Here is a 138,612-nt window from a genome sequence, read left to right on the forward strand (position 1 = left end):
CCATTAATGTGTTTCAACCTCATTCTTATTCTTCCTCCAGAATCAGCCGTAACATCAGGGATCCCTAGTTCCTCTCAGTAGAGAATAGTATTCAGAAACCATGTTCTGGGGGTTAAGTGTGCTCCTGGTGGGCCCCTGCGAGTGTGCAGGGCTTTGAATTCATTTCCAATCTACGGTCTCCCTCTTTCCATATTTGTGATTCTCTTCTTTCACAGAGAGAAGCCCAAGAGCTTGAACCCTCCACAACCATCAGACTAGCATACACAATGGCAGTTGAACCTGGTGGAATACACAGAGAGCCTGCCTTGCAAACTTGCAAGCATATAGTTAGAAGTTCAAACCCCAGGGGTCCCATAAGTGCAATCATGGCGGTACTGGTGTTTGAGCCTGGCAGTCCTTCTACCCCGAGTCCCCCAAAAAGCATCACTATGTTTGTGATAATATAGTACCAAATAACCAAATTATTTCACTTAGTGAGAAGTTAAGTACAGTGGTGGTGGAGGGGCGGTCCTTGCCTTGCACATGGCCAACTTGGGTGATTTCTGGAAACCCCATGTGCTTCCCCCAAGCCCTGCAAGGAGTAAGTGATCCCAGAGCACAGAGCTAAAAAGAATCCCTGAACACTAGTGAATCACTGAATGTGCCCCCTCCCCAAAGGAAGTTGAACTTTTTGTTATACTAAATAGGATGGATACCTCAACATTCAACACCACGTGAGATGGCCGGAGAGAGCTCACTGGGGTGGAAGGCAGGCTTTGCATGTGAGAAGTCCAGGTTTTATTGCTGGATCCCATAAAGCACTGCCAGGAGTATCCCCTGAGCACTGGGCTGGGAATAGCCTCTGAGCACTGCCAGGTATGATTCGAAAACCAAAGTAAATCAGATAACCCCCCGTCCTCAAACAGAATCTTCTGCGAGTGGGTGTCTCTAAGGGCTGGAGTGCATGCCCAGCATGTGGGAGCCCCCAGCCCCTCATGGTCCCCCAGTTACCATTCAGGTGTCTCCAGTAGCCCCCAGCACTGCTGGGCCTGAGCAGCAAATGGTCTGATATCACTGGGAGTCACCCCAGGGCCTCCTGAGCACTGTTTGGGAAAGCAAAAGAGCAAAAAAAAAAAAAAAGACACAAACCCGCAACCACACACCCCAACCCAATCACAATCTTTTGAGGTAGGAGAAAGCAAGGTGCAAGAGGTTGATTGTTCCCAGTTTCCAGCACAGAACTTCTCTCAGGGTGCTGTAGGAACGTGATGGGGTTGCGATGGATAGGCAAAGTGACGGGGCTAGGACCAGAGTCTGCCCCACCGGCCATGACTCGTCTATCATTCCATGCCCCGCTTCCCCCCCCCAGCTGTTTTGTATTAAAAAAATTTTTTAATTGAATCACCATGAGATAGTTATGAACTTTCATGATTACTTTCAGTCATACAATGATTGAGCACCCATCCCTCCACCAGTGCACATTTTCCACCACTGATGTCCCCAGTATCTCTCCCACCACCCTCACCCCATCCCACACCCTGCCTCTATGCTCTCCACACGAAGGAAGCCCCTTCTCCCAGCATCTCACCCGGGAACTGCTTTCCCCTGCCAGCTGCTGCCCCCAGAGTGCCCGAACTAACTTCCCCGCAGCTGTTTTGGGAGAACTTGGAAACCACATCCCCAAGAGGATGAACTGTTTAGACTGTCTCTCCCTGACACAGAGGCCCAGGAAGTCATAGCTCAGAGAAGTCAAGTTTCCTCTCCCATCTGGACCCCGCCCCAGACCACCCCACTGTGGCTGTGACTTGGCTTTCAATATGCTTCCCTACAACACGGCCATTGGGTTGTCCCAAGCGGGGTTGCTTGGTGCACTCCAGGTCCCTTCAAAATGCTCATCCTAGGAGCCCAGAGAGATGGGGCAGGGCTTAGGCCCCTCTTGTGCATGCTGCTGACTCGTTTGATCTCTGGCACCACACATAGTCCCCTGGGCACGACCTGGGGTGATCCCTGAGCATAGAGCAGGAATAAGCCCTGCACACTGCCAGGTGTGGCCCAAAGAGAAAAGCTCACTCTAAAGGCCAGAGAGATAGCAGAGGGGTTAAGACGCTTGTCTTATACGCATTCAAAGTTTGAATTTTGGGCAACTCCTGGCCCCCCGAGCACCACTGGGAAAGATCCCCAAACACCACTGAGTATGGCCTAACTTTCCTCATTCCATCCTCCCCCAAAGCAAAGCAAACCAAACCAAACAGAAAACCAATGTCCGTCCTGAGGAGGGCTTCTTGGGAAAGCCAGACGCTAGCCTTTGTTCCTAGTAGAAATGTGATTATCCTTGTGACCTGTGTGATGATAAAGCGAATTAGTGGGGGCTGGCTGCTCCCTCGCACACCCACTGGTGCACTGCCCAGGTGTTTGGAGCTGGGGAGCCCACCTTCTCATTTCCTTTCTTTCCGAGGGGTGCTCAGGGGGCCTTGGGGCCACTCCCAGTGATGGTCCTGCAGTGTGTTGCTCAGATTCAGTGGCCACTATGGCCACTAGCGCCACTCCCAGCAGTGCTTGGGGACCATACCGTGATCTGGATTGAACTTGGGCTTTGAGGATTCAAGGCATGACCCCACTGCCAGGAACTCTGCCCAAATTTCCTCCTCTGCTTCCTTTTTGACTCACTAGCGGGCTGGGCCAGGCCAAGGAAGGCTGGGCTGGGAGGCTCAGGCAGAAACTCCAGGTTCCCATTTTAGTGCAACTCCAGCCTGTTAGCAGGTCACTAGCCTTCTCTGGCTACAGGATAGTGCCATCTCTGTCCTACTTCACCTTCTCTTCTGGCTCAGCAGAGGAGACAGAGAGAACAGAGTCCAAGTCCCACCCAGAGGTGTCGTTAATGATTATGCTCACGGAAGAAATTTTGCACTCAATGCAATGCTCAGTCAATGGGAAATTTTGCTTCCTTAGGTGTTCTAGGACGTGGAAATGTTCCAGGAAATCCTTTTGGCATCTTTTGGAACCATGGAACTCATCACTTCGGTGTTGAGCAAATTTTGCTCTTGTGCCAGTGCTCTACCAGGTGTTGGGGTCCCAGTGCCCAAAGAGTCTCAGTCTGGAGGTGGGGGAGTGGCAGATACACCCCACAGAAGGATGCGAGGCACACAGGATGTCATGGGAGGCTCGGAGTCCAGGCTGGAGGCCTGGAGAAATCCTTGAGAAGGGTGTCCTTGGGATGAGCACATAGGGGAGCAGGGAGCAGCGGCAAGGAGGAGGAATGGTGTTTGGGACTGAGGGAACAGAATGGGCAAAGGGTGCTTACCTTCCTCTGTGCTGTGGAGCTGAGAACGTGCAGCTGGGAGGTGAGAGTGATTCTGAATGTGTGTGTGGAGATGTGTGTTTGTAAGGGGTGGGATGGGGTATAAGATGGAGGGGACAAGAGGGGCAGGAGAATGACCTGAGCTGAGCCCTGGCAAGGCTGAAATTCCTGCAGCTTATTAAGTCTCCAGCATGTGTTACGTGTTTCTTTTTCTCTTCTTCTTCTTCTTCTTCTTCTTCTTCTTCTTCTTCTTCTTCTTCTTCTTCTTCTTCTTCTTCTTCTTCTTCTTCTTCTTCCTCCTCCTCCTCCTCCTCCTCCTCCTCCCCCCTCCCCCCCTCCTCCTCCTCCTCCTCCTCCTCCCCCTCCCCCCTCCTCCTCCCCCTCCCCCCCTCCTCCCCCTCCTCCCCCCCTCCTCTTCCTCCCAGCTCTGCACTCAGGAATTACTCCTGATGGATCTCAGGGGACCATATGGGATGCCGAGGATCAAATCCAAGTTGCCCTCAGGCAAGGCAAACTCCCTACCTGCTGTACTGTGGCTCCAGCCCTGAACCAGCATGTGTTTCAAGCTTTGTTTTCTTCAAAAAAGTGGAATAGAGAAGAACATGAGATGAAAACCAAATTCAGTTTATCAGAGTGGGGCCCAAGCGGGGGGCGGGGGGGTGCGGACTGGGAGCAGACCCACGGCCAAAGGGGACCACCCTGCCATGCCAGGTCTCAGACTAGTTCAGAAAAGCCAGCCCTTCTGCGTTTTTATGGGCTGTCTTTCCATTGTTAAATGTTGGTAACTAATTAACAATAACAACAACAAAACCACTGTGGGCAAGACAAAATGCTTCTGTTTGTCCATTTGTTCCACGGGCTTGTGGCTTGTGAGGCTGGATGGATACAGAGACGTCTATGGATATGGATTTGGATCAAGCACTTGGATCCCCTGCAGGATCCTGATGAGCTGTGCTAGGCTTCAGGGTACTAGGAACACTTGTGGGGGTGGGGGGGGCAGGATTGGCTTTTGCCTTAAAGCCTAACCGTAGCTGGAAATAGTTCAAGTCAGTAGTTCTAGTCCAGAGCCAACACACAGAGCCACAAAAGCACTGAATCGTTAAGTGCTGCAGGGCCCAGAGGAGGGGCTGGTCAGGGGGACAGGGGAGGCTCCCTGGGAATTCTGGGAGAGGCACAGGGCCCAGGCCCAGGCCCAAAGGGTCAGGCTTTTCTGGCTGGAGCTCTCAGACAGAAGAGAGTTAGGCTGGGGGTTAAGCAGATCCCAAAGGCTGCAGATGCTGGTCCAGGGAGGGGTCCTCCAGCTCTGTTGTCTGAACTTTGGTTTCAGGCTCAATGCTATGAGCTCCAAGGTCATCTGATGGACACCCGAAGCTCTTCTTCCCACATGGCTGGGATTCCAGAAACCTTCCTCTCCACGTTCAGGGCCGTGGCTCCCCCTGGAAGGGAGCACCAGCAGGGCAGGACCGCCCGGTGGGCTCCCTGATGCCTCCTGCTTTTCTGGTACAGTGTCTGGAACACAGGCGAGGCTCAACCCACCTCTCCTGGCCTTCTGCTAGAGCCCAGTGTAGCAGTGCTTGTGGAGCGCGTGCGTGTGTGTGTGTGTGTGTGTGTGTGTGTGTGTGTGTGTGTTCTGACAGCTCTGACATAGCTGAGGACAAGCTCTATGGGGCCGGACAATGGGCTAGCAAACAAGTCAATGAATGCAGCTATTACTCAGAGGTGAACGCCTGAGAGAGTTCTCACGCCACGGTGCTGACCTTGTGATCTCCTCCTGCACTCCTAAATTGCAGGGCTGGGCTCTGTCTGGTCCCTGATGTCACTCCTACCATGTAAGGCCGGTGTCTAACAGACACTCGTTTAAAAAAAAATTTTTTTTTAAATTGGTTGAAGAAATAACTACAGTCAACAAAGATCTGGCCTCTATACCTGTGCCCTTAGGAGGCCCCAGACACATTATTATCATCCCAGGAGTAATTGCTGATAAGCCCAAGTGTGAATTTCATTGCAAACAGAGGTAACAGGGCAGTGTTTAAGAACAACAGGGATAATCTTAATGAAGGACCTACTGACTGTAATTAATTGCATCCTAGCCCCAGGCCCTTTTTGGGACTGGCAGAGAGAACCCAGAGACTGGCGGAGTGGAGCAGAGACAGGGAGGGTGAGGAGCGCTGAGATCTTTCCACCAGTTCCAGCTTGGTGAGCTCTGGCCAGCGACGGCTCTGAGCCTCAGTTTCCTCAGCAGGAAGATAAGGCTGTGGCGCTTGGCTGGTGGTGTTCCAAAGCCCACAGCACAGCCAGACCTTACTGCCAGCCCCACTAGGTCAAGGGGCTATGACTGGGGGCTCAGGGTACCCGGCTGATCTCAGGCTCCACCTGGAGGTCTTTGTTTTATTTTGTTTTAGTTTTGGGGCTACACCTGCCATGCTCAGGGGGTAACTCCCCGCTCTGCACTCAGGCATTACTCCTGGCGGTGCTCAGGGAACCATATGGGATGAGGGAGATCAAACCTGGTTCCGGGAGAGTGCAAGGCAAGCGCCCTACCGGCTGTGCTGTCTCTCCAGCCTCAGGGGGCTGGAGATCTTAACGCCTGAGTCTGGGTGTGGAGTCACCTGCTGGGGAGTGTGGTTTCCAGGATCAGCCCAGGAATCTGTCCCGTTTCTAGAGAACTTTGGGGGGGACAAACTCCAGCACAGGAGGAGTAACCAGTAGCCGTGGGATGGCGGAGAAGAGGAGGAGGAGAGGAAGAAGAGAGGAGGAGGAGGAGGAGGAGGAGGAGAAGGAAGAAGAGAGAAGGAGGAGGAGGAGAAAGAAGAACAGAGGAGGAGGAGGAATAAGAAAGGAGAAGAGGGAGAAGAGAGGAGAGATAAGAGAGGAGGAGGAGGAGAGGAGGAGGAAGAAGAGAGGAGGAGGAGGAGGAATAAGAGGAGGAGAGGGAGGAGGAGAGGAAGAAGAGAGGAGGAGGAGTAAGGGAGGAGGAGGAGGAGGAGGAGGAGGAGGGCGGGGCAGTGATGCGGGGACCTTCCGTTGGGCGGAGACACTGGGGTGGCGGAGGGCGGGGGTGCGCGTGGAGCGGGCCTCAGTTTCCCCGCGGGGCTCGCCAGCGGCGGCGTGGGCGTGGCCGCCGCGGGGGCGGGCGGGGGGCTCGTCCGCCGCTCGGCCCCGCCCCGCTCCCACCCGCGGCCCGCGCGGCCCCGGCCGGCAGGGGTTAAGCGGTGACTTCAGCGGGCGGCGGCCGGAGCAGGCCGTGGGGCGCGGGCAGTCCCGGCCGGCCGCGGGCTGGCCACGGGCGCGGGCGGCGGCGGCGGGCGCGGGGCGGCGGCCCGGCCCTGGGCGCCCGCCGCGGCCGGGGCAGCGGAGCGCGGGGCCGGCGGCCGGCGCCTTTGTGAGCGGCGCGGACACAACAAAGGCGCGTCCGGGCGGCCGGGCCGGTGAGTGCGGCCGCGGGGCGCGGCGGGAGGGCTGGGGGGCGTCCGGGGGAGTGGCGCCGAGTCCCGTTAGCCGGCCCGCGGGCTCCGTGGGCCTGGCGTGTCCCGAGCCCTGCGGGGGCGCCCGGCCCTTCAGTCCCTCCGTCCGTCCGTCGGTCCGTCGGTCCGTCGGTCCGTCCGCGCGGAACCCCCCCCCCCCCCCCCAATCAGAGGCCGGCGCTTTCCCGGGGACCCCCGGGACCCGAGCGGTGTGTCGGCCACAGTCCTGGAACCGGGGTCTGTCTCCGTGCGTGGGGGGCGGGGGGGGGGCTCCTGGTGTCATCTGAGTGTGTCACGAGTGTGTGCGCCCCGGGCCCTGGGGGCCAGTGCATGGCCTGCCCCTCCGTGGGACTCCTGACCCGGCTTTGTGCGGGAGGCAGAGGACCGAGAGAAGGTTCTGGGAGGGGCAGTTTGGGAATCGGGCACCCACACTCCATGCTTCACTTTCCCCTGCTCTGTCCCCCATTGGCTTGGGGGAGTGGAGGAGTCTAGGGTCCGCCTGTCCGGAGCTGGGCAGCCTCAGGAGGGGAGCAGGGGAAGAAAGGGTGCCCTGGGCCACTGGTGGCCACTCAGCCCAGCCAGGCCAGGACTGATGCTCCTTGAGCCTGAAAGAGTGTGTGTGTGTGTGTGTGTGTGTGTGTGTGTGTGTGTGTGTGTATGGGGGTGCCTTGCTGAGGATGCAGATCAGCCCACTTGGCTTCCAGGGTGACCTCAGCAGAGGAGGGGGCGGCCAGCCTGACCTGCCTGGTGTCCAGGAGGGGAGTGAGATAGCGCCTCCATCCCTCTCCCTGGGGTGGGGTCCTGGCCCTCTCCCTTCTAGCCCCCTCAGAAACCCTTTTTGAGCCTGGAGATCCTGAGGACAGCCCCACCCCCAGATCACAACAGGGCTGGGGAGGGGCGTTGAGTCCCCATGGCTGGTGCTGAACCATCTGAGCCCTCGGCTTCCCCAAGGGATTGGAGCAGGGGCTAGCCCCGCCCTGCTCACCCGCAGCCCACCTGCCCCTCAGTGCCCGGGAGGAAGCCTGGTGTGTCTGACCCATTCAGACACTCAGCTGTTTCTTGTCACCCTGAGTGGCCTGAGTGGCCATCATCTGAGCACCCAGCACACTGTCCGCATGTCTGTCCACCCACCCTCCTTGTGTCCGGGCCTGGGGTGTAGCGACTAGAAACCCAAACTCTGCGACTTTGCATCGGGAGTGCCCGTTTCCTTGTGCTCTGTCTCTGGAGGGTCTGAGTCTGACTCCCACCCAGTCCTGTCCCTGTGACACACACTTCCCGCATCCCTGCTCCTGCCTCATCCTCAAAAAGCCTCCACCCCCCCTCCAGGAAGCGGGCTGGGTCTTCACCTGCTCCCTCTTGGAGTCTTTCCCTCCCCGCTCGCTCGCTCAGTCAGGTTGCCCCCAGGATTCTTGTTCATGAGCCTTTCCGAGTCTGTGCCCCAGGTGCTCAGGACCCCTGCCTGTCCTTGACCTCTGACTTGGAGCAGTCACTCACACATTGGCTCAGTAAACACCTGTGGAGGACTTGAGGGTCCAGTTCCTAAAGGCTCCTAAAGTCCGCCGCTTCAAGTTCTAACTTCAGAGCAGACTGGGGGAGGGCAGGGGGGGCCAGTGGACTCCTCTGGGCCCAGGTACCGGGTCAGTGTGAGTGAAAGGCCCCATTGATGTGACCAATAGCAGATGAATGAACTGATAGGCATAGCACACTTATTTCTATGCCCCTGCCCCCAGTGGCTTAATTTTCTCTGGTTTCAATTACTTGTAGTCAGCCTGGGTGTGAAAATTGGATTCAGAATAAGATATTTTGATGAGAGAGAGAATGAGAGAGACAGAGAAAGTGAGAAGAGAAGCCACATTCTTTCTTTCTTTCTTTCTTTTTTTTTTTAGTGAAACACCATGAGGTACAGTTGTAGACTTACAAACTTTCGTGCTTGGGTTTCAGTTATACAATGATCGAGTACCCATCCCTCCACCAGTGCCCATTCTCTACCATCAATGATCCCAGTAGCCCTCCCATCCCCCGACCATAACCCCCTCACCCCACCCCACCCCACCTCTGTGGCAGGGCATTCCCTTTGAAAGGCCACATTCTTATGACTTCTGTTGCAACATACTGTCCTATTTAGCTGTTGTCGCTGTCTCACTGTCCCTGGTTCATAAGTGAAACTTGGTGGTGGATGTGCAGGGGACGGCATGTCAGTGCCAGGTGCTGGCATGCTGCCTGGTGCCTGTGTGATGATGGGGACTTAGATTTGTTTTGCCTTTTCACTCCCTCCATCTGTTTGGACAATAGCCTCGATCGTTCTGCAGGGAAGGTGGGTCCCACCCATCTTACAGATGAATCCAGGCTTTGGAGTGGTGTCCCCCCGGCCACAGCTGGCGTCCGAGCCAGGATTCCAGCCTGGGCCTCCCCAAGTCCCCAGTCCTGGCCCTCTCTTGCTAGCGTGTCTTCTGGCTCTTGGTCTCGTGTCCCTGACTGACCTCATGGTGAGTGAGCCACTGGGCCTTGGGGTTCGAAGTGCAGGAAGGAGAATCAAATGCACAAACACGGGATCGGGCCAAAGTTCTCTCCCATCCCCCTGGACTGCTGGGGTCCCGCTCAGTTCCTTCCTGGCCTTGTGTGCTCGGGTAGCTCCTTCCTCTGTCTGCCTCTGCAGAAAGCATCAGAGCCACCTTCCTCCCGTCCTGGGCTGATGGTGCTCAGGAGTGACTCTGCTTCTGGGGATGGGGGCCCGGGGTGCAGCTTGGGTCATGACAACGTGTCGGAGCTGATTGCTGAGTGTTTGATGGGATTTTGGTTTGTTGGGGGCGTGGGGGTGGAAGCAGTTCTGGGCATCAAACCTGGGCCTTCCACGTGCAAAGCCAGTGGTATGCTTCTGAGCCCCCATCCCCAGCCTGAACTTACTGGTGAATATTAAGAATTTCGTGAGTTGGTTAGGAACTTTGTACGCATGGCCACGCGTCATAGCCACACTATTAGTTGGCTGAATCAACTATAGTAGGATCATACTAAGATCAATGATGCTAAAGCAAGGAAGCAAGGGTAACTAAAGCAGAGATACTAAAGCAAGGGTAAGACACCAAATGCTTCCTGATTGTTTTACTATATTTCACTCTATTGCTGTATTTGTCTTTTTTTTTTATTTTTTGCTTTTTGGGTCACACCCGGTGATGCACAGGAGTTACTCCTGGTTCATGCACTCAGGAATTACTCCTGGCGGTGCTCAGAAGACCGAATGGGATGCTGGGAATCGAACCTAGGTCGGCTGCGTGCAAGGCAAATGCCCTACCTGCTGTGCTATTGCTCCAGCCCCTGTATTTGTCTAAAGGGTCTTGATGTACATGCAGGGGTGCTACGGCGTTATTCTTCCCAACTGTGGCTACTGACGTCAACTTGGTAGCATAAAATTGGTTTACCTCATACATTTGGCAAACTGCAAATCAGGTCTTTTCTCCCGCAGAGAACCAGTTGTTAAATACTCGCCAGCCCAAAGTGGAGGGACCGTGCCTCAGGCAGCAGGGGTGCGGCCCTTTCCTTGGGGTCCTGGGGTTTTCGTGCGTGTGACGTCATTCTAGAACTGGTTGATGGTCCCTTGAGTGCAGTGTGATGGGCAGCTGCTGGGCTGGGCCTGCTTAGGGGTGGGGGTGGGGTGGGGTTGTAAATTGCCCTCAAATGAACTCCTACCCAAGACAGCTGTGCGATTCGCAAGCAGCCACAGGAGGGGAAGCTGGATGAGAGCAAGGTTCTGTTCCTCGAGAGCAGCTCTGCTGTTGGCTGAAGAAACGTTCCAGGGCACCTGGGAGGAGAGGATGGTGGTGTCTGAGGGTAGACCAGGGGCAAGTGAGATTGATAGCCCAAGTGCCGGTGTGGGCAGGATGGACAGGGTGCCCAAGGCACAGCCCCTCTCTGTTCGTGTGGAGTTTGGTGTTGGTGTGGGAGGGGAGTGCCACTGAGTGGACGGGCCCCTGGGTTCTGACTGGGAACTGGCCATGTGCATGTTTACATAGAGTGGCACAGTGACGTATGCAGTGACATACACAGTGACATACAGTGAGAAGTTGGCAGATTTCCATGGGTAGCTTACGTGAGGTGGGGAGGAGAGAGATGGTCACTGGAGCCCGCTGGGAAGGCTAGGACTGATAAAGTCAAGCCACACCTGATGTCCACTTGGTCTTCTCAGTCTGGGAGTTGATCCCCACCACCCAGTTTCTCGGAGCTCCGTGGACTCAGGCTGGAGCAAGGAATTTCTCTTTGCAGGAAAGGAAAGTCAGCCCTTGGCATTACCCAGGGTTTCCAGTACTTTGTCTTGTCTCGCAGAAAAGAATTTCAGGAGGAGACAAGCCGTGAAGTAAAGCAGATTTTATTTGGAGACGTTTAGAAAGGTGAAGGAGGGAGAGTAAGTGAGAGTAATTGCTGAAGAGAGAACACAGGCTTCTCCAAAGGCAGAGAAAGCCCTGGTACACATCTCAAGAGGGGAGATGCGGGCGACACGTGTGCTTGGATGCCACATGTGCTTGGCCAGATGAGCGCAAGCCGCACATGGGCTCAGGCAGCATATGTGTGCACTTCCTTTATTCAAGGTGCTTTTATAGGGTTTTCCCCAGTCTGTCCCATCTGGGGCTTTCTAGCTAGGTAAGAGTCTATTGCTAGGGTTGTTGCCAGGGAAGTAGAGTTGAGATGGTCTTTGAAACTCCTTTTCTTGATCTTTGTTCCTGCTGGAGCTTCTTTTGGCAGTTGGGTCCAGCCTTCTCTGGTCTGGGCTAGCTCTAGGTAAAGGTCTTATCAGGTCTTAGCACCTGTATCCTGGGTCAGAACAAACAGTCTTAGGGCTAGGTGGTTTCACTATTCCCTGAGAATTCCATTGCCATGGTGGCCCTTTCCTATCTTCCTGCCTCCTACATCAGTCATACAGCAACATAACACAGTGACATACAGTGATGAGATGACAGACATGGTGACATACAGTGACATACAGTGACAGACATAGTGTCATACAGTGGTGTGACAGACATGGTGACATACAGTGACAGACACAGTGTCATCGTGATGAGGTGACATACACAGTGACGTACATAGTGACATACAGTGATAGACACAGTGACAGACACAGTGATATATAGTGACACACCTGACATAAATTGACGAGGTGACATACACAGTGACATAGTGATATACACAGTGACAGACACTGACATATTGTGACATACCGTGGTACAGTGATGTGTGTAGTGACATACACAGACATACACATACAGTAAGACAATGATATGCAGTGATACAGTGACACAGTGACATACACAATGACAAACAGTGATAGACACAATGACAGTGCCACACTGCCATATACAGTGACAAACAGTGATACAATGCCATATGCAGTGACAGTGACAGACATAATGACAGTGATACAGTGCCATCCGCAGTGACAAACAGTGGCACAGTGCCATCCGCAGTGGCAAACAGTGACACAGTGCCATACACAGTGCCATGCAGTGTGGGCGTGGCGGGCCCTGCTGGGGAGAGCCCTGGGGATTGCAGGGGTGTCTGTGGCCGGGGTGGGGGTGGGCAGGTGTGCAGCCTCAGAGGCACATGCTGCTGGGCTCAGTCTGGCTCAGGTACTGGATGAGTCCCAAGCACAGACTCATCTGAGCACAGGTTGAGGAGCCCCGCTGGGCCCCGCCTGCCGCTGCTGTGGGCTCACTCAACCCCAGCCCTGCATGGCTTTGGTTTCTTGTTCGTTGCTCATGATTCTCCGGGCCTCTGCCGCTCTGGCCTGGCATCCAGGACTAGTGGAGTGAGGGGGAAATTGCCCTTTGAATACTGGGCCAAGCTAAACAGAACCGAGGAGGTGAGTGGCGGCTCTGCCTCCACCCCTCTTCATACCGGAAAAGCAGATCCGAGGAACTGGTTTTGAGGTAGTCAGTCGGGTGATTTTTCATTGCCTCTGTCCCTGCCCCCTGCTCGAGCAGGCTGTCAGGAGCTTCTGGGCAAAGGCGCCTCCCGTTGACTCGTTCTTGTCCCTGCCAGCTCCTGCTTCTCCCACCTGGTCCTGCGGGCAGATGCCTCTGTGCGCTCTGGCAGGCCAGGAGACAGGCGAAGGGATCTGGTGACCTTCCTAAGGCCGCGGGGTATGTGAACAGCAAGGTCCCAGCCTCCCCGCCCTTTCACGCCCACCCTTTCCCCTTCTGTTTCCCTTTGGGGGGGAGGGAGGGGAGGTCACCTTTTGTCCTCTCTCCACCCCTGGGACCCCAGAGCCAAGGCCCAAAATAGAAGCCGCAGAGTTGGGAAGGGTTCTGGGTCCTGGTGTCAGGAAGAGCTGGTAACAGTGGCTCACAGGCGCCGAGAGAGACACGCGGGCAGCTCCCACCCAAAGGCAGACGGGCGTGTGGTTCGGGGGCTCCATGCTCAGCCGTCCCTGGAGGTGGACTAGCCCATTTTCATTCATCCCCTCCACGGAGTCCCAGGTCAGTGTGCTTGGTCACCCAGGTCCTGCGACCATTGGGGCTGGGGGGTGGATGCAGCCTGGCTTGACCTGTTAGGTTTCTCCCCAGCCCTCCTGAGATACACCCCCCCCCCCCCGCCCACCCTGCCCCTGAGTCCAGTGTTCAGGACTATAGGCCACATTGCTCGTGTGCTGTGGGCAGCAGGAAAGGACAGTTACTCGCTTGGCCAGATGGGTGGGCTCTACCCCCTCCTTCCTCTTGGGGACACCTGTTCGGTCCAAAGTAATACAGGAGGTGTAGGGGAATCTGGGGGGTGGTTCTCTTCCCTCCGACCTATCATGAGGGTGGTCTTGGCCCACGCCCGTCCCCCTGCTTCTTGAAGACTCCAGCCCAGAGCAATAGGGGAGGTGTGGGAAGTGGGGATTCTGCTCTAGGGGGCGGGGGTGGTGGGTTCAGCCCAGGGTCCTGGGTCCCAGGGTTGTGATGGGATCTAGGCCCTGCCTTCCCCCGGAGTGCCTGGCCTGGAGCCTCTCCTGATTGGTATGCAGCCCGAGTCCCGCCCCGCACACAAAGCGACTTGCTCGCTAACTCCCCTCTCTTCATTGTTTGAAGTGGGCAGACTTGGAAGCAGGCTTTCAGAATGCCGGCTTTTGATTCCATTTCCCAAGAAAAACAATGGTGTAAATTGAGTGGAGGAATAACGGGTCTCTGGAAATTGAAGAAAAATATTCTGAAACTCAGGCATTACCCAGAACCTTTGAATTTCTTTTCTTTTCTTTTTTTTTTTTTTTAAAAAGACGTTTATTTCCCTTAAAATTATGCATGCGTTGCCTGACCATTGAGGAAAAACTTGGAGAATACGTAGAGAAGAAAATGAAAATGGTGCTCTGCGGGCTGGTGAATGGCAGCCACTTGTGTCCAGCAAGCGCTTTAATCGGGGCCTGAGTGGACCCTGAACAACTCCTTTGGGCCCTGTTTGCTCATCTGTGAAGTGGGGATAGTGCTTCCTCACAGGGCCCAAGGCCTGACCCACAGTGCAGGGGACAGTGAGTCTGACCAGAGTGCAGGGGACACTGAGTCTGACCCAGAGTGCCGGGGAAAGAGTGAGTCTGACCCAGAGTGCCGGGGACAGAGTGAGTCTGACCCAGAGTGTCCCAGAGTGCAGGGGGCAGTGAGTCTGACCCAGAGTGCAGGGGACAGAGTGAGTCTGATCCGGAGTGCAGGGGACAGTGAGTCTGACCCAGAGCACAGGGGACACTGAGTCTAACCCAGAGTGCAAGGGACACTGAGTATGACCCAGAGTGCAGGGGACAGTGAGTTTGTCCCAGAGTGCAGGGGACACTGAGTCTGACCCAGAGTGCAGGGGACAGACTGAGTCTGATCCAGAGTGACCCAGAGTGCAAGGGTCCCTGTGCAGGCCACTGGTGCTGGCTGATGATGGTGTCTGTTGCAGGATGGACCTCATCTGGACAGGGCTTGCCTTGGGGGTGTCAGGTGAGGGCAGGGAAGACATAAAGGGAGGCCGAATAATTGATCAAGCACCTGTGTGTTGTGTACTAGGTCCCGAGGATGAGGCAGCTTCTGTGTGATTGATGGGGAATGTCGGGGTGTGGGCTGTGACAGGGTGTGACAGGGCTGTGGGCTGTGTATGACGGGGCTGGGGGGTGGAAGTAGGGGGCTTGATGGGTGAGTGGCAGGGTGAATGGGACAGCATGTGGTGGTGGCACTTCTCCAAAGAGCGATGCTTCAGCCAAGACCAGCACCAGGCGGAGCCCGTGCCCGGCTCTAAGAGCTGAGGGCCTTGTCGCAGGTGGTGGGGACGGATGGGTACCAGTAGGTGCCGGGAGGCCTCCAGGCAGGCAGGGATGCACATCTCAGTGTCACGGGCATCAGGGACTGCTCCTGGCTCTGTGCTCGGGAGAGAACCAGGGTGCGGGTCACGAGCCAGGCTGCTGTCTCCCTGGCCCGGTCCTTTATCTTTCATATAAGTGCCTTGATCCCCGGCCTCAACTCCGAGCCCAGCTATTACATGGGCTCTGTTTTGAATATGTTCCTTTCCAGATAATTGGTTCAGAAGCAACTTCCTGTAGGGTGCCTATTCCGTGGAAGCAGTGGACGGGTGCTGGGGGTGAGGGGCAGCTGGAAGACCAGCGGGGTGCAGCCCTATTTGTGGGTGGCCGTGGGCCTGCATTCTTCCTGGGACCCGTTTGGGGCCGCCCATCCACTGTGGGAAGGAGCCCCTGACCGCTGGGGGTGAGGGGGGGGGTGGCGGCGGGGAAGTGGGTCGGGATCTGGAGGAGGGGAGCGGGAGATTCAGGATGGGGTCACGGTAATGGTGGTAGAGGTGACTGGGTGTGGATTCCGTTCCAGCAATGGGATCAGCTGCAGTTGCTGGTAGGTTGCTCAGACGCAGGCCGGGACAGAGGAATTGATGGTTTTTATTGAAACTTATTTAGAAAGATGGGAGGGGGGTGGAGAGAGAGGGAGATGTACATGTTCGAGAGGGAACAGGGGCTTCTCCAGAGTGGATCAAGGCAGGCAAAGGGACAAGAAAGCGAGATACGTGTTTGAGGGAGAACACGGCTTGATGGGCAAGGTTCCTTCTTTCCTAAGTAGGGGTCACATCCCAAAGTGCTGGACGTGGGCTGAGACCGGGGCTCCTCCCAGCGATGCTTGGGCCAGTGGTGCTGCAGGCGGATGGCTCCGGGCTCTGGCCTGGCAGTGTTGGGGTGTGTGTGTGTGTGTGTGTGTGTGTGTGTGTGTGTGTGTGTGATCGGCACAGGGCGTGCGGGTCCTGCGTGTGTTCCCGACCTGCCCTGCTCTTTGAACCAGCTCCCGGGCCCCAGGGTCGTCTCCTTCTCCAAAGCATCTGGGTGGGGGGGGGGGGTGTCTCAGGCAGTGAAATGGCTTGGGGTTGTCTAAGAATTCAGTCTGGGGTAGGTTTACACCGGCTCGTTAGAAGTCCTGGGAGTGGGAGGGCCCAATCAAGAGTCAGACTGGGGTTCTGCTAGGAGAGGGGGTCAGGTGGGCCATCCCCCATGGATGTGGGTTCAGATGGAGGAGGAAGAGGCTGGGAGGAGACAGGGGTGGGGGGCTGTTCTGGGGAGCTGACATGGATAGTGTCAGGAAAGAGCTTGTGGGTACTGGTGGCTCAGGCCACAGAGAGTCCGGGCCAGAGGTGGTGTTGTGACGTGACCGCTGGTGTTGGCGACAGTGTGGCCGTTTGGGCCGGTGGTTGGCGCCTTTTTTGCAGGAACGCTGGGCTGGACTCCTTAGTGGGGAGCCGCCAGGAATGATGAACGTGGGCTGGGTGAAAGGCTGGGAGAGACGCAGTCTCGGCGGGAGCGGGCTCCGGCAAGGGGCAGAGGGCAGCTTGAGCACGCAGGAGAGGGTGGCCCAGGGGGATGAGCTGGAGGTGGCAGGGGCAAGGGCTTGACCTTTGACCCTGGCCTTCCCGCAGGGATGCTGCTCAGGAGCGGGCGAGGACGGGAGGTGTTGGAGGGTACATGGTTCTGCAGTGGAAGTGCCGTCAGCTCCCCAGAGGTAAAGTGCGGGGGGCCGCAAGATGCCTTCTTCCAACTCGAGGCAGCAAGGCCCAGGAGATGAGATACTGCCCAGTGAGCGGGCAGCAGCGGGCAAAGCGGGGCTACCCCTGGGCAGACAGCTGGGGCACAGACAGCAAGCTCCGGAGTTGGACTCCCCGTCTGCACATGTCTGCCCTGCTGGGCGCTGGGTGCTGGGTGCTGGTTGTGGGTGAGAGCTGGTGGCTGAGGCAGGTGGGAGAGCACTGGCCCCGGGCAAGGGCCTCAGTGTCGGAGATGAGCGGGCCGAGGCAGAATGGCCGGGGAGAGTGGCGGGCTGAGGGCTGGCTGCCGGGTCTCTGGCTCCCGGCTCCCTCTCAGAACCCTGCTGCTGCTCCCGTGTCTACCAAGCTCTGCCCAGTCTCAGCTCAAAGGCTCTTGAGACTCAGCGAGGTCTGGTCCCTTGCCTGTGGCCACGCAGCATCCCCGCGCCCCTGCTCCCTTTTTTTCCCCCTTTTTGGGTCACACCCAGCGATGCACAGGGGTTACTCCTGGTTCTGTAGTCAGGAATTAACCCTGGCGGTGCTCAGGGAACCATATGGGATGCTGGGAATCGAACCCAGATCACCCGCCAGATCACCCGCGTGCAAGGCAAATGCCCTACCCTCTGTGCTATTGCTCCAGCCCCTCTGCTCCCTGGACTGACACAAACAGAGGGTGGAGGGAGGGATGGAAAGAAGAAATTGAAAAAAAGATTTTTTTTATTGTTCTTTAGGGGGGCTGGAGCGATAGCTGGTAGGGCGTTTGCCTTGCATGCGGCTGATCCGGGTTCGATTCCTCTGTCCTTCTCGGAGAGCCCGGCAAGCTACCGATAGTATCACTGGTGTCCGCTTGAGCAAATCGATGAACAACGGGAGGACAGTGACAGTGACAGTTCTTTAGGCGGGCTGGAGTGATAGCACAGTGGGTAGGGCGTTTGCCTTGCATACGACTGATCCGGGTTCGACTCCTCTGTACCTCTCAGAGAGCCCGGCAAGCTACCGAGAGTATCTCCCTCTCATGGCAAGCTCCTTGTGACGCATTCGATATGCCAAACACAGTAACAACAAAGTCTCACAATGGAGATGTTGCTGGGCTTGCTCGAGCAAATCGATGAACAAGGGGGGACAGTGCTCCAGTGCTCCAGTGTTCTTTAGGGGTGGGAAGAAGGGGTGACCAGTCCCCACTCGGGGGAGGGGAGGTGCCTGTGCATTGCCACCACCTGCTGCCCCCTCGTGGCTTCCCCGTGCCGTGGGCAGTGTCGGAGTTGGATGGTGCTGTGGTGGGAGGAGCTGGACGACTGGGAAGGGGGAGTGGACACCCCCCTGCCCCCACCCCTCCCGCCCCGGCAGCCAGAACCCCATGGGTTGTTCCAGCACTTTCCTGGGCACTGGCTTCCTCCCCAGGGAGCTGATTGGAAAACTTTCTGGGGCAGGGCCAGGCCTGGATCCTGGAACACAGGTCACGCGGGGCTGGCGGGGGAGGCGGTCCCTCTGGGAGGCAGCTGCTCTGACTGGAGCCAGGCAGAGGCCTTGTTGTCGGGCCTCCGGGCAGTGTGGGGCGGGACGGGGGGCACTCGGGAGCCCGGGCACCGTGGGCAGGCATCCTGCCTCCCTGTGCTTGTAGGCGGCTCAGCTGTGAAGTGTGGGCCTGTGTCAGAGGGATCTAAGGGGTCCAGTGCTCTCCCGTGGTCAGCTGAGGGCCTCGAGTGTGCCCAGCAGCAGGGGTCATCAGTTGAGGCAGCCTCAGGGAGAGGACCCCAAGTTCCCACACCCCCAGGCAGTGGCACAGCACTGGCCTGCAGCCCAGCAGTGGGTTTTTCCTTTTAGGGATCTTAGTGAGTTGTTTCAGGCCTCTCCTAGAGGCACACAACACTTACTTCTGGCTCAGAGCGCAGGGATCATCCCTGGTGGTGCCAAATATGTGGCCCCAGGGATTTGAACCCGGGTCAGCTGTGTCCTAACTCTCCAGCCTGGCAGCCAGATTTTTTTTTTTTTCCTTTTTGGGTCATACCCGGCGAGGCACAATGGTTACTCCTGGCTCATGCACTCAGAAATTACTCCTGGTGGTGCTCAGGGGGACAAGATGGGATGCTGGGAATCGAACCCGGGTCGGCTACGTGCAAAGCAAAAGCCCTACCTGCTATACTACCGCTCCAGCCCCCGGCTGCCAGATTCTAATCCCACCCCCTCCCTCAAGTCAGCCAGGAGTGCTTGGGGGACATTTCCTCCTGCCCCTGAGTCAAGCAGGTGCCATGAGAGTTGGGCTCTGGAATATCTAACCCATGCAGGCAAGGGGGCGGGTATCTAGGTTTCTGCCAGAGTCAGACACATCTCCCCTTTTCTCCCTCCACCCCTCCATCCTGCCCTTTGTTGCTTGGGGAGCACCAGGAAGTGGCACTGAAGATCTGGAGCGAGCCCTGCCTAGCCACAACTCACACAGGCATCAGTGATGGGCCCCTGGCTGCCAGGTGCTGCACTGGCTGTTTTGGGCGCTCGCCACGCAGGCGACTCTCATCGGGGAGATGAGGGCGAAGACTCAGGGTCCGGCTGGGCTTCCCCGAGCGTCAAGCGCTAGAGTCCGTCTTCCTTCAAACCCCAGGCGCGCTGACTCCTCATCTCTTCCTGCCGAGCAACACCTGCTCTCTGGGGCCCCGGGCGGAAAGATACGCCTTGTCCAGCCCCCTGGAGACCCAGCCGCGAGGGACCCATCTGGCAGCACCAGATGAGCGGCTGAATCACTGGCAGAGCAAGCAGGAAATGAGGAAAAGCCACCCTGCGTGCGCCCCTCGCCAGGCAGCCCTGTGGGAGGGCAGGCCTCAGCTGCTCGGAAGGGGACGAGGGGACAGGGTGTGGCCGCGGGAACAGAAACTGGAGCTGAGGGTAGGACGATGGAGTCAGAGACCCATTTAGCTCTGGACGGGTCCGTCTGGGATCAGCCGCCCCAGCTCCTAATTTTATGGATGGAACATCTGAGTCCTGAAGGGTGGCGGGCACTGGCCCCAAGGTCACCCAGTCCCGGGCGGCACACCCAGGAATAGGAGAAGGGGGTTCAGGGCAGCTGGATCATGGGCTGATCTCCTGGCGGCGTTGGTCAACATGGCCTCATGCCACGGCCCCGGGCTGCCCGCTCCCTGTGCTCCTGCCCCTATCAGGGACAGCAGTGAGCGGGGCTGAAAGGAGGTGTTGGCTGAGTGCCGAGTGTGCTGCCCACCACTCTGGACCCCCGTTCCTGTTCTGTCCCCATCCCTACCGCCGAGACTTGTGACTTTGGGCCAGGCAGCTCTGTCCTTGTCGCCTTTTCCATCTGTGTCTTGATTCTAGCGTATTCTGAAATCAGAGGGCTTTATGTCTTTTTTTTTGCTTTTTGGGTCACACCTGGCGATGCATAGGGGTCACTCCTGGTTCTGCACTAGGAGTTACTCCTGGCGGTGCTCAGGGGACCATATGGATGCTGGGAATCGAATCCGGGTCGGCCGCGTGCAAGGCAAACGCCCTACCCGCTGTGCTATCTCTCCAGCCCCTCGGAAGGCTTTTTGGAAAGTCTTTATCATTGCTGATTGCTAGGAGGGCAAGTCCTGTTCTCTCCCAGCCTCTGAGCCTTTCCTAGCAGTGCTTCCAGTGGAATCCAGGGCCTCCCACATCCGAGGCGAGCACTTTACCAAGCGAATCACATCCCTGAGATCCTGAACTCACCTATTAATGAGCATATTTCAGGGCATGCGTTTCCCCCCAGATATTCAGTGCGGAGACCCATCTGCCCGGGACGGCCCAGCAGCTTGTTGTCTCTGAGGTGGGTTGTGGAGCCGTGGAGCTGGGCCGTGTGGGCAGGGGCTGCCAGGTGCCCCTGTCGGTGGTTCTTCAAGATGACAGTTTATGTTCAGTGTTTGGTTCACCCCTGGCGGTGCTCAGGCTTACTCCTGGCTCTGTGCTCAGGGGTCACTCCTGGGTGTGCCTGAAGGACCCTGTGGGGTTGCTGGGGATCAAACCCAGGTTGGCCAAATGCAGAGCCAGTGTGTTATCCTGCTGTCTTATCTCCCTGGCCCCCAGGACCGAATGTTTAAACTCTGGCACTCTGGACGGGAAGTGTGGGCAGGACACCTCTCCCGAGCTGTGCCTCGCCGACCCCTGACCGCCAGACCATTCTGCCATTGCTGGCCCCTTTCCTGGGTGGGGAGCCACATTGTTGGGTCACGGTGGGGCCAGCAGGAACCTTCTTGGGTAGCAAGACTGAGACGTCCAGGACAAAGGCTTGGGGGCAGAGGGTGAGGGGGGTTGACTCCTCTGGGAGCCAGTTTGGGGCATGTGAGGTTGGGGGGAGCCCCCTGCACAGGGAGGGCCCCTGGGATAGTGGGGCATGAGCGCTGGCTTCACCTGGGGATCACTCCAATAAACGCTGGCAAAGCACAGCTCCTGGGTCCCCCCAAACCTCACCTCCCTCAGCTCTCAGACAAGGGTCTTGGCATGGGGGGTGAGCAGGTCTGCTCAGGGTTGGTGCCCAGAAAAAGAGTCACATCCGTCTGGCCTCGCACTCTTGTTTGCTGGGCTTCTGCTTCCCAGCTGTGAGGTGGATTCCTGGCTGTCTATGTCGCCGGTGTGAGGAGCGCAGGAGATGCTGGACACAGGCCTGAGGGGCCCAGGAGAGCCCCCACTCAGCCTGTGAAGCACATGTGGCCTCAGGCCATACCCCAAACGACTAAGCCCTGAGGCTGGGATCAGAATCTTCGAATCTACTTAAAAAAAGTGGTTATAAGGTTGGTGGCTAAAGGACCACCCTGTGAAGCCGTTAGATTCCGGGCGGAAAAATGCTTAGGCGCTGGGCACGGTGATGTCTCCCCCACCCTGTCCTGAGTCACACCCCCCTCACCCAAGGGCACTCCCTGCAGTGACCTCTACCTCCTCCCACAGACTCGTTTGCCCAGACCTCACTGACTGCCAGGAAGCTTTTGACCAAATGCACATTTTCAAGTCTCTCCAACTTACAGGTTCTTCATGATCAGGCCTGGACTGGGACCCAGAAATCTCCATTTTGGAAAAAAAAAACCCTTGGTCTTTGGTTCACATATTTGTCATTCATCCGGCAAGTCTATGTTGAGATCAGCAGTGGCCGCGGTCCAGGGAGAGGTCTTGGGTGCATAATGAGAAGGCCAGGCAGGCCCTGACTTCTGCTGCCTTCTCTGTGACCTGGTGGAGACACCCCGGCCACAGTGGGGTGCTCGGCTAGGTCGGAAGACACTGTGGGCAGAGGTCGGGTCACACTAAATACCCGGGGCGAAGCCGGGATTTCCGAGTAGCTGAGCCTCAATAAATTCCACATCAGACCAGGACCCTGAGCCCAGTGACCTCTGGCCTCTACTCAGGGGCTCTTGCCATTTATTCACTTACTTATATGTCTGCCCACTACACACCCACTGTCCACCTCTCCATCCCCTCACCTGTCCACATACCTTACCACACATTTTACCCATCTCCCCATTCACCCACCCATCCATCCACTATTCATCTGTCCACCCATCTGTTTGTTTATTTTTGCTTTTTTTTGGGGGGGGGGCAGGGTCACATCTGGCATTGCTCAGGGGTTACTCCTGGCTCTGCACTCAGGAAATCACTCCTGGCGGTGCTCGGGGGACCATATGGGATGCTGGGAATAGAACCCGGGTTCGGCCGCGTGCAAGGCAAACGCCCTACCTGCTGTGCTATCGCTCCAGCCCCAGCCATCCGTTTATTTACTATCCATCCATCCAGTCATTTATCCATCCACCCACTCATCCACCCACCCACCATCCATCCATCCACAATCCATCCACCTGTCTATCCATCCATCTGTTCATTTATTCATCCGCTCATCCATTTATTCACCCACCATCTGTCTATCCATCTGTCCAACCATCTATCTGTCCACCCACCCACCCCTCCCCCAAATGCCCCTCCCCCAATATACCATCTATTGCCCCTTGGATCTCTGGTGTGTGGCGCTGACAGACGCGGTCTCTTCCCCCAGGGAGCTCAGAGTCTAGTGGGGCAATCAGGAATGAAGCCAGTGGTTCCAGTCCGAGTCTCAGGGGTCCGGAGCCAGCTCCGCCTGTGGGCAGCGGGGAAGACTTCCTCAAAGTCAGCTGTTTGCACTCAGAAGCGGGAGGCGAGGGTGGTGGGGGAGACCGGGGAAGGAGGGGGAAGCGCCTGGCAGAGAAGGGGGCTCTGCTCCCGGGTGGTGAAGGCAGGTCCCTGTGGTGGGGGAGGCGGACAGCCCCTTGTACTCCCAGAACTTGGGCTTTTGTGCGCTGCTGGGCAGAGAGAGGAGAGGTGATGGCTTGGCAAGAATGGCCCTGTGGCCGTGCTGGGGGGCGGGTGGCTCCTGGACAGGGTGTGACATGAAGATCCACCTGGTTAGGTGGGAGCATGGAGAATTGAGAATCGGAGAACCCGAGAGCCCCTCATTATTGTCCCCTTGTGGGTCTCTCCTGCAAAGCAGAGGGCTGTGTGTGTGTGTGTGTGTGTGTGTGTGTGTGTGTAGCACAGAATACGGGGGTGGCACCTCTGTGCCCCTGCAGTTAGACTCCCTGGTTTTGACCTCTTTGCTCTGCCTCTTGTCAGCTGTGTGTTCTGGGGAGGCATCTCCGCCTTGCTATGCTCGAGGCGGCCCTTAGCTTGTCCTGTGGCTGCCGGCCACTCCCTCCCAGCCCCTCGGAATGATGGAGAGCTCAGCCACGGGCCTGTGCACAGCCAAGACGCGCAGCCTCAGAGGCAGCCTTGAGTGTGTGTGGCGGCAGCTGCCCGGTTGGTCTCTCTCGTTTTCTTTTTCATCTGGGACAGGGAGTCCAGGTTCGAACCCCGCTTTCTTCCTCTGACTTCCTGTGGGGAACTTGGCGAGCCCCACCCCAGGCAGGATCCGAGCTCAGGTGTCTCAGAGTCAGTGCTCCCAAGGGGCTTCCTGGGAGGTCAGAACCCCTTTATCTGAAATCTGCATGGGGAGGGTGAGTGTAGTGGACCCTCCCTGACCGCAGGGGGAGGGTCAGCCTCATGGTGGGCCGCTGCTTGGGAGTCCAGCCTTTCCCTTCACAATCCTTCGCCCTCCCACCCTGTGCCCTGGGTGCTGTGGGAACAGATCCGCCTGTTCGGGGGTTCAGGGGTCTTCAAAGCAGGGGGCTGTGGAATGGATCAGTGTGCAGGCTCTGCAGCGGGTGGGGACAGGCTTTGTGCTCCCCTCACCAGGTTGGGGCGAGGTGCCCCGGGGAGGCTGGGGCTTCTGGGGTGCTTCTGACTCAGTACCCTGCTCCATCCTCCGCCTCTCTGCCTGGGTGGGGTTCTCAGGGCTGGTGACTTGGGAATGCCTGATGCCATGGAAGATTTGGGTCACAGACGGGTAAATATTAACCTAGATGCAGTGCCACGTGTAAGCCTGTGTGGGCTGGCTGCCTGGGGGGACCTCCGGCCTCTGAGTCCCGCACCCCAGCTTCTCCCGGCCGGAGAAGCCGGTGCCTCTGGGGGGAGGAGGGGGATCATGCGCTCCCTCACGGGGCTCAGGAGGAGTGTGGCTTCTTCCTGGGACAGAGAGGGATGAAGAAGATGGCATGGCTGCTCGGCTAAGGCAGGGGACCCTGGTTGGATGGGGCGGGGGGGGGGGGGGAATCTTCCTGCAAGGCCCCCTGCCCCCTCAGTCTTCTCTCTAAGGGTTATGTTTGGGCACTGTGCAGGGCCCGGGGACAGTGGTGGACTCCCGGACTCCCTGATGCCTGGACCCAGCATCTGTTTGACTGCTTTAGGCCCCCAGCAGGCAGGACTCAGCCCCCAATAGGGGCATGCAGGGAGGCTGTGGGTGCGATTCTGGGCCCTCTCCTGGCTCTGGGGGCCCCCAGATGGTCCCTGTTCCACCGAGAGCTTAACACACAAGCAAGTGTGAGAACCTGGGTTTGGGGCCGGGGACTTCCTCTGGAGACCTGAGTCTCAGCCCCTGGGGGCTGCGGCCAGGGCTGTGGGGCGAGCAGCGGGTGAGTGGGTGCAGTGCACATGGGTGCCCAGGGAGCTGGCTTCCCTCTCAGGGACTCCCGCCCTGTCCCTACTGCTGAGGAACACCTGTGGGGCTGCTTCTGGCCAATGCAGGGTGCAGGCCTTGGCAGCTCTCGGGGAGCTGGGGTGGCAGACCCGGCCTCAGCTCTGGAACAGGTTGGTGGGTGGTGAGGCCCCGGCATGACCAGGAGAGGAAGTGACCTGCCAGATTGGTGGCCGAGCCAGGCTGACCCCTACCCAGCATGGGGTGCCTCTGACCCAAACCCGATGCTGCTTCATTAGGCCCCTCCCTGCCCCCCTCCATCCCCTGGGGGTCCCTGGGGCTGCCAGGCTCTGGGTTTTCCTGGCCTGCCCCACGCCAGCTCTGAAGGAACATTCCGGGCCCCGGCTTTACAGGCCAATGTCCCTTCCTTGCCAGGCAGCGGGCATGACTCCCGCCCCTTTCTTTGACTTTGCCCTAATACGGTCTCATGTGGCACGCACCTCTCCCCTCCTGGGGCTCCTGGGACCGTGCAGGCAGCAGGCTCCGACGTGGGAACGTGCCCGCGACGGCCTCGCTCGGCGCTGCCCAGGCCCACGGGCCCACCCCAGCCGCGTGACCCCCACACCCCTCCTCTGGCGTCCCAGAGCCCCAGTTTTCTCAGTTTCCACCCAGACCGCCAGCGTGGAAGGCCTGGTCAGGCGCCGGGCTTGTGGCGGGACACGGCGGGCAGGCCGAGCATCGCCTTCCCTGGGTAAGGCTCACCCTGCGTGTGGCTGACATGGCCCCAGACCCAAATCCTGGCTCATGGGTGGGGGGGGGGGGCTTTCAACCACAGACTGCCGTGGCCCCTGCCACCGGCTCGCAGGTGTCGCTAAGACCTGCAGGTCTTGGGGGGAGGGGGTCAGCCCGGGGCCTGCGTCTCCCTCTCGGAGTGCCCACAGGCCCAGGGACAGGCGGGTGGGACTCAGCAGTTTCTGGCTGGACCCAAGAGGGAGCCATGTGTGTCCCAGGGGCCTGTTGGGGCAGTGGCTGGAGTCTCATGTGAGGGCGTGGCCCGTGACACCAGACTTCCATTGGGACAGCGGGTCATCAGGGGGCCACGTGGGAAGTGCCTCTGTCCCTGGGCAGAGGCTTGGCCAGGTGCATGGTCTTGAGTGGGGGTCCACCCCCTAGCACACAGTGGGCACCCGGAGGGACAGTGGCAGCCTGCTATGTGTGTGTGGGGGTGTAGGTACCTTGTGTTGAGACCCTCCCCCTTTCCCCCCTGCTGTCTTAGGAGGGACAGGAGCTGTTCTAGACCCTCCTGAGGCAGGGCAGGGATGAGGAGCTCCGATAGGAGGGTCTGACACTCCACAGTGACCCGGTTCTGGGGCGGGGGGAGGTGGGCGCCTCAGGAACTGCTCTGTGGAGACAGGATGCAGCTGGGTGCCCGGCCGCCCACAGACAGCCGCTGTCTCTGTTGATGGTTGTGTCCTGTACGGCTGGGACAGTGCCGGGCTCATGGGGGTGCCCAGGCCTCTGGGCTGCAAGAGGGTGCGAACACTCCCCAGAGCTGGCCGAGCCTCCAGGGGCTCCAACCCTCACTGCCAGGCTGTGCCATCTGGGGTGGGTGTCAGATGGTGTATCTCTTGGGGGCCTCTCCTGGGTGGTGGCCAGCTGGGCCTGGGGAAAGCTTGGGGCTTCACTGTATGTGGGCCTGCCCCCCCCCAAAAAAAATAACAATAACCCAGAAAACCAACCAACCCAGCCACTTCCAGCCTGGAATGCACAGTGAGTGAGACTCTTCCTGGGACTGGGCCTGTGAGTTCAGCTTGGTCCAGCTCCAGCTGTGCCCACAATGCCAGGGGCCCAGCTGCTGTGCTCTCTGGGCCTGAAAGCTCCCCAGATGTGTGGCCTCACCCACTCCCCAGGGCTGTGGGGGGTCCCTGAGGTTTGTTTGGTCTGTTCACGTCAGCATTTCCTAGGCAGCTCCCAGGAAGCTGCCTTGTGGGCGAGGTTTCTTTTTCTTTTTTCTTTATTATTTTTTTTTTTTTTGCTTTTCAGATCATACCCGGCGATGCACAGGGGTTACTCCTGGCTTTGCACTCAGGAGTTACTCCTGGCGGTGCTCAGGGGACCATACGGGTTGTTGGGAATTAAACCTGGGTTGGCTGTGTGCCAGGCAAATACCCTACCTGCTGTGCTATCGCGCCAGTCCCTGTGGGTGAGGTTTGAGGTGCGGCTGTGGCCAGCACAACCTTGAAGCTGCACCCAGACCCCAGAGCGCCCCCCCACGAGCCTCTCCTTACCCTCCCTTTGCCTGTTTCTTGATCTACAGAGAGCTCCTCCCAGAGGGCTGCTGACAGATGAGGGTAGTGATAGGCACGAAGGACCTGAAATAGCTTTGGACAATTAGCAAGCAGTTAGGACCTTCTGGGCGAACTTGCCCACACCCCTCTCCTTCTTGGCCTTAGGCAACCCCAGCTGTGGCTCCCTTGCCCAGTGCCCAATGCCCGAGCCCCGCTGCCCACCATCTTGGTACTGCATGTCAGGGAGAGGCAGCGCCTGAGCCTCTGCCGAAGACTCCCTTTATCCTCCCCTTCCTCCTCGCTCATGTTCCCTCGCTCCCATTGTGGTCCTGTCCCAGGTCTGCTGAGGCCTGCTGGTGATGCTCTTGTCCATGGCATCAAGCAGCAGAGGCTGGTGGCCGCCCCTGCCCCAGGCTCAGGACCTCTCCCAGGACTGCCATGGCCCCCTGACCCCCTACCCATTGTCCTCACCTCACCTGTCCTGTATTACTGGTGCCTGTTCCCATGTCCAAGCAACCCGGGTCACACCTGTCTGCCTCCGCCCTGCAAAGATCCAGCAGCTTCTAGCCTGGTGCCCAGCGGGAGGTCCTATGAAGACCCGTGAGGCTTGAGGGCCGGCCGCACACACAGGGGCGCAGGCCACGGAGGGCCTGGGCTGGCTGCGTGTCTGTGGGCTCAGAGGCAGCCTCAGTGCAGGGACGGTGTGGGGACGGATGCCCTTAGGTGCGGTCCCACCTCACAGAGCCACAGTCGACCTCCCGCCCTTGTACCCCACCCTCAGTGCCTCTGGCACAGAGAAGTGGGTCGTGACCTGGTCCCTTCTCGAAGGGCAGAGTTCAAAGAGCAAGCAACCGTGACCTCAGCCCAATGTGGTTTCTGCGTTTCACTCACACTGCCGGGGTGGAACCCAGGACCCGGTGAGTACAAGGCAAGGGCGGGGCAGGGGTGGGGGGCATCATCTGGTGTTTCTCAGCTACAGATGCCAGGGGCACTGCCCCGGACTGTGCCTATCCTGGTTGCTGAGCACTGTAGTATGAGCCTCTGTGCACAGGCCAGAGCCTCTCGAGCCCTGCAGGGCTGCCCAGATGCCCGTGGACCAGGGTGTTACCTTGGAGCTACTGACGCTCGAGCTGGATATTCCTTCGGGTTCGGTGATGGGGGGTGGGGGGGACACTGAGGGATGGTTAGCAGCGTCTCTGGCCTTTTCCTCGTAGACTCCAGTACAACCCCCTGTCTCTCCAACGTTGACAACCAAAATATCTCCAGACCAACAGGCGGTCTGTCTCCAGGCTTTGCCAAATGTTTGGGGGATAAGGGCAGGGAGGGACAAAATTGCCTCTGGCCGAGAACCACAGCCTTTGCTGGGTCACTAGACTGCAAATCACATAAATCAAGGCGGGATGCAAAAAAAAGCAAGAGGGAACTAAAGGTGCCCCCCCACTCCAACTCCCCGCCTGCCCCCTACTATTCCCCAGGCAGGAGACACAGATGTGACAGGGTGGGCGGGGTGGCGAGGGACTAGCAGTGCCCTGGCTCTGTGCGCCGGCTCCTTGCCCAGCCTTTGTGTCCCTCAAACTGGCCCGTGGAGAGCACGGGACTCCTCGGTCCCCAGAGAGTTGAGTCACAGTGCTGGACCGCCAGCCCATGGCCGAGCCGAGCCCTGGTGTGCTGCCTTGAGTGTCCTGGCTTGTGGCCTGCTAGGGGTTCATAGGTTAGCAGCGGGCCTGTCCTCAGTCGCCGGTACAGTGCCCGGAAGCCCTCAGAACAGGGGTGCCGCTCAGGACTGGGGAGCTGGGCAGAGCAGGGCTGGACGTGGAGAGGCCACGATGGACTTGGCTGTCCACCCCCACCCACCGCCCCCTGGCCAGTGCTGCTGTGCTCCACGGCTTCAGGAGGAGCTGGGGGTCCTAGAGACACTGCCTATGTGGGTGTAGGCAGCACCCTGCTGGCGCCCAGGTGACCCTCTTTCTCTCTCTGGCCTCCTGCTGCTCCAGGGCCATGGGTGGGGCCACAGTGTGGCTGAAGCTGACCCTGAAAGAGGGCCCTGAGTCCGGGGTCTGACTCTCCCGGGGGTCATGGTTCCACCCCAGGGCAGCAGAATTCAAGAAAGACTTCCACTCAGGGGTCGACACCCCCTGCCCCACCCCCCACCAGCACAGGGAGCGGGTGGGGAGGGGGTGGCTCGCCCAGAGCTGCTGTTCCCTGGCTGCCTCATGTCGGGCTGGCTCTCTGCCTCTCTGAGCCTCAGCTCCCTCCTCTGTGTGACACGGGACAGTTCCAGCCTGCGCTCGGTGGCCACGCCTTGCAGCCACGGCTCCCTGAGGCACAGCCAGTGCCCTTGGCATGAGGCTCCTCTGGGGAGGGGTGACCCGGGGACGCTCAGGATGGTGGGGTCTGGGTACTGGTTGACACTGTCTCTCGGCCTCCCTGCTGGACTGGGCTGGACCGCTTCTGGCCCTGAGTTTTGCCAGCCGAGGTCATTCTTCCCTTTTCCTGCCTCCAGCTCACTGGTGGGACAGAGGGCACGTCCCCCCCGTTCCCCGAGAGAGACTGAGCTGGATTGGACGCTCGAGGGCACTGCCACGCTCTGGGGGGCTGCCAGCTGGGGCTGCCACCTTGCTCTTGGCCTCCCCCAGAGGGTCCCTGCAGGGAAACTGGGGTGTGTACCTTCTTGCCAGAGCTGCCATGGGGTGGGGGGCTACGGGGGGAGGTGGCCCCTGGCCTGGGTGCTAGGGTCCCAGCCCCTTTCGTGGCCACATGCTTCTGACTCACCAGGGCAGGAATGTGATCTTTTTGGGAGCAAGTTTTTAAAAATAGTCCCAGTCCTTCCTCCCTCGCTGCCCCACGCCTCCCCTGCGCTGTCTGGCCACAGCCCTGGCCTCCTCCCACACTGGTTTGGGGGCGCCGCCTCCTGCCCAGCGGAGCTGTCCTGGAGAGGGCCGGCAGTCCCCAGGCTGGGCCCCTCCGGCCCCTGTGCTCGCCCTCTCTCCCTCCCTCCCTGCGGGATGGCTGGTGGTGGAACTGAGTCACGGCGGCGCCGCCGTGGGACCAAGGAAACCCGCCGTTCACCCAGCAAATGTGCGTTGGGCTGCACTGTGTGCCAGGCATTGCGCCAGGGCCGGACACACCCCTGCCGAACTCCCTTCTGGCCAGCCCACCCTCTGCATGGGAAAGCGATGCCAAGGGTCGAAACACACAGCAGTTGGCAGGTGCTGGGTAAAAAGAGGCCGGGCTGCCAGGCTGGGGGCTGGGGCTGGCAGGGCGGGAGGTAGGAGCAGCTCTAAACGGTGTCGTGGAGGGCCTGTCTGATGCGGTGAGCTTGGTGCAGAGCATGTTGTCCAGGCAGGGAAGAGCATCCGAGCAGCTGGGACAGCAGGTGCAAAGGCCCCGGGGCAGGGCTGTTGGGTGCCCGCTGGAGGAGTCGCACTTCCATCCTTGTGAACAGAGTGGAAAGAGCTCGGGAGAGATCTGAAGTCAAGGAAGCATTCCAGGTTGTGTCCTGGCAGGCCCGGGCAAGGCCCAGGCATCGGCTCTGAGGAGGGACACGTATTCACCGTTTGGGGCCCAGGAGTGACCCTGCGTGTGGAGAACAAAGTGTGTGGGGTGTGGGTGTGGGTGGAAGGTCAGGTCAAGGCGCTGATTGTGGTCCAGGGGAGAGGCGCTGTGGTTGGGGACCGAGATGCTTGCAGGGGAGGCTACAAGAGGTCAGGTCTTGGGTGTGTTTGGCAGGTGGAGCCGACCAGGTTTGCCGGGGAGGCGGGCAGGAGAGGGGCCGGGGCCCTGTGGAGCGCTGGCCCACTGCCACCAGGTGAGCCAGGGCGGCGGAGAGGCAGGGGTGGTGCCCACGACTGGCGTGGCTGCTGGGAGCACAGTCGGCCCGTGGCTGGGCGGGGGTGGGGGGGGCACACAGCTGGAGGCGACATCAGGTTGGGGCCCCAGGCCTGGGTGAGCTCGGGAGTGAGCCCAGTGTGGGGGCCTGAGGGTGCCGGGCAGGAAGGAGGCAGAGTGGGAGGGTGGGCTGGTGGCAGGCATCACGGGGGCCGCTGGGGTGGGGCCAGGACACAGGTGAGCAGGGCAGGCTGGCGGGCGGAGGGATGGAGAGGCAGGGAGCAGCAAGACTCTTTATTTTTGTTATTATTATTATCAACGCAGTGCTGGGGATCGACCCGGGGTCTTGCGCACACCAGGCCAGTGTTCCCTAGCAAAGCCGCGTCCCAGCCCCGCAGCGAGGCCTCGCCTTGGTTTCTGGCTCAGGCCAGCGGTGACACAGCGTATTTATTTGTATTCGCTGGGAGTGATCCAGTGGACCGGAGCCGAGTGTCTCTCTGGCCGCCTCAGCTTCTGCCCCTCTTCCGGGCGAGGCGTGTCCCTCCTCCCTGAGACCCCTGAGACCCCCGTGGCAACGCCTCTGGCATCAGCTGGGAGTCCCAGAGTCCCGGAGGCGGCAAGGGTGGGGGGACCTGTGAGAGGTGACCGACTACGCTGTGTTCCCCTCCCCGTAGCCCCTCACCCCCAGTTCCTGTGAACGTGGGGTCACAGCCACAGGGGGGGACACTGCAGAGGCCCCCGCCCATCGTCCATCTTCGCGGGGAGCCTTCAGTGCGCTGCGCTCCGGGGAGAGATTTACTTCCTGGGTGCATTGCCCCTTTGTGGCTCCCGCCTGTCCACCTCCAGGGTGGGTGGAGAAGTGGCGCCCCCTGGTGGGCTCCTGCAGAGCCGCCTGGCTCCATCCTCACTGCAGGGTCCCGAGCCCTCCCAGTCCCAACGCCCCTAAATAATTCTCCCCAGCATCAGGGCCAGGAGCCGGGTCTGACCCTTGAGCCCCCGCAGGCTCGGCTCCAGAGTGACATCTAGTTCCAGGGCCCACGAAGCTCCATGGCCTGTGGTCACATGGGGTCACACATGGACCGCTTGTTCCCCCACTGCTGTGCTCTGGGGGTCCCGTGGCCATGTCCTACGGCACAGACACCCGCATGGTACAGGAGCAGGTGCAGGGACAGGCCCAGGGGCAGGTGTGTGCCTGGGCACAGACTCTCGGGGTTGGTTCCTGTAGTGTCCTTTGAGCCCACACCCAACAGGGCAGGTGCAGGGTGGTTGGTGGGAGGCTGAATGGACGCTGGGGAACGTGGGTTGGATCCCCTGCAGGAAGGGGGTGAGGCTGGACACGTCTGTGAGTCCCAGGCCAGGGTCAGGGCGATGGAGCAGCTTGAGGGTGCTTGTCGTGTATCTGTCAGACCCGGTTGGATCCCTGGTACCCTATATGGTCCCCTGAGCACTTTCAGGACTGACTCCTGAGTTCCCCAGCAGAGCTGGGAATAAGCCTTGAGCACTGCCGGGTTTGGCCCCAAGACAAAAACCAGATGGTTCCTGTGCCTGAGGTCATGCAGGGCCTTGGGTGCTCCTGGGGTGGCCCCTTGGGATACCTGGCCGGCTGATGCTGCCTGCCTTCACCTGCTCCGCTCCCTGAGTGGCCCTAGGCTCTCCTTCACTGCCAGGCTGTGGGCCAGTAGGTGGGACACCCCTCAGGCTTACACTGCCAGGATGTCCCCAAACTCAGCCCCTTCTGAGCTCGCTGTCTTGGCCTGGGCTGTCTGTGTACCTGGACTGTCAACTTGCCCCGCTGGGGACTGTCAGGCAGACCCCTGTTTCCCGGTCCCCGGAGGAGGGGGCTTGGGTCCCTGACCTGATCCTCAGCCTCTGTCCCTGTCTCTTGGCTTGGGTCCTGGCATGAAAGTGCTCATCTGCTAGAACGAGGGGACTGGAGCCTGCTGGCATCCACGTTGCCTGGGAGGGGCCTGCAGATGGTAAACTGAGGCTCAGGAAAGTGATGAGACCGAGTGGGGTCAGTGTGGTCTCTTCCCAGCCCCCAGAGTGGGCAACTAAGGGTCCCAGCAGGACATGGCGGAGAGTCTAGGAGCTCCGGGGTCAAGGCCCCCCAGTCCAGCCTGCAGACCGGGCCTCCTGCAGTGCTGGGTCTCTGGGGAGTAAGTGTCTGGGACTGTGAGGAGGGGCCTGGGCCAGCCTGGAGAGCCCCCCTCCCCTCCCAGCTGGTGTTTCTGTCCAGAGATATGCCCCTCCCCCAACTCTCCACACTGTCCCGTCAGCTCCCCCTTGCCCTGTCCGGCTATCGTGGATCTAGGCGGACGTCAGAGGTCAATGGGGAGAAGGTCACATCCGCTCTGGGTGTGGACAGAGCCCCATTGTCTGAGGCTTTAGTCCTTCAAGCCTCAGCCCGCTCACAGCTTCAGTCTCTGCCCGCCTCCCCGGAAACCCAGCCAGTGTCTGGCGTGGGACCCGGAATGCCTGTTTGGAGGCTCCCTCGGGTCTAGGGAAGCCCTGGGTGGATGTCGCCCAACTCACCTGTTACTTTTCTCCGGAGGGATGTTGGGCCATACTCAGAGGTGCTTAGGAATCCTTCCTGATTCTGTGCTCAGAAATCATTCCCGGCAGTGCTTGGGGACCATAGGGGATACTCAAACCAGGCTTGGTCATGTGCAAGGCAAGTGCCTTAATCCCTGCCATCTCTCTCTGGCTCTTAAATCGTGTTCCTTATGGGGATGGGGGTCTGGGCCACACCTGGCAGGACTTGAGGGGTCTTCTGGGATGTGAGGATTGTGCTGGGCAAAATGGCATGCATGGCAAGTGCCCTACCCTCTGGCCCATCTCTCCGGCCTCACCTAGTGGGGATACGAGCACTGGTCCGAGGGTCCCGTGGCAGGGGGAACTCTGTGCTGGGATCTCTGTGATCCAGCCTGCTCAGTGGTCTAGAAGGTGTCCCTCAGTCCAGCTCTTCCATGTGCCACAGACCCTGAGCTCTGTAGGACTCAGGAGATGGCAGCTCTCGGACTGTTTTGAGGACAAGACTTGGGAGGTCTCCAAGGTACCAAGGATGATGCCCTCACCCACCCCGCCTCAACCCCCGAGGGCCAGTCACAGCACTTGGTGTAGCAGTGTATGGAATAGGGCCCATCCTCTGGGAGCAGTGGAGACTCTGGTGGCGAGGGCCCCGGAACTGCCAGTATAGTGTCATGCATGTCTGCACGTGACAGAGAGGACAGGGTGTTGTCCAAGCAGGTGGGCTGCCTCCAGAGTCTCACTGCTCTCGAGTGGCCATCTCAGCCTCTCCATACTCTTTCTGGGATCCGGTTGCCCACCCCTTCCTGGCAGGAGCCTCCTTCTGTTGTCCCTAGTCCCAGGAACGCACATCCCATGCTGAGGGCTCCCAACTCCCTTTGCTGGGTCTGCTGTCCTCTGGGTCCCTCTGCTCAGCTGGTCCACCCTCTGGCTGGTGTCTCCTCTCCTTCCTCCTGGGCTCTGGTCTTGCTGGACGTGGCCGAGGATACTGGGGCCCACTGAGTTTTCCATGTACCCCATGCCCTGTGCCCCTCTTCCTGTTGGTCAGGAAGCCCCGAGCCAGCCCCAGAGGTGAAGACACCCCAGTCTCTGTCCCTGAAAGGCTGGGGGCAAAAGTGGGTTGGGCTGTGGTTCATCCCCATTGCGGGCCTCTGACTGGGCACTCTCGTGATCTGAGTTCTGGACACTTGGGCGCCTGGTGGTCACCAGGGAGATGGTGCCTGGGTGGGGGGCTCTGGGGGGTGTGAAACATGGATGCTTCCTGCCTGGACCTCTGAGTCCTGGGCCCGGGACATGTGCATTGTCTGGGAGCTCTTGGTCTCCTCTGCCCGTACTTGTACCGTAACTGGGTGTAACTGGGTCTTGGTTCTGAAGCCCGTGTAGGAGTCTGCAGGCGGTGCGCAGGAATTCTTCCTCCAGGGAACGAGTCACTGGCATCCAAGGGTCCGTGAAGGTCAGGGGCCCCTGGAGCAGTGTCGGTGGCCGGGCTGGATAGAGCACAGAGAGGGAGGCGGGGCCGGCCGGCCATTGAGGGCCTGCCTGGGGCCTGGACCTCGTCCAGGAGGCTGAGAGGCGAGTCCGAGGTGTGTTTGCAGCGTCCCTGGCTGGCCAGGAGCATGTGTGACGAGGGCCAGGGGCCAGAGATGTAGGCGGCCCAACCCCAGCGAGGGCTCCCCCGTGCCTCCCTGCTCCGCCTCTGGCCTTGCTCTCTGCATTTCCCCTGGCTTCCAGGAGGCAGCGGCTGGGTGCCTCAGACGCAGGTGCCTGGGCCCTCGCCTGCTCCTGGGGGTGGCCCTGCTAGTCTCCGTTGAGGCTGCCCAGCTTGGACATGCCATGATCTGCTGTTTCCCCAATTGGGGGCCTCACTTGCTGCCTGGGGTGCGCACCCCGCCCCTTCCTGCCCGCATGCAGCCTCTTCTCCCTAGAGGCCGGCTTCCCCTGACCCCCCTCTCCTGCCTCTGTGCGTGACTCCCAGTGCGACTTGTGTGACTCCTACCCACAGGGCCGGTGCCCAGCCCCCTGAGCCGTGTCCCTGACCCTTGTATTTGCACAGGCGTGTGTGGTACTGGGGATCGAACCCTGGGTCTCACATGTGCAGGTCCCGTGCTTGCCACACTCCTAGCCCAGGTGCCGTCTCTCCAGGCGCTGCCGGGCACCTCTGCCTCTGAGTGTCAGTGGTGCTTTGGGCGCGTCCCCAAACCTCCTCTGGACTCGGTTTCCCCTCCTGACCACCAGAGCATCTTGTTGTAGCTGCTGCCTGCTGCTGGCTTGTCCGTTCTCCTGTGTCCTCGCCAGACTCAGGGTTGGCTGGCAGAGAGGCACGGAGCCCACCCCTGACCTGGCCACCCCATGGCATCGCTGGGCCCTGGGTGAGTTTCTGCCACCCCTGCTCTGGGTGCCTCTAAATAAGGCCAGAGACAATGCAGTGCTCAGGGCAGTGCCAGGCATGCACCCAACCTGGGCATCAGCAGGTGCAGCCCCGGAGGTCCTCAGTACCACCCGTCCGTCCATCCCGGGCACCCCAGCCCGAGCCCAGCTTCGTGTTCTGGCAATGCACTATAGCAGCCCAGTTGGCAGGGAATGGCCAGTGGGGACCCCAGGCCTCCGGAGCACTGTGCCAGAGCCCCTCTCCCCAAATAAGCAAAACAGTGAAACGTCAGGGGGCGGGGTGTCTGTGGTTCTGTGCTCTCTGGGCGGGGGGCTGCAGGTTCTGACCCGTGGGAGATGGACACTGCAGAAAGGCTTTGGATGGCGGCTCAGAGAGCGGGGTTACTTCCAGAGGCTCCCTGGCATGCTCCTTGCTTGTGGCCTGGACTCCGTCTCGGAAGCTTCCTGACCGCGCAGAGGCTGAGGGAAAGTAGAGGAAAGAAAAAAGGAAATGACAAGTTTCCTCTGTTTGCTTAGTTCACACCCTGACCTGGCTCTGGGGGGCGGGGGGGGGGGGCTGGAGCCGGGCGCTGGGCTGGGCTGCCGCGCCCCCCCGGCAGAGAAGGAGCCCTGGCCGCTGAGGTCCAGGCACTGTCCAGCTTGCAGCTGGGTCTGGCTGTCCTGGGCCATGGCTCTCTCCTCGCCCAGACCAAAGCCCTGGGCTCTCGGGCTCCCTCACTTCCCATCTCCTCCCGGGGTGCCATCCAGACACAGGGTCTCCTTTGCCGCCCCTCACTTTGGGTGAGGACGGGCATCGCGGAGCTGACGGGAGCCTTCCCAGCTGACCTCAGTGGTCACTGGGAGACCTGTAGGCAGGTAGCAGGGCCCCTTAGCAGAGGTCGCAGGAGTCCCCTGCCAGCAGCACTGAGACCCACTGGGGTCCCCCGAATGTGGCAGGGGCTATTCCAGGAGATGTATGAGCATTTCCCCTGCACCTTCTTTTAGTTTGCTTGTCTTAGATGATACTCAGGGCTTACCCTTGGCCCCTGTGCTCGGGGATCACTCTGGTGGTGCTTGGGGGACCATATGGAGTGCCAGGGATTGGACCCGGGTCAACCGCATGCAAACCAAGCGCCTGACCCTCTGTATTAGCCGTATTATGGTTGCAGTCCCCCATTTTCATTCTCTTTATTTTTTTAGGGGGCACATGTGGTGGTGCTCAGGGCTTACTCCTGATTCTGTGATCAGGATTCAATCCTGGTGGGTCTCCCAAGACAGCTGGGTGCAAGGCAAACCCCCTCCCTGCTGTACTATGTCACCAGCCCCTCATTTCCTTAATAACTCCTGGTGGTCCTTGGGGGCCCATGGGGTGCTCCCACGGTGTCATAGCTCCTCTGACACTCTCCTAACCCTTCTGGGGAGTCCCAGAGGTGGTACCGGCTGCTCCTCAGTGCCCTCCTCTGACCCTGGTCATGTGTGTGTGATATGGCCTGGGGCCTCGGTCAGTCTATGTGTCAAGCCCAGGGAGGCACGGTGACAAAAGCGTCGCTCTCCTACCCCCGTGTGGGCCCCCAGCTGAACTGGTGTGCTGTGACCGTAGTCTCTTGTCCTGGGAAAGGACCCCTGGGCAGACCCTGCCCCTCTTCCCCCTCCCTCCTACCTTCCTCTGTGATCCCTGGCCCTCGGGGGCAGTGCTGGGGAGCAGGACAGGGACAGAGGGTGGCCCTTGGTGGGGCTGAAGGGGTGAGAAGGTGGCCTGAAGGAGAGCAAGGGTCCTCCGGTGTCCCCCACAGCTTAGGGGGGCTCAGGTGTCTGGGACATGCGGGCTGGTTCTGGATATCGGGGAGCCACGGCCTCACTGGGTGCTGGGAGGGAGATGGGGAGACTCACAGGGCCCTGGTGGCAGGCCTGTGGCCGGGGTTCCCTCTCCACCAGGGGTTACAGCCGTGCAGATGCTGGGTTTCTGGGTTAATGATTGACTGGGCAGAGGCTGGGCCCTCACGGGGGCTGTCCCCTGTACCCAAGGCTGCTGGGGGCTGGGCCGCAAATGCCTCTAACTGGACTCCTGCCTCGTTTCCACAGACACACCGCTGGACCGAGCTGGACCTTGTCTGATGGCTTCTTCCGACCCCCCTCCACAGGCTGCCACAGGTACTGTACCCCGGTGGTGGGCTGTCTCCTTCTCTGCGTGGGCCCCGGGGGCTGGCCCTGCTTGTGGACTCACCCTCTGCCTAAGTTTCCTCAGAGGAACCAGGAAGAACATCCTTCTCACGGGGTTGGTGCCAGGCAAAGACTGGAGATCCCCCAAGTGGCCAACAACCGGCTCTGCTGGGGTGGGGGTGGAGCCTATGGACTGAGAGTGGGTCCCCAAGGGATCCGAGCCCCAGCTCCATCTGCTGAGGGCCTGGGCTCAGTTCACCTGGTGCCGGGGGCTCCAGACCCGGCGAGCAAAGCAGAATACACATTTCCTGCTCAAACAGGGTTTGTGGGCCCAGAGCAGTGGCCCAGCAGGGAGGGCCTTGCACGTGTTTTGCCTTGCATGTGGCCAGCCCAGGTCCCACCCAGGATCCCCAGCACCCCATAGAGTCTCCTGAGCACTACCAGAGTGATCCCTGAGCGTAGAGCCAGGAGTAAGCCCCGAGCACTGCTGAGTGGGCCACCACCCCATAAAACACCCTCACCCCCCCACCAAAGAAAAACAAACCAGTTTGACCTGAAATTCAGTTTGATCTGTATCTTATCTGACAAGCCTAGGAGGGAGGGGGAGGGGAGGGGAGCTGTATAGGCAGAATCTAGGCCTCCCCCCTCCCCCCCCAGCTGGACACAGGCCTTTCTCTGCTCTCCCCTGGGGCCTGGCTGCCTGTCTTCCTCTCTTCCCCCCAAGGAGGCGCGCTGAGTAGAAAGGTGACGAGCCCGGGTGGAGTGACTCAGTGTGCAGTGCTCAGCTCTTCCATCCATAAACGTGCGTGCTGATGCCACCCATGCGCATGGCATTGCCAGGTCTGCGGCGGTGTGAGCCCCTGCAGTGTCTACTCGTGGCCATCATTCATGTGTAGGGGCAGCGGGTTGGCTTCGGTCTCAGCTCAGAGTCGGTCCACCCCCCGCCCAGCCCCGGAGGACACGCTCTTCCCTGTCGGCGCTGTGTTCTTGCGCCAAGGCCCGGCGCCCCACCTTCCCTGTGACCCGGGCGTGCATGCCAGGGTGTCTCGCGGGGCAGCTGTCCCAAGGATGGGGCGCGCCTGGGAACCCCAAAGGCCTCTCCCGTGGTGTCACAGCTCCCAATTACCCAGGGCTGGGCTGGGATCTGCACACCGATAAGCAGCTGCACTCCTGTTCCCAAACGCCCAGGACGTGCTCGCAGGGAACAAGGCGTCTCCCGGCTCCTGATGGTGACACTGGGACCCGGCGGCCCTCGGCCCTGTCACCAGGGGTCTCCTGTCCCCTTTCTTTTCCTCACCTGGGGGATCTGGCCTGAGGACTACTTGACCAGTTCTGTGGCTGACTCAGTCCCAGCCCCCCTCAGCCTGCCTGTGGGTGGACCCCGGCATCCGTGGGCTCTCTGAGAAGCGCCCCCCCCTGCCTTCTGGTGAAGCCAAATCCAGGTTGTCCCCGAGAACCACCTTTTGCTCCCCTCCATCCTTGCTCACGGCTTCCATGGCCCCGGCCCCTTGCTGTCGGGTTTCTGCTCCTGCTGGTACCTTAGCCTGGGAAACTCCGCACCCCCTTTTGCTCTTCTCTCTAGGAGAGTGCCCTGTACAGAGACCCTCCTGTCTGTACCGCCTCAGGCCCCCGGGCACCCGTGCCCCTCTGCCCAGGGCTGGCCTGTCTTCTGTCTCCTTTGGGCCCCCAGCCCATGATGGGGTCCATGAGGGCCATCATTGGACAGTGGTGTGACTGTGCCGGCTGATGGTGGTACCCAGGCCGGTGGCACTCATAAAGAGAGGAGGTGCAGAAGCCACGTGTCCCGCTCGAGTCCCTCTCACCTGCGACCTGGTGGCCTGGAGCTGGCCTGGCAGTGGGGGTTGTGGGGGAGGCTGCTGTCCCCCCCCCCCCCACGCTCTACCCCCAGGCCAGGCCCACAATCAAGGGGATGCGGCCAAGGCCAGACTCTGAGTCAGAGCAGCGCAGCCGGAGGCCCTCGCACAGGCTTCAGCACGTCCAGATGTTACACTGATCTCAGGAAGCAGCAGGGCGGGGGGCGGGGGGCAGGCAGGCGTCATGAGCTACACTCAGTTCGGCTCAGGAGTGCGGGGGTCTAGGTCCCCCACAGCCTCTCAGTCAGGGCCCTGGCATGAGCCACAGGCCCTGGGACTCCTCACTCTCCCCCCCCCCCCCCCCCCACCCCCAGGAACCGCAGCAGCCGAAGTCTCCAGGGTCGGACAGGGCTCTAAATAGTAGGCAGGGGCCAGGAGTTTTCATTTATTTCTTTGGTTTTTGGGTCACACCCACCAGTGCTCAGGGCTGCCTCCTGGCTCTCTGCTCAGGGATCATTCCTGGTGGTGCTCAGGGCTTACCCTTGACTGTGCACTTGAGCTTCACTCCTGTTGGTGCTCAGGGCTTACTCCCCTGGATCTGCACTCAGGGACCACTCCTGGTGATGCTCAGGGACCATATGGAATGCTGGGAATTGAACCTGGGTTGACTGCATGCAAGGCAAAATGCCCTCTCCACTGTACGATGGCTCCGGCTCCCCATTCCAGTCATTTTTATTTTTAAATTTAAAAAAAAATTTTTTTTGCTTTTTGGGTCACACCCAGTGATGCTCAGGGGTTCCTCCTGACTCATGCACTCAGGAATTACTTCTGGCGGTGCTCAGGGGACCATATGGGATGCTGGGAATCGAACCTGGGTCGGCCACATGCAAGGCGAATGCCCTACCCGGTGTGCTATCGCTCCAGCCCCTCCAGGTGTTTTTAAACCTTGACCCAGGAGGGAGTGTGTGCATTCAGCCTGTGCTGATTCTGTGCATGCTGCATGCGGAGCACAGCACATCACATCGTGTGTCTCCCCTGGTGACTCAGGTCCCCCGTGGGACAGCAGCAGGCGGATATGTGGAAGACATAGTGTTCAGGGCACAGGGAAGCCATGCAAGCAACAGACTGGGGGTCCCGGGGGCTCTGGGCAGGGACCCAGAGTTGGCTGTCCACTGGGGGAGATGGAGACAGAGACCACCTCTGGGGCCAGTGCAGGAGGGGCCTGGCCAAGAACATCGTGGGCCCAGGACTGAAGTTCGCAGGTCCCAAGGCCAGAGCTGCATGGTTACAGGGACACAGGTGTGACGGGAGTGGGGTGGCGGGGGACCACAGGTGCTTCTGACACACAGGACACAGATGCGTCACAAACAGCGCTGCGAGTCACAGCAGGCGTGCTTTATCCATAGGGGTAACAGCGTCTCTCGAATCATCCCAGGCCGGCACTTCGTACAGAACAGTCAGCTGCCTGGAAGCTCTGAGTGAGAGCGTGTGACCCCTGGGGCGGAGAGCTGCTCTGCAGGGCTCTCGCCCCCTGAATTTCCTCCTCACTGGATAAGGACTCCAGGGCTTCATGGCAAGAGTGGAGCATGAGGGGCTGGAGTATAGCACAGCCGGTTGGTTGTTTGCCTTGTACGCGGCCAACCTGGGTTTGATCCCCAGCATCCCATATGGTCCCCCGAGCACTGCCAGGAGTAATTCCTGAGTGCAGAGCCAGGAGTAACTCCTGCACATTGCCGGGCGTGACTCAAAAAGCAAAAAAAAAAAAAAAAAAAAAATGTAGCATGAGGATTGGGCTGGAGCAATAGCACAGCGGGTAGGGCATTTGCCTTGCATGCGGCCAATATGGCCGACCTGAGTTCGATTCCTCCGTCCCTCTTGGAGAGTCCGGCAAGCTACTGAGAGTATCTCGCCCGCACGGCAGAGCCTGGCAAGCTCCCCGTGACATATTCGATATGCCAAACACAGTAACAAGTCTCACGATGGAGACATTACTGGGCCCGCGCGAGCAAATCGATGAACAATGGGAGGACAGTGACAGTGACAGTAGAATGAGGATATATGGGGTTCACGCCAGCCCCCACTTGTTAGCTGTGTCTTGGGGGGGCCTTGCTTGGCCTTTGGAATCTCTGTGACCTCCTTGGATGGAGCTGAGCAGTCACAGGGCTGAAACAAGTGACACAAGGGCGGGCAGTCCTGTATCAGCCCTCAGGTTGTCCCCACATGGCGGAAGAGGCCTGAGCCTCAGGGCACACACTACCCACAAATGCCCACCTCCAAGTGTGTCCCCCCTGGCGGGGCGGGGGGGGGCAGCTCTAGGTTTTTGCACTCAGGAAGGAGCTTCTCAATTTGGCTGTGTTGATCCCTGGAGGTGTACAGGGTCCCTGTGGAGCAGGGATTGGACATCCCACCTGTGCTCCTGTCCACCTGCTGGATGACCCATGAGCACCTACAGTGGTGGACATAGGCAGGGGAGGCTATCCTATTCTCAGGGATCTGCAGCAGAGGGGGATGGTGTTAGCTGGGTAGCACAAAGCATCCTGGGCCATGCGCCATCCACCCTGTGGGGATGCTGTGAATGGTGATCTCCCTCATCAGGGGCATGTGTCAGGAGAGACATCTCCTTGTCACAGCTGGGCGGCACTACTGGGTCTTGGTGTTGGAGGCTGGACCCTGCCTGCTTCCCATACGGAGGTCTCAAGGCCCCGAGGCCAGTGGTGGCCACAGGCTGAGACCACTCCCTTCACCGTCTCCATGTTCTCATCAGCTCTCTGTGCAAGGTTCCCTTTTTGTTTTGGCTTGGGGGTCATACCTTGAGGTCCTCAGGGATTTCTCCTGGTGGTTGTTCAGGGGACCTTAAGATGGTGCCAGGGATCAGGGTCAGCCACAGGCCGGTTAGACACCTTAGCTCCATACGGTCTTTCTCCTGTACCTTACCCCAAGGTGTGTTTTCATTCTCGCGGGTATTCACAGTGGAGGAGGAGAGCCGTGAGAGGCTCTCGGAGAAGCACGCAGCTGGGCAGGCCTCAGGACCAGCCCGGAGCTCACACTCTGACAGTGCGTCCCAAGCAGCGCCAGGCCCACGGTGGACACCCTGAGAGGCAGGCGGTCAGCCCCTATTGGCTTGAAGCATGCCGGACAACTCTGCCCCGTGTGCATGAGACTGGGCATAGATGGCCACCACAAGAGCTTCTGTCCAGGCGGTGGCTAGGTCAGAGGGCGGGGAGGGAGGCAAGACAGGGGGCCGTGAGCCTGGAGCCAGGGGTGTGGTAGCACCCGGGGTCTCCAGGGTCAGTGCATTTCTTCATGGGGTGTAACAAATGTAACTTGTAACATGTAACAGTGCCCTTCAGGGGGGTGTAACAAAACCGTTGGGCTCCCATCCCTGCACCCTGGGCTAAGCCTTTTCCCTTAAAGGGAGGTGAGACGGTCAACGAGCAGCAGAAAGGATCCCAGGGGAGAACTGGCAGGGAGCCTGGCAGGGAGCCTGCGCCCTAACCCCGTCCCAGCTGGTCTGGGGCCAGGACCTGGAAGCTGGTCCCCCTGGGGTGCTGTGTGCTTGTGGGCTTCTGTGTGTGCTACTGCCCTGCGTGCTGGACAAAGTGCAGCGTGTGTGTGCACACACACATGCACACAGGAGCTTAAACACACACAGGTGGTGTGTGCCCCCGTGCACTTACAAAGCACCTCCTCACCCCCTGCATGGACCACAGGGGCCCTCCCTCTGCCCAGGACCCCCGCCCCAGCGGCAGAGGCTGCCTGTGGGGGGCCCACAGGGGGACCCCTGGGAACTACCCTCCCCTCCACGCCTCACTCCCTAGCTCACTCCTTCCTTCCTCCCTTCCTTCCTTGCAGGAGATCTGCTGGTTCCCGGAGGCCCAGGCCCCTCCCCCGAGGCAGAGGACGACCCCGGAGAGGCCTTCGAGTTTGACGACAGCGATGATGACGAGGACACCAGCGCCAGCGCTGGCCTGGGCGTCCCAGGCGTGGCTGCAGACAGAGATGCTGCCGCTCCACTGATCCACTTGGACTCGGCTCCCAGCTCTGGCTCCGGTATTATGTCTTCTTGAGCCTGGGAGTGTGTGTGTTGGGGGCTCTGGTTTCTGGTCTGGGCTGGGGGTGTGGGGTGTGGGGGGAGACGGGCATGCAGAGTTTCCAGCTGCATGGAAGCTCGGCTCCCGTGATGTCATGTGGTCCCTCCGCTGCCCCAGAAGACAGGAAGGGAAGAGCCGCAGCCACTGGGGAGCAGCCGCATTCCATTCCTTTCCTTGGGGACGGCGGATTCCTCACATTCCGGCAACATCTGGCGCACCGGGGCACAGGGATGGATTCGGAAGTGGCCGACCCGGGTTGCGCGTCGGGCATCATCCTTGCCGCCCGGGCTTTTGGGCCCTGGCCCCTGGGAACCGTGGCCCTGAGGGCGGGCGGCGGGAGGGCCCTGATAAGACTGGTGTTAAATAGCAGCTTCTGGGCTCGCTGATTTTGTCATCTGGGAGAGCCGGGGGACTGGACAAGCAGGAACTTCCTGCAGGCGAGGGGACAGGGGGCTCCAAGCAGGGGGTGGGGGACTGGGCCCGTGGCGGGCCCTGAGCTGGGATGTGGGCCATGGGGGCGGGGTCGGGGTGGGGGCGGGGGCGATGCAGGTAGGAGCTTTAATGAGGATGCCCTGGTGGCGGGGGAGGAGAGGCGGGAACCGGGCCGGCTGGCCAGGCCTGGTCGCCAGTGCCCCCTGGGAGGCTGGGAAAGGGGCGGGCCGGGCCGGGCTGGGTCTACTGAGGCCAGCTTCCCGCCTGCCTGACGGCTTGCTCTCCTCGCTTCTCCCGCAGACCCGGATCCAGTGGCTGCACCCCAGGCGCAGTAAGTCAGCCTCGCTCCGGAGCTTGGTGGTTGGAACACGGGGAGACCCGGGGTAGGAGGTGTGGGCTGGGGAGAGCTGTGGGCCCGGGGCCCAGTATAGGCTTTTGGCTCTGCAAGACCCCCCTACATCCCCCTGGGGAGGGCCCAAACCCCTTTGACCTTTCCCTGGATCCTGCCCACAAGCCCCAAAGGTGGCCAGCCCAAAGCCTGGAGTCAAACTCAACTCTGCCAGCTGTGTCTTGAAGGAGCCATGGGAGAACTCGGAGGCCCAGGCAGTGCTCAGGGCCAGTGGGGGTGGCTGGGTGCAGGCCCCCTGGGGCCGGAGACAGGCGTCAGGCTGGTGCTGGTGGGCAGTGCTGGCTGGTCAGGGTGGGGGTGGTCCTGGCGTGGTCCATTCTGCCTCTACTGGGCAGTTCTGTGGAACTTGTCCCTCCTCTGCCTGGGCTGCTAGGAGGGCTTCAGAGGCCACTCCAGCCCCAGCACTGACCACGGACCCTGGCCAGCGCCTCTCCCCAGGGATAATGAGGGCTGAGGGCTGTCCCGAGAGGCAGCCGCCCCTCCCTGTTTCTCTGGCAGGTGAGACTCACACTTGGTGCCACACCTGGGGGCCCCAGGGCTGCTCGCACAGGTGGTTAGAGTTCTCTGCCCCTTTTGGGGGTGGCACGCCCGGCAGTTCTCAGGGGCTACTTCCAGTGCTCATAGGGGGATTTGGGTGCCCCCAGGCCTCGCCCAGGGGTACTTAGGGGCTCCTGTGGTGAATTCAGAGATTGAACCTGGGGCTTCAAACATGCTGGATGAAGGGGCTCTGGCCTGGGATAGATGGGGCTCCAATGCTGGCTCTCCTGGGGGTCCAGGTGTGTTTGTTTGGGCCCCCCTCTGCTTTCTTTGTGGACACTCAATCAGGGGGCTATTTCTCAGGCAGGAGTCACACAGCTGGAAGCTGCCAAGTCAGGGTGAAGTGGTCAGGGTTCCCTGGGGGCTGAAGACCATCCTGGATCCAGTCAGGGCTGGGAGTGGGCGGGCGGGTCTCTGCCAGGGCCTCCCACCATGCAATTAAGGCCTGACGGGGCCAGCAGTCGCCCCCCTTGCTGGGGGACCTGGGGTGAGTCAGCAGAGCCAGCCCTGCGCGGGGTGGGGCAGTCCTCCTGGAGCTGTAGGCCTGGGCAGGCCGGGCCTGGCACTTGGTTCTTGGGCAATGCCGTCCATCCCTAGAGGAGGCGAAGGAGCAACCAGGGGATGGCGGCTCTGAGCGGGGGTGCTCGGGGCAGGGCAGGGTCTGAGCTGTTGTACGCTCTGAAGGAGTCCCGTAGATGTGAAAGTCAGTTCAGGTCAGGAGGGCTGCATGGAGGAAGCCGCTGCACGGAGTGGGCAGTGGGCGAGGGCACCCTCCCCGGCTCTGAGACCCCGGTTCTCTGACCTCTGGGCAGCACAGTCTGGCTCTGCCTGCCCTCGCCTTTGGCCTGGAGTCCAGTATGCAGCTCAGTGGCCCTGCAGAAGGGCATCCCATACACAGGGGCCCGTTAAGCCCACCCACGCAGCTGGTCCTGCAGGACTGTCCCTGCCAGGGGGTTTCTCTGTGGTGCCGGGGCTGGAACCCAGGTTCTCTTATGACTGAGGGGAGTGTCCTGCCACATGGCACAGCTGCCATGCTGGTCAGCAGAGCTCAAGGTGTATGTGTGTGTGGGGGGGTGGGGAGCGTAGGGAGGTCTTGGAACCCCCTGTCCCCGGGGCACTGACTCTGGGGCTCAGTGACTGGGTGGTGGTTGGGTGGCTGCCAGGAATGGCTGAGCATCCTTTCTCCTATAAGGTGGGACCAAATGCTCCCACCTGGACACGCTGGGCAGGGTCGGACATGACCACAGAGTCCCCCTCATGGTGCTTTCTGGCCAGATGGTGCCCCGTGAATCTCCTGCTCTGCAGGGGCTACATGGCCAGGGGGTCCCGGTGCCACACCCTTTGGGAGTTCCCTCATGCAGCCTGCACGGAATCTGGGCATCTAAGGAGAGTCACAGCAGTTCCTCACTCAGGGTCTGTCCCCAGCCTGCCGCCAGGTCATGTGATGGGCAGTGCCCTACAGGGGTGGCAGTGTGGTGTGTGTGTGTGTGTGTGTGTGGGTGGGTGGGTGGGTGCTGTGAGGTCCCCACCTGTGTCCCTTCTCCGCTCCCTGCTCCTTTGGGGCTCCCACCTTCCATTCCTGCCCTAGCTGGTGATTTTCCACTCTGCAGCCCTCTGGGACAAGAATCAATCCAGGCCACTTTCCCTCGCCTTGTTATCCAAGAGGAAGGGAAAATAAAAATCTCAATTCTCTTTCGGAAAACATGTTTTAACTCCCCTCCCCAGAGGTCGTGCCTAAGTCAACACGGCTTCGAGAGAAACAGCTCTCCAGGGCAGGACGTTCCAGGACCTCTGGCGGTGTCTCTCCCGTGACCGTGACCGTCACCCTTGCCCAGGGCTCTGGCTGCTTAGCTGGCCTCGGAGAAGCAGCTGATGCCCACAGCAGGCTTCTGACAGCACAGTCAGGACCCCTATCCTCACCCCCATGTGGCTGTGGCCTTCCCCGAGGGGCACCTCTGAGGTGTCATGGCCAGCTCAGGCCCCCAGCTCTTGGTGGGCTGCCAGTGTCTGGGTCCTCCAGGGCTTCATGCTGGGGCTCAGAGACCCCCAGCGCCAGCTTCAAGGCTAGAAGTGCGGGTAGGGTGCTTGCTTGCCTTGCATGTGGCTGACCTCGGTTTGATCCCTGAGCACCGCCGGAGTGAGCTCTGAGTGTAGAGCCAGGAGTAACAGCTGAGCATCGCCAGGTGTGCCCCCCTCCCCCCTGCAGCCCCCCAAAAGGGTGGTGCTGCTGCTTACTGGCTGTAGGTCACCAGGCAAGCTGCCTCTTGTCGCCAGCCAGGCCGGATGTCCTCGATGAGTGGGATGGAGGTGAGAGGCCATGGAGACATGCAGTAGTGGCGGCTGACTCCCCCGCTGCTGTAGGCGTCTCTGTGACCACCGTGCTGCTTCTCAGTGTCAGTCTAGTTTCAGGAGGAGCCTGTTGGCCTCTGGGCCATAGGACTCCTGGGTTTGATCCTTCCTCTCCCCAACTCGCTGCCCGGCTTTGTCGTGTTTGCTTGGGGTGGAGAATCCTACCCGCCCAGGGTGTGTGTGTGTGTGTGTGGGGGGGGGGGGTTGGTCACGAGGAAGCTGAGGCTGGCTGGGGTCTAGGAGATCTGGCCGGGGGCATCAGATTGGGCTCTGGCTCCCAGCTGGTCACCTCCCCGATGCAACCCAGCTCTGCGGCCACCTTGGGCTTCCAAACCGCAGCACCTGTTCCCATGAGGCCAACAGCACTGTTGACCCCACAGGAGCCTGAATACCTTCCCTGTGTGTACATGTGTGTGCGCGCATGTGTGTTGGGGTGGGGGGAGGGTGCAAAGAAGCAAACAAGGAGAGAAACGGTGAGCAGGAATCTCAGGACCCAGATCCTGCCTCTCCCCTGGTAATAAGGCCCAGGAGGCGGCGTGGACAGAGGGCTCCTGAGAGGTTGAGCAGCTGGGCAGCACACGGCCCAGGCACCTGTTTCTTGCCCGCTGAGGCCCATGCTGGGCACCGAGCAGGCCACCAAGGCTAGAGCTTCCTGTGCCCCTGCTTCTCCCCCGGTCCAGGCACAGAGTTTAGCATGCTTTTGTGCGGGTGAGTGCAGAAGCTTAGGGCTGGGATGACTGACCCCACAGTCACAGAACCCAGGGGCCAGGCTGCCCCTCACGGACGTGTTGGGGCCTTCCCAGTGGTGCTCAGGAGTGCTTGGGGAGTCAGTGTTGCTGGGGATCAACCCAGGGCCTCCTGCATGCCACGTGTGCTCCCTAGGCCACTAAGCCCTTTGCCCCCTGGGGTTGTGGGTGGAGGCAGATGTCAAGGGGTAAAGATCAGTGACAGTCCATGCCAACCCATGACAGCCAAACATATCATGTTATGCCATTCCATGCCAATCCCTGCCAGATAATGCCAGTTAGTACCAGCTCATGCAAGCCCATGCCAGTGTGTATCTGCATATGCTAGCTAAATGCTACCTGGTGCCAGTACTTATCTCCCATGGCAGTCTGTGCCGGGCAGTGATAATCTATGCCAGTCAATGCTAAGTGGTACCAGCCCACAACAGTCTGTATCAGCAAATCCCAACTGGAGCAAATCCCAACTGGTGCCACCCCGCCACATCATGCCATCTGGTGCCATCCTGTGTCAGTCCATTCCAGTCGGTGCCACCAGGTGCTGGCTGGCACCATGTGCCAAGAGTTGCTATACCATCCCAACCCTTCTCAGTTGGTGCTAGCCAGTGCTAACTGCTGCCAGTTCATGCCAACCAATGCCAGTGGGAACCAGACAGTACTGGTCAGTGCTGGCTCATACTAACTTGTGACAAAGCTATGCCAGTCTGTGGCAGCTGGGGCCAGTCCATATGCCTATATTTGCCAGTCAGTATCAGTCCATGCCAACTGGTGCTAGCCCATGCCAGTTCATGCCAACTGGTACCAGCCCATGCCAACCTGTGATGTCTGTGACAATGTCTGCACACATGGCCCGAGAGCGATCTTGTCCCCCATGGTGCACTCCTAAGTCCCCCCTGCTCACAAATGCCCTGTGTGTGCCCCTTGCTGGACTATCTCCAGGGGTCACCCCCCGGAGGAGGGAACTTGGGGTGAGGACTTCCTGTGCTCTTCCAGCCAGACCCACGGCTCCCCCTGTGTGCTGCAGCCCCCTTCCACAGCCCCTCTGCCGGGGTTTGCTTTCCTTGCTGGACTCAAGGAGCAGTTGGGCAGCTGCTCATGAAGGTACCCAGGAGACGCCCCTCCCTGAGCCTCTCCCTCCCTGGAGCCTAGAGGAGGCCACGCTTGGGGAGCAGCATGTCCACAGCAGGGAGCAGGGGCCTAGGACCCTCCTGGCTGCAGCCCCGGGTTTTCCAGGCACCAGGAGTTGGGGAGCAGAGCACCCTGGGGAGAAGCTGGGAGACTGGAGGGTTCCTGCCCTGAACCCCCACAGCTCGTCATGGCACCACAGCTGACCCGGCCCAGTGTTGTTGGGGAACTGGGCCGAGCCTGCACCCTCTGCTCCCTGCATCTGGGGATTTGGAGCCTTCCTGTCCTTCATGAAGCCGGACCCTGGTGCCACCAAACCCCTTCTTGGCCTCACAGGGAGGAAACTGTATTTCTCTCTGCCGTCTTTTGCCCCTGGATGTAAGATCCTCCAGCCCTGCAGTGCTGGGATCTCTCCTCAGACTCTGGAGTCCCCAGCACAGAGGCTGCACAGCCTCTCCCTGGTAGAGGGGTCCTGTCCGTGGGTCCCCAGAACTTCAGGAATCTCTTGATGCCCCTCCCACCCCTCATGGCTGGCACAGGGAAGTGTGGAGCCACTGTCCACCTGCCTCTCCTTGGACCCCCGCTGCTGCGGTGGGCACAGGAAGGCCCCCAGCAGACACCACCTCTCCTCATCCCAGAACCTGGGAAGACGGGTACAGGTCCCCTTCCTCAGGAGAGGGAGGATCCTGGGGCATCAGGGGGCTCAGGGGAGGGGGCCACCCGCTGAGGAACACAGGCAGCTTCCTGGGAAAAGGCCATGGAAGGGGCTCTCCCCTGGCACCCCCAGGATGAGTGCAGTCCTGCCAACTCTTTGCCTCTGGCCCTGAAGCCCCGGCTGGCCTTAGCAGTGTGCATGGGTCAGCTGGATGGCAATTTGCCCTACCTGCCCGGGGAGAACGCCCAGGTGGACAGACTAAGGGCGGGTCCCAGGGGTGGACCCCGAGGGTGCTGTCACGTCCACCCAGGCCCAGGCTGGACCTCTCCAGTCTTGGTGCCAGCTACCCCCTGCCACCCGCCAGCACTCAGGACAGAGTTGAGCTGCCCCGACCTGGGTCCTGCAGCCTGACTGCGTGCCCTGCACCTCCACCCCCATCCTTCCATCCTCTGCATCTTTACCAAGTTCTATGAGGGGTGTGTGTGTGTGTGTGTGTGTGTGTGTGTGTGTGTGTGTGCATGCATGCAAGGGTCGAGGTGGGGGACAGGGTCTGTAGCCAGCTGTAGTGGTCTGTGTGTGTGTTTTGGGGGAAGGGGACAGGGTCTGTAGCCGGCATAATAGTGTGTGTGTGTGTGTGTGTGTGTGTGTATGTGTATGTGTGCATGCATGCAAGGGTTGAGCTGGGGACAGGGTCTGTAGACCACTACAGTGGTCTCTCTGTGTGTTGGGGGGAGGGGGACAGGGTCTGTAGCCAGCGTACTGGGGTGTGTGTGTGTGTGTGTGTGTGTGTGCGTGCGTGCGCGCGCACACGCGTGCATGCAAGGGTCGAGGCGGGGACAGGGTCCGTAGCCAGCTGTAGTCTGTGGGTGTTTCTCACTCCCTTTTCACCAGGGCCTGTCCCGAGAACTCCCTCCTGTTCTTTCATTCATCCTCTGGTCGTACTCACAGCAAACTTCATCCCCCTCGGACAGGTGCCCACTGGTGCCAGTCTTGCCAACTCATGTCAGCTGTGCCAACTCAGGCTGCTCGGCGGTGCCAGCCCGTGCCAGCCAGTGTTGGTCTATGCTAGTCTGTGCCAGCCTGTGCCCGCTCATGCCAAATGGTGCCAGCCGGTACCTGTTCATGCCATCCTGCACCAGCCCATGCCAGCCTGTACTTAGCCCATGCCTGACCTGTGCTGGCTGGTGCCTACATGTGCTCTACTAGTGCCAGCCCATGCCAGTTTATGCCATCTACTAACAAAGAGGCTGCCTAAAAGAGCCCAAACTTTGTAGACAGCAGACAGACTAGGTCCCAGATCCCCAGTGAGCTGTGTGGGACTCTGGGTAAGTCATGGAGTCTCAGAGCCTCAGTTTTCCCATCGGCCAAACGAGGAGAGCAGAGCGTGGCCCCGCTGTGGTCCTGCCAGTGAAATAGCAGCCTTGAGACTGGAGCGGGGCTGGGGGTAGGGGAGGATGCCATGGCGTGGGGGCCCGTCTCAGCACAGTGAGTCAGGGGGTCTGTGTCAGGGCGGAGCCCAAGGAGAGATGGTGGGGTCAGGGGTGGAGTGGCAGGGAGGAGTGTGCCGGTGGCTGGTGGCTGCAGCAGGGAGACGCTAGTCCCAGAGTGTAGGTGTCAGTGCTTTCCGGATGGATCAGGGTCTGTGGCCACGTGCGGGCAAGGGAAAGCACTGTGGCCTTCCTGAGGTCTTTTTGTGTTTTCACGGTCTTACTTTGGCCCTCACTTCTGCCTGTGGGCTGGTGCTGACAGCCAACTCCTTTAGTTTTATCAGGCTCAGTTCCTGCTTCTCCTCCTTGGGGCTGGTGCCTGTGACTTCCTTAGATCAGATCTGACTTTATTACTTCCCCAAACCCATTGCCAGGGTTCCCTCTCAACCCTCCTGCCCTTTTTTTTTTTGGGGTGGGGACACACTGAGCAGTGCTCAGGGTTCAGTGCTCAGGGGTCACTCCTGGAGGGCTCAGGGACCATATGGGTGCTGGGGATCCAACCCAGGTCAGCCGCATGGAAGGCGAGCGCTTTGCTCTCTGGATTCTCGCTCCAGCTTCCTCATCATCTCGTCTGCCCGGTGCCCAGGAGCAGTTTTGTGGAAATGATGAGGAAGGGTGGGGTGGGGGGATTGCAAGCCAGGGGGTCCCAGAGGGCTGAGCCTCTGTCTCATCCGTGAACCTAAGCTGAAGGTTTTTGGAGTGAGGCCCCCGCCCGACCCTCCTGAGCTTGGCCAGGCTGCTGGGAGGGGGAGACGGTGACCGCCCTGTCCAAAGCTGCTGGTTTTCAGCTTGAGTTTCGTTCTTTGTTTCTCTTGGGCAGGTGTGGCCTGCTGTCTGTGAGGGCTCTGATGGTGGCCCCAGTTTGCCTGATGACTGCTGGCACCCTCATGAGCCTGGGCATCCAGGCTGGGTGCCCAGGGCCTGGGTGTACTGTTGGAAGCCTGGTTTGTCCACACTTCTCCCCACTGCAGGGTCTGCAGCCTGAGACTCCAGGTTGCAGAAGGGAGAGTCTAGTCTGGGCAGCCGTGACCTCCCGCCCCAGACTCCCCTGCAGGGAAACAGGCGTGCCCTTGTTAGGGTGGGGGGGCGCTCTTGTTCTCACCTCTGCTTCAGGTTTGATCTTCATGATCTGTGAAAGTGTGTCTGGGGCCTTCTGCCCACGGGGGACCCAAAAGGGGCCGGGAAGTTGTCGCAGTCCCTCTGTCCAACGCCCGTAGGGGTGTCCCGTCCACTCTGTACCCTGACTCCTTGGGGAGGGGCAGGGAGGGGGGCTTCCCTGGCTCACAGCCTGTTCCCCTTCTACCCCACCCCCTGCAGGGCCCCACCCCCGCTGAGTAACGGGGATGCCCAGGACGTGGCCTTCTCCGGGGTCCCGCGTTCCAGCTGGAAACGGAAAAGCTCCCGTCGCAGTAAGTCCCCTTGGGCTCCACCCCGGGTGGGCTGCTGTGGGCCCCTGCAGGACAGCAGGACAGCATGAGAGGCCTGCCCAGGACAGGCCACGGGCCTGCCCTCTTCACCTAGAGTCACTATGGGAGTGGAAACAGACCCATGGCCAGTGGGCAGTGAGCATGCTGGGTAGGGCCCAGGACACCGGGTGGCCACTGAGGGAACGGGGGCTCCTGGAGGCTGAGAGCCAGGAGCAGAGCTCAAGGAGGAAGGGTCCTAGCAGCCCCCCCACCCCCGCCCCTGTGCGGGAGCTGGAGGACCTGGGCTCCCTCAGAAGCTGCCTTTGTGGGGGGCAGGGTGGACTCCCAGTGTGGGAGTGGCTGCAGTGACCGGGGTGGTGCCAGCGAGAGGCAGTCAGGTCTGAGAGCTAAAGAAGGAAGGAGAGGGGGTCAGTGGAGGCTTCACAGGACTCTGGGGGCGGGGGAGACCCAGGAAGTGCAGCAGTGAGGACAGTGGGGGCTTCGAAGTCCACCTGCTCCCAGTCAATCTGGGGGGAAAGGAGCAGCCCTGTGGAGTCTGGGGCCTGGTTTGTTTGGCCCTGATCCCACTGCCCCCAGGCAGGATGGAGACGGGGTGCAGTCTTAGGCTCCTTAATTTCCCACCAGGGAGCCTGGGCACAGGTGGTGAGCAGAAATGTCCGCAGGGGTAGCGCTGGTCTGCGCAGCTTCCCACCCCGGGGTGCCGCTGGCCAAGTCTGAGGATGTGGTGTCTAACGAAGCCCAGTGTTTAATCCAAGCCCCCGCTATCCCCTGCCCTGCACACAGTAACGTGCGCCTGGCAGGGGTTTGACAGGGAAGGTTGAGGGAGGGGAGGGAAGGGCGTGCAGACCGCTGAAGCGGCCCCCGGCTCCCAGGCACAGACGCTGGTTCGGTTTCCTGCCCCCAGCAGGTGCCAGAGCCCAGGCCTGGCCAGCCAGATGGGCGGGACATGGGCAGCCGGACGGCAGGTGGGGTTGGCGCCTGGCACCGGGAGGCTGCCCTGGAGGGACTGAGAGGGGGAGAAGCAGCAGGGCCGGGGGGCCCAGAGAGCCGTCAGAGCTAAGGGTCTTCAAGGGTGGGCTGCGTGGGGCATGGTAAGTGGGGCTGGGGGTGGGGCGGGGGAGGAGGGGCCCCTGACACGCCGCCCGCTCCCACGCCCTCCCCTCTGCCCCCCAGTCGACCGGTTCACTTTCCCCGCCCTGGAGGAGGATGTGATCTACGACGACGTTCCCTGCGAGAACCTGGACGCGCATCAGCCCGGTGAGCCTCTCCCCGCCACCCCACCCCCCTGCCCCGGCCCCCACGGCCCCTCCTCCTAGCCGAGTCATCCCGGGGAGGGGCTGGGAGATGCCGGGCCTGACCCAGCTGGGTTCCCCAGACGATCCCTCTCGTGTCTCTGAGCCTGGGCGTCATCAGCAGGAGAACAGGCTAATGGTGGGCTAAGCTTGCCGGGGCTCTGGGGTAGCCAGGGGTGATGCCGAGAGAGCTGGGGAAGGCCTGTTCCCCAGTCCCTGTGCTGGGGGGGGGAAGGGGACCCCCAGGAGGAGGGTTACTCTTGCTCGCTGTCCATAGTCAGTGTCCAGCAGGAGCCAGTTTCCTGGGGCCGGACCAACCACAGCCCCCCTGGTCTCGCCTCACAGGATCTGGCTCCAGATGCCGTCAGGGCTCTTCAGCTCTGGCTTGGGGGAGGAGGGCACCGAGAGGTGACCCGGGGGGGCTTCAGCCGGGCTCACTGTGGTACCACGTCCAGGGCTCTGCCCGTCGCAGTCAGGGCACTGCGTACCGTCATTCCAGCAGGGCCAGCTGCTGCTCCCATGGAGGGCGGCCTGGAAGAGGCAGAGCCCTCAGCCTGAGGCCCCACAGCCGGAGTGGACATCTGTTCATAGCCACACCCTTTGACCTGTTCCCGGGGATTGGGGGAAACAGTCTCTGCTTCCAAGGCACTCCTGCTCTGAGGGGGAAGTTGTGAGGGTCTTTTGGCAGGGGCTGCACTCAGAGGAGAGACACGCAGAGGCATGAGCAGGCCCAGAACCCTGTCCCTGGGCTAGGGACCCATGCAACCTCAGCACATCCAGGGGCCCGAATGCGTTTCTGGCCCACAGCGCACTGAATCCAGGGCACGTTGGACTCGGGGTGGGGCCCAGGGTCTTACAGGAAGGAATGTTCTGGAGCTGAGAGAGCTGAGTTTGACCAGCCTGTGGTTGGAGCTTTTGGGGTATCCATCAAGCTATTGATTGCTTGGGCCTCAGTCTCTGCTGGACGCCTCCCCTCGAGCTGACCTGGGCTGGGGAGGAGCGAGCAGCCTGGGAATCAGCTTGGCTCTGCACATTGAGTTTGAGGGGCCCGTGACCCCCGCAGGGCTGCATGGTCCCAGAAACACACTGGAGTCAGGGCACCTTGGCCAGGGCCCAGCACTGGTGCCCCACGTGGCGTCAGTGGTGCCCAGGCACGAGGTTGTCAGCCTAGGGCGCTGGGGGCCTGGGCCACACAGTCCTAGGCTTGCGCGCTGGCTCTTCCTGTTCTTAGATCCCCGGGCCCCAGGTTTTTGAGCTATGACTTACTTACAGACAATCAAATTATCACCCTGACCCTGGGGGGCCTCACTAATCAGAGAACCGCTCTGGACCCAGCAGGTGCACCTGGAGATTCGGGGCAATCTGAGCTTCCCACTGTCGAGGGTCCGTGGGCTGATGGTGCTGAGAGGGTGGCAGGAAGGGCTCTCTTGGAGGGAGGGGTGGGGGTGGGGCAACAGGGCAGCGAGGAGGACATTTGCCTTGCGTGAAGTCGACCTGGGTTCGATCCCCGGCATCTCATATGGTTCTTTGAGTACCACCAGGAGTGATTCCTGAGTGCAGAGCGAGGAGTAACCCCTGAGAACTGCTGAATGAGGCCCGAACCACCCCCCAAACAAAGAGCTTTGAAAGAGGACTCGTGAGCTGGAGTGTTAGTGAGATCCCACACCTCGAGGAAGCAGGGAGGTAGAGACCCTTTGGGAACCCCAGAGCCGAGGTATAGAAACTCTGGGCTTTGCCACGGGCTCAGAAATCTGGTGACACTCTCTTGGCTACTGAGTGGCCTAGGCCAGCATAGGGCTGTGTGGCCAGAGCAGGCTGAGGGGAATAGATGGAGCAGCCGTGGCGAACCTGGTGTCTGCTCCTCTGAGTGGAGGGTGGGACCCTGTGCACCCTGCACCCCACCCTGGGTCTGTGGAGAGCCCAGGAGGGCTACTGACAGTGTGTGTGTCTGTGAGGGGCTGAGACTGAGGGGAGGGTGTCTGTGAGGGGCTTGAGTCTGAGGGGGCTTGTGTCTGAGGGGGGCTTTCTGGGGAGGTGTGAGTCTGAGGGGGTGTGTAAGATGGGGTATCTGAGAGAAGGGTGTGCCTGAGGAGATGTGAGTCTGAGAGTGTGTGTCTGAGGGTGCATGTCCGAGTCGGGGTGCAAGTCTGTGAGGGTGTGTGCATGAGGGGCTGTGTGAGGGATTATGTGTGTGTGAGGGTATGTGTGTGAGGGTCTCTGTAAGGGATGTGGGGAGTGCATAGAGGGTGTGAGTCTGTGTGGGAGGTGTGTCTGAGGAGGTGTGTCAGTGAGGCTGTGAGTGCCCGAGTGGGTGTGGACCTGAGGGGGTGTGTGCTGGGAGGGGGGCGCGTCTATGTGAGGGCGTGTGAGGGTGAGTGCATGTGTGGTTTGTGTGTGTCAGAAGGTACATGCATCACTGTCGTGAGTGAGGGGCACGGGGGAGCCTCTCGAGGCTGTCACAGCTCTTCTGGGCCTCCCTGGAGCTGGCTTGGGCCTTTCTCCTGGTTCCGAGCTGCGCAAAGGCCCTGGCTGGGTCCTCCTCCTCCTCCTCCTCCTCCTCCTCCTCCTCCTTCTTCTCCTCCTCCCCCCTCCCCCCTCCTCCTCCTCTTTTCTTCCTCCTCTGCCTCCTCCTTCCGGCCCTCATCTCTGGTGGAGCCTCTGTGACCTGCTTTGTGGTTTTGCCTATGCCCCGCCCATGTCCACCTCTCTCCAGAGAGAACACTGACCCCCAGTCCGCCGGAGCCCCCAGGGGACATCCTAGCTGCTCTGCCGAGTGCTTACCCCAGGCCAGGCTCTTTGCTGAGAGCTTTTGGTCCTTCTATTTATTCGGCCTTTTAGCTCATCGTCACCTCCGTTTCCTAGAGGCGTCTGGGTCCAGAGCTGGGCTTCGTCGGACGCACGGTTTCCGAGAAGAGTCTTTGTGAGACATCCCTTGTGCACTGTGTGGACAAAAGGATCTTAGTCCTTGTGTACCCTCTGGAGCCCGACCTCCTTACTTGCACATCCATGAGGTGGGGGCCACACCCAGCGGTCACTGGGCTGCTCCCTGTGCAGTGCTCTGGGTCCATGCAGTGCTGTGGTCAGACCCGTGACTCTCCTGTGGAGCCTAGGCTTCTGTCCGTGGCCTGCCTTGTGTTTGGTGAGGCTGCGGGTCAGTTCTGCCGCAAGTGACCCAGAAGAGAAGCCCAGAGAGTCCCTGACCCCGGGCTGGGGGAGAGACCCAGTGGGAGAGGCTCGGTGGGGATCTTTGAAGGGCTTCGCAGGATCCAGGATTGGTCTCGTCCCTGGCGGGCACCTGCCTTTGTCACCCACTATTTTCTTTTTTTTCTTTTATAAAGTAGTTCACAATATTTGATTACATTTAATATTCAGACACCAATCCCACCACCATTACACCTTCCCACCACTGAATTTCGGATGTTTCCATCCCGAACCCCAATCCCTGCCCCAAAGCAGAACCGAAATAATATAATTTGTATAGCTTGTTATAAAAAACCGCTGAAAAATGCTGCTAAAAAGTATCCTTAGAGGGAAGAGTGTGAAGATTGTTGCATTTCACCCAGAGGCCATTAAACCCTTCTATAAGAGATCACTAGCATGTTGTTAAAGTTTGAGCCTTGTGTGCATATATATATATATATACACACACATACATATATATATCTGTAAATAATATTTCCCTCTAAGATTGATTGACTCTTACTTTGAACCCCATCAAATGTGGTGCAGTACTCTTGGAGTGTGGGTAGGGTATGTGGTTTGAAGTGCATTTGCGTCCGTGTGGTCTAGGAATCGGTTCATTCTTAGGTGAGGCTCGGCCCAAGCTTGTGGGGACCGGGGGTGAGCATGGAAGCGGCTGTGTTCTGGAAGTTTTCGGCTGCTGGGGCTGAGTCCCTTGGGGTGGGGAGGGCTCTCACCTGCCCCCATCTGGGGTCCCTCCAGTGAAACTGCCTGGCGTGGGAACCCCCCTCCTCCTCCTGTTATTTTTCACCTCATGGCCTGGGAAGAGAAGAGAACTCTCCCTGTCGCTGGGAGAGGTGCGCCCCCTACTGGACCATCCAGACCCATATGGGGAATTTCAAATTTGGGCTGAGGGTTTGGGTCCTTGGATGGTCCAGGTCACTGATCTCCTTTTGGCCTCCCTGGGGAAACTGAGGCCAGAAGCGAGACCCCAAAGTCAGAAATCGGTCTTGGGGCTTCTATTTTCTTTCTTTTTTATTTTTATTTTTGCTTTCCGGGTCACACCTGGCGATGCACAGGGGTTACTCCTGGCTCTGCGCTCAGGAATTACCCCTGGCGGTGCTCAGGGGACCATATGGCATGCTGGGAATCGAACCTGAGTCAGCTGCATGCAAGGCAAATGCCCTACCCGCTGTGCTATTGCTCCAGCCCCAGGGGCTTCTCTTTTCATCTTTTGTCTCTTGGATATTGGACCACACCCAGTGGTGCTCTGGTCTTACTTCTGGCTCCGCGCTCAGGGATCACTCCTGGTGGGGTCTGGGACCAGGGGTCAAACCAGGGTCTGTCGCATGTAAGGCAAGCGCTCTGCCCACTGTACTATCTCTCCAGCACCTTGTATCGCTTTCCCTTGGAAAAAGATGCCCAGGAGGCTGAGAACTAGCCCCGAGACCCCAGAGAAGTTGTGTGGCCGTGGGCAGGGAGGGGTCATCTCCTGACCACGGCAGGCTGGGGTTCGGGGCTTGCGCTCACCCGCTCTCTCCGTTGGCCAACAGGGCTGGACCGGAACTTGCCCTACGAGGATGTGCACCGGGACGGGGCCCTGCGGGAGGCGGATGACCTAGGCTGGAGCTCCAGCGAGTTTGAGAGCTACAGCGAGGACTCGGGGGAGGACGCCAAGCCAGAGGCCCAGCCTGCCAAGCACCGAGTGTCCTTCCAGCCCAAGGTGAGAGGGGCCGGCGTCTCCCCGGAGCCAGGGCACCCAGACCCCCTCGGGCTGCCGGGTAAGTTGGGCGGTGGGGCCAGGGCCAGGCCACAGGTACGGATCTCAGCATCCGAGCGCCCGTGTACACGGTGGGCGGGGAAAGGAGGTCCGGGGACCTAGGGTGTGACCTTCCACTGCATTTTCCCCTGGAGTCTGGGCTTCCTCCAGCTGTGTGTGTGTGGAGCGGGTGTTGCCTCCTGGTCCCCCCAGAGCCCGCCTATGGAGCCCAGCAGTCCAGACCTCGCCAGGTTTCTGCAGTGGCCCTCTCAAACAGGGTGTCTGGTGGCCCAGCAGGCAGTTGGGCCATGTCCCTGCACTGGTGCTCTGTGGCCTCTGCCTGGGTTTCTCCCCCGGTCAGTCTGCCTGGGAGCTGAGGGGGTGAACGGACAGTCTGACTCCTCCCTAGTGTGTCCCATAGAAGCCTCCGGAAGGCAGATTCTGTCCTTCGGTGGAGCAGTGTCTTATAGGGTCCTGGGTCCTTCTTACGCTCCCCGTCAAGAGGGGCAGGTGGGCAGGGCCAGGGACCACAGGGGGCCTTCCTGCTCATACTTGGGGGTGGGGGTGGGGGTGGGGGAAGGGTGAGTTACCTATTCCTGAGTCTCGGCTCCCTCTCTGGGAAAGGGTGCGGGCCAGAGCAGCACCCACACCTAGGAGTCCTCTGATAAAGACGGGCTCCCCAGGGCTCCTCAAAATTCTCTCCTGAGTGCTGGGCGCCCCATAGCTGGGCCTTCCTGGCGGGGGCATGTGGAGCCCCATCTCCCGCCCCCCCCCACACACACCTGGGACGCCTGTGTGCCATGTGGCCTGGGGTGTAGACCAGGGAGACCTGGGCCAGACACGCCCAGCCTTTGGCATCTCTCCCAAGACACCCGTCAGAAGGGGCTCGTCCAAGGCACACTGGCTAGTCCCTGCTCCCTAGCCCAGGTCACCTGCCCAGCTTAGAAATGGAACAGGGCCAATTGGAGCAGGTTTCCAGAAGTAAAATGCTAGTTACTGGGGTTTGGAGACCAGGGGTGGCGGGGGCAGGGGGGATGGGGAAGGCACCCCAGCATAGGGGAACAGCCCCTGTGAAAGCACAGTAAGAGGCCTGTCCGGCTCTGTCCCAGCCAGGGAGTGGATGAAGGGAGACCAAGGGGGCTCAGGAGAGCAGCCTCACAGGCCCCAGGGAGCCCCCCCAATCCCAGGGCTCAGCCCAGTGCTGGGATGTGGAACCAGCAGGCTCCCCAGGCCCAAGCCCACCCCTGCTCTCAGTCATTTCCCTAGTTCCCTACCTCCCTGGTGGGTCTCCCATCCCAAGGGCAGGAGACACAGGGGTACTGGGGCTCCCCAGGGTGGCTCTGGGGCCGGCAGGGGACTTAGGGGCACAGCCAGTGAGATTGGAGGCTCCAGCGCCTCGAGTCAGAGTCGGGCAGGCCCCCAGCAGCTGCTTTTTAACTGGCACTCTGCCCCCCCCCCCCCCCCCCGGGGACGCTAGGGGTCACTGAGGGCCTGGAGACATGGCCCATGACCTTCATCGTGGCTGAGTCCAGTGGGGGGGGGGCTCCTGGGGATTGCCCGTGAACTTTGGACCTTTGTGGCCTCCAGCTCGGGCTGTCGGGCTCTGACTGAGCTTCGCCGGGCCGCCAGAAACTTGCCCTTTTTAACTGCAAGGACAGCTTCTCCAGGGAGAATGTGCCGGGGCCTTTCTCTGCTCCCTTGGCCTCTGCCCTCTCCACCGCTGCTTGTGGCACTGGCTTCTGCTCCTGCACCGTGGCGGCTGCATGCTTGCGGCCACACCGCTTGGCTCTGGGTAGAGTGTTCTGTCCTATCCTGAGGGTCCGACCACCACCCAGGCCCCTGTCCAGCGGCATCCCTCCTCTAGGGGTCTGGAGAGGCCAGCCCTCGGCAAGCAAGCCCCGGCGTTGGCAGAACCGGAAGCAGTGGCTGGTTGCTGCTGCCCAGTTAGCAAGCCCGGCCAGTCGGAGTTGCTGTTGCTGTTGCTTTTGTTTTGTTTTGTTTTCAGTGGAGGAATGGATCCCCTACAACTCACAAACTCCCACGGTCACGGTCATCATGAGCTGAGCAGCTGGGCCACTGGCCACAGAAGCTTGCCCGGCCCTGGTCACTGCCTTGCTCTGATCTGGCCAGCACTGCAGCTGCCCTTGACCCTAGTTTTCTGACCCTCTCCTGGGCAAACAGGCTCACGAAGGCGGGTGGGGGGTGTCTCCTGATTCATTGTCAGTCTTAGGAGCCCCAAACTCTCCAGTTGCTGGGGCGTCTGAGAAGCTCTCAGAGGGATTCCTGTCCTCCTGCAACTACTTTGCAGGACACACCCACCTTTTGCCTAGCACAGTGTTGTTGATGCGGTAGTCTCACTTAGCTTTCCTCATCTCTTAGTCTTTAATCTTTTTTCATTGCTCTGAGGACCTAAGTAAAAGAGGCTCAGAAAGGTTAAGTGATAGGGTTGGGCTGGGTTCACACAGCCACTAAGTGGTAGAGCCACAGCATTATATATAATTTGAAAGCAAAATTTTCATTTGTCCATCCATCCATCCATCCATCCATCCATCCATCCATCCATCCATCAATCCATCCTTCTAGCCTTCCATCACTCCATCCTTCCATCACTCCATCCATCCGTTCAGTCATCCTTACATCCCTCCCTCCATGCCTTCTTCCATCCAAACAACGGTCCATCCATTCAACCAATTACCCATCCATCTAACTGATGTTGAACACTTATCCTTTGAAAGGTAGTTTAAAAATAGCTTCAATTTTTGAACACTTGCTGTGCTCTGGGCGTGATATTATTCTCCTTCTAATCTCAGTAACTCTCTGGAATAGTTGTCACCATTCTGCCTCAGCAGTGAGGACGCTATTACTAGGTGGTAAAGAGACTTTCCCAGCTAGTAAGCAGGGAATGGTGTTTTGACTGTGGGCCTTCTCGCCTCCAGAGCTTGCATTCTTAAACCTTCTGCTTGTTGGTTTCTTTATAAGTGTTGCTTGTCTTATTTTCTGCATACTTCACCAAATATCCCTTGCTCATATAGGTCATCATTTTGATGTCCACTTGTCTGTCCATTCTGCTTCCCCAATAGAGTCTAAGCCTGTTCTTCCATCCACCCAGTTCCTTCCCTCCCTCCCTCCCTCCGTCCCTCCCTCCCTTCCTCCCTCCCTCACCCGCCTCTCCCTCAAGTGACATCCTGGAGTCAACCTGAACCCATCCTGGCTCACAAGAGCCCACCAACTCTGTGTGCGTCTCCTTTCAATGTCACGCTCAATGATTCCCTGTTGGTGGCTTGAGACTGGCCAGAGCAGGAGCATCCGTCTGGTGGAAATGCTGCAAAGCTGGACTGGCATCGCTGCTTCTGGCCATCCACCAATCTTCACACCAGTGATTTGATTCCACTTACTCCTCAGTAGTCACCTAATGAACATATATATATATATATATATATATTTTTTTTTTTTTTTGTGGTGGGGGGTTCACACCCGGTGATACTCAGTGGTTACTCCTGGCTCTGCACTCAGGAATTATTCCTGGTGGTGCGTGGGGGACCATATGGGAAGCCAGGGACCGAACCCGGATCGGCTGTGTGCAAGGCAAATGCCCTACCTGCTGTACTATCGCTCCAGCCCCCTAGATGTATCTTTTTTTTTTCTTTTTGGGTCACACCCAGCGATGCACAGGAGTTACTCCTGGTTCATGCACTCAGGAATTACTCCTGGCAGTGCTCGGGGGACCATATGGGATGCTGGGAATAGAACCTAGGTCGGCTGCGTGCAAGGCAAACGCCCTACCCACTGTGCTATTGTTCCAGCCCAATGTATCTTTTTGATCACCCATTTTTTTTACCTGTCTGTCCCAACAGTCATCCATCTGTCCATCAGCCTGTCTTTGCATCTGATCTCCCATCTGTCTGGCTCTTTCCCCACCCTTCATTCATTGACCCTCCTGCACTTTTCTCATTGCCTACCCATCTCTCCACCCACCGACCCTCCATCCATCCATCCATCCATCCATCCATCCATCCCTCCCTCCCTCCCTCCCTCCCTCCCTCTCACACACCTGCTGAGAAACGCCCTCTGTCACAGCCTGGTGCGGGGTCCCGGGCTGGGGAGATGACACACACCTGCTCTGAGCAGTGTTCGCCACCCCTGGGGTGGGGCTGGGGGGGCCAGAGACCCACCCCCCCCTCCCAGGGCCTGTTCTGTTGGGGTGGGGCCTGGTTGGAGCCACTTCTTGCAGCCCCCCAGTCCTGCCCGGCCACACTGTCCACTGCCGCCTTACCTGAGTCTCCTTTTCCCTGTGCTGTCTGTCCCCTGTTCTGTCCCCTCCCTGCCCTGCCCGCCTGCTCCTCTGCCCTGCTCTCCTTCTGCCTGGCTGCTCGGGGGCTCCAGCTTTCTCCAGACCTGACCAGGCTAAAGGAGAGGTACTGCAGGACTAAGCGAGACATCCTGGCTTTGCGCGCCGGGGGGCGAGACATGCGGGAGCTGAAGCAGAAGTACGATTGTAAGGTACCGACCGCCTCTCGGGAAGGGGCTCCGCCGCCCGCGCTGCCCGCGGGGCACCTCCGTGCTGGACCCGGGTCAGTGCCTCACGCCGCTCGCTCCTTGCCACCTCCCCGCCTCTCCGTCTCTTCCTGCCACCCCCCGCCCCCCGCCGGACCCCGCTCCCGCAAGGCGCTCTCCCCGTCTGCAAGAATTTCTGGGTGGGGTTTTCAGATGTTGGGGGCCCTAAGAGCAGTGTGTGGAGGGTGGGGAACGCTGAGAAATGCAGGTCCCCGGGCACAGAGCCTGGTGAGGTCCTCCCCACCACCCCCAGGCCCAGGAATCTGCATATTTGATCAGGACAGCGGGTAGGTTTGGGCACTGGGGACCTTGTCTCCTCCGTCCTTGGAGCCGCTGAGAGTGATCCAGGTTGAGCTGGGAGATCCCTGGCCGTTCTCAGATGGGCTCTGGAGCCGGGCACCCACGCGGGCAGCCGTGGCTTCCGTTCACCGGGCATTTCCCATGCGCCATGGCCCGGGGCTGAGTCCTCTCCTACCTCTTTCCTGCTGTGCGGTCCCAGGCAGGCCTCTTGATCTCTCTGAGCCTCCGTCCCCTGGCTGGGGAAGCACGTGGGTGTCCGCAGATCCAGCCCTCGGCGTGGCCATGGGGGCGAGGGCGGTCTCTGTCACCTCCTGCCTCTCATCTTTCCGTCCCAATGCCCGGACCGAAGCTGCTGGCCGTGAGGTCACGCCAGAGGTCAGCAGCAGAGCTGGGGTTTAAACCAGGGCGTCTGTGGGCCAGAGCCTGGGCGTCCATTGGCCGGTAGCCCTGCCCGTGTCCTCAGAGCCGGAAGCCTCCCGGGAGGGCAGTGCTTTATAGTTTGCAGACCCTCTGATGGAACCTCTTGGGGTGGGGGTGGTTTAACCTGCCCAGAGCAGAGAGGCAAGGGCACATGAGGAACAGGGTGGGGGACAAGGGGACTTGCCCAAGCCTCCTCTGCCTAGGGGGACGGGCATCGGGAAGGGCGGACTTGGGGACGCCCTCCCGATGTTCGTCCCTTGCTCTTTTTCTTTGGTTTGGTTTTTGCTGGGGTCACACTCTGCGGTGCTCAGGGGCTCCTCCTGCTTCCCCTGGGTGCTTGGGGCTGACCCCCGGCCTCCTGCAGGCAAAGCGCCTGCTCCTGACCATCCAGCTGCCTCTGGTCTCTCTCTCTCTCTCTCTCTCTCTCTCTCTCTCTCTCTCTCTCTCTCTCTCTCTCTTTTCTTTTTGATTTTTGGGTCACACCCGGCAATGCACAGGGGTTACTCCTGGTTCATGCACTCAGAAATCACTCCTGGTGGTTCTCGGGGACCATATGGGATGCTGGGAATCGAACCCGGGTTGGCCGCGTGCAAGGCCAACACCCTACCCACTGTGCTATCGCTCCAGCCCCATTCTGTCTTTCTCTTTCTGCCCGGGGACGAGCCAGGAGAGGGGCCTCTGAGGTGCCCCCTCCTTAGGCATTTATGGTACGGCCTCCTGGGGGCTTCCCGACAGGAAGGAGCTGGGGTCTGTGGCGGAGATCTCTCGACTAGGGGGCAGACCCCCGCGGGAGTGAGCGTTCTGGGCTTAATGTCTCCGCCAGTGTCAGACTCTCAGAGGCATCCGTTAGCCGCCACCACCCCATCCCCCTACCCCCCGGGGCCAGGGCTCGCTCCTCTAGGATTGTACCTGTTAGAGGCAGAGAGGACCAGCCTACACAGCCCCTTCCCTGTTTCCAGCCTGGTTCCCGGACGGCCGCCCACCCCCTCAGGGCTCAGTAACCCTTCTTGCCTACCTTTGCATGAAGTGCCTGGCCAGTCCTTCCTCTGGGGACCAAGGTGCTGGCGGAAGGAAGGTGCCCTAGCAGAGAGCAGTGTGTCCCCCCGATGCATGCCCCCCACCTTCAGCCGAGGCGCCAGGGAGGAAGGAGCCGGGCTCCCCAGGGCCCCCTGCGGTGCCTCAGCCTCTTACCGGCAGCCCCTGCTAGCTGAAGCACCAACACCCCCCCGCCCCCCACCCCAGTCCTCTTGTTCCCACAGTGCGCTCTGTGTGCGTCCGCAGGGCGTAAGGCTGGGCGGGGGGCCCAGGCGTGGGTGACGGGCTGCAGCCTGCTGGGGTACAGGCCCCATGGGGCTCCCCCAGGCACCGGCAGCCGAGCTCACTGCGCCCCAGCCCCTCCCCCACCCCAGGGGAAGCTGCGCCCTGCCCTGTGGCAAGCCCAGCTGCCCCCTCTTCCCGGGCAGAGCCCAGGGAGAAGCCTGGCTATTTCGGGGACGAGGGAGGGCTTCCTCATTTGGGTTCAGCGGATGGGATTGCGAGACCTCCTCTGGCCCTAAAGCAGACGCCGGGCTCTGCCCAGCCCCTTTTGTCTCTCCTCCCCCCACCCCCCACCCCACCCTGCCCCTCCCCAGCAGACCACACCTCCCCGAAACCCCATCTGTTCCTCCCAGGCCCGGCTGGGTCTCCCTGGGGAAACTGAGGCTGCAGCGTGAGGTCAGGGCCCCCCTGGGGAAGTGGTGGGGATGGGATGGGAAAACAGGCCCGGCCGTCGCACCTTCCCCTGCATCTAGAGAGAAGGAACCAGCCCCTGCCACCCCCTGACGTCCCTGAGGCAGGTCGTGGGTGCCCAGGTTCTCTCACTCTCCCTCCTCACCGCCCCGGCCACCTCCCTGGGGTCCCAAGGCCTGTGGCCTGGCTGGGGAGGGGGTGGGACAGACCCCCACCCCCCCACCCAGGTGCCTCCACGGCTTCTCTGATGAGCTGCTCTGCCTTTGCCCAGATGACCCAGCTCATGAAGGCCGCCAAGAGCGGGACCAAGGACGGGCTGGAGAAGACCAGGATCGCTGTCCTGCGCAAAGTGTCCTTCCTGCACAGGAAGGACGTCCTCGGTGAGCCGGGCTGGAGGGGCTCGGGGCGAGGCCCAGAGGGCCTGGGGGTAGGGCCACGAGGGGCTGGGAGCGCGACTGCTCTCCCGTCCAGGGTTCCTTGGGCAGTGTTCCCCGGTCCTGCTGGCTGTGTGGCCGTCTCCTCTCAGGGTCCCCGCTGTGCACTTGGCCTGCTGCTCTGGCCATCTCGTCCCCTCCCCACCAGCCCCATTAGCCCAGTGCTGGCCCGGGCCACTGGCTGGGTGAGGTGGCGTTTCCCACGCCGCTCCAGGCAGGAAGTGACTGCATGATGCTCGCTGGTTGGGCCCAGCCTCCGGGACTCGGTCTGAGGGGTGCCCGCTTGGTCCTGGGGTTCTGGACCCCAGAGTATGATCACGCAGTACCACAGTAGGGCCGGCCTCCCGCTGGAGAGGCTTTGTCTATGGAAGATAAGGGGTACGGTGGGGTACACACGGGGAGCCCTGGGTGGGAGTGCAGAGGATGTGTCTCTGGGGGGACATGGAAACAGAAGGTCAGGGCAAAGGAGGCAGAGAAGCGGGATGGAAAGCCCAGGTCAGGGGAGTGCACAGGCAATCCTGATTGGGAGCTGGCACATGCAAAGGCCCTGAGACAGGACGCGAAGGCCCTCAGCGGAAGCTTTCTTGGATGTCAGCATTCTCCGTGTTTCTTGCGTGCCAGCCGACTTTCCTCTCTGCGGGTGCTTGCCTAGTCCTCATACCCACCCTGGGCAGCTGCAGAGGAGAGGAAACAGGGCCTCACTGGGGCCACACCCAGGCCAGTTCAGCACAGGCTGCTTCTGAGCCAGGCAGACTCAGCACCCTCAGGGAAGGTGGTGCTCTTTGCCCCACTCCTCATTGCCTCAGTTTCCCCCCCTGACGGACGGCACAGTTCAGCATACCCAGAGCAGGTGGGCTGACAGCCCATGTGATCCCACATGCGTGTTCCCTTGTTTCCCCGAGGGGTGGGTTTCCCACGGCTGCGTGCGGGGCTGAGCCTTTGAGGGGTGCACAGGCCCTCAGTGAGGTCAGGGGCAGGCCAAGGAACTGCTTCCTCCTCGGGGGAGCAGCTCCCGGTCCACCTCCTCTGGGCCCTGCCCTCCCGCCCGCTTGCCCGGAGCCTCTCCCCAGTGGCCCTCCCCCCAGAGCCGTTATTAATAGCCGCGGCCGCGCTCGAATCACCGGCCAAGAATGCTGCCCAGCGTGGCGTGGGGGAAGCGGAAGCGGCCGGGTCCGCGGCTGGGGTGGGTGCGCGGCGATGCCCGCAGCATCATGTGGGCCAGGCAGGAGGGCCTCCCCCACCCCCACCCCCGGCCCCTGGGCCGCTGCCCCTCCTCCTCCTCCTCTTCTGTCTCCTGCTCAGGTAAGGGCCCGCGTGGGGGGGTCCCCGCTGGCCCCCCTAGGCGACACCCCACTTCTCTCTTTCTTATGTCCTGCCGTGGCTTGGTGGCTGGAGCCAGGACCAGCCAGGGCGCAGCTCCCGGGGGCCTGGTCTCTGTGGGTGCCGGGCCCCTCTGTTCCTGCCCCCCAGTCTGCCCTCCCTCCGAGGCCCATCCTCGCTCCCCCAGGGGCCCAGATGGCAGTTGAATGTTCTCCCTTTTAGGGAAAGGGTGTTTTGCATTTTGTTTCTGCTACAGAGGATGGAAACACCAGGCCAGACAGCCCCTTCTTCCCGGCTGATTTTCACCCTCCTCTCAGGCGCCCGGGGGGAAACTATTTTTAGTGCCCAGGGATGGGGACACGGGTGTCCCGGTCTCCGCCTGGCTAGCAGCACACGGGCTGAGCGAGGCCGGTGACTCGTGGCAGAGAGGATCGGCGAGCCGAGCCCCCCGCAGGACGTGGCCCAGTGTTGGCCGGCACTTAGCTCCTCGCGGGCGGCTGGTCTGGAGCATGCTGGGTGAATGCCATCTGCCAGAGTCCACGGTGACCTCTGGGCTGTGTGTCGCTGGGATGACGGTCTGCGAGGCTCTCGGTGCCGGGGTCACCAGCCCGTCTGACTTTCCAGGTGACTCAGAGGACGAGGACATGGGGCTCCTGGAGGTCAGCGTCACGGACATCAAGCCCCCAGCCCCGGAACTGGGCCCCATGCCAGAGGGGCTGAGCCCTCAGCAGGTGTGTGCGAGGGGCAGGGAATGTAGGTGGGGGGGCACACAGAGGGCTGGGCCTGCAGGGGGAGCCAGGACGGGGGTCTCTGCCAGGTTTTGGAGACTGCCTGTGCGGTTCCCTGGGGACCGCCGTGTCCTGGGGCCTGCGGGGGCCCTGCTCTTACAGTTCTTGTTCCCCCTCCGGGAAGGAGATCCGCCACTCCTGGGCTCCTGGTAGGGTGGTGGGGCTCCCCTGGTAGAGGAGCGCCCGTTGCACCCAGCTCAGGGAGCTGCCCACTCCCCGCGGGACCCTGGGAGGTCTTCCTGTCCCCATGTTCCCCGGAGGGAGGGACTGAGCCGCCTTGGCTGCCTTTCCCAGCCCGTGTGCGCAGGGATGGGGCCTGCACAGGCATCCATGTGGGCACCTGAGGGACCCAGGAGGGCTTTGCTGGTTCCGTGGCAGCAACCTTTCCTGCCATGGGCTTTGGTGGCAGGGGTGGGGTGGAGGTGGCACTGGTCAGATCCCTGAGCTGAGAAGGACCACTGGCTAGTGCCAGTCCATGCCTATAAGAGCCAACTCATGCCACCCCAGGCCAGGCTGTGTGACACTGCCAGTTAGTGCCAGCCCATGCCTACCCATGCCAGCAGTGCCCACAGGTACCAGCCTGAGGTACCGATGGTAGCATACACCCATCTCCAGCAGCTCTGGCCAGTCTGTGCCCACTAGTGCCAGCACGGGCCAACCCATGCAGCCTTGTGCCCACCAGTGATGGCTAATGCCAGTCTGTGCCAATCCATGTCAACCCCTGTAGTCTTTGCCACCTATGCTAACCCGTGCCAGCCTCCCAGTCAGTACCTTCTCATGCCAACAAATGCCAACTTCTACCAACTAATGTAGCCCATGCAAGACTTTGCCTCATCGTTCCAACTAAAGCCAGTGATGCTTTATTTGGTGCCAGCCCTTGCCAGCCTATGCCCACGAGTGCCAGCCCATGCCCTGTACATGCCAACGTGTGCTAGCCCACCTTAGGCTGTGTGACATGTTCCAGCGAGTGCCAGCCCATGCCCACCCATGCCAGCAGTATCCGTGCCAGTCTGTCCTGTCCCTGCCCACCTGTGCCCACCCGTGTCAGCCGCTCTCATCCCACAGCAGCCGGTGCTGCCACCTGCCAGGTTGTGCCAGTGTGCAGCTCTCGCAGACGTGCTGGGCTTTGCTGGTTCCCACAGCCCACACTGCCACTGGGCGGGGAAGCGGCACTGGCCAGTCCTTGAGCTCAGGATGCTACCTCCCACCCTAGGAGACCGACCCTGGCTGGGGTCAGCCCACCCACCTGCCTGCTCTGTGTGTGCCCCAGAGTACCCAGTCTGGGGGTCCCTCCAGGCCCCGCTCTCCCTGGGGCACCCTCACCAGTGCTCAGAGCTGAGGGTGGCTCCTGGCATACATAGGGTGGGCAGGGCCGGGGATGTCTCTCATCCCCCGAGACCCCGTCCCTCACTCCACTGAAGTGAGGTGGGCTGAGGAAGGGGGCACATGTCTGGCACAGCTATGGACATCCTGACACAGAGACCGTTAGGGGCAGGGCGGGGTTGTCACTCGGGGTGGAGTCTCTCCATCCTGACCCAGGGGGACAGGCTCCTTCTGAGGTCACTCACCTGAGGCTGCCTAGCGAGCGAGCCCTTGACCCCCCCAGCAGAGCCGCCTGGATGCTCTCAGGTCTGGGCCTGGAGCAGTTCCGCAGAGCTGGGGGGGCCCGTTCCTGGTACAGCATGTTTGCCGCCGCCCTGTTCCGTGCTGGGTCTCCTGCCTGGCTCAGGGTGGTTGGGTAGGGAGCTGGGTATGGCTCAATCCCACCCGACTCACAGCGGCCCAGAAGAGGCAGAGGGGAAGGTGGCCACCAGCCTGGGTTGGGGTCTCGAACCCTCCCTGCAGCCCAGCAAGGGTGGCCCCGGCCCCTGGGAGAAGAGCCCCTGGGTCCTACCCATCCTACCCATCCTGCGTGGCACTGATTGACTGGCTCTCCGGCCTGAGCAGGTGGTCCGCAGACACATTCTGGGCTCCATTGTGCAGAGTGAAGGCAGCTACGTGGACTCCTTGAAGCGGGTGCTCCAGGTATGACCCCAGGGCCTCTGGCAGGCGGTGGGCGGATACTCAGGACACTTGGCACGGAGTGTTGGGGACAGCAGTTTAGGATGGGGTGACAGCCAGTGCACGTGTGGGCCGGCTGGACCTCCAATGGGGGTGCCTGAGGGACACTAGCACTGCTTGGGTGTTCTCATGAGCTGGCTCTGGTTCTGAGACCGTGTGGGAGCAACCGTGGGACCCCCCCTCCCACCGAGGGAGCCCCCCGGGGTACTGGGGGCTGAACCTCTGTCTCCCCCTCCCCAAACCTCGACCCCCAGTCTGTAGCCCGCAGCCCTGGAGGGTGGGTCTTGGCAGCGAGGCCCCTAGGGAAGGGGCTGTTGGGGTGGGCTGGGGGGTGCTCAGGGACCCTCACTTCCGCTCCCACGGGAGGGTCAGGCAGCTAGGGAGGAAGGTGGCACCTGGTGGAGTGTAGCTCTTGGGTCCAGGGACCTGGCTGGGCCCCCCGGGTACACGGCGGGCCCTAGGCCAGCCTGGGGGAGGGTCTACAGGAGCCAGGGCACCGGGATGCTGTGTCCATCCCTGTGGAGCCTTCTGAAAAGACAGACAGGGGTGGGGGCAGCCTGCCATCCGCAGCCCACAGAGTGCTGGGCGCTGACCCCGCTGCCTCCACTGCCGCCTCCGGGCTGTCCCACAGGATTACCGCAACCCGCTGGTGGAGATGGAGCCCAAGGCGCTGAGCCTGCGGAAGTGCCAGGTGGTGTTCTTCCGCGTGAGGGAGATCCTGCACTGTCACTCCATGTTCCAGATCGCCCTGTCCTCCCGCGTGGCCGAGTGGGATGCCACCGAGAAGATTGGGGACCTCTTCGTGGCCTCGGTAGGTGGCCCCCAGCCTGCCATGGGGGTCTGAGTGTCCCTCCAACTCCCAACTCAGGGCTGGGCACCGGGAAGACCCCAGAGACCTTCAGCTGTGGTGTGTGGGGGAGGCCCGAGGCCTCGTGCTGGCCTGATGGACCATGCCTCGGTCCCCGGGAAGCGGGGTACAGGGGCAGACACATGGGCGCTTGTCCCGCACTGGGCCCTGCTCCCTGCCCTGGGCGGGCGTGCTCCGGGCCGGGCATCCCCATGTGCGCAGTGAGGGGGTATGTGCCAAACTTGGGGTTTGTCCAGTGGCAGGTGGGGTCCCCGTCAGGCTGTCAGGGGAACTTACCCCCTTTTACTTTTTATCACACCTGGCGATACTCAGGGGTTCCTCCTGGCTCTGCACTCAGGAATCACTCCTGGCGGTGCTTAAGGGACCATATGGGAGGTGGGGGATGGAACCCGGGTTGGGCCGTGAGCAAGGCCAAATGCCCTCCCCGCTGTGCTGTTGTCTCTCTGGCCCCTGGATGCTTCACCTTGATCTGATGGAGGTCTTTGGAATTTCTGCCCAAATGTCATTTTTTTCCTCCCTGTGCTGCTGGGGATTGAGCCCCGGGTCTCCCGGTGGGCCGGCCGGGCGAGTGTTCTGCCTCAGATCAAAGGCTGGGTCTTCCCAGCCCCCCTTTTTGTTTGTGCCCCAGTGCTCAGAACCTCAGGCCCTGGTGGGTGTCTCCAAGGGGCTAGGCGGACCCTCCCCTTGTGAATGGTGTTGAGCCTGCCTTGAGGGCAGGGGCCCACCGGGTCTTGACTGCTGCTGGGAGCCAGGAGGAAGGGAAGGGAGAGGTGGAGCTGAGGCTGGCAGCTGGGGCCAGGGAAACCACCCCTACATGCGCTTGTCCACAGCCCACCGGCCCGCGACCTGGGGAGTCAGGTGGCTTCTTGGTGGGTGACGATTCTGGGGATGATGGGCACCCTGACTCAGGGGGATGACGGGTATCCCAACTCAGGGGTGACAGGTACCCCGACTCAGGGGGGTGATGAATACCCCAACTTAGCGGGTGATGGGTACCCCAAATCAGGGGGTGATGGGTACTCCAACTTGGGGGGTGATGGGTAGTCTGACTCAGGGGGTGATGGATATCCCAATTTGGGGGTGACGGGTTCCCTGAGCTCAAGGCTATGGAGAGGGGAGCATGGGGGCGGGGGGGGGCGTTGCTGGCCGCCCACCCCCAGTGTTGACCTGACCCGCGGGCTGGGGGGGGCCGCAGTTCTCCAAGTCCATGGTGCTGGACGTGTACAGTGACTATGTGAACAACTTCACCAATGCCATGTCCATCATCAAGAAGGCCTGCCTCACCAAGCCTGCCTTCCTGGAGTTCCTCAAGGTGAGGCTCTGCGGGTGCCTTGGGGGGGGAGGATGAGGGGGCTGGGGCCCAGCTCTGGGGGCAGAGCCTCGCTTTGCGCCTGTTCGGTGGGGGTGGGGGTGATCCAGCTCTCTAAGGCCTCGCTCCTCTGCCCAGGGCCTGGGACGGGGGATGGGGCTCAGCTGTCCTGGAGGGAAATTCCTCAGGGCGTCAGCTGACCACAGACCTCGTGTGGCTGTAGACAGCCTCCCCGAAGGAGAAGGATTCCCAGGCAGGCGCTGTCAGATGAGGAAGCCCCTCCCTTATCGCTAGCCCTGCCTGGCGGCCACTGCCCTCCCCCATATGGTTCAGGGTGACTTTGTGAGGGGCTCGGGCCCAGGGTCCGGAGGGCGATGGGGGAGGGGTTGTCTTAGCACGGAGGTGTGGGCCAGCCTGCAGTGGTCCTGGGAGAGAAGGCTCAAGGCCTGTAGGCCCAGGCCCAGTGGCTGCCGGCCAGGCAGAATGCAGGCCGGGGGCTTCATGATAGCAGCAACCTGGTGGGTACCAGCAGAGCAGGCTCAAGGGATGGGCAGCGGGTGGGCAGTGGGCGGGAAGCAGCTGCCCTGACCCGGGTCTTTGTGGGCTAGACTGCACCTTCCCAGGGGCGGCCGTCTCCAGCCTTCTAGAAGCCCCTTGGGCAACTCTGCCAGCTAATGTTTTTAGAGGGGAGAGTGGAATGCAGGCACCCCGGCTGTGGAGCTGGGGACCCTCATGTGCTTCCCCTGGGCTGGAGGCCAAGTAGAGTCCCAGGCCTGGAGGAAGAACGCAGGATGTGAGCGCCTCGAGCGACCAGGAAGCCCAGGCTGAGGAGCCTCGGGTGATCGGGTGGCGCCCAGGCTGTGAGGCCCTTGAGTGATGGGTGGGGGGGTCTCTTTCTCTTCCTCCCACAGCGGCGGCAGCTGTGCAGCCCTGACCGTGTCACGCTCTACGGGCTGATGGTGAAACCCATCCAGCGCTTCCCGCAGTTCATCCTCTTGCTCCAGGTACCCGGGGCCCCCTGCACCCGTCCCCCCTTGCAGCCTCCCAGCAGGTCTGGGTGTGTGTGTGGGGGGGGGGGGGGAGCCTCTGGCCTGACGCTCTGTCTGGGCCCCCGACAGGACATGCTGAAGAACACGCCCCGGGGCCACCCGGACCGGCTCTCGCTGCAGTTGGCCCTCACTGAGCTGGAGACGCTGGCCGAGAAGCTCAACGAGCAGAAGCGCTTGGCCGACCAGGTGGCCGAGATCCAGCAGCTGACCAAGAGCGTCAGCGACCGCAGCAGCCTCAACAAGGTGAGAGCCGGCGACCCCTGTCCCCCCGAGAGGAGGCTCCCCGCATCCCGGGGGTCGACCTGCCTTCTCGCAGGGCCAGTCTCTCTCACATCCCCGACTGTACGCCACTCAGGACCCCAGCAGCTTTTATTCACCAGAGCGGGTGCCAGAAAGGGACCAGGAAGCTTGTCCTGGGATGATGCTTGCGACACTGGGTGCCAGAGTCTCCATATTCCGCCCTCCTCCCTCATGCTTGCTGTGGAGCCCCGGGGAAGCCCCTAGCCTCTCTGAACCTCACCTGCTCCCTGTGAATCGAGGGGGGCCCAGTTGCATCCCCACTGCCCTCTGGCCAGGTTCCCGGCAAAGGACAGTGGCCCTGGAGTCCTGAGCCCTTGGAGACTCCCACCTGGGTTGTTTTTGAAAGATACAAAGAGGAAAAAAAAAAACTGGTGCTAGGTGTTTTGCAGTTGAAACTTTGGAATAGTCAAAATTGAAAAAGGCTTTTCAAATGAGTCCGTAGAATGCTGTGATTTTCAAAGTCCAAGGCCGGGACATGAAAGTTAGTCACCGCTGCTTCCCTGGTGGCCCCTCTCACCCCCCGCAGGGTGGAGCTAGACTGGAATGGCCAGGGCAAAGTGACCTCTGGCACATACACAGGGCCCTGCGTGGTTCTTACGGGAAGGGGTGTGGTGGGTCTGTGTGCCCCGAACACAGAACAGGGCCAGGCTGGGGGGTTCCAGTCCCCTGGGGAGGCGCCTCCTGGCATCAGCAGAGTCAGGCACGGCCATTATTCTAGAGTCCTCCACAGGCTCTCGCTTGACATGCCAGTGTGGACCCCCCCACCCACCCCAGCCTTGACAGTGCAGGTAGGATCCAGGGTCCTGTTGGGCTCTGGCATCTCAGCACTCTTCACTCGTGTGCCCATATGGCGGGTGTCAGCAGATGGAAGTAGCTGTGGAGAGAGCCCCAACACTCAGAGCTGTGGGCCTTCTCATAGGCTCTGCAGAACTGGCCTGGCTTCCCGGGGCCCACACGGGCCTGTCCCTGGGGTGACCCCTGACCTCCAGGGCTTGTTTTGCCTGTTCCACAGGGTGGGGCCGGGCAAGGGCACCTTCCCTCCTAGAGGATCCTTCTGTAGTGGGGCCACTGGGTCCTCCCTACTCCAGGCCCCCACATCTATATTCTGGGATGTCGCTCCCCAAAAAGACTTTATCTGGGCTGTGTCTGCCCGTACCCACCTGTGCCAGGCTGTGCTGTCTAGTCCCAGTCAGCGTCCATCCATGTCAGACTGCCAACCCATGCCACCTATGCCAGCCTTTGCCCTCGCAAACCAGCCTATGCCAACTAGTCTGTGCCTATGCCCATGCAAAGTCATGCCAACTAGTGCCAATCTGTGTGCATTGATGCCTGCCAGTGCCCACCATGGCAGTCTCTGCCCACTAGTATTCAACCATGCCCCCATGCCATACTGTCCACAGATTCTAGCTTGAGCCAGCCATTGCCAGATTCTGCCCATTACTGCTAATCCTCAGTGCCCCATACCACCCAATGCCAATCAGCAACAACCCATGCCAACATGTGCTAGCACATGCCAACACGTGGAGTCGGTGCCAACCCATGTTAATCTGTACCACCTGTGCCACTTGGTACCAATCTGCACCAGTCTCCTACCTCATGCCAGTCAGTTCCAACCTGTGCCAACCATGCCAGCATGCTCTGTCACATGACAGTACATGCTAACACGTGCAATTGGTGCCAACCATAGTCTATACCATTCAGCACAATCCATGCCATCCCATGTTGAGCTATGCCAGCCAGTGCCAATCTGCCCCCCCATGCCAGCTGGTGATAGTCCATGCCACCTCATGCTACGTGATTCATGTCTGTGCCATTGTGTGCCAGAAAGTGTCGCCCAAACAATTTTTTGCCAACTCATGCCATCTGGGCCAGTCAATAACAACCCTATGCTACCCCATGTCAATCAGTGCCACCCAGGCCAACCTGAGCCAAGTCACACCACACCAGCTTTGCCAGCTTATGCCAGTCAATACTGTGCCTCACATGCCAATCATTGCCAGCCCACACAGTCACATGCTAGCCTGTGCCAACCTGTGCCAAGCAAGGATGGACATCATCTGATACCAACCCTTGTTGGCCTGTGCCAGTGCAGATTAGCTGGTGCCAATCCATGCCAGTGTGTGTTCACTGGTGCAGTCCACCCCAGGTGCATTCCCTGGTGCAGTGCCTGCACATGCCCACCCAGGACAAGGCGTGCCAGCAGTGCCCACCTACCCGAGTCTATGCACATGCCCACCCAGGACAAGGCGTGCCAGCAGTGCCCACCTACCCGAGTCTATGCACATGCCCACCCAGGACAAGGCGTGCCAGCAGTGCCCACCTACCCGAGTCTATGCCAATGAATGCAGCATGTTTTCACCTGTGCCAATCTATGCTTCCCCATGGAAGTGTGTGCCCACTCGTCCCATTCCGTGTTCACTCACACCAGGGTGTTCCAAACACGCCCTGAAAGGTACTGCCAGGAAGTACTGTCTGTATGCGACTCTGCCAGGCATGCCCATCTGTGCTCACCTGTGCCCAGACATTTCTGTCAGAGCACCCCCGTGCTGGCACAGAGTGGTCTCTGTATACAGGGGTGGTGCCTTCTGGCCTCTCCTTCCTGCCGTTGAGAGGGTGTCTCTTTTTTTTATTTTTATTTTAATTTTTTATTTTAATTTTTATTAGTGAGACACCATAAGGTACAGTTGTAGAACTTATAAATTTTTGTGTTTGGGTTTCAGTTATACAATGATTGAGTACCCATCACTCCACCAGTGCCCATTTTCCACCACCACAGATCCCAGTATAACCTCCCACCCCTCATCCCCCTTATCCCACCCTGCCTCTGTGGCAGGGCATTCCCTCTTGTTCTCTCTCTCTCCTTTTGGGTGCTGTGGTTTGCAAAAGAGGCATCGAGTGGCAATCATGTTCGGTCTATAGTCTACTTTCAGCATGTATCTCTCATCCTGGGAGGATCCTCCCAACACCCTTTATTTGGTGCTCCCTTCTCTATCTGAGCTGGAGAGGGCATCTCTTCCTCTCTCTCTGCCTGGGCAGCCTCCACGGGGAGAGTTGGGTGGGGACAAGGACTCCCCGGGGCAGTCAAAGCTCTTCCCTCCCTGCTGGCTGCCCTTGTCGCCTGGGCATTGGGGAGACGTGGGCAATTCTGGGATCTCGGGAAGCCCTGTTTGGTGTTGGGGCAGGAATAGAAGGCCCTGAGCCTCACTTTCCCCACCTGTCAAGTGTATATGGCATGTCTGAGGCCCATGGGGTGCGTTGGAGAGTGAGCTGGTGGGCCTATTCTGCACCTTCTCCCCTGCCAGGGACCTTCCCCCACCCCTCAGCCAGTTTTGAGGACTTGGTAGTGATTTTCCTCTGACAACCACTGGCAGGAGCAGAAATGAAACTGGGCGTGCCCCCAGCGAAACCCGCAGCTCCTTTCCCAATGTGCTGACTCGGTCCTGCGGGGCTGTTTGTGCAACAGCAGGGCTCCCGTTTGCATCCCCTATTTCTCCTTTATTTTCTTCGAAGCCGCCTCTAGGTTTTGAGAGGGGCTGCCCGAAACTTAGGCGCTCTGTTTGGGTACACGCGTACCCCCGGGGTGCAGCCGTGCAGTCATGGAATGATGTCCAGTTTGTTGGAAGCTGCGGGAAGTAGTCCCCAGCCCTAGCGTTGGGTAGGGGGTCCCCGAGGACCCCTGGTCTTCCTTGTGATAGGAGCAGCAGGGCCTGGTGGGTTTCAGTCTCTCCCAGAGGCAAGCTGGGACCTAGTGTGGGGACAGCAAGGGCCTGACTTCAGCCTACGGCCTCCTGGGACTGTCAGGCCCCTGAGATGCCAAGTGGGAAGTTCCGTGGTCCGTTCACCATGGCCTTTGGCTCCTGCAGACCCATGTGCAGGCCCGAGGGACAGGTTTCTTGGTAGAAGAACAGGAAGGGTTGGTGCTGGTTGGCCCTTTCCATTGGGTAATAGGGAAAGAGGGACAGGATTACAATGGTTGTCGGGGTCTTGATACTTGGAAGGACCCAAGTGCATGCTTTCCCTGCACAAGCGCCAGGTATGATCCCAGGTACCATGTGGCCCCCTGGGTGCTACCAGGAGTGACCCCTGCAGGCCACTTGCTGAGCCACACCACCGGTTCCCACCCCAAAAAGGCATAGAAGAAGGTCATCTGGGTCATGGGTTGGGGCGGTGAATTTTGCTGACCGCGTCCCTATCCCTAAATCTGCCCTGTAGGCGAGACATTTTCCCGTCAGTCTCGGTGCTGGCCACAGTTCCTGGTGTCCAGCCTGAGATTTGTGGTCCCTGGGCAGCTCGAGGCCGCCAGCATCCCCCACAGCGGGCGGGGGAGGGGGAACTCAGCCACGGTCTCATTGTCCAAACCCGCTGTTTGGATGCCATTCCTCTGTTGTTGCTGATTTTTTTTTTCTTTTTGGGTCACACCCAGTGATGCACCAGGGTTACTCCCTGGGTCTGCACTCAGGAATTAGTCCTGGTGGTGCTCGAGCGACCATATAGGATGCTGGGAATCGAACCCGGGTCGGCTACGTGCAAGGCAAATGCCTTGCCCGCTGTGCTATCGCTTTAGGCCTCGTTGCTGACGTTTTGTGTTTGTTCTGTGCTCAGGATCCCTCCCGGCAGGGCCTGGGGGACACTGTGAGGTGCCGGGGTTCAAGCCAGGTTGGTGCATGCCAGGCCAGCACTCTATCCACTGTCACCTCTCTGGCTCTGGGTCTTTAGTTTTTGTTGTTGTCTTGGTTGCGGGCAGCACCCTGAGTGCCCAGGAGCAACCCCTGGCATGTTGCTTGAACTTGGGCGGGGTCACTCCTGGCCGGCAGGTCTGACCCTAGCCCCGGCTGAGGCTGCCCTGCGGGTGAGGGTGCGGGGGTAGGGGTGCCACACAGGGCTGGCCTTTCCCCTGGGGCCACTCTTGGGAGGGCCCCACCTTTGCTGGAATGTTCTGCTCTTGCTGTCTTGAAATCCTTGCAAACTCAGCCGTGGGTTCTATTTTCTTTTGACACTGGGCTCTGCCAGTCCCCAGACTCAGCCCTGTATCCCTCCATCCGACTGGCAGAGGTGGAGGCCACACTTGGCAGTGAGGTGAAGAGAAAGAGAAAGAGAGAGAGAGAGAGAGAGAGAGAGAGAGAGAGAGAAGAGAACGAGAGAGAAAGAGATAGGGAGAGAGAGGGAAAGAGGGAGATAAAGAGAGAAAGAAAGAGGAAGAGAGGGAGAGAGGAAGAAAGTGAGAGAGGAAGAGAGAAAGAGAACAAGAAAGGGAGAGAGAAGGAGAGAGGGAGATAGAGAAAGAGAGGGAGAGAGAGGAAGAGAGAGAGAGGCAGGGAGGGAGAGAGAAATGGAGAGAGGGAGAGAGAACGCCAGCCGACCTCCTTCCCAGTCCCCGCACCCTGTCCCTGCGTGTGCCCGTGTGTGACCGTGCCCTGTGCCCACCCCTAGCTGCTGACATCGGGCCAGCGGCAGCTGCTCCTGTGTGAGACGCTGACGGAGACGGTGTACGGGGACCGTGGGCAGCTCATCAAGTCCAAGGAGCGTCGGGTCTTCCTGCTCAACGACATGCTGGTCTGTGCCAACATCAACTTCAAGTGAGTGGGCCCCGGCCGCCCCCTGTGCTGCCCCCCCCCATGTGCCAGCTCCCCGCCCCTCCCTCTCGGGGCTCTGCCAAAAACCGACACTTTAGGGGCCTCAACCCCCTCTGAGAGGCCTGGGGCAGCGGCTGTCCTTGTGACGCCTCCTTCCCTTCCCGAGTCCTGACACTAAGCCCAGGGGATGTTCTGTGTCCAGCCCCGAGCCCGCTGCTCAGGCACTGACCGTTTCTCCCCCATGCCCAGCCATTTTTGGCCCTGCCAGGTAGTCACTGAGTCCTTACTTTGTGCAAGCTATCGAGAGTATCTCGCCCACATGGCAAAGCCTGGCAAGCTACCCGTGTTGTATTTGATATGCCAAACACAGTAACAACAACAAGTCCCACAATGAAGACGTTATTGGGTCCGCTCGAGCAAATCGATGGACAACGGGAGGACGGTGCTACAGTGCAGTTACTTTGTGCAAGGTCACACTTAGACAAGACGGGATTCTCTCAGGGGACTCAGATCTGTGCAGCGGTGATTAGTCGAGCAGCTCTCACTCGATCACACACAGATCCACTCACACAAGACCCACTTGCACACAGACCCAGCCCCCCACAGACCCACTCGCTCACACACAGACCCACTCGCTCACACACAGACCCACTCACACACACAGAGACCTACCCAATCATACACAAACCCATTTACACAGACCCACTGAGTCACAAACAGACCCACCCACTCACACACACAGACCCTCTCACTGAGCCACACACTGGCCCGCTCACTCATTCACACACAGACCCATCATTCTCATGCTTTCACTCATACCCGTTCACTCACTCACTTTATACACCCAGCCACACACTCTCAGACCCACACTCCCCCATTCACTCACATATCGACTCGCTCACTCATTCACTCACACACCCATTCACAGGCCTTCATTCATGGACTTGGACTCATTTACACATTTCACTCATTATCATTGTCATCATCATAATTATTATTATTCTTTCTCTTTGTGTGAGGCGTGCACTTTACAGCTGAGCCATACCCCCAGCCACACACACACATTCACCCATTCACATCCTCATTCTCTCCCACACTCACATACTCACACGATCACACACCTCTCCAGGCTGCCGTGTGATTTCGAAGTCCTGTTCTGTTCGAGATAGCGTGCAGGGGCCGGCCTCTCTGGCTTCCTTCCGGGTGCCCGGGGCCAGCTGGGAGATGTGAGTGGGGCAGAGTGACGTGACCTGTGAGTGTCAGTGGCCTTGTCCAGAGTAATGCAAAGCTCCTGGCAGGGCCCAGCAAGAAGGCCCGTGCCGTGGTCCCCTCTGCCCTCCCCTACGGGGCATCTGTCCACCCCAGCGGCTGTAGCCCTGTGACTGTCGGTCCATAGCAGTAACCACCTTCCTTCCTGTCTCTCTCCCCAGGCCTGCCAACCACAGGTAGGGGCGGGGGGTGGGGGGATGGCCCGGGGACACCCGGCTCTGGACCTGGGGCTGGGGCCTGGTGACGCTTGTGCTCTGGCTGCCGGCCTTTGTCCCCGACACCTGGTGCTTGGGCTTCGAGGTGCCTGGCTGAGCTGGCATGTGGAGCAGCAGGAGTGGTGGGCGCTCGGGGTTGGGCGGGCAGCCGTGGTGGGGCGGGCGCTCCATGGGCCTTGTCCCCTCTGTCACGGCAGGGGCCAGCTGGAGATCAGCAGCCTGGTGCCGCTGGGGCCCAAGTACGTGGTGAAGTGGAACACGGCGCTGCCCCAGGTGCAGGTGGTGGAGGTGGGCCAGGAGGGCAGCTCCTACGAGAAGGACAACGTGCTCATCCAGCATGCCGGCGCCAAGAAGGCCTCTGTGGCTGGCCAGGCCCAGAGTGAGTCTGTGCGCCCCGCCCCAGGGGGGGTGGGTCAGGGACACACACACACACACACACACACACACACACACTCACACATACTCACATACAGGGGCACACACACTCACACACACAGACACAGACACAGACACAGGCCCAGAGTGAGTCTGTCCACCCCGCCCTGGGTGGGGGGGACAGGAGTACACACACACGCACACACACACACATAGACACAGACACAGGGCCAGAGTGAGTCTGTGAACCCTGCCCCAGTGGGTTAGGGACACACACACACACTCACACACACCACAGATACAGAGGCCCTGTCCTCGCTCTGTGCACCTGCTGGCCCTGACCTCCCTCCCTGTGGACCTTGGTAGGTGTGGCTGCTGCCCATGCCTCAGTGTGCCCTCCTTGCAGGGGTCTGGGGGGACCCCTGTCCTGGCACCCTCTGGGGCCAGGCTCAGGGCTGGTGGGTTCTCCTGGCCCCTCACTCCCTCATCACGACCTTCCGCTGAGGCTGTGGGTCCATCACTTGACATGGCTGGTGACCTAAACGCCTCACCCATGGGCGGGGGCACGGGCAGGGCCTGTTGGCCTTGGGGCCACCTGACCCATGTTTCCCATAGCTCTCCCGCCCCGGGTGACCGCAGGCCCTTTCCTTGCCCATCCTCGTGGGCGTGTCTCCTCCCCTCCCCAGGGCCTGGCTGTTCTCGTTCCTCATGCGGTGGCTACCCTGACCTGGTTCCCCCAGAGCTTGGCCCTAGAGCCCCTTAGATGCCCGTCACACAAACGGGCAGGGAAGACTGGCCCGTCCGGTGGCCCACACACCCTTCCAGCTCCCACGGCTGACAGTGGCCCTGACCACATCCTCCCACTGCCCGACACGGCCTGTGCTGGTTCTCCTGCTTCTGCCCCTGATCCCAGCACCAGCGTCACCAGAGAGGGGATCTCTGGGCCCCCGTGGGCATGTTGGAGTCTCTCCCCAGCCTGTCCGAGCAGGGCTGGTGCCGGGACACACCCGCACTTGCTGTGCCGTGTGCTAGCCCCGCCCCCACGTGGGCAGGCCCCTCGCCCCAGCGGCCCATGAAGGTGCCGCCCCCACTTGGGTGGCCCTGGGCCCATGAAGGTGCCGCCCCCTCTTGGGTGGCCCTGGGATGGGCGCCTCTGTCAGGGCGCGGGCCCGAGGGTTCTCCTCCAAGGCCGGCCCCTGGGCTAGGGAGTGGGTCTGTGTGTGCCCGATGCCTGGGGCTGAGTTGGGTCTCCGCCCCGCCACCCGCTGTCCCCCCAGACAAGGTGTACCTCGGCCCCCCGCGCCTCTTCCAGGAGCTTCAGGACCTGCAGAAGGACTTGGCCGTGGTGGAGCAGATCACCCTCCTCATCAGCACGCTGCATGGCACCTACCAGGTAGGGCCCGGGCCTGCTCGCTAGCGCCCCCTTCTGTCCTCATTCACATACTGCGCAGCACCTGCCAGGTAGGGCCCAGGTGTGCTCGCTGGCGCCCCCTTCTGTCCTCATTCATACACTGCACAGCACCTGCCAGGTAGGGGCTGGCTGGGCGTGCTCACCAGCGCCCCCTTCTGTCCTCATTCACACACTGCACAGCACCTGCCAGGTAGGGCCCAGGTGTGCTCTCTAGTGCACACACTGCATGGCATCTACCAAATATGGCCTCAACAGGCTCACTTGGTGACTCTGGGTGTTTAGTGGGTGGCCCTGGGTTCTGCAGGAAGCTCAGGTTCAGGTGAAGGGGACCTGGCTTCTTGTCTGCCTGGTTGCTCTCGTAGCCCCTCCTGGGTTTTGCCCCAGGCAGGAACATGAGAGGAAGAGGGGAGGGTGTGCTCCAGGGTGGGGCGTCAGCCCTCTGCCCCGTCTGGGCAAGAGGTGCAGGCTTCCCGGTCCCCCTTCCCTGGGGTGCCTGACTGTTGCAATGGCAGCTGCTGTGGCTTGGCGGGGAGCCAGGGACCGCGTGCTGACCTCACTGACCCCCTCCGCCCTAGAACCTGAACATGACTGTGGCTCAGGACTGGTGCCTGGCCCTGCAGAGGCTGATGCGCGTCAAGGAGGAGGAGATCCATTCAGCCAACAAGTGCCGCCTCCGGCTCCTGCTTCCCGGCAAGCCCGACAAGTGAGGGAGGGGTCTGGGCAGGGGTGGGGAGGACATGGAGATGGGGGCCGGGGCAGGGAGGTACGGGAGGGCCCTGGGGCAGGGACATGCGGGGGGTGGGGGAATTGAGGCAGGGACTTGGAGGGGGCATTGGGGGAGGGACATGCAGGGGACCCTGGGTGGGTCTCCCAGGAGTGAGTCAGGAACCTGGTTCCATGGTCTCCCCCAGTGCAGCTGTGCTGGGAGTGGCTGTGGGCGTGCTGTGAGCTGTGCCCAGTGTGGATCTGGCACGGAGCAGGTCTCCTTGTGGGGAGAAAGAACGAAGGAGTGAGCGGCCCGGTGACTCCTTCCAAGCCAAGCCCGGGTCTCGTTCCGAGGTTCCTCAGACCCTGGGCTCTAGGTTAGGTTCAGTGTACCGTGTCTGGCTCTATACTGTGAAACTGGACCGTCCGTCCCCTGGAGCCAGGCCCGGCTCTCCTCTGAGGCCCGGCCCTGCTGCCCAGCACCAGGCTGTGGCCCCCCCTCCCCCAGAGCCTGCCCAGGGCTGAGAGGGGTTGCCCAGATGATACTGTGGCCTCTGCTGGCAGCACCAGGAAGGAACCTCCTGAGCCGCCAGCATCTGCCCCACATCCCTGCTCCCCAGGGGTTCCTGGTGCACATCTAGTGAGAGGTGTGGCTGGCACTTTCCAGGGCTGGGAGCGTGTGTTCCCCACAGCTGCAGTGCGGCATGAGGGAGCGGTGAGAGTAGCACCCGCGTCTGGCGTCCGAGGCTCCAGCTCTGCACCCGGCCCTGCCCGGGCCCCTCCCCGTCTGCACCTTGTGGATCCCAACGTCCCGCCCCTGCCCACTGGGACACAGGCTGGCCTGGCCAGTAGCCTCCCAGCCACGCCTGGCGCTCACCCAGAGCAGCCCACGTGCCCTCTCCCTCCCTCCCTTGCTCCCAGGCCTGTGGGCCAAGGGCAGGCAGGTATTCCCGAGGGGCCAGGCCATGTTCCAAGTCCCGTGCTCCCCTCACCCCTCCCCTGCTCTCTCTCGCCGCAGGTCTGGGCGCCCCATCAGCTTCATGGTCGTCTTCATCACCCCCAACCCCCTGAGCAAGATCTCCTGGGTCAACAGGCTACACTTGGCCAAGATTGGACTCCGTGAGTGGGAAACATGGGGAGCGCGGCCTTTGGGGGCCTGGGGCGCAGAGAGGGGGTGTCCCAGTGTGTGTGTGTGTGTGTGTGTGTGTGTGTATGTGTGTGGGCATGGATAGGGTGGGTCAGGCAGGCCTGGGCATGGGGAAGCAGTGGGCATGTGGTGGGGTTCCGAGTGCCCCCAAGGGGCCCTGGACAAGCCTCCTTCCCTCTCGGAGTCACAGTTCCCACAGAGGTGAAGTCACAGGGCCCGGGGGTCCTGCGGGGCGGGGGGTGCAGAGACATGGCCTGGGAAGAGGACACTGTCCTTTAGCGCTGGTGCTGTCCAGCCCTGTGACTATACTGGAAGCCAGCAACACCTTCACGGGACCAGGGGCCAGACTTCCGCTCCCCATCCTCCCATGTGCCTGCCTATGGGAGCAGGTGGACAGTGACGTCAGCATGGTGCCTCTGAGCATCCAATGTGCAGCTCTCCATTTCACACTCACGGTCACCCCAAGAAGGGGGCCTCTTGAGGTCCCCTCTTTACAGCCGGGGGGTGCGAGGGCCAGAGCTGGCCCAGCAGGAGGGCAGGGTCACCCACAGCCCCGCCCAGTCCCTGCCCCTCCTTTCCTGGGGTCCTTCACGCGCCTGCCATCCCTCAGGCTGAAGTGACCGTGATGGCCTTCCTCTTCTTGTCTGTTTCCTGGGCTCCTGTGCTGTGCTGTCGTCCTTGTAGGTCAGAGCTGGGAGCTGGAGGGAGGGGTGAGGAGGGCGGGATTCCCTTGAGTTCCTGCCGCCCGGAACAGCATGGACCTTTTTGATTTTCTTTTCTGGTGTGATCTCTCTCTCTTTTTTTTAATTGGCTTTTTGGGTTTGGGGCCACACCCAGCTCTGGGCTTTCCCCTGGCCCTGTGCTCAGGGATCTACATGCGGATTGCACTCCGCTCAGCCACGTGCAAGGCAAACGCCCACCCCGCTGTCTGTTCCTCTGACCCCTGGGGTGATCTTCTTACATTCTACACTGCTGGCCACAGCAGTCAGTTTCAGAAACAGGTTCAGTACACAGTTCTCGAAATGGATCAGGACCTTCACCCGGGACTTGCAATGAAGAAACCCCGTTGCATCTCTGTGGCTACTCTGGGCTGGGGCCGGGGCCTGAGGGCTGCACTCAGGGTTGCCTTGGGGTGGGGGACGCAGGCATGGCGCAGGGAGTGGGGAGGTGGGGTGACAAGACTGTCACCACTGCCGCGAGGGCCCCTGCCTTGGTGAAGCCAGGAGGGGAGCTGGGTGCAGTGGTCCAGGCTGAGCATTGGCAGGAGATTGGCAGGTCCTGTGGCACGGGGAGCGAGGTCAGGTTGCGGCCCCACACCTGTGTTTGTGGCTACCTCCGTGGTCGGCAGGTAGGAAGGAGATGGAGGCTCTGGATTTGGTGGCAGCAGGCACAGAGGCTTCTGTCCAGGCCTCTGCTGGGTGTTTCTGGGTGGCCAGGAGGTCTAAAGGCCGGGTGTGTGGTGAAAGGACCCTGGCCAGAGGCTGGAGGCTTGCCCGGGTACTGGACCGTGGCGTGTGGGAAGACAAGGTGGCTCATGCAGTCCCCGGCCTGCAGGGGGCGCCATGCAGCCCGGCCAGAGGCTCAAGGCCCTGTTGGGGTCATGAGGCATCCCAGGGGTTGGGGTGATGGCCACGGTCCAGTCCGTTCCTGGCTGCCGCGAGCCGCTCTGCCCCTCATTTCCACCCAGAGACTGCGGCAGAAGTTTTCTTGGAAGGAGAGTCATTTGGAATCTTATTTGAATGCCTGGTCCCCCTGGGGCCTGAATAATTTGTTCCTTTTATTTTGCGGGTTTGTTTTTTTTTCATCTGCAGTGCCTGGTGGGGGCTGGGGCCGGGGGTGGATAATGTGAGCCTGTTGGAGACGGAAGATGTGAAAAACGTTTGCTCGCTGAGGATGTTGTTCCGTCATCGACCTCTCTCCCCACACAGTGTGCTGTGGGCGGGGGGCGGGGTGGGGGCGGCTCCATCAGACCTCGGCAAGGAGGGGCAGGCATGGGGGTCCCTGGGCAGACAGGGGCCTGCGCCTGTGCTCCGAGGATTGGCCCCCGGTGGCATGGAGGGGCCCTGCTTCTCGGGTGTGGGCCCAGCTCTGCCGCTGGCCAGCGCTGTGTTGGGTGGACTCCTTGATGGCCACGTGGCTGGGATTCTCCGAGAGACGGTAGGGGAAGTGTGCATGCTCTCCCTGCGCTGGCCTTCCCGGGAGGGGGTGTCTGGAACGCACAGAGAGGAAGTGACCACCGGGGTCACACACAGGGTTGTGCAGAGTGGGTCCCGCCTCCTCCCGCCCCCGATTCATCCCACGTTTGAAGGCTCCCCAGAAAGGGGCCTGGATGGCCAGTCCCAAGATGGAAGAGGGAAGGGCCTGTGGGGGGCTCCTGTCCGCCCTCCCTGCTGTACCCCTCGGGGTGCCCCTCCAGCAGTGCTGTGGGACGCATTCGCCTCCCCACCCACAGGAGACATGTGGCTGAGAGGCTCCGTGGCCACTCTGGGTCACGCCGTGAGTCTGTGTTCTCCGTGGCGGCCCCCTCGCCCACTGTTCCCGTGGGCTGCTGGCAGTTCCCATGGGTGCAGCATAGAGCGGGGCCCTAAACCAGCCCTGGTCCCTAACATCACTGTCTCGAGCAGGCTCCCAGCTCTCCTCGGCGCTCCTGCCTGGTGACAGGGTCCATAGCAGTGGCAGACGGGGAGTTCCAGCTCCTTTTCCTCCCCACAGTCCCAGCTGCAAGCAGGGAAGGTGCTATTTGGAAGGAGAAGGTCAGATCATAAAAAAAAAAAAACAACAAAAACAGGCGATGATACATTGGCAGGACTTGATTGGTGGGGATGTGCGGGGAGAGGCTGGGGGACGTGGGGGTCCCTGCCTGGGGACGTGAGGCCATAGGGGTGGCCCTCTTTGAGCTATAATCCCAGCCATGGACACTGTGTCTCATGGGCTTGGCCCCTGCCTCCACTTCCCCAGGAGAGGACATGGATGAACCCTCCCACCCCTGGGGGCCATGAGGGTGGCATGAGACAGTTTTGCTTCTCGTAAGGTATGAGGCATGTAGAGTCCTTCTCAAGTGCTGGGCCACCCTGCTGATGCCCACCTGGGCCAGGGTCGGCTTTTCCTTCATGGTTGTGCCAACTATGCCACCCCAGCCAGTTGATGCCAGTCAGTGCCAGCTCGTGCCAGGCACTGCTAACCAGTGCTGGTCGAGCCAGCTCATGCCCACTAGTGAGTGCCAGGGCAGGCTTATTAGTACTACCCATGCCACTAGCACTAGCCCATACCAAACCATGCAGCTCTTGAGTCAGTCCACGTGTGATCCACGCCACCTAGTGCCACCCCTGCCAGCCTTCCAATGCTCTGGTCACCCACCCCAGCACATGCCATGCAGTGCCAGACCCTGCCAACCTGTGACAAACCAGACCAGCCAGTGCTGTGACAACACTGCCAGCCTGAGCCAGTCCACGCCAACCACTGCCGGACACACATGTGTCAGCCCATGCCAAACCATGCCAGCTGGTGCCAGCCCTTGCTGGTTTGTGCCAGACCATGCTAGTGAGCAGCAGGCCATGCCAAGCCAGAATGAGTGCCACTGCCCGTGCTCGTCTGGCCAGGCCGGTGCCCGGGTGTGCCAATCAATGCCAGGCCATGCCAACCTCTGCTAATCCATGCTACCCAGTCCACATGTGACGGCCCAAGCCGGCTGGTGTCCTGGGACCCACACTGGCTGCAGCTGTCCTGATGCCCAGCCAGGCTGTGATTGGCCTTGAGGGCAGAGTCGGGTCTCGTGGGTTCCCTCTGGGGCTGTGATGCTGGTGCGGGTAGGGGGGTGCAGAGCCCCCGCAGAAGCCAGGGGCTGTGTTGGTATGTCTGAGCCTGTCCCATGGTCGGCACGCCCTCCCCTTGTTGGCCTTCCTCTCCGCCATGCAGAGCCCCCACTGCCCCTCACTCCGGTGGGACGTCCCAGTCCCAAGCTCTTGGAAGACAAGGCCCCCCTGCAGCGGGGCCCCGCGGGGCTGGGCTCCAGCCTCCTGGTGGCTTTTGATCCTCTCTAGTCAGCCACAGCAGGAAAGTGGGGGTGTCTATCTGTCTGTCTGTCTGTCTGTCTGTCTGCCTGCCGCCGTTTCAGCTCCACAGGTAGAGAACTCGAGTCTCAAGAAACCGGGTGACAGGCTCATGGTCACTCCAGCTGCAACCCCACCCCCACCCCCAGCCCTGGTCAGGGACATTTGTGTACTGAGGGGCAGGAACGGGCAGCCTGGGCTCCTGGGCCCTCGCAGGGGCTCCTGCTTGCCCACCTGCCCACTTAGGCCTCGGCCCCAGCCCCTCCTCGTTTCACCCCTCCTTCCTGCTCCGCAGGGGAGGAGAACCAGCCGGGCTGGCTGTGTCCGGACGAGGATAAGAAGAGCAAAGCCCCCTTCTGGTGCCCGATCCTGGCCTGCTGCATCCCTGCCTTCTCCTCCCGGGCCCTCAGCCTGCAGGTGAGCAGGGTGGTTGTGGGGGAGCCTTCCAGAGTGACCGTGCCCCCCTGCAGGCGAGTCAGCAGAGGTGGGGGGTGGGTGGGAGGGCCGCCATGGAGCCGAGAGATGGAAAATTCTCTCATTTTGATAACAAGTCTCAGTGACCTTATCGGTCGGTGGCCCGACTCCAGCGCAGAAACCGGGCTGGAAGGGGCCCAAGGGACTGTGCTGACCCGTGGCTGGACCCCGCTGAGGTCACAGGGTAGAACTGGCTGGTGGCCCCTGAGTCCAGTGTCCCTGCTCTGCCTCCTGGCTCCTATTTGGGATCTTGGTAACTTCCCCACCAGTGGGTGTATCCGGACCCGTTTCCTGGTAAGGAAAGTGAGCTCAGCCAGTGTGGACGGACCAAGCCAGGAACCGGAGCCCGGCTCTGCCCCACTCCCGCCCTGCCCTGCGCGCCTCACCCAGGACATGCGGGCGCCACTGCCCAGCCCTGGTGAGGCACCCTGCCCTCTGCAGCAGCTCCTGCCCCGCCTCCCACCGCACACAGGGGAGCAGAGACAGCGAGCACAGGGCCTGCAACAAGACGGGTGGGCTGCAGGTCCCGCTGGGAGGGCCGGAGGGACTCTCCAGACATCAGCTTGGTCCGTGCATTCACTGTCCGGTCACTCACTGTTCAGTCATTCACTCTCTGTACATTCACTCCGTCCGTCCATTCACGCCATCCATCCATTTACTCTGTCTGTTCTGAGCCCCCGCTGAGTGCTGGCTGGGGCCTGGGCTGGACACAGGATAGATGGGACCTGAGCTGGCGTGGCCCCTTCCTTTGCAGAGTTCTGTCTCCTGGAGAGCCAGGCCCTCTCCTGGTGGGGACAAGGGACTAAGGAGAGAGAACTGTAACCACGTTAGCGGGTGAAAGACGCAGCTCTGAGACCACACAGGGTCAGAGGGGCCTCTTGGGGGCGGTGGCATTTCCACCGAGACCCAGGGGGCTGGCAGGAGGCAGGGAGAGGTAGGAGGGGGCGGTATAGGCTCAGGGCTCCATCAGGCTTCGCGGATCTCAGTCATCATTCGTCAGGGACCCCACTTCCCCCTTCCCCCTTGTTATCTTTGATTCTAGAGAAAGTGTGTTAAAACGTTTTACCGGAGGGGTCCAAGCAGGACAGCGGGTAGGGTGCTACCCTTGCACACAGCCAACCTGGGTTCGAAACCAGCATCCCCTATGGTCTGCCAGCCCTGCTAGAAGTGATCCCAGAGCATAGAGCCAGGAATAAATCCTGAGCCCCGCTGGGTGGGACCCAAAACAAACAGACAAAAATAGCCTCAAACACATTTTCCTTGATGTGAATCTTTAAGCTGCCCCCTGCCCTGAAACCGTGCCCCTCTGATAAGTGCTCCCCTTCCCCCACCCCCCACAGTCCTGGCCCTGATGGAGGCAGCGGAGGTGCTGGGGGACATTCCATGGGGAGTCAGGTGAAGGATGGGGTCTTGGGTGTCCAGCCAGTGGCGGCAGTGGGCGGTGTCGTGTCCCGTGCCAAGCCTGGCTGTGGGGCTCCGTGAGAGGGACCCGTCCGTCCTCGGCACTGGGTCTGGTGCAGTCAGAGAGTGCGGGCAGGATGCCTCAGGGGGTGCTTTAGCCCTGGGGCGTGGGGTGCCAGTCCGGGTGTGGCAACTGCCTGCTGGGAGCCCAGCCCTGCTGCTGCCCCCCAGGGGGATGGCAGACACCTGCAACCTCCCGCCTCCTTCCTGCATGGCCAGTCTGTGCCCCCCGGATGTTTCCAGGGAACCCGCAGGATTCCTCTCTGTAGTGCTTGGGGAACCCTGGGGGTGGGGCCCAGAGGGGTGATGGGTCAGATCCACCCTGCCTGCTGCTCGCCTGGCCTGAGGGCAGCCTGCAGACAAGGCCAATGGTGGAACCGGCTTTGTGGGGCCCCTGGAGATGAATCAGGGGCCCCTGAGTGATCAGGGCCCTGGACTGTGCCCCAGTCCCCTCCCCCCAGGCTGTCACACCGGGGGCATTGCTTCCAGAATCCCCTGGGCCCCCTGACCCACCACTGGAGTCCCCTAAACACCGGGGGTGGGGTATGGGGGTAAGGAGCTCCAAGTGTGTCTCTTTGAGACCCCGAGGACGTGTAGACTGGAAAGCGCCCTCCTGGTTCCCCCACCAGGGCTAGGGTTCCTTGAGGCCCGGCTGGGGCCCGGCAGGAGGCAGTGGGCCGGGAGGGAGGGGGCCTGCACCAGAGGGGCTACACACTCACATCTTTATCCACGGCCTCTGGACAAGGCTGGGGTGCACCAGGACCTCAATCAGGGGCACTTGCCAGTCAGGGGGGAAGGGCCAAGCACAGGCCTAGGGGGGAGGGGGGCAGCCGAGTTCCCCTCCAAAGACGGGACCTGGTGGCTCTGGGTGCCCAGAAGGGGGTCCACAAGCTCATCACCAGGGAGGATCCCTCTGGGCCATCCCAGAGCTCAGAAGCCGCTGTGGTGTGTGTGTGTGTGTGTGTGTGTGTGTGTGTGTGTGTGTGTCTCCATCTCTCTGTCTCTCTGTCCTCCCTGGCCCCTGGTCAGGAGAGGGGGTGAGCGGGCTGGGGGCTGGTGCTGGGGGTGATCCTGGCTGTGCCACAGTAGCCAGGAGCACCCTTTCACCCAGGCCCGAGGGCATGGAGCCAGTACCCCTCTGGGGGCTCGGGGGCACCCTCACCCCCAACTGTGGAACTCAGCTCCCCTGTGTCTGAGGACCTCCCTCATCCCACCGGGGGAGCCTGTCTTGGAAGAGGCAGCCTGGCCTGACCCCAGCCCCAGGGCCCACCAGGGGACAGGCTGGAGAACAACTGAGGCCTCTGCTTGCTCTGAGGCACCACCCCAGGGGCCCCCGAGGGGCTGTTGTCCCTGCCTGCAGAAGGCCTGTGCTCCAGGCCGCTGAGGGCTGGACGTTCGCCTTTGCCACTGCCCCGTGTATGGGCTCGCCTTCTTCTGCCCTGCCCCCTGCTCCGTGACAGCTGAATGCACAGTGCCTGGAAGCCCTGGGGTGCGGGGAGGCTGCGGGTGCCCACCCCTAGGTCCTGAGCACCAAATGCTCCACGTCACGCCCTACTCCCTAGGACCATCCTGGTGAGGGCCAGGGCCCCGCTTTCGAGACAAGGAGCCGCTTTCTGGGAGCGGTTGGGCTGAGACTGGCAGGCGGGTGGGTGGGCTCTCAGCAGTCTGGACCAGCCTTGTCACTGTCTGGGCCCCCGACTGTCCCCTTCTGGGCCAACATTCTAGTTGCCAGGGAAACGTGTGGACCAGGGCTGCCTCCCACAGGGTGGCTGAGTGCAGGGTGCATCCGGCCGGCAGAAAGGGCCAACCCCCATCCCTGATTCCCCCGGAGAACTGCAACTTGATGGGAAGCAGGGACAGAGGGTCGCGGGGGAGGGATGCCTCCCACTCCCCAGGCTTTGGGACCCCCTCCAATCCCAGGCCCTGCAGAAGTGGGTTTGGGGCCCAAATGCCAAAGCCTCTGTGGAGTCCAGCAGGAGAGAGAGGACACGGACTTCCTCTGCCTTGCTGTTTGACTCCGAGTTGGTCATTGTTCCCTCTCCACCCACCCCACCAACCCCTTGCGTCATCCCATTCCTAAACGCAGGGGGCTGAGGTCAGTCCCTGGACCCCTCTCCTTGGCCCTCCGTGTTGGAGGGTTCCAGCAGGACTGGCCGGCTCCAGCAGAGGGCAGCACCGACCCAGCGAAGGCGGCAGAGGCTCCCGGTTCCTCCCAGTTCTGGGCTCCCCGCAAGGCCCAGGGATGTGCCAAACGGCCTCCCACTGACCACTGTCCTGGTCACTGACAAGCCTGTGACCAGGCACCAGAGAGCTGCTGAGCGGGAGGAGCCGGCGGCAGTGTGTCCCTGGGCCCTGCAGACGGTGCCCTCAGCACCCCCTGCACCCCCAGTCTGCACCCATACCTCTGACTCTGGGAGCCTTGCAGGGCTGTGGCGTAGAGGGGAGCAGTGAGGGATCCCACGCCACGCTCTCCCCCTGTGGCAGGCAGGGACTTGTGACCCTCGGGCAACTCTGTGAGGTCCTCGTGGAGTGAGCAACAGGGGACCAGCTCAGTGGCCCTTCTCTGGAGCAGGGCTGCCCGGTGCTTCTCCCTTCACCCCTGTGTTTCCTTCCTGAGTTCGCCCTGTTCTACCCTCTCGCCCCTTGGTCTCCTGTTGTGCCCCTCCCATTCTCCCCAATTTACACATTTTTTTTAACCTGTGACCCTCTTGAACTCTCCTGATGGCCCACAGGAGGGCCATTTGGCCCTTGGCCGAGAAACAATCGCCTGGAGGGCCACTCAGCCTCCTTTTCGTGGAAGGTTCTAGAAGGAGGAAGCAGGGGTTTGAGTGTGTCGGCCCTTTCTGCCAGCCAGATGTACCTCCCCCACCACTCGGCCGCCCTGTGGGGGACAGCCCTGGCAAGATTGTGGGACCCCTCGCTGGGCCTTGTGGCATCGCTGCCCCCTCTGGCGGCTCCCACCTGGGTCCTGCTAGCAGATCCGGGCACTTCAGGCCCCAGCCACTGACCCACGCCTGTGCGTCTCTGTCTCTGCAGCTGGGGGCCCTGGTCCACAGTCCTGTCAGCTACCCATTGCTGGGCTTCTCGGCGGTCAGCACCTCTCTTCCACAGGGCTACCTCTGGGTGAGTCATCCCCTTGCCCAGGATGGCAGGGAGAGGGCACCTGGGAGCTGGGGTTGACTTCCTTTCCCCTTCCACCGTCCTCTCTGTCTGCCCATCTACCCACCCACCCATCTGTCCATCCATCCAGCCACCCATCCACCCACCCACCCACCCATCCATCTATCCATCCACCCAGCTACCCGCTTATTTGTCCATTCATTCATCCATCCACCCACCCATCCACCCATCCACCCATGCGTCCATCCATCCACCCACCAATCCACCCACCCATTCACCCACCCACCCGTCCATCCACCCATCTATCCTCCCATCCATCTACCCATGCATCCTTCCTTCCATTCATCCATCTGCCCTCCCTCCCTCCCTAAGTGCCTCCCATGTGCTAGACAGAGTTAAGGCAGTGAGCAAGACTGAGGAGGTCTAAAAGGGGATGAGTAGGAACATTCTTTGTTGTTGAAATACCCCCCCCCCCCCCGCCTCCTCGCTGTGAAAGGGCAAGGAGGTAGTTGATTGGGCCAGTAGTCCAGCTGATTTCCTTAACTGGGCCCTGAATTTAACCAATTGCCAAGGTAGCCAGGAGTGAGTGTCCTGTGGGGACAGCAGGGGGTGTGGGCCCGGAGGGCGGGGGGCACACTCTGGACACCCAGCCCCCTGCCGAGGAGAAATGGGGGCAGAGGCTGGGATCCCTGACGGCTTCTCTGTTTCTCCCTCCAGGTCGGGGGCGGGCAGGAGGGTGCGGGGGGCCAGGTGGAGATCTTCTCCCTGAACCGGCCCTCGCCGCGCACAGTCAAGTCCTTCCCGCTGGCCGCCCCCGTGCTGTGCATGGAGTACATTCCTGAGCCAGAGGAGGGCGAGGACGCACACGGGGACCACCAGGACAGTCGGGCAGCCGCTGCCTCCGAGCCCGGAGCTGCAGTGCACCCGGCCATTTGCTTGGGCCTCCAGGATGGCAGGTGGGGTCCTGGGGAGAGGGCCGGGTGTGGGGAGACCAGGGAGCCAGTGTGGGCACCCCTGGGGCTGGCCTGCGCTCCCTGGAGACAGTGGGGCTGGGAGTGGGGTATAGTCCTGTGTCTGCTAGACTAAGCTGAACCCCCACCCGAGGACCTCGGGACCTCTCATCTGCAAAGTGGGGGCGGGCTATTTAGACTCCCCTGAGCCAGGGCAGTGAAACCTTCCGGGCCCCCAATGCCTTTGTCCCCCCTCCAGCCACCACTGAGGGTCCAGATGGCCCTGCAGGGGGGCGGGCTTGGGGCCTGGCTCCTCCCAGTCATGAGAGCTGCTGGCAGAGGGTCCCCCAGGCAGCAAGCTTGGCTCTGCACCCGCCGTGCCCAGCACCCCTAGAGAAGTTCATCTCCATAAGGCAGGCCCCCCGCTCGCCTCGTGCCTGGTCCCCCGATCCCCTTTGTTCTCCCCACTTCCCGTCCCCCATCATTTGGCCTGGGAGGAAGCTTAGTCTCGTGAAGATACTTCAGAGAGACGGGACGGTGATTGAGCCCTGTGGGAAAGAGGTGTGGTCTTTCCTAGTGCCCGTGTTTGAGGCTCCCCCAGAGAGCCAGTGTGAGAGCCCCACCCCTCTCTCTGGCCCCGAGGACGGCTACCTGGGCCCATTGTGAGGGACGTCCTCCTGTGGTCACGTCTCGCCTGAACTTGGGCCCGCGTCACCCTGAACACCATGGGTGTATCTGCTTCTCCCCCGGTCCCCCCGGCATCCCCAGCTTCCAGGGGCTACCTGGGACAGTTGGGGGTAGGGCTGAGGGTCATGCAGGCCTCTCTTTCCCCCCGCCCCCAGCATCCTGGTCTACAGCAGCGTGGACACGGGCACCCAGTGCCTGGCCAGCGGCAAGAGCCCCGGCCTGCAGCCCGTGCTCTGCCTGCGACACAGCCCCTTCCACCTGCTCGCCGGCCTGCAGGACGGGACCCTGGCAGCCTACCCTCGGACCGGCGGTGAGCCTGGGAGGGGGCGGGAGAGGGGGGGAATGGTGGGGGAGAGTGGGGGAGGGGAGGGGAGAGGTGGGGAGGGCCGGGCAAGGTTGGTGAGCGTCAGACAGGGGCATTGGACTTGAACCAGCTTCTATTCCAGAGGGGTCTTCAAGAGGCAGGCCAGGGGGGCACTCAGGCGTGACCCTGGGGTGGTGTGTGCTGGTTGGGGGGTCGCAGGGGCTCTGCGGGGAACAGGGGCTGGAGGTTGCAGAGGGGCTCAGGGCAGCAATGTGGGTGTGACCCCTCCCCGGCCAGCACCTTGGCAGAGCTGTGAGCCGCCGTCTCTGCCGGTTCATGAGCCACAGAAGGTGTAGACATTGGCACAGCTCCTGCCAGGCCTGCAGCCGCCAGGGCAAAAGTGCTCAGTGGGCAGCAAGGTTGTGTGCAGCCCCCTGACCGGGGCTGAGACTCACGGAGGGGACGCGGCGTCCACAGCCACGCCGGAAGCCACAGTCCCATGTTGAATGGTTCGTGGAGCTCCCGGTTTGCTGACGGGGATGGGGTGGGCTGGACCCCAGGGATCTTGGGACGGAGGACTGCGGGGCCACAGACTCCGTGGCCGTCTCGTGGGCCTCCCCCACCCCAACTTCCTGCTCCCCAGCTCCTGTGACGCTGCGTCACCACTGCCGGCTGCCGGCTTATAAACGGGTACTTGTACAGAGCTTTTTTTTTTTTACTTTTTTTTTTTGCCACTTGGCACTGTGTTGGTATTTTTAATTAGCTTTTGATAAGGCATTTATAGTTTTTAATTAAAGGGGGAAGAGGGAGGGGGACATCCCTCTTATCATCAGACTCTGTGTGTGTGTGTGTGTGTGTGTGTGTGTGTGTGTGTGTGTGGTGTTGGGGCTCTCGTCTGCGTACACAGAGAGAAGGTTATGAGCGGGACAGCCCAGTACTGCTGTGAGCCCTGCCTGACGGCCCGCTCCTTGGACCCTGTCCTGCTGGGTCCCTGCTGGGTGGGGGCAAGGGAGGGCCTGGCATTTGCGGAGTGCCACTGCAGAGACGCGCCAGCAGCACCCTCTCAGGCCGAGGCCACTGGTGTCCGGCTCTGCTTCTGGGACCTCCGGGGAAGGGGCCGCCCCAGGCTGTCCTCCCTCTGCCACTGTCCTCGGGCACCTGCTGGTTTCTCTGTGCCAGGGTCTGTGTCCGTGTTTCCTTGCTTTTGTTGTGGACCCCGGGCATCCAGCTCAGGATCTCACAGGTACAAGTGCATGGCCACTGAGCCATGTCCCCCACCCACAGATGCCCTTCATCTGAGAGTCCAGGTCATCTTGGGCACAGGCTGAGTGGGACCACATTCTCACGAATGATGCTGGCAGCACCCTTATTTCTAAAGAACGGCCCATTGAGAGGCATTCTGGGGGGGGGAGTTAGGACCTCAAAATATGAACCTTTCAACCTTTCTAGGGAACTTGGGGGATCTAACCAGGCTTTCAGCATGGGGTTTGCCAGAACCAGGATGGCCCCTGAAGACCATCAGACTCCATACCCTATTTTTTGGGGGGGGAGGGACAGGAAGGGGCTCCCCAGAGGCCCACAATGATCCGCTCCCCGGGTCCTGGTTCTGGGTGCGCCTGCAGGGTGCTGGCAGGTGGGAGGTGCCACGTTTTCCTTCCCTCTCTGCCCCATAGACATCTGCCCCCCTGCCTGGCCAAGGGCATTGTGCACAGAGGGGGACAGAAGGGGCTGCGTGACTCATGAGAGGCTGGGCACCCCGGCTGGTGCTGAGGAAGGGTGATGGGCTAAGGTGGAGCTGACTGGGGTTGGAGCAATAGCACAGCGGGTAGGGTGTTTGCCTTGCACGCAGCCGACCCGGGTTCGATTCCCAGCATCCCATATGGTCCCCCAAGCACTGCCAGGAGTAATTCCTGAGCGCAGAGCCAGGAGTGACCCCTGTGCATTGCTGGGTGTGACCCAAAAAAAACAAAACAAAACAAAACAAAAAAGGTGGAGCTGACCTTAGCAGCAGCATGGTCACGGGGAGCAGGGCAGGAGAGAGAGGCTGAGGGGCAGGACACCAGGCAGGTCAGCTGAGGCTCAGGGCTCAAATGCTATGACCAGAGCACAGGGAATGGTGTTCTCAGTAGGGGGACCAGCATACACAAAGGCGTGGAGGCAGGAGGGGACCTGGCCAGTCACTGGGGGTGCCCAGTGAGGCCAGAGTGTGGGGTGCAGGAGATGAGGTAGATCCTATGTTGCCGTGAGGGCGTCCGGCTGCTTGGGTGCTTCCCGAGGCGGGACAGGAGACGTGGTGGGCTCCGGGCCCCACGCCTGCGAGGGTGGCACTGGAATGAGATGTGGCGGGCGCCCCCGGCACTGGGAGCTGGTCTCGGTCCATTGGCGTGTCCTGTGGCTGTGGGACCTGCACTTTCCCACCCCTGCCCACCATGAGTTTCTGCAGAGGCCTCCCAGGCAGTGCTCAGGAGGTCCGTGGACCCTTTTCCGGGACTCTCGGCCAAGCCAGCTGGGGACTCAGGGCCAGGACCCGAGGAGGTGGTGCTGCTGGGGACCTGGGTGCCAGGGTGGCCACCCAGGTCACGAAGGTGGTGCTCAAGGACCCGGTCCCCTGGTATGACGCAGAGAGGCTCCCGAGCACTGCCGGGCATGACCCTTCTCCCACCGGGAGAATTATGCTTGGGGGGCAGGAGAAGACAGCCCCAGCAAACACTCTGGTGTGGGCACGTGTGCTGGGCTCCTGCCCAGGGTCCTTGGGCACCTGGCACTGCTGCTGTTGTTAAACAAGCAGAGCGGCCCATAGGTGAGCCGGGGCCAGTGCATTGTGGCCCTCTGGGTATTTAGACCTGGCCCCTAGCCCAGGAATGTGCAGGGGCACTGCTGGCCTTTGCCGTGCTCCATTTTGAGGGGTGTGTTCCCAGCACCCCTGGCTGCCTCCTTCCCCAGACTGGTCACTGCTGCTGCCTTACCCCAAGTGGCCACGTCCAGCTCCGTGTCACAAGCACTATTCACATCTTCACATCTGACCACTGCGGGGGGCTGGGTGGGCGCTGGAAGCCATACAGTTTCGAGGCTCTGGCCTCCTGGTTGGGATCAACGTCCCTTGTGGTGGCCCCATTGCCTTGTGGACATTCTGCCTTCCTGGGTCACGACCCTGGTTCCAGAGATTTCTGGACATTCTTGGCACCAGAGTGACACGGGGACTGGTGTTGGGGTTGGGGAGACGAGGCCCAGGGTCACTGAGTTCAACGGCCTGGGGAGCCCTTGAGCAGTTCCCAGCCAGTGCCCGCAGGCGGGTGACGTGGAACTGTGGCCTCTGATGAGCCGGGCTCCTTCTCGCAGTGTGACCCAAGCCGGCAGCTGAGATCGCGGGGAGCAGGGGCTTATGCAGACACGCTATGGCCAGGACGGGGCTCCCGGGCCACGAGCAGAGCCTCACGAGGGGGGCAGGGTCACACCAGACCCCCAGACTCCCTCTGGGTCCCTGCAGCATCTGGCAAGGTGGAGGGGCACCCAGGCACCTTCTTCACAGGAGCAGAAACTCGGGTAGAGAGGGACAGCCGTTGGTCCAGGCCAATGCAGACCTTTAAGTCCAACCCAGTCCGCTTCCCAAGCACATGTCTGCGGGCTGGGAAGAGCTGGCTGTGAGCTGGCCATGTGTTAGCTGGGGGCTGATGGGGGTTCACAAGTCCTCAACTTTTTTGGGGGGTCACACCCGATGATGCTCAGGGGTTATTCCTGGCTCTGTATTCATAAATTACTCCTGACGGTGCTTGGGGGACCATATGGGATGCTGGGAATCGAACCCGGGTCAGCTGCATGCAAAGTAAATGACATACCCACTGTGCTATCACTTCAGCCCTAAGTCCTCAACTTTTGATGGAGTTAGGAGTCTATCAGATTTTTTTTTAAATCGTCATCATCATTATTTTACCTGGGGCCACCTGGGGTGCTACTGCTATACCAGCAGCTTAGGTACTGCTCCTGGCTCAGTACTTGGGGCCACTCCCAGTAGTGCCAGCGGGCAGAGCCTGTGAGCTGGCCCCCTGAGCTGGCCACTCAGCCCCTCAGCCAGTGTCAGGTAGGATGCAGGGTTGGGGGAGATCTGCCTTACGGGCAGGGTCTGGAGGTCCTGAATGCCCCCCAGGTGGTGGCTGCACGTGAGCCTGGCGGCTCTGGCATTTGCAGACTGTGGGACCCACTGTGTCCCCCAAGGCTGGTTCTGGCTGATTTCCCTTCATGCCCCTCCAGCAGTCCCTTAGTCTGCTCCTAGGCTTGGCAACTTCCCCGCCAGACCTGTCCATCCCCCTGAGCGTTCCTCACCAGGGCTCCCCTGGGGTCCTGGGCGGCATCAGGCATGACATTGGAGGGAAACCAGCCTGAGGGACAGTGCTCACATGCCAGGGACACTTCCCGGCCTTCACGGAGGGCAGGGAGGAGGCGTCAGGGCCAGGCACCTGGGGCCTGTCCTGAGCCCAGTGAGGCCCTAGGGTCTGGGGCAGACAAACTGCCCCCTCAGTCCTCTGCCCCGGGCTCCTGCTCCTTCCCTAGCCCCTGGAGCCGGAAGGGCATCTGGGTGCTGGTGGGCGGGTGAGAGGGCGAGTGGGCGAGAGGGTGAGTGGGGGAGAGGGTGGGAAGGTGGGAGGTGGCAACCCAGTCGACTGTGGCCTCAGCTCACTCCTCAGAGACTGGCGCCTGGACACTGCACCGCCCCTTGCAGAGGGGAAACTGACATCTTGAGGAGGGAGCAGTACACTCACTTGAGTCCCCAGTGGCCAGCAGGAAGAGTCGGGAGAGGGTCAGCCTGTGGCAGGGCCCAGCAGGATACCACCTTTTCCAGGAAGCCTCCTTGGGTTTCCCCCCACCCCCCCAGCAGGGTGGGTTTCTTATTCTTCACTTCTCTCAAGACCCCTCCCCTGCACCCCATCACTGGTGCTCGGTACCCGGTGCTGTCACTGCCCGATTAGCACAGGACTTGCCCAGCCCTCCACTCTCCTGGCAGGCTGAGTCTGACGCTGTTCTGTGCTTCTGAGGGCCAGGGCCTCGCCCAGCATGGGTGGGCGTGCGAGTGGGGCCCCCCTCTGAGCGTCCGCGCACCCTTGCTCTCCCCTCAGGCGGCGTCCCCTGGGATCTGGAGAGTCCCCCCATGTGCCTGACGGTGGGCCCGGGGCCCATCCGCACCCTGCTGAGCCTGGAGGACGCCGTGTGGGCCAGCTGTGGACCCCGCGTCACTGTGCTGGACGCCACCAGCCTGAAGACCCAGGTACTGCCCTGTTGGGCCCCATGATGTCCCGCTGGCCCATGTCTCTGTCCCGCTGGCCAATGTCTCTGCTCCACTGTCCCACGTTCCCATGTCTCTATCCTGCTGGTTCCTGTGTCTCTCCCGCTGGTTCCCGTGTCTCTACCCCACTGTCCCTGTGTCTCTCTCCCTCTGGTCCTGTGTCTCGCCCCCTGTGGCGGGCTCTAGGCTCACCCGACCATGGCAGGTCTCTGTCTCCCAGTGTCCTGTGGCAGGGCGTGGGTACTGTCCTCGCTCTAGGGCCTGTGCCTAGCCTGCCTGTGGGACACTGGTGTGGACGGTCCCACCATGCTCGCTGCCTGAGGTGGGAGAGGGAGGCTGCTGAGGGCTGGCCCTGCACCTGCCCTGTAGGGACCTGGCTCCCGTCCTGCCTTGCCTCCCACACCCTGGTTGCCTCCCGCTGGCTTGCCAGGACCCAGGTGGGGTTGGGGCCTTTGTGTCCCTGATTGATTTGGACAGTGGATGCAGGGGGGAGGCCTGCTAGGGCCCCACGTTGCCCTTCCCAGCCTGGGATCCAGTGGGGTATTCCCTGCGACCTGCACCCTGCCAAGGGCCTCTCCTCATCACCTCCTGGGAGGAAGGTCGTCAGGACCTGGGGCCACCAACATCAGTCGTGTAGTGGCACAGAAGGTGACAATCCTCCCCCCCCCCCCATGTTCCAAACACAGCCCCGGGCCCACCTGCCCCCATGGGCTCCCGAGAACAGTGGGGTGCGAGAGACATGGCCTGGGCCTGTGTTCTCCATGTGGGAGGGTGTCTGATGGGGGAGGCATGGCCTGTGTTCTCCATGTGGGAGGGTGTCTGATGGGGGAGGCATGTCCTGTGTTCTTCATGCGGGAGGGTGTCTGATGGGGGAGACACGACCTGTATTCTCCATGCGGGAGGGTGTCTGATGGGGGAGGCATGGCCTGTGTTCTCCATGCGGGAGGGTGTCTGATGGGGGAGGCATGTCCTGTGTTCTCCATGCGGGAGGGTGTCTGATGGGGGAGGCACGACCTGTATTCTCCATGCGGGAGGGTGTCTGATGGGGGAGGCACGGCCTGTGTTCTCCACGCGGGAGGGTGTCTGATGGGGGAGGCATGTCCTGTGTTCTCCATGCGGGAGGGTGTCTGATGGGGGAGGCACGACCTGTATTCTCCATGCGGGAGGGTGTCTGATGGGGGAGGCATGGCCTGTGTTCTCCATGCGGGAGGGTGTCTGATGGGGGAGGCACGGCCTGTGTTCTCCACGCGGGAGGGTGTCTGATGGGGGAGGCATGTCCTGTGTTCTCCATGTGGGAGGGTGTCTGATGGGGGAGGCACGACCTGTATTCTCCATGCGGGAGGGTGTCTGATGGCGGAGGCATGGCCTGTGTTCTCCATGCGGGAGGGTGTCTGATGGGGGAGGCACGGCCTGTGTTCTCCACGCGGGAGGGTGTCTGATGGGGGAGGCATGGACTGTGTTCTCCATGCGGGAGGATGTCCAATTGGGGGGTGGGGGGCACGGTCTGTGTTCTCTGTGCTGGAGGGTGTCTGATGAGGGAGGCACGGCCTGTGTTCTCCATGTGGGAGGGTGAGACCTCACTAGACAGAGGTTGGGTGGGTGGGTGCATATGGCCATGGCCAGGGAAGGGCCTGGTTCCTTTGGAGGAAGAATCTTCCAAGCCGTGCTCCAGAGGAGCCCTCAGACCCAGGAGCCGCTGGCCTGTGGGAGAGAGAGTGGGCACGGGCCCGCCACAGGCCTTCCTGGAGGGGATTGGAAATCTGTCAAAAGTGGGGGCCTACCCCTGTCCCGGCCATGGTCCCTAGGGTCCCGACGCGGCCTGCTCCCTTAGAGGTGAATATTTCTGCCTCAGGAACCCAGCCCCGGGGACCCCACCTCACTGTGACCCCTTGGAAAAGTCTGTTGGCCTTCCCGGGCCTGGGTCACTCATCCGCGAGTTGGGGCCATGGCACGTTGGGGTATTAATCGCGGCCGAGGGCATGGACATGGGGACATGGGGACATGGGGACAGGGGGAGGCTGCTTCCTGCCGTGCTCAGCCGTGCCAGTCAACAGGGAGTCCTTCCTGAGCACTTGGAGAGAGGAAGGATTGGGAGCTGCCTGCTGGGCACTGTCCCTCATGGCCGCAGTGCAGTCCTGCCAGCCCCAGCACTCAGCCCTGGCCCGAGGTCCCGACCCCAATAGCCAGCAGGCACCTGGAGGCCACGGTGCTCCGGGTTTTGTTCTTGCCCAAGCAGTGGCTCTGTCCGCAAGGCCTTTCTCCGGCTCTGTGTGGGGGGCGGGGGTGGGGGGATGGGCGCTGGTCTCCCTGAGGGGACCAGGCAAAGCGTATCCTGGTCCGCGGCCAGGGATGGAGAGCCTGCGTGTGCGGTGTGGGCGGGTGGTGCCCTGCACATTTAATAAAGCTGCTTGGCTGCAGAGAAGCCGGCCGCCTGCGCGCAGGGTCTGGAAGCGGCCGGCTGCAGTGGCTAATGACCGCCTGGGCTGGCCGGCTGAAGGAGCAGCAGGAGGCAGGGGGCTGGGCTGCCGGCTGGTCCCTGTGTGCTGCTCAGGGGCGTCTGCTGGGGCTCTGCGGTGTGTGGGGTGTGTGGCCTGGAGGGAGGGGCAGCTCTGCCCTGCAGTGCCCCAGGCTCACTCCGGAGAAGCCCTTACTTGCCCTGGGGTGGGGGTGGGGGGCGGGGTGCAGAGCTCCTCAGGGCTGTCTGTGTCCTCATGGTGGGGGGGGGGGGCTGGGGGGAGGGGGCTGTCAGGTTGGGATTTTTTCACACTCAGGAATTTTTCCTGAATTTTCCCACAGCCGGCACGTAATAGCATCCGGTGAGTGTAAGTCACGGGAAACACCACGCTGGTCCCGCGAGTGCTTAGCGCTGGGCTCGAGCACTTGGCAGAATTAACCCGCTTCGGGACGCGGTGGCAGGATGAGGTGACCGCCATTAGTCCCGCCCCAGTGCTGCCAAGGCTGAGGGCCATCCCCGAGACCACCCCAGTGAGGCTGGGAGCTGCAGGCCCCCTCCTTGTAGGGGCTGTCTCCCCAGGGACCCCTTGCCTCCCTGCGGGTTGTCCTGTCCCCTAACCTGGGGTGCTCCTCTGGTTCTGCGCCCACCCTCCCTGCCCCCAGGTGGGAAGAGGCTGTTAGACAGGGGCCCAGGGCGCAGGCCTTTCACACCCCCTTGGCACTGTGACCGCGGCCCAGAGTCCCCTCGAGCCACCTGCCCTGTGGCAGGGGGCCCAGCACAGGTCTCTCCTCCCCTGAGCACTGTTGGGGGCCACCTCTGCTGGCTGCCCCCATGCTCCAGGCTGAGGCCTGCTTCCTGTCACCTCTGTTCCCCTGGGTCTGGCTGTGGCCAGGCGCAGATTGTGGTATCAGAGGTAGGAGCTTGGGGTCCTGAGTGGAAGGACTGTGGGGCCACCCAAACTTGGGCCGAGGGAAACCAGGCACACGGGGCCTCGGGCCTGCAGAGGGGCGTGGGGCGGGAGGTGGTCGGAGGTCGGGGTGGCTGAGTTTGGGGTGCAGGGAGCGAGGAGGGGGGATGCCCCAGAGGTGCAGGTGTGGGTGGGGGCCGGGGGGCAGGGCCTGAGTGGGCCACCCCGGGGCTGCCTCCCTTAGACCCCCTGGGCCCCTGCTGGCCGCCGTGCGGGGGTCCAGCCTGTCTCCCGCCGTGCCCCGGGCCGGGGTCTGCTTCCGTCTGGGTCTTGCTGCTTGCCTGCCAGCTGCTTCCTGAGCGCCTTGATCCCAGCGGAGGCAGGAGGCGAGCGAGGCCTGTTAAATAATAATGCGGCTCGCCAGGGCCCGTGTCAGCACCGCATCCTCCGTGTTCATTATCTAGATCGCCACCTTCAAAGTCTAATCCAGTCGTCTGCAGTTCATTTTAACCAGAGCGCTCGAGGGGGACGCGGCTGCGGGATGATGGTTGCATCTTAATTTAGAGAAACTTCCCGGGGACCGGTGGGCGGCTGTGCTCTGCCCAGCCGGGGCCGTCCGGCTGCGGTCATGGGGCGGGGGCTGGGGGGACTGGGACAGCCGGGAGGGCGGGACACTGGCCGGGAGGGGCAGTGGGTCCTAGGGACAGGGCAGAGGGGAGCCGGTGGGTGCAGGGCAGGGCAGTGGGAGCCAGCAGTCTATAGGTGCTTCCTGCCACGGGACCTCACATGGCAGGTCCAGTTTATACACGGGCGTGGACCCCAGGACAGGCCTTCACCCTCCACGGTGGCCCCAGCCCCCTGGCCTCTCTGCTGTCTCAGGGTCCGCCAAGCGCCCTCCTCCCCGAGTCAGAAGAACCTGGGTTCAGCTCCTGCTGATTGCACCCCCTGGCCGCCTTGTGTCCTTGGAGTCGCGGCCACCATGGGGATGAGCTGCGGGATGGTGTCCCCTTCCTGTTGACCGTGGGCCCAGCAAAGCGCCCCCCTGTTGGCCACTTGGGGGAGGCACCCCAAACTCTATCTGTAGTGGGCAGCCGGGTAGTGAGGGCGGGAGGGTACTGGGCTCCTACAATCTTTTAAAATTTTTTTTTTCTTTTCTGGGAAGGTGAGGATGTGGATCCCCCAGGCACCGGGGTCCCTGGGGAAATGTCACGGGAGGGACTGAGAGACGCTCAAGACCTGCTGCGTTGGGTCTGGCCCCTGGGTGGCCACTGTGGGGAGTGGGATCCGGGCCGTGCCCCCACCTGGGTCACCTGCCTGTGACCTGCCCCCCCCGCCCCACTTCCCCAACAGCCGACCTGTGCTGCAGCTCAGCCAAGGGGGTGTTAAGGCCCTTGGCCCCCCACTCGGAAGTGCCAGAACACAGGGTAAGCTGAGTCTGGGCTTGGGCACCAGGCCTGCCTCTCACCCCGAGGGGCTGCGGTGCCAGTTAATTGAGGGTGACTCTGCCGGTAAGACTCCAGCTTCCCCCTGCCCCCTGCCCCACCCTGCCTCGTGCTGTGTGTCACAGCTGGCCAGCGGGCAGCACTGTGACCAGAAGCGTGGTGGGCTAGTTCCCCGGCTTCCACTGCGCCCTCTGTGCTTAGAGTGGCTTGGAGCAGTCTGGGGGGTCCTGTGGGGGGATGAGCTGCGGGATGGTGTCCTCTTCCTGTTGACCGTGGGCCCAGCAAAGCGCCCCCTGTTGGCCACTTGGGGGAGGCACCCCAAACTCTATCTGTAGTGGGCAGCCGGGTGGCAAAGGCGGGATGGCCAGCGGAGTGCGAGAGGGAGCTTGCAGGCGCATCCCGGGGCCCGACGTCTGGCCCCTCGCCCCCCTCCAGAGCAACCTCTCTTGGAGCGTGGCAGGAAAGGCACTTCTGGGCCCCCGGATACCCGCCTGCCCGTCGCCACCCTTAACTCGAACGTTTAGTGCCCAAACTTCGTTTGCATGTATTAGCTGTTGTAAATCTATCATAGCAGCGTGACGCGGCATGAATAATGCATCGCGGGGCTGTATTAGTTTTCTGTCTCCTATCTTATTTATGACACGAAACGGGTGGGAATTTGCAAAAGCGAAATCCAGGCGCGGGGCTTCTTGGGTAATAGTATGCAAATTGGCGCGAGGGCGGGCCGGTGAGCCGTCCCCGTGGTCCCGTGCTTGGCCTCAGGGTGTAGGGAGCCGCCCAGCGGGGCTCCCCGCGTGCACCCGCGGGCCAGGGTGCACATTCCCCCCCAGGTACCTCGGTTCAGCCGGTGTGGCTCGATTTTTTTTTTTTTAGTACGCATGTCATTGTTGTCATTCCATTATTATTATTATTATTATTATTATTACTGGTGAAGCAAGGTAGTTTTTACTGAAACTTATTTAGACAGATGTGAGGAGAGAGAAAGAGAGGTACATGCTTGAGAGAGAGAGCACAGGCTTCTCTCGAGTGGAACTGGGCCATTGAAGGAGCATTGAGGATTTTTCAAATTGCGATTGACCGGCCAGGGTGGTGGTCACTGTGGCCACTGGCTGGGCTGGCGGCCTCCACCTTCTGCCCTGTAACACAAGCCCAACACCCTTGGGGGGGGGGCGGTTAGGCCCGTGGGCAGGGCTCACTTCCTGCCCTCCTGGCAATGTGCCCAGCTTGAGTCCAGCCTCTGCACCCCTGGGCTGCTGCTGCCGCCCAGGGAATGTGGGATTCCGCTCCCACTAGCTCTCCCAGCAGGGGGGGCTCCTGGCGAGCAGGGGGGTCTGGGAAGGTGGGTGAATGCCTGGATCTTTTTCACTCTGCCAACCTGTCAGTCAGGGCACACTGGGAGCCGCCGCCTTGGGAGCTGGGCAGCCACCCAGGGCCAGCCCTGCCCCCCCTTGCGCTCTCCGATGCATGGCTGCTGGAAGACCTTTCCAGAAAGGGGTCCGCCACCCCTGCTCCTGCTTCAGAACCATCCAGGCAGCTCCTCCTCGGTGTTTCCTGGGCCCAGCCCCTACTCTCTTGGATACCCCGCCTGGCGTGGGGGAGGTGGTGGCGGGCGGGGGCCGCCCCCAGCCTCGGATACAGCACTCCCTGTGCTCACTCATGCCAGAGTCTGTTGTCGGCACCTTGTGATGGATCTAGCACAAGCCTCCGTGCTAGTGATCTGATTAACACCCTTTAGGAGTCGGGGAAACTGAGGCAGGGAGAGGTGGGACTGGCCTCGCCCTTCTTCCAGAGTAGGAAATGGGCACCGTGATGTGTCTGCAGCAGGCTCTGGGATTAGCCTCTTCCTACACTGGCCTCACCCCTCTGAGCCTCGGTTTCCCCTCTGACGGGAGATGCAGAGTGGTCCAATTCTCCTCGAGGGTGGCCGGGACGCGGGGAGACCCCCGAGCCGCAGTGAGCGCCGCCCAGCATGCCCAGGGGCTGTCTCTGCTGGAGGCCACCCGGTCGCTGGCTGGGGCCTGCTCATGGCTGCCGCAGGGCAGGGATTTGGGCAGCGGGGACGCTGACGCCGCTGGCACGGGAACTGACAACGCTACGCTGGCTCTTATAATGGGAGAAAGCAAGAGGAAATTAAAAGGGACTAATGAGAGAATATCAACAGCCCACGCTCTAGATGCGCTCTCCACCCAGCCTCCCTGCGCGGCCGGGTGTGCTCGCCGGGAGTTCACTTGGTTTCTTAGAGGCCAGTTGCTGCTGGGTGCTTCAGGCTGCCCTCCGCAGGACACTGCCATGTGCCCGTGTGCCCGTGTGCCCGGGCTGGGGGGCAAGTCCGTCTGCCGTGTCTGTGGTGATCAGCGACAGGCGGGCTCGGTGGGAGGAGTGGTTCATTCTGAGAGGGCCTGGGGGGTAGCTTTAAACCCCTCCCTCTCTCGCCCCCCCCCCTCCCCCCCCGCCAATGTGTTGGCAAAACCTTTGGAGCGTTTTTTCTAGAGCAGAATCACCAAAGACACCACGTTCCACCCCGTCTGTTTCCATGTGCGCTGTTACAGACGAGTCTGGGCCGCTCACCCCTCTCAAAGCCAGAGGGGACGAGCATCCTCCTCCCTGCTAAGTCCCCAAGATGATCATAGCCCCCTCTCCCCCCCCCCCGCCCCCACCGCAGAATCACCTGTTGGACAAGAATGACCTCAGGACCCCACTTGGCTGGACAGTAGATGGAAACCGGAAACCCTGGGACCAAAGCTGGCTTGCTGGGAAGAGGGGGAGGGACACCAGCGGGTGACCCCACCCCCCACCCCAGCCTCTTGCCCTGCCTCACAACTCAGAGCACTGTCTGTCCCTCCCTGTTCCCCGCCAACCCCCTTTATCCATCAGCCCTCGAAGGCCTGCCGGGCCTGGACTCTCAGCATCTTTGACCCTGGGGCAGTCTGGAGGTGGGGGTTCCCAGCAGCCAGAGTCTGGGCTCCCCCCCCACCCCCGTGCCCTGACTTTCAAGGCTTGGTGGTGGCTGCTGCCTTTTAAGCCCCCTTCTCACCGTCCCTCCCCCCATCTCAGCCAGTTTCGAAGCTGTGAGCTGGCAGTGGGGACCAGAGGAGGGGATGTGTGTCCACAGCCTCTCTGGCAACTTGGCAGGGAGTGTGACCTCTGGGGCTCTGTCCCCATCCTGCCTCCAGCCAGAGTGACCCCACAGTCATGGGCTTCTCAGTGTTTTCGTGCCCCCTCCCCCGGAAGGCCCAGCGCACAGTAGGTGTGCAGGGAACTGACCCTTGGCCAGCCGCCTTGGTAGCGGGAGTGGGGGGGGGCAGCAGCAGCGCGTGCCCAACCCCCTTCCCCAAGGCCTTCCGGCTCAGCATCCTCAGAGCTTCGTCCTGGGAATGGGTGGGAGCCCGGCCAGGCCACAGGGGCGTCCCCTGGAGGCGTGTTGGTGTGTGATGGGGGCCAGCAGCGTGGCCCTGGGCGGAGATAGAGGAGACCTGTGCTGTATGGACGGTGAGACGCACATGCCCTGCCTCACCCCAGTCCCTGGGATGCCCCGCTGGGTACCCAATGGCACCCCCACCACGTCAGGCCATACCACTGACGGGTGGAGGAGGAGCAGCCAAGGCCCCGGTGGAGACTCAAGGGGTCACCCGGAGCCTCCTGTGAATTTCCAGTCCCTGGGGACAGACTCAGCACAGGGCAGAGTGGCTAGAGTGCTCAGGGCGAGCAGGAGAGCAGTGCCCGCGAGCCCAGGCGTGACCTGCAGCCTTCCTTTTCCTTCTGCGAGGAGAAAAGTCCTCAGTGAGCACACGGATGTCCGTCCTTTAGTCACCGGCTGCTCGTCCTTTGCAGGCCGTCCCCCGGCCCCCACTGCCCCTCTTTTGCCTGAGCCCTACCTTGGGACCCAGAGACTGCGATATACCACCGGCCCTGTCCAGGGTGCCCAGGGGCTCTGGCCAGCACCCCCCATCCCCCGCCCATCACCCTGACCATGTTCTCGGGTAGGGGCAGGACCCTGTGCTGTCCTTCTCTTGGATCCCACCCAGACCTCACCCGCTTCACTTGGGGCTGGGCAGATTCGCACAGGGCTGGGCAGAGGCCCCCTTGTTATGCCGCTGGGGAAATAAGCCTGGATTTCCGCCCGACTTCTCTTCTAATTAGATTCTCACAGCAGTGGGGTGGGGGGGGGGCGGGCTGGGTGTCTGAAGGCAGGCTGAGGTGTGGCTGCCCAGGGCCCCCGGCCCCTGCTGCAGTGACAGTGACTTCTGACCCTGTCCCAGGCCTGGGTAGGTGCCACCGCCCCTGCCAGGAAGTGGGGGGGATTATGGGGGTGCAGGGGTTTGTTCACACCCCCTGCCTGGGTCTGTGTGGAGCTATGGATGTTGGCGTTTGGGGTCTGCAGAGGTAGTATGCTGGGACCCCCCGGTCCCTCTCGCCGCCCCAATTACTGGTTGGCGGTTCTGTGTGGAGTCCCAGCGGCCTCGGTTTCTCCCCCGTGATTGTGACTGGGAGGGGAGCTCCTGGCTGAGCCCCCTCGGCAATGGACCCGTGTTCTCCAGCGCCCAGGCCTTCAGAGAGATCCTCTGGGGGTAGGCTGTCCTCACCCCCCAATCCCAGGGGGTCCCAGGAAGACGTGCTGTCCTCAGATGAGAATTGGACGCCTGTGCTGCTCAGATGGCAGGCGGTGGATTGGGGGTGCTGCAAGGCCAAAGAGTTGGAAGTACTGACCGACCCCCCTGCACTGCAGGGCCCGGCCCTGTGCGCATGCTGGCTGTGGGCCAAGCCCCTCCAGCTCACTGGGGTGGGGGTTGGGGGTGCAGGTGCATTCTGAGGCTGACAGAGTTACTGGGCAGGAGGGGTGCAGAGTGGGGGCTGTTCACGTGAGTACAGGGACAAGGACACCCTTCCCCACAGCCCATCCCAACTGCGGTGGGTGCAAAACCCTGACCTCTGTCTGGTCTCCTCTTTCCGAATAAATAAATAAATAAATAAAAATTAGACAGACACCTGCCAAAACCCAGAACCCACTAGCATGGAATGGACGCCTTGTCCTCAAATGCCTGCCCTTCCCGCTACCTGTCCCCAACTGTCTCTGGGGAAAAAATGCTTCTCCCCCGGCGGGTTTTACCTGCCTGCCACTTCCCCAGTCCCTGCTGTGTCTGCCCTTCCTCTCTGTGATCCCCTTTTGGGCCATCTGTGTTGTCTTCCATCCGGCTGCATTGTCCTTCGCCTGCCCTGGCGACCTCTGATGGCTTCTGTCCACCCAGAGGTCCTGTGCACCCCCTATAACCCCCTTCCCCCTGCAGGGTCCTGAGGTGGGCCAGGTTAGAAGGCTTTGCACGGGGTAGTGGGCACCCATGGCCCACTATCAACCCCCCAGCAGGGTCGCTGCGCGGCCCCCACCGACGACCTGCCCTCCCCTCTCTGTGCCGCAGCAAAGCTTCGAGGCGCACCAGGACGAGGCGGTGAGCGTGACGCACATGGTGAAGGCAGGCAGCGGCGTCTGGATGGCCTTCTCGGCCGGCCCCTCCATCCGCCTCTTCCACACCGAGACGCTCGAGCACCTGCAGGAGATCAGCATCGCCACCAGGACCACCTTCCTCCTGCCAGGTAAGGGGGTGCTGGGGCCCAGCTGCCGCGGGATGTGTGTGTGTGTGGGGGGGGGAGAGGGCTCCAGGAAGGGAAACTTGAGTCCAGGCGCAAGCTCAGACCTGGCCCGGCCCTGCCCTGCTGGCTGTCACCATCCTCCGTCCCTGTCATCCCGGGTCCAGGCAGGCAGGGGTGTGGGCTGAGGTCGAGCTCCTTGTCTGTGCTCTGACTGTGGGGCTCGTGGGTCGCTCCGTGCGGGTCTCCACGAGATGCGCAGGGCCAGCAGCTCTGCCCTGATGCTGGTGTCCACCCTCCTCCTTTTATTTATTTATTTATTGCTTTTCGGGTCACACCTGGCGATGCTCAGTGGTTACTCCTGGCTCCGCACTCAGGAATCACTCCTGGAGGTGCTTGGGGGACCATATGGGATGTTGGGAATTGAACCCGGGTCGGCCACGTGCAAGGCAAACACCCTACCTGCTGTGCTATCGCTCCAGCCCCAACCCTCCTCCTTTTCATCAGCCTCTTCACAGTCCTCCCTGCCCTCGCTACAGCTGCACCCCGGTGCCCCCTGCTCCTGCGGGGCCGCCTCCCCCCACCCAACATCAGTGTCTTCCTGCCCCACAGGGATATACTGGAGCTAGCCTCTGCCCCCTCGGCCTTGGGCCCAGGCCCAGGACACACTTGCTGTACCCAGCCGCCCCCTGGGCTACTACCCTGACCTCCTCCCCACAGGCCTGGCCCTTCCCAATCAGCCACACCACAAGGAGGAATCAGGGCATCGGCCTTGGGGCCAGGGGGCGGGGGAGACAGGTTGGGGGGGGCCATCGTCCCAGATCCTCCCTGCTCTGTGCCCCGGTGGAAGAACCACCCAGCAGGGTTTTCGATTCTTTATTAGAGATATTTTTAAAAGGGCCTTTTAAGTCCTTTTTTCTTCTTCCTCCATGCTCCCCCCCTCCCCATGAAATAATTGCTTAATTAGTAATAAATTTGCCCCCTCTTCTAAGTGTGGATTGTTTTAAAGGGCGTGTTAAAAATTTATCACGCTTCCTTTTCCTGACCCCATTCTTCGACTCCGTCCCCGGCTGGTATTAATGCGTTTTGGAGCCTAAGCTCCCTCCTCCTCTTAACTAGACAGGTCATTAATAAAATGTTTTCCGAGAGCCTGAGCTTTTTAAAGTTGTATATCTCCAGATAGATGGCCTGGGTGAGTTGAGCGCTGCTGCATTAAGTCTCCGTGATAAAATATTTATCCGCCATTAGACGTTTCCCACCCCTCCCAACACCCCCCCCCCCACCCCCCGTGTGCCTTGCTCTTTTCCTCGAGGTTGCGGGATGGGGGGGGGGGGTGGTGTGCCCAGATCTAGGCCTGCAGATGAAGTCGTATCTCAGTTCCCTCCCTTCTTCCCGCTTCTCCACTGCTCTCCTTTCTGGGGGTCGGGGTCGGGGGTCTGGGGAGGGGCCGAGCGGGTGTGGGGCTTCAGGCTGTAGGTTCCTGCTGGTCTCCAGAACCCAGGACCCCCCCCCCCCCCCCCGCTCCGGAAAAGGCAGCGGGCTGTGTGGTGACATTTGCTGCCCTTGCCTGGCCCAGCTTTATTATTTCTGTGGGTTTATGGTGCTGACGGGGCTGATCTTACGGCATTAGAATCTAGGGCCTTTTAATAATCACAAACATTCTCCTAATCGCCTCCGTTCATTGATTACGTCCTGTGGACTAAGGCAGCGCTCCACTGTGCAAAGACATTATATATACATTTACATACACTGTGTGTATTCATATGTAAACATGGATTTCTAACAATCGTCAGCTGGGGCGATGTATATTCATGATGAGAGGAAGTGGCTCGTCCAGATTCCCGTAGCTCAGAAGCGACAGGGACACCAGGCGCCCTTCAACTCGTGACTCTCCCTCTCTCCCTCACGCCTCAGGCACGCGCTCATTCACTCTCACTTACGCTCTCTCTCTCTCTCCCCCTCTCCCCTGGCATCCGTGGGCGTCCACTCTGGTCTGGCTCTCGGGGGCAGGATTGCTAAGCGCAGGGACAGGCTCACCTTAGGGCCTGGGAACCACCAACACACACAGAAAAAGAAGGGGCTGGAGGATGGGGTCACGACAGCAGGTAGCACTGTTCTCTCTGGGACGGCTGGTTCCACCGTGGTCCTTCCGGCCAGCCAGAGAGTCCATCACAGGACAGCCACTGAGCAGGGCCAAGAGGGGCTGAGAGTAGAGGCTGCCCCTCAATCCCCCATGGGGTCTGCTCCACCCTTGGGACTGGACCCGGTGCTCTGCCTCCTCGTGGGCACCCTTGTCTCGGGACCAGAGCTGCTTGGACTGCCCAATCCCCTCTTCCTGCCTCACCCTGACCCCTCCCCTGGCACCCCATGGCCCCCGCCTCCATTCTGCCCCCCACCCCCCAAACCAGGGCCTTCCCTACCTCCATCCCTGCAGGGTGGCTGTGGCCCTGGTGTGGGCCACCCCTGGCCTGCCCTGGTGCTAGGTGACCGTGCCCTGTGGGTGGGGAGCCCCGGACCCCACAATAGGGGACCTGGACATCCTCCTCCCCATCTCAGCCTCCTGTGGGTCTTCGTGGAGGTGCCGGGCGAGCTGTCTGGGAGCCTGGCGGGGCCCCGGGACCCTCTCACACTGGCCTCTCTCCCCACAGGCCAGAAGCACCTGTGTGTCACCAGCCTGCTCATCTGCCAGGGGCTGCTCTGGGTGGGCACTGACCAGGGGGTCATCGTGCTGCTGCCCGTGCCGCGGCTGGAGGGCATCCCCAAGATCACAGGTGAGGTGTAAGGAGCTGGGCGGGCAGGGCGGGGCCAGCTGCAGAGGCCCGAGGTGAGGGTGGCTGGGTGGTGGGGGGCGTTGTCCACGTTCCTCTGACAGCCGCAGCGGCTCAGCCTCAGCACCTGTCCCCTGCACTCAGTCACCCCACCCCTTGGTGTCCTGTCCTTCCTTAGCCGCCATTCCCTACCCTGGCCAATGGACCCCGCGATACCTTCCATCCAGGTGGTCTGCGGACAGGCTGAGATGCCTGATGGGGCCCCTCCAGCCCCCACGGCTGCCCATGAAGGGTATCATGGGCCCCTGTGTGCCCTGCCCACTTCCTCACCCTTTGAAGCTTCCAATCCTGGCTCCTCCCCTGAGCCCCCCTGAGGGCCCCTGGGGGTGGGGTCTGTGTAGCAATGGCTCTTACAGGGATCAGAGGAAGCTCCACCCGACCGGACACCAGGCCTCCCCAGGACAAGGGCGCAGGAGTCAGGAGGAGGGCCGGGGTGAGGGGTCTGGGGTCACAATGTGATCGCACTGACCAGGTTCCCAAAGAAACCCGTCCCGGGCACCGGGACAGAGCTCTGAGCCTGGGAGAGCCCCCCCCCCTCAGGCAGGCGCCTCCCTTAATGCCTGTCCTCCTCCCCCCACTCCGCCCCACCCCTGCAGGGAAAGGCATGGTCTCGCTCAACGGCCACTGTGGGCCCGTGGCCTTCCTGGCCGTGGCCACCAGCGTCTTAGCCCCCGACATCCTGCGGAGCGACCAGGACGAGGCCGAGGGGCCCCGGGCGGAGGAGGACAGGCCGGAGGGGCAGGCCCCCGAGGCCGCGCCCGCGCCCGCCAGCCCAGCCGGCCGCGAGCTGGCCCGCAAGAAGGGCGTCCTGCTACAGTACCGCCTGCGCTCCACCGCGCACCTGCCCGGGCCGCTGCTGTCCGTGCGCGACCCCCCGCCCGCCGACGGTCCCGCGCTGGAGCACAGCGAGGAGGACGGCTCCATCTACGAGATGGCCGACGACCCCGACGTGTGGGTGCGCGGTCGGCCCTGCGCCCGGGACGCCCACCGCAAGGAGATCTGCTCCGTGGCCATCATCTCGGGCGGCCAGGGCTACCGCAACTTTGGCAGCGGCCCGGGCGGCGGCGGGAGGCCGGCGCCCTGCGGGGAGACGGACAGCGCCCTCCTCATCTGGCAGGTGCCCTTGACCCTATAGCCCCCACCTGGGGCCCAGGGCTGGCCGCCTGGGTGTTCAGGGATCGTCCCCGGGTGCCTCGCCTTTGAGGGATGGGCTCAGAGTCCAGCGCGTGCACCTGGAGTCTCCAAGAACCTCCCCTGGCAGGGCAAGAAAAGAACCCTGTCGTTGGTGTGGATGAGGCCGGAGAGCCCAAGGAGCAGGGGAGAAAAAAAAAGGAAACAAAAACCAAAAACTCGAAACCTCACAGACACTGGGCATGCCCCTGGGCCTGCTGTCTGCCCCCCACCCCCCACCGCGGGGCCGGGTGCAGGGGGTGTGCGGTGTGTGAATATCTATAAATACGTATATATATATATGTGTACATTCTATGTGTATAAATAAAGTCTGTACATATCGGAGCTCTGGGAGATGCTGGAATAAAGGCAAGAGTAAAGTCCCTACGTGGACGGAGGTTTTCTTTTGTTTGGTTTTGGGAGTGGCTGTCACCAGACAGGTTTCTCAGCCGCTGCTCCAGCAGGAACCAGGGGTGGGAGGGGGGCTGGGAGCCGGCCGGCCCATGGGGACCCCCAGCCACGTGCTGACTCGGCTCCAAGGGCATCAACTTGAGATGACAGTAACAGGAAGCTCTCTGGTGCCCAGCCCCAAAGCCACTGTCTCTGTACGGCTGGAGCACCCCCTCTCTCCGGGTCAGTGACCCACCCTAGAGGCAGTGTGGAGTGCCAGAATGTTCTCTTCTGCTCGTGGTGGGGCGTGGGGGCCCTTCCTTGGGAGCTGCTTTGCTGATGTTTGCTGGAGGAAACAGCAGCCCCACTCCCACCCCCACCCCCCACCAAGCTTGGCTGAAAACTGGAGGTTCATGGGAGGGGTGTATGTGGGGGACAGCAGCCAGGTTGGAGGAGGCTGAGGAAGGTGGGGGGCATTTCAGATGGTGGGTGCAGAGAGGGCCCAGGCCATGGGCAGGGTGGGGGGTGCGGCCTGGTGGTCTTCTCCAGACTCTGTCCACTGGCTGATTTCTGTGTTTTTCTTTTTTTTTTTCTTTTTTGTTTTTTGGGTCACACCTGGTGATGCTCAGGGGTTCCTCCTGGTTCTGCACTCAGGAATTACTTCTGGCGGTGCTCAGGGGACTATATGGGATGCCGGGGATCGAACCCGGCAGGGTCGGCCGTGTGCAAGGCAAATGCCTTTCCCACTGTGCTATCGCTCCGTCCCCTCCACTGGCTGATTTCTGAAGCTGCCGCTGGGGTCAGCCCAGCCTCACCTTCAGATCGCCCTGATCATGTTTCTGTGTTGCCCTACCCCTTGGTCTGTCTGCTTGCTGGCCGCCCACCCCTCTGGCCCATCTCTATCCCAGGAGGTGGGGGGAGGAAGTGGTGGGTGGGAGTGGGGGGTGGAGGTAGGGGGATGGGGGGGTGGGTGGGTGGTCCCCAGGAGGACTCATTCACTCCTGCTGTTCCCTCTCAGGGATCCTGTCCTCCTGGCCCAGGACAGGCTGGTTCTCCTTGGCGGATGGGGCTCAGTGGGGGATAGGAGAGGGAGCTGTAGGGAGCCTCAGAGAGAGGTGGGAGGGCCTCTTGGGGAGGGCAGCCTGTCCAATGGGCGGGGGGTTATGCTTTCCCAGGAGGAGGGGACCCTGTGTGTGGAGGAGTCATGGTCCCAAGCACCGTGACCCTGTTCTGTTCCACATGAACTCTGGGCCTCAGTTTCCCCATTCTGTGTCAAAGCCCTGCTATCCTGTCCACCTCCCCCAGGAGATTGGGTCCTTGTGAGGACAGGGGAACGAGGGCATGGTGCCCAGGTGCGTCACCCAAGCCCTGTCTGGGGGTGCCCCTATCTGTAGGGAAGGCTGGTGACAGCCCGGTGGGGTGGGAGGGCCTGTTCTCAGGAGTTCCCCATCTGAGGGTGGACTCACAAACCTGCCCACCTACCTTGACAGGGAAGCTGCTAGTCGGATAGGGGGGCATCTGTCTGCCCCCCGGGAAGCCTGAGTTTGAAGGGGGAGCCCCAGCCCAGCTTGCCAGTGTGATCGGGGGAAATAACAGATTCTGCCCCGGCAGAGATGCTGGTTTGAAGGGGGGGAAGAGTGTCTGATCTGATGGTGGAGGTCATGCGGTGAGGTGGGCGAAGTCTCTCTTTCATGCCCCTCCCATGACCTCCTGACCTCCCAGTGTGAGAGAGGGAACTGGACGGCCGCTGGCGTGAGCTGCCGCCACCCCCCAGCCCCAGTGCAGATGGAGTCCCAGCAGTCGCTCTCTTCCCAGCCCCGCTTGCCTGGGGGAACGGCAAGATAGCAGGAATGTGTAAATTGAGGAAAATTAATATAATTACCTGAGCAATTTCTTGTCATCTTTGCATATCAACAGAAACCACAGATGGCTCCTGGAGAGAAGGTGGTCAGTGTGGGGCCTCCCCTAGGCAGGCTGCCCCTGCCTGGCACCCCTGGGAGGGGTGGTGGGCACTTGGGAGGGGTTTTCTAGCTCCCCCTCTATGTGTGATGCTGGCTGCTGGCGCCGGGGGGAGTCCAAGCTGGCCAAGTGAGAACAGGTGCTGTTCCCCTCCCCCCCCCACCAACACACACACACACACACACACACACACACACACACACACACACACACACAGCCCTCAGATGCTTATCCCCACGTGACAGATGCGGAGACTGGCACTCGAGAGGGGCGGTCCCTCGCCCAGGCTCGTGGTTCGGCCCCGCTGGCCCACCCCATCCCCAGCCCTAACACCAGGCCCCTTGCCCAGCCAGGCCACCTCCATGCTGCCTCCTAGGACCCCCATGGGAACAGGGCCCTGGCATCCACTACTCCCTCCCAAGCCACCCATGCTCAACCTCTGTCCTCTTGTCTAGTACCAGCTGACCGCTGGTCTGTTTTGAGGCTGAAGCCAGTTAATGCACGTCAAATGCCCAGCGCTGCTCGGGCCAGGTGAGGTCCATTAACACGCATTAACACGGTGATTCTCCCCCTCCCTCCCCAGGAGCCCTGCCAGGGGTCTCCCTTCCAGGCTGCCCCTCTCCACAGCCTGAGCCTGCACAGAGGCATGGCTGGACCAGCTGGATGGCCGGCCCTTCTGCTGCCCTCAGGTGAACACACGTGGGGTCTGCTCGCCCATGCTGAACCGGGAGCAAAGTGCCACGCACTCGGTGCTGTTGGGGTAACACCCCATTGTGGGGCCCACAGGGAGGCCAGGTAGGTTGGCAGAAACCAGGTGTGTGCCGGTGGGCCAAGCGTGGGCTTCGTTCTTCCAGCAAGTGAGCTGTCCCGCGTGGCTGTGTGCCAGGCTCCGGCGGGTTCAGGGCCCTGACAGTGGATATGCAGGCATGACCCCTGTCTCCCTGGAGCAGGGTCCCCAGCCCCCATGGGCAACAGTATGGGAGGAGAAGGTTGCTGGAGGCCCAGATGGAGGGAAGAGCTGCTGCTTGGGGTGGGGTGTTAGGATGGGGGAGTCTCTCGTTGGCCTCAGTTTCTCCTGCTCTTAACATGGTGATGATCCGCCCTCTGCCTGGGGCTCGTATCAGGGGGCCTGTGTGGGTGGCCTCAGGGTGAACTCCTCACTATATGACAGTATCAGACCTGGCCATCAGTGAACCCTTTGCCCTTGTAGGGGCAGGGGAGGGGGGTTCTCTTCTCCAGGCCCCATCTGGGGTGGGGAAGGACACCCAAGGTGCTCATGGGCAGGGTTATTGGGTGCCAGTACACAGGAAGCTGCACTGTGTGGGCCAGGCTCAGGACCTTTTGGTTCTAGGGACTGGGGGCCCAGGGCTGGGGTGACCAGGGTCCTTCAGCTCCATTTCGGGTCTCCAGAGTTCTTTCTAGCCTCAACAAAATTCTGAGGGACAGACACAATCTTCTCCTGTTAATTTCTGCTAAATTAGGTGACCAGGCGTTTTTTTTTTTTTTGCAAATCTAGAGACATGTATTAGCATGCTATTTTGCATAAATCAGGCGATCATTTGCATTCATTTGCATCTTGATGTGAGGTTCAGGAGACCCAAACTCAGTGTGTAAAAAAAAATCAAACAAGAGTGTTGTGTCCACAGGGAGGGCAGGAAACTTGCCATGCACGTGGTTGACCCAGGTTCAATCCCCAGCACCCCATATGATCCCCCCACAAGCCTACCTGCAGTGATTCATCAACAGAAAGCTGAGAACAAACCCTCAACTCTGCTGGGTGTGGCCACAAAACAAAATAAAAACAAAACAAACAAACAAGAAGGTTGCATTCATCTGCTCTGAGCCAGTTTGAGCCAAGCTGGTAGGACGAAGGAGCCTGGAGACATCTCTGGGCTGTCCCGGGAAGGATATAGGCCAGCTCTAGGTGCGTGCAGGACTTGGGCACTTGATAAGGAGAAGCCAGAGAAGCTGAGATGAAGGCACAGGGTGGGGTTTCCTGGACTGACCAGCAAGGCCCTTGCAGAGCTGTGGGCAGTAGGGAGTGGGGATCCCTTTTGATAGAGGCCAGACACCCATGACCCCTCACCTCTGCAGAGCTTTTTCTTATGGTCCATCACCTCTTTTAAAGACATGGGGACAGAGCGAGGGCTGACGTCACCCATCCAAGGCCACAGGACTGGTCTGTGGGGTCCCTGGATGCAGACACAGACCCCTATGGTCCAGAGGCATTCTGGTCTGCTTAGGGAGGAGAGAAACCCCACACTGGACCCCCCACCCCCCGCCCACTGCCACCCCTGCTGGCTCCCCCGGCATCTATCTCCTCCTTTCCTGCTTCACTGGGTTGGCCTCCTGAGGAGAACCTGGGCCTCTGAATAGCCTGGTTTCCATGGCAACGGTACCCAGCACAGCCCAGGTGCCCGGGAAGGGGGTGCTGCGCCCCTCCCCTGAGGGAAGGAGCTTGCTCCAGCCTGGCCCAGAGCTGAGCCTCCCTCACAGGCGAGGGGACCCAGGGCCGACCCCTCTGCAAACTCTGTCCCCTCTGCCCAGTTCTGGTGGGATTCGGGCTGAAGAGGGAGAAACATGCGCTGTCTCCTGCTCTCAAAACAAAATGGGGCGGGTCTGTGTGTGTGTGGGTGGGGGTGGTGTTTGGAGTTGGGGTCCATGCCTGTTAGTTCGCAGAGGCTGATCCCAGCTCTGGGCTGGGGGAATCCAAGCAGGGTTGACTGCACTCAAAGCCAGCGTCCTACTGGCTATGCCATCTCTCTAACCCACATTATCAGAGGGGCCAATCAGGGCCCTTCCCTAGCATTCCTATGTTGTCTTGGGTGAGGAAAGCTATCTGTTCATTCTGGGGTCACTAAACACTGATGGAAACTCCAGAGTGGTCAGCGGGTGAGTTCCCCAACCCTCCCTGTGTCCACTGAGTCTGGAGGAGAGCAGGAAGCTAAGATGGGCACAGAAGAGGTAGTGGTCTAACACCTTTGGCTTCCTGGGGCCTCTGGGTCAGCTCGCTCTTTATAAGCTAATCGTTTTATTTAAAGACACTAAAGAGGGGCTGGAGCAATAGCACAGCAGGTAGGGCATTTGCCTTGCATGCGGCCAACCCAGCTTCGATTCCCAGCATCCCATATGGTCCCCCGAGCGCCACCAGGAGTAATTCCTGAGTGCATGAGCCAGGAGTAACCCCTGAGCATCGCCGGGTGTGAGCCAAAAAGAAAAAAAAAGACATTAAAGAAATTTAATTGAAGCTTAGGTAACATGATTACAGGAACATTAACATTTGTGGTTTTGATGGACAAAGTTCCTGGTCCAAAGTGCCCCTACCACAGGCCTGCCATCGCTTCTAGTCCATCTCTTCCTTTCCCCTTTAAGCACCTCCGCCCACTGCTTGGTTATCTCAGTTTTGCAATTCAAGGCCAAGGTTTTGTCATCGTTCAATACTGTCTACCCCCTTGTTCTGTTTCTCTGTGTTCCACAGATGAGTGAGAGCGCCCAGTATTTGTCCTTCTCCCCCGGCTTATTTCACTTATCACGATGCCCTCCAGTTCCATTCATGTGATAGCCAACAGCAATATTTCATCTTTTCTTACAGCTGCATAGTAATCTATTGTCTCTCTCGATATGCACTTTCTTTATTTGGGTAATTTCCATGCCCTGGCTATTGTACGTAATGATGCAATGAACGAGGGTCTGCACACATATTTTAGAATGAGTGTTTTCATGTTTGGGTGGTAGATGCCAAGAAACGGAATTAACTAAGTTTGCATACTGTTTTCCATTTTTCCTTGAAGCTGGCTTGGGTTGATTTCTGTCTCTTGAACGGAGTGACTGTTTCTTGGCCTCCGATGCTCAAGAGTGGCCCAGATGGTACTGGCCCTTGGCTCACAGGCTCACTACCGAGACCTGGTACGGGGGGCTTGAGTGGTGGGACAGCTCATGTGGTGAGGTCATTGTTGTGTCATGAATACTCTTTCTTTGTGGCAGCTTTGCTTGTGTGTGTGTGTGTGTGTGTGTGTGTGTGTGTGTGTGTGTGTGGAGAACAGAGGTTGGGGGGGTGCGTAGAAGGAGACAGGGACCAGCCAGGTGGGCGGTGGCAAAGAGATCCCATTAATTTCTCCAGTCCCGAATCAATTTAATAAGATCCTTCGATGACTCTGATCTTCCATTTTCCATATTACAATTATCATCTGATATTTATGGCAGCTCAAGCTTGAAATGGGACAGCGCAGCAGAGGCTGTCAAAAAGGGAATGGTACCAGATTACACCAATTATCTAATATTTGGCTAATTAGATACCTAAAGCATCCCTCTCCTTTCCAGCTGGAAAAAAAAAGCGCAAAACAAAACAGAACTTTGCACTATCACCGCTCCTCTGCTTTGCTGATCGGAAGTTATCACCTACTTGGGCTTGGGGCTTTTCCCTCCTCTGGAGCAGGTCCATGTTTGGGATCCCCCCCCCCCCCCCCACTGCCCTGTGTGGAATCCTGACGTCTACCCTTCATCCTTCTCGCTGCTCCTGGAGGGGTTGGAGCCAGAGTGAGGCCGTGCCGTGGCTCAGCCACGGGGTTGACGTTGTGCTAAGGAGGAGACACAAACCATTTTAGACGCCGCCCCCTTCCCCCATCCCCCATACCAGAGTGCACATGGCTTGGGCAGCTCCAGAATGAATCTGGCTGAGCAGCTGTTCCTAGTTTACACATGAGGCAATCAAGGCCCCGAGAGGGCACAATTTGGCTGAGGGAACGCAGATACTCATGCCTGGACCGCGCATCTCAGGCTCACCCGTTATGGGTCGTTTAGGTATACCGGGTGATGGATCGGGCAGGGAGGCAAGTGGATCAACAGTAAAAACAGAAGGAAGAATGTATTGGGGTACCGAGACTGCCCCATATTTGTAGCTCATGTGTCTGGACAGCTGTCTCCACCCACGACCACCCCTGCCCCCAGGGTGTGGGAGAGGGCTTTGAGGTCAGAGGAACTGAGTTCCAATCCTACATGGACCACTCACCAGTTGTGTGACCTTGCCCGGCGTCTCTATTCTTTAATCCCAAAGGGAGCAGAAGGTGCAGAAAAGAGCGGGCGCCCGGAAACTGGGAGTAGGTGGTTTATCCGAAGGAACGCTTTCTGGGCTGGAGAGTGAGTAAGGAAGGGAGGGCACAACTTTGCATGTGGTCAATCTTGGTTCCATCCCCAGCACCACGTATGGTCCCCTGCACGCGACCAGGAGGGATCCCTGAGCACAGATCTAGAAGTTAGACCTGAGCACCACCAAGAGCTCACCCCCTCCCCACAAAAAAACCCAATCTCTTCCAAATGCTCATGCCAGGCTTAGTGAGGGAGGCATAGAGACAGCTGCTCCCACTTTGTGGCACTCTTGAGACCCCTGTGTCACTGCTTGACAGTGTCCATTCCCATCCTAGGACCTCCTTGTCCACTTTGCAGCTGAAAAGCCAAGACTTAGAGGCTGAGAGACCTGGGACCTTGGCAAAGCCAGGCCTGAAACCCACGTTGCTTCCCCAAACTCAGTTACTTTTAGGAGACAGGCGCCCCGGGGTGGGAGTGGGCTTCCAACCCCCAGGGGATGAAGTGCCGGGAAGGGGTGGGTGGGTGGATTGCCTGCACCAAGGCACTGCCCACGGCCCCCCGCAGTGCCCACTCCCCATCTCGAGTCTTTGCGCTCAGGCCCCAGGGCAGTTGGCCCCTGAAACATGGTCAGCTCTGCTCCGCTGAACTTCATTATCTTTATCAAATTAATTTACACAAGCCAGTGTGGCCACCTAATTAAGTCATTTCCCAGGGCCCTGTGCTGCTGCTTAATGAGGCGGGAGGGGCCCCCTCAGGTCCAGTGTGGCCTGAGGAAGGAGTGGGGAGGAGGTGCTGGGGCAGTGACCGGACCAGCAAGGCCATGCTCTGTCATGCTTGGGCACTGCCAGGCAGCCAGCACTCTGAGGGAGGGGGTCTGCTCTGGGGGCCCCGGGCTGCCTCCTCTCTCTTAATGTGGTGGAGCGTCTGTGAGAGTTGTCTGGGGAGCCGCTCGGCCCTGCAGCAGAATGCTCCCAAACTGGCTAATGACTTTACCGCTTTGTGTAAATGAGATGGCCGGGTGGGGGCATCCCAGGTGACAGGCTGCCTGCAGAGGGCGGGGCCTGCGTGGAGGGGGACCTGTATGGTCTTTCTATGTCTGGTTTGGGCTCTGGACAGAGTGATCAGCCCGCAAATTCATCCATCCACTGCTCACTCGCTCAACAGGGCTTGGGGAAGTGATCCCTGAAGAGATGCATTCCTGCAGGGATGGGGGGTGGGAGGTGGGGGGTCGTGGGGAGGGGACAAGTGGGTCCAGAATGTGACTCTGACATGGGTGGGGGAGGTTGGGGCTGCTGTGTCCCCTGGGTGCATCCCTCAGGCCAGTGAGTGGCCACTCTGGAGAGAACGAGGACCCGGGGGTTGGGGTGTTGTCACGCTACACGAGTGTGCGGTGTGGGGTGAGGGGCAGAGAGGTGTGTTGTTCCTTCCACCCCCAACACACACACACACACACACACACACACACACACACACACACCCATGGCGGATCCTTCACTGTGGCCGGAGACAGGAAAGCTGTGGAGAGGAAGGAAGGAGAGTTTGACACGTTGAGAGGCTCCGGAGTTTGCAGACACAGCGGTTCCCCACATCCCGAGGAGCGAGTAAATGGTTGTCTCTGCTTCCTGCAGCCTCAGAAGAGGTGAGAAAGTGCCTGGCCAGCCCCTCTGGGTTCCACCACCACCACCACCACTGAGAAACTCTGCTCCTACCTCCTCCCTAGCTCAGCTCAGTGGCGGGGATGGATGGGCACAGCTGGGGAGGGAGGGGTATTTGGAGAGGGGTGCAGGGGAAGGGATTATGTTGGGGGAGAGGTACAGAGGGGCAGGAGGGAGCAGGAGGGGAGGCATGCAGGAAGGAGGGAGGGATGCAGTGGGTAGTGAGGAGGAAGGAGGGTGCGGGGGGAAGAGGGGGGGAGAGAAGGGGGCACAGTGCTGTGCTTCCTAGACATGGCCAAGACTTGTGCGAGAGATTCGGAGCCTGGGGTTCATCCCTCCACCCCTGCTGTGCTTGGAGGTGAGAAACACCCCTCGCTCCTTGGAAATGTATTATGAAGTTCCCGGAAGCAAAAGGCACCTTGTGATTACTGCCCAGATGGTACAGTGGACACAGTAGTATACACAGACCCTGCCTTGCCTCCAAGATGGGCTCCATCTAACCCGAAGAGAAAATAACACATGTTTTTTGACAACGAGACCTTCACATATAACCACGATAGTTTGCCGAGTGTTTATTCGCAAGTGGGAGCTGCAGAGGGTGTCCCACAGGGGGTGAGCTCCATACTCACAGCACTCGGAGAAGTGGAGAGCATCCTTAGAGAGGGGACGCTGCTCACTGTCCCGGTCAGAAGCAGGACTGGAGGTCTCCAGACCTCGAAACACCAGTCTGTGCTCCAGAGCCCTCCTATCTGCCCAACCAGGCAACGAACCCCCTCTTCCATTCCCTCCTAGCTAGCTTTGCTTCCTGGGGCTCAGTCACTCATGTTCCAAAACAGCTACCCACCACCAGATAGGGTAAGAGAGGCCACGGCCACTTAGCTTTTATGGTAGAATATTGTTATAATGGATCTACTTTATTTTCAGCTTCTGTTACTAACCTCTGCCCAGTCTTTAAAATTAATCTCGATCTGGGCCTGCAGTGACGAGTCACGCGGGGACTCATGGGATGGGGGTGGAGCCGGTCCCTTCCTCCCCGCCCCAACAGATCCCAGTCACCACCCACGAACGGCCTCTCCAGCTCCTGATCAAGCTGCTTAACGGCCATGATCCAAGAAACTTGGGAACAAATCTTTTTTTTTGTTTTGTTTTAGCTTCTCGGGTCACACCTGGCGATGCTCAGGGAATCTGGCTCCTGGCTCTGCACTCAGGAATCACTCCTGGCGGTGCTCGGGGGACCATATGGGATGCTGGGAATCGAACCTGGGTGGGCCGCGTGCAAGGCAAACGCCCTATCTGCTGTGCTGCCGCTCCAGCCCTGGGAACAAATCTTGGAACCCAGCAGGTTTTGGCAGAAATCCCTCCAGATTTAATTGTTGAAATTTTGGAATTCCAAAATTGCGTGGCCACTACTGCAGTTGTGTGACATCATATGTTATTCATAATCAGCAATAGAAAACAAAATTGTCTACTGTTGCCTTTTTGGCAGATCTGAGTGTTGGGGTAAAATCCTAAATGATAATGGTGGGTCTGGTGTCGAAATATGGAATGTAATCAAAGTAGAGAGAGAATAATGTGGAAATCATCTGCCCCACAGGTAGTGGGAGGGTGTGGGATGGGGGTATACTGGGGGTTTTGGTGGTGGAAAATGGGCATTGGTGAAGGAACAGGTGCTTCATTGTATGACCGAGACTTAAACCTGAAAGCTTTGTAACTGCTCTCATGGTGATTCAATAAATAAAATTATAAAAAAGGAAAAAAGGTAAGGTGGAGTTCATGCCCAGTCAATCAGCCTAATCAATGGCTGAATAAATAGCAATACTCCTACAAAAAAAATTAAGCTTGATCTGGGGCCAGAGAGATAGTACAGTGGGTAAGGTGCTTGCCTTCCATGTGGCCAACCCAGGTTTGATCCTCGCCTTCCCATATGGTCCCCACCAAGCACCACCAGGAGGAATTCCTGAGTGTAGAGCCAGGAGTGACCCCTGAGATCCACTGGGTGTGGCGCCCAAACAAAAAACTTTATCATAGGTTTATAGGACTTGGTACATCTATGGTTTCAGACATCTATGGGGATCTTGAACTAAATCCCAGGATGAGAAGGAGGAGATTAAAAGGCCCTCCCGTTGATTGTCGATTTGCTTGAGCGGGCCCAGTAACGTCTCCATTGGAGACTTTGTTGTTACTGTGTCTGGCATATCGAATACTCTCCGTAGCTTGCCGGGCTCTCCGAGAGGGGCGGAGGAATCGAACTCGGGTCGGCCATGTTGGCCGCTTGTAAGGCGAATGCCCTACCCACTGTGCTATCGCTAAGGAGGAGATTATTATACTGAAATTTGGTAGGGGACAGAAAACCCCATGCAAAGGAACTTAAATAAATCAGAGATCTCACATCTGACACAAATGAAAAGTAGTGTCTGCTTCAGGCAAGGATTGATCCAACCTCTGGCACTGAGTGGTACCAACAGGGAGGTGCATCTCTGCTTTCCTGATTCCTCCGTGCCACTCTCTGACTGCTGGGATGCTCCTCTGCAATTTCCTCCTCCTCCTCCTGTGAATAAATGAGAATCAATTCACCCTGGAGCTTTGATTCAGTCCCAGGATGTGACTGGTGTTTGTCTAGACACAGGTCGTGTTCTCATTCCTGAATCAACCTGTGCCACTAGGAAGACAGAAGACATTGAGCACCCCTGGCCAACCCCCCCAATTAAGAAAAAAAAAACCCATGCTGTCAGAAATTTAGGACAAGTGTTATAGATCAGGGGCACCAAGAAAGCGCACTATGAAGTTTCCACTCCGTTCTTTCTAGAGGACAGGGATTCTTCTTATTTAAGGAACGAGGAAACCAAGGTAGAACCAAGCAACAGACAGTACTTTCTGATGGGACTGGGTGTTCCTGGGAGAGGAAATCTTTTTTTTTTAATTTCAAAGACATTTTATTTATTTATTTTTTTACTTCCTGTCCTAGGTTGATACTATTAGTCCATTTGATTTTATTTTTAATTTTTATTAGTGAAACACCATGAGGTACTGTTGTAAACTTACAAATTTTTGTGCTTGGGTTTCAGTTATTCAATGATCAAGTACCCATCCCTCCACCAGTGCCCATTCTCCACCACCACAGGTCCCAGTATCCCTCCCACCCCCCATGCCCCCCCATCCCATTCTGCCTCTGTGGCAGGGCATTCCCTTTTGTTCGGGAGAGGAAATCTCATAGCAAGATCCTGGGTGCTTGTATGCTCTTGGCAAGGCTCTTGTCACCCTAGCGTTTCCCAGCCTCCCAGGGCACACTCTGCCCCTTCTGTCTGGGCACGGAAATATGTGAACAGAAACAGCAAGACAGACTGTGGCCCATTAACTTGGCCAAGGTGGGCAGAACAACGTTCCTGGGTGCTGGCAAGTGTGGAATAAACGGGGTTGTTTATCCTTGGCGGGCAGAGTAGAAATTGGCACGAACATCTGGCCCAGAGCTTCCGGAGTGTGCTAACAGCCTCGGGCAGTGAGTGGCCTTTGACTCCGGCAATTTTTCTTCCAGGAACCCATCTCTAGGGATGGGAGACGGAGTCCGTTCGATAATGATTCATACAGTTGTTCACGGCTGTGTTCCCAGGAGCACCGTCAACATTCCCGTGACGCCGTGGTCTGTTTCATAGACAAGTGCTTGTCTCAGGTGCACGCCTCTCTGAGCGGCTGCATGCCACAGACTCAGGCTTCTCTCTATTGTTTCTGAGAGGAAACTTAATTCCTGTTGTGCTTCCGCTCTGCCTTTTCTTCGAGAGCCAGCGCGTGCCCTGCATCCTTGCACCTGGGCATTGCCTTCTGTTGGGTACCCATGGCGTTCCCATCTTGCATAATTGTCAGTCTTGGCCCATGAGATGTTGACTGTGCTGCTTCTCTTCTGACTGATGGGGTCCTGGTCCGCAGCTCTCTGCCGGGGAGCTGGGCTGGGGCGGGAGGGGGGTCATCATTTGCCTCCTGTGCCCCTTCCCCCTACTCCTACAGCCATGTGGTAGCTGGGGGCTGGGAAGTCCAGCTGATTCTCCAAAACTCTTGCTCAGAACAAGTGCCCACATACCCCTAACTGTAATGTGGGTCATATTCTGGTACATTCGGTCATGTCTTGGGTTTCCTTCCCCTTCCTCCAGCAGATGCTGAGCCAGGCTCTTGCTGGCTATTTGTTCTGAGACCCAATCAGAAGGGCCGTGATGGAGCAGAGTTGGAGGCCAGCGGGACCAACGGAGACATTGGTAGCGGCCAGGGAGCATCACCTTGCTTCAACTTTCTGAGAGAACTCAGGAAACACCCCTTTGAACTGTCAGCCTGCGGGAGAGACGCCTTTCCTCGTGGCTGGAGGAGCCCCCTGGAATGAGTCACCCACACAGGGAAGGGGCCACATGGGTGCTGTGTCTGCAGGCGGTGACGAGGCCTCTGTGTGCTGCTGGAGGCGGCCAGCAGCAGTGACTGGAGAAGGGGTGGGGTGGGTGTCCGGAGCACTGGCAGTGGCTCCCCAGAAGAGCCCAGTTCTGCTGGACCTGCCCTGCTGGTCATTCCCTCTCACCCTCCTAGGCCCTGGGCTGCCTAAGGGTGCCCTGCTCTGCAGTGGCTTGAAGTCAGGGCTGGCCTTCTGCTGTCTGGGGCCATCTGCATGTTAACCCTTTCCACGGCAGGCTGTGGGAGAAGAGCTTTGCTATCCCACAGTTCCCTGTGGGAGACACTGCCCTCCTGGGCAGGGTGGGAATGAAGACGAGGGGATATGGGCATTTGGAGGGGGGTCACCAGGAAGCAGGGGGGGGGTTTCTCTGTCTTGCTGCAACCCAGTCTAAGGCCCAGACCCCCTGTCCCTGGGCCCAGCCCCACAGGGGGAGGTAGGGAATGCTTTGGTAAGGGAGGGGCCCTGGGGCAGTCCCTGAGCTGGTGGGAGGTCAGGGAATGGGTGGGACTCTGTGGGATGGGGAGCCTGTCCTCTCCTGAACCCCTCGCCGCCGCAAAGTCCTCTGTCTCCCTTCTCCCCACCCCATCCTCATCCCTGTCCAAAGGTCTTCATGACTTTTGTGGTTCCTAACTTCTTAAGTGGGTGGGGTCAGAAAAAATTTTTAATGAGTGTCTGATTTATTATTAGTATTAGCTTGATTAGTATTATTATTAGCTTGATTTGTATAGTCTCTCTCTCTCTCTCTCTCTCTCTCTCTCTCTCTTCCTGGGGTCATGTAGGCATTTCTTAGACAAAGAGGGGTTTTGAGTGGATAAAGGTTAAGCAGTCAGGCTCTGGTTCAGACTTTCCTCAGGGTCCCCAAGAGGGGGGAAGCCCCCCGAGATCAGGGCTGGCTTACCACTGCCTCGTTCTCTCTTTCCAAACACCCCTGAGGTCATGCCAGGGAAGTCCGGAGTCCCCAGAAATAAACTCTGAAAACTGCTCACTCCATCAGGGACGCCCAGTGAGGCCATGCTCAAGGTCACCCGCAGGGGAGGGGCAGAGGAGAGCCCCGGGGCGGCTGCATCTTCACCACGTGTCACCTGCAGCCGCTGCACCTCTGGGACTGCGCGTGGTCAGCGCCCCCCCTCCCCCGCCCCCTGGGAGCAGGAGCGGCTGGAGCAGGCGGGCGCTGTGGGCCCGCAGCAGCAGTAGCTGGCACTTCTGAGTCTGTATCATTAAAGTAGCTGAGTCTGGGCCTCCCCGCACCCGGCTCTCCCGGCCGAGATAAGGAGCATTATCTGCCTCTAGAACGGAGCTCTCGGAGAGCGGTTGTAATAAATGGACTTTGCTGATCAGCACCGTGTTAAGGCTGAATCTCCTTGAAGAAAAGACACAGAAATAGCTCGGCGGGGCTCCCGACACCCCCCGGTCTGCCTTCCCTGGGAGACGGCAGCACCGGGCAAGGTGGGGACTTGGCAGTCTCAGGCGTTTGCTGCGACCCCTTTGCAGTGGGGGCTTGCAGAGAGACCCCAACTCCATGCGGGGACGAGCCGCGCCACCAGCCGGCAGTTAGCTTCTAGTGGCCTCTCTCTGTGTGACTGTGCGTGAATACGGGCCTCAGTTTCCCTGTTGGTCCTGTAAGCCATGGACTCAGATCATCGCTAGTGCTCAGGGAACTCTGGCAGCCTCTGTCTGTCCTTGAAGCCCTGAGTCAGCTTGGGCCACCGCTTCTCATGTGACGTTCAGGGACCAGTTCTGCACGGCCTTCCCCGCTGCTCCCGGGGGAAGGACTCAGAGGAAGCCCGTCCTTTGTCAGCAGAGCTGCCTCCCCTGGCACAGGACTTTCATCTCTGAGCAGGACTTCTCAACACATCAGCAGAAACTTCTGGCTGGGGGAGAAATCGGCTCCAGAACTGCACGTGGGAGTTTCTGAGAGTTCAGCTCCGGGCCCGGGCTCCGTCGGTGGTTAGGCTGCCATGGTCCCAGGGCTCAGGCTTCTGGGCAGTGAGATGGACTTGGCCTTGAATCGGCCTCTGTTGCTGTCTTGCTCTGTGACCTTGGGCTTGTGGCCTCATCATCATTATCACTGTCATCACTATCATCCTGTTGTTCATCGATTTACTTGAGCAGGCACCAGTAACGTCTCTATTTCTCCCAGACCTGAGATTTTAGCAGCTTCTCCTTACTCGTCTTTCCTGACAATTGGAGGCTCTTTCAGGGTCAAGGGAATGAGACTTATCATCGTTACTCTATTTGGCATATCGAATACGCCACGGGGAGCTTGCCAAGCTCTGCCCGTGCGGGCAGGATACTCTCGGTAGCTTACCGGGCTCTCCGAGATATATATATTTCTCTCTATGATTTAGTTTCATCATCAGGTGACTTAATTTCCTGAAAGTGGAAGCTGGGGGATTAAAATAGTGCCTCATTCAATGATAGGGGTGGCTTGAGAGTGAAATGATCTATGGAAACAAACAAGTACCCAGTGAGGGGTGAGTGGCCAAAACAAAGATGTGTTAAGATCTGGGATGAGTTCAGGGCTAGAGTCCCTGCTGACAAGTTTGACCCCATCACTATATGGTTCTCCAAGCACTGCTGGGAGTGACTTGGGAACACTTGTGAACACTGAGCATGGAGTGAAATGCAGAGCAACACTGGGTGTTTAGGGGCAACCCTTCAAAACAAGATGCCACACACACACACACACACACACACACACACACTACACACATACTCACATTCACACACACATGAATATGACTTAGCTATAAGAAAAGACAAAATAGCTTTTGCAAGGATATGATGGAACTGGAGGGGGCCATGTAAACAAATTAAGTTCAAAGGAGAAAGACAAATGCTAAATGATTTCACTCATGTGGAGCTGAAGGAACAAAGCCATGGTGCTGATAAGATGCAAATAAGCCAAACTGTGGGTTCTGACCACAGAGCAGGAGGGGAGAGCAGTGGAGGGGGACGGGTGTCGGTACTTTGGGTGCTGGACCATGGCTCACATATATTTTGAAGAGGTGTGAAATTCTATTGCTGAGGCATCTACAGGCTTGTAAGCCAATATGATGGTAATTTAAAGAAAATTGGGAGTCATTCCTAGCAGTGCTCAGGATCACTTCTGGTGGGGCTTGGGGAGCTAGGCTGTGCCTGGGATTGTACCCAGGCCTCCTGCATGCAAAGCATGAGCTTAGACCACTGAGCTCTGTCTCGGATTCCTAATGGTATTTTTTTTCTCTTTGTTTTGGGGCAACACCCATAGTACTTAGGACTTTCTCCTGGCTCTGTGCTCAGGGGTCATTCCTGGTAAGCCTCAGGGGGACTATATTCGGTGCTGGGGATCAAACCCGGGTCTGCTGCCATGCAAAGTAAGTATCTGATCCAGTGGAATATTTATTCAGCCCCAATATCTGGGGGTTTTGTGGTGATGGTTGTGGCTTCCTTGCTGGCGTTAGGCTGGGACTCACCCACTCTGCCTCTGAATGCCTCATATTAAATATGATTTTGCCTTTCCCCCATTTATTGGGGGGTGGGGGTTTTGGAGTCACAACTGGTGGTTCTTAAATCTTCCTCCTGACTCTGCACTGAGGAGCACCCTAGGGCATCCTCGGGAGAGGGTAGTTGCCAGAGATAGAACCCAAGTCATTTGGTCTTCGTGTACTCCATGTTCTTCACTGGTTAGGTAATAAAAGCACCTCGAAGGACTGTTGTGAAGATAGAGCACTTTTTTCTTTAAAAATTAATTTGCGGGGCTGAAGTAATAGTTCAGTGGGTAGAGCATTTGCCTTGCAGATGGTTGACCTGGGTTCAGTGCCTGGCATCCCATATGGTCCCCGTGCGGAGCTAGGAGTAACCCTTGAGCATTGCCAGGTATGACCCAAAAAGAAAAAAAATGATAAAAATTAATTTGTTGGTGTTCCCAATATTATGGTGTTTTAGGGGCTTGACTTCACACTGAGGAGTATCTATTTCTCACCACTCCCACCACCCAAGTTTCAGACCACCAAAATGTCCCCTCACTCTCTTCCTCCTACCTTCTGCTCTTTTCTGTAAGTCCGAATCCAGGGGTTCATTTTGTCAAGTGCTTTAGGCTCCTTTGCTTGGGTGGTTCATATTTTGCACAAAGGAATCACCCAGAAATGGTCTTTCACTTCCTTCCATGCTTCACTTAGTCACCTCAGAATCTGGGTTTCACTCTTTTAATGGCAGCATAATATTCCACACACTGCTGCTTCCTCACTCAGGCATGGGTCACGCGTGTCTGAACAGGAGCCCTAGCTCAGCTGCTGTGAGCAATGTTGCCTCAGCCCAGGGCGCAACAACCCTCCCAAAGAGCATCTTCCTGTCCTGATTAAAGCTGCGTGACTGAGGAAATTTCCATTTTTATTTTTTTTTCAGGGAATCTCCAGATCATTTGTTTGCTGTAGAGACTACACCCATCTATACTGCTACACCAGAGCTCCTTTCTCTCCACACCCTTGCTGGCACTTGCTTCCACTCCTCCCCACTGAGTTATTCCCCATGGGAATGGGGCCACTTCTTGGGGTTTTGCTTTGCATGTCCCTTGCAGTCAGCCACGAGGAGCACCTTTCCCTGGGTCTGTGGGATGACACAGGAGGTTCACATCAAGTGTCTGGCACCTCACAGGGACTGGCTTTTGTTTTCTGTTGCTGCAGGAGGAAACACTCCCATTCAGAGGTTTAAATAAGCATTGACAGCATCTATTTTGTGCTTGCTGCCTGGGTGTTTCTGCTCTGTCTGATTTCCGTAGTGGTGGGGGTGGGACTCCTCAGTGCTGACCCCGGGACTGTTGCAGGTAAGAAGAGGACTGTCCACTGTCCTCCCGTTGTTCATCGATTTGCTCGAGTGGGCCCAGTAACGTCTCCATTTTGAGACTTGTTGTTACTGTGTTTGGCGTATTGAATACGTCACGAGTAGCTTGCCAGGCTCTGCCGTGCGGGCAAGATACTCTCGGTACCTTGCCGGGCTCTCCAAGAGGGGCGGAGGAATCAAACCCGGCTCGGCCGGGCTGGCCGGGCGCAAGGCAAATGCCCTACCGCTGTGCTATCATTCCAAGAACAAGAAGAGGACATCAGTCATATCTCTGGCACCTGGTGATTCAGTAGCTGACGGGGCTGGGATACCCAGAGCCTCGCTCACGTGGCTGGTGAGGAGCTGAAGCCACACTCAGCATCTCCCTCTGGACCTCCCTTGTCTTGTCCAGAGTTCAGGGAAGCCCAAGATGCCAGCCCAAGAGGAAAGGTTGTGAAGAAAGAGTCTCTATCTAGCACGGGGCCTGCTCACTCAGGCTCATACGTTGTCAGCCAAAGGAGGTGAATCTAGTGGCAGGGTTTCAGAGAGGACAAAAGGCCCAGCTGGGGCAACCTTGGAGCATGGGGACCCCCTAGCATGGGCTTCTTGGGTGGGCTGGGCTGTGGCTGTGATTCTTATCAATAGGGCGGAAGGGTTGGATGGATGATCTTTGGGGTCCCTCCCTGCCCCCAGCTCCGGCATTCTCAGATCCAGAGGGATGAATGACTCGCCCAGGGCCACACAGAGAGGCGCGGGCAGCACCAGATAAATCACAGAACTCACTGCAAGCAGCACTATTGATAAAGCAATCAGTAACCCGGGCACGGCAGGCATAGAGCACACTTTACAGGAGCGTTTGTTCAGCGTTTTAAAGGTGGCAGGAGCCAGCCCTGCTCGCCCGCAGGATCTCAGGCTGTGAAGGGCTGCGACCGAGCCTGAGGGCCTGGGGTACTGCAGGCTGACGGTCACCTAGATCCTCGCCCCCGTCCAGTGTTGCTGCAGAGGCCCAGCCCGAGGGACTGCTGTTTCCAACCAAGGGAGAGAGTGTTTTAAAATGGAGACTCCGAGAGGTCAGGTTACTTGCCCAAGGCCTTACAGAAACTGAGTGTATCCAGAGGCCAAGCCCTGGGTTATGTTTTATTTATTTATTTATTTTTTGCACTACACTGAGACTGGACTCCATAATCACTGAGCTGTTCTCTAGAAATTCGGGTCAGGGCAGATGGTGGCTGCTTTCCCAGATGCCTGCCCTGTGACTACCCACCAGGGAACCCCTCCCCCCCCATATCTGCATTCTTGTCTCCAAAGCCCCTCTAGACTGCAGGGAGTCTCATTGCGGGTGGAAGTTAAGGACACACTTTGGATTTGCGGTACGTTTGAGGTCTTCGCCACATTTTTTTTTTTTTTTTTTTGCCAGCTGTGAGACTTTGGGCAAAGACCTGAATGTCTCTGGGCTTCAGTTTCCCCCTTAGCTGTAAGAATGAAACGAGAGGGTGGGCAGGGGGCCCTGCGCCCAGCGTCTGCTCCTGGTCACGTTCGCCTTGCTCGCTGCAACTCTGCTCTGCTGTTAAGTTCTGCCTGGCCGGGGTGTGGGGGACAGGATGAAGGATGGCCTCCCTGGGCCCCTTTCACAAGGCTTCTGCCCCCAGGCCCCGTAACCTGGAAGCAGCAGCGTCTACCTCCACCCCCCCCCTCGCCCTCCCGCCAGTGGACGATCGAAAAGGAAACGTGAGCAAAACTGATGGTTTGGCCTGCGGCGCCGAGCGGTTGATTTATTCCTGGGAAGGGCCCCCCCTGCCTCCCGGAACGGTGACCTCTATTAATGTTGACGTGTTCAAAAGCTGCACTTGGGGATGCAGCCCGCTTCTCCTGTCCCTTTAAAGAACCCGCTGTTAAGTTTCAAAGACCCTGGCGGAGCGTTCCGAGTGTCTGGGAGTGCAATTCCTCCAGGAGGAATATTCCATCAAAGGCCTCGTGATAAATGGGGGCCCGCGCCACTGTCGACGTGCACTCCGGACGCCGCCCCGCGCAGAGACTTCACTTGCGGGGATGAAAGGAGGCTCTTTCCAAACGGAATGCCTGAACAAACAGCCGCACCGCTGTGTGCATTGCTGCTGTGCCCGTCCTGTGCTGTGGCCCTGGGCTCCCTCACCCCACCTGGCCAGAACCAGTCTGAGCTCAAGGAGAACCGCTGTTTGCTAGAAATAAAGCCGAGGACAGGAATGAGGGGGTCTCTGGTGCCCCCAGGGCCTGGGTGCATTGCACAGTGGTCTCATTGTGGGACCCATGGGAGAGGAGGTATTACTCCCATTCTTTTTTTTTTTCTGGCTTTTTGGGTCACACCCGGCGGTACTCAGGGGTTACTCCTGGCTCATGCACTCAGGAATTACTCCTGGTGATGCTCAGGGGACCATATCGGATGTTGGGACTCGAACCCGGGTTGGCTGTGTGCAAGGCAAGCACCCTACCCGCTGTACTATCGCTCCAGCCCCTCCCATTCTGTAGTAGAATGTGAAACCCAAAAATGTTTGGGGAGCTGAGTTGAGGTCACCCAGCCCAGGAAGCCCAGAGTCGGGAATCTGACTCGGAAACAGTTCTTTGATTTGCAGAGACTCGTACTGCTGGATGAGCCCTCAAAGTGAGCTCCAAACCCACCACCACATTTTCTCTTTGGGAAACTGAGGCTGGTGGGCCAAGTGACTAGTTCTTTGTCCAGCAGTCGATTTGGTGAAAGGGATTGTCTGAGGTTCGGCAGAGGGAGCTGCGCTGTTCCTGGACCTTCCTTAGGGTGGCACTTACTACATTTAAATCTTTTGCCTTCTCCCTCCTTTTGTTTTTTTCCCCAGTCAAGGTGAAGAGAAGGGTGTGTGTGTGTGGGGGGGGGGTTACAGTGATAAGGGAGTTTTGGGCTCACATGGCAAACCTGGGTAGAAAGCTGGCTGTGGGGACTGGGACGTGGCTTAGTGACTTAGGAATAAGTGAGAGGCCTCAAGTTTGATACCTGGTCCTGCCTGCATGTGCCGAGTGTGATCCTGGCAGCTCTGCTCTGTGATTCCAGGCTCTGCAAGTGATTTCCAGCAGGGCCTCAGGGCAGTCAGGCAGGCTCACACATGCCTCTAGTGGGCCCCATCGCTCACAGATATGACAGCAGGTGTGGAGGGTGACACGTATGGGCACAAGAATGAGCCCCACGGGAGGGTGAGAGCAACCCTGGTCACGACAGCAACAACAGGACAGGGGGAGGTTGGAGGCAGTCGGGCCGAGAGCCCCTGTCACCACCTTGATCCCCTCCAGCTCAACCAGGAGCATTTATGGGGGCAGCAGCTGGACAAGGAGGACCCTCTCCTCTGCTGGCTCCCAGCTGAGCTCCTGCAGCTTTCAGAGAAACTGGGCTGAATGGTGACTTCCCGGCACCAAGGGTAAGGTTTGCTGCACGCTCCCAACCATGGCTACCCTGGAGAGGGTCTAGACTGCGCCTTTCAATGTCTTTAATGCCTCCTCACTGCTCGCTGGGCAGTGGGGGACCCCTGCTCTCTCTTCTCCTGACTGTCCTCATGCCCTGAAGGGTGCCTGGACATTGCCCCTTTAATCCCACCCCTTTCCTGCCCACGCCCCTTATCACAAATACTTGTCCAGAGTGGGGTCCCTCCTCCCTGGCCAGTGTGGGAGCCTGTCCCGGGGGTCCTTTAGCTCCCAGCTGGCTTCTCTCCAAGAACTTGATCAGTGGCCCCTCCCAAGTCTGTATCTGGGATTGGACCGTGAGGCCCCAGAAGGCAGCAGGTCTTCATCCATCACACTGGCACACCTGGCACCCAGTAGGGCAACTAGATTGAGTTTGGGAGCTGCCATCCCTTAGCCTATAGCTGTCCGGGGCCATGGCATAGCTCTGTGTGTGTGTGTGTGTGCATGACTATACATGTACAGGCAACATGTGAATGTACATGGACACACGGACACACACGAGTGTACTGTGCACATATATGTGTGCACATGTGTGTATGTGGCGTGCGCTCATGTGTGCATGTGTGTGAGGGGCTGCTGTTCTTTTGGAAAAGAGCACAGGAATACTGGCTCAGGTCTGCCCTTTGACCCCTGGGGGTCCCCGGCGCCTGCCCACCTCCCCACTCCACTGCGGGGCATTCATCCGTCACACCCTCTGAGCTCCTCATCAGTCTCACTCCTAATGTGCCTGAGGATTGATATTCTTCCCTGGACCAGCCACAGGCTGGATCGATTCCTGTCTTAAAGGCACCAGCCTCCTTTCAGAGCCATCAAAGGGGCCTTTTGTGGAAGTGGTTACTGAAAAACAGGACCTGCCATTTGTCCCAGCTTCAGAAACACGTGGACTCTCACTCACTGACCCTGGGCCTGGTCTGGGCGCTGCTCAGCGTTCTTCTGGATGATCTCATTTAGTCTCTCGATAACCATTGAGCTGAGATGAAGTTATTGCAACTCCCTTTCAGTGGGGACACGGGGGTGGAGGGTGACCTGGTGACGGGATCGCACTTTACCTGACCCCGGGTCCATATGCACCACGGGGTCCTAACCCACCTGGGCT

The 138,612-nt window shown here is 60.1% G+C and overlaps 1 protein-coding gene across 3 annotated transcripts; it reads left to right on the forward strand.

The window, feature by feature from the left end:
* The first annotated feature begins 6,581 nt into the window (after positions 1 to 6,581).
* ARHGEF10L (Rho guanine nucleotide exchange factor 10 like) lies at positions 6,582 to 116,103 on the forward strand. 3 transcript variants are annotated; one of them, XM_056122574.1, is made up of 28 exons: positions 6,582 to 6,705; positions 37,825 to 37,893; positions 43,569 to 43,760; positions 44,540 to 44,570; positions 52,862 to 52,953; positions 54,145 to 54,228; positions 58,997 to 59,166; positions 63,586 to 63,702; positions 66,476 to 66,584; positions 68,583 to 68,689; positions 70,694 to 70,771; positions 71,439 to 71,618; positions 72,871 to 72,987; positions 73,896 to 73,988; positions 74,103 to 74,276; positions 79,764 to 79,909; positions 81,588 to 81,769; positions 83,043 to 83,158; positions 83,752 to 83,879; positions 84,900 to 85,000; positions 89,373 to 89,494; positions 94,049 to 94,135; positions 94,850 to 95,088; positions 95,925 to 96,079; positions 101,185 to 101,333; positions 111,570 to 111,744; positions 114,387 to 114,509; positions 115,163 to 116,103. In XM_056122574.1, the coding sequence occupies exons 2-28, from the start codon at positions 37,857 to 37,859 to the stop codon at positions 115,699 to 115,701; spliced, it is 3,843 nt and encodes a 1,280-aa protein (XP_055978549.1). In that variant the 5' UTR covers positions 6,582 to 6,705; positions 37,825 to 37,856; the 3' UTR covers positions 115,702 to 116,103. The 3 variants fall into 3 exon arrangements, with proteins under 3 accessions (XP_055978549.1, XP_055978548.1, XP_055978547.1); XM_056122572.1 differs by lacking the exons at positions 6,582 to 6,705; positions 37,825 to 37,893; positions 43,569 to 43,760; ... (2 more) ...; positions 54,145 to 54,228; positions 58,997 to 59,166 and adding an exon at positions 59,208 to 59,224 and having other exon boundaries at positions 115,163 to 116,101; XM_056122573.1 differs by lacking the exons at positions 6,582 to 6,705; positions 37,825 to 37,893; positions 43,569 to 43,760; ... (2 more) ...; positions 54,145 to 54,228; positions 63,586 to 63,702 and having other exon boundaries at positions 59,112 to 59,224; positions 115,163 to 116,101.
* Positions 116,104 to 138,612: the final 22,509 nt, after the last annotated feature.

This window comes from Sorex fumeus, unplaced genomic scaffold, assembly GCF_029834395.1.
Source record: "Sorex fumeus unplaced genomic scaffold, SorFum_2.1 ptg000047l, whole genome shotgun sequence".
Classification (NCBI taxonomy): domain Eukaryota; kingdom Metazoa; phylum Chordata; class Mammalia; order Eulipotyphla; family Soricidae; genus Sorex; species Sorex fumeus.

What these genes read in the sequence shown, in the direction of transcription:
- ARHGEF10L (XM_056122574.1), top strand. Translation starts at nt 37,857, where the DNA reads ATGGCTTCTTCCGACCCCCCTCCACAGGCTGCCACAG. An exon ending in GAGTGTCCTTCCAGCCCAAG is followed by an intron (nt 59,167 to 63,585) that starts GTGAGAGGGGCC and finishes CGGGGGCTCCAG; the next exon opens with CTTTCTCCAGACCTGACCAG. An exon ending in CCTTGAAGCGGGTGCTCCAG is followed by an intron (nt 70,772 to 71,438) that starts GTATGACCCCAG and finishes GCTGTCCCACAG; the next exon opens with GATTACCGCAACCCGCTGGT.